The sequence below is a fragment of the Dysidea avara genome, chromosome 6 (assembly GCF_963678975.1).
Source record: "Dysidea avara chromosome 6, odDysAvar1.4, whole genome shotgun sequence".
NCBI classification, from domain to species: Eukaryota; Metazoa; Porifera; class Demospongiae; order Dictyoceratida; family Dysideidae; genus Dysidea; species Dysidea avara.
In genome coordinates this window covers 14,063,179-14,207,357 of record NC_089277.1, presented here as the reverse complement: position 1 = coordinate 14,207,357, position 144,179 = coordinate 14,063,179, and the positions used below count along the sequence as shown (strand labels likewise).

Genomic DNA, 144,179 nt, shown 5'->3' with positions numbered 1-144,179 from the left:
GCTCTAAATAGCATAGAAACTGATGTTGACCCATTCTAAGTGATTTAGAAAATTTTCTTGGTTATAAGAAAGAGTGAGAGTGCAGTACTGCAAGTAAACTGTAATACACAGCACACAATGCTACAAAACTATTTACGCTAAAGCAACAGAGTATGCTGTAGTATCATTTGAGTTACTACATCTGTTTACTGTTTAGAGATGCATCGATCAATTTTGTCAACAAGGTTTTGGGCATAATAGAGTGGGGTTAAAAGCAATGAGCGAAATGCTGGCCTAATAGGTGCATCTTTTGTGAAGCAGACATAAATATTGCACAAAAGATCAATAATAGTCTAATAGAACAGTCACATGTGATAAAATATCAACATAGCAAACTGTGCGTGCTAGCATTGGGGTTTATCCTTAAGTCGAGTTGATCATGTCAGTACCACTGCGCACACTGGCATGACATTCATAACCATTGCGCAAGTATCAAGTAGTTACTATGCCGGGCTAGAAAGACACACGTCTTGTTGAGAAAGTAAGTTATTAAGAAGCAAATTGTGAGTGCTAACATGGCGATTTATCCTTCAAGTTTGTTGTGTCAGTGCCACACCATGCCAGACATTGGTATTGAACACCTAGCTGAACGTTAATGATGCCTGTCTTGTCCAGAAAGTAAGCTAACAGAAAGGACATTTTGTTTTGGCTATGCTGATTTTCGTTTGATGGATGTAGTAAACAACTACCGGAGAGACCACAGGTAAAACTGTTTAGTAACCCTGCCACAGATTTCTATTGGATTTAGTAACCTCAGACACCAAAGGAAACAATTATGTAAAATTTTCTAATTCTAGCATTAAAACTAAGAACCACCATTATTAAACTGGCACAATCTGATATTATGTCTGCCTGACCTCATTTAAAATGATAGTGACTAAAAGATATATCATACAACCACCAATTTGTACCACAATAGTGAAGTCATGTGAATGTGACATTAATCTCTTTAGGTTAGCACAAACGTCTGCTTAGTGTACCATATAGCCTAAAAGTTTTGAGGAACGAAACTTTTGTGAATTTGGCGAGTAATGATAGCTTTGTGAAAATATAATCATGAAATGTTTACTTTCATGATTAAAAATGCGAAAATCATATTTTACACAGTTTCACAAAAATTTAATCTCTCGAAAATTTCCCACTACATAGTACCTTTTGTCTCCAATCCTACTACAGCATTGTCATGTTCTTTATGTGAGTAAATATATTGAGACATAAATGTTTTATGTAGCTAGATGCTTCCTTTACAACTGTGTATATAGAGATGCCACTGAATTATTAGTGATATGCATGTATATACAGGTGTGACCATTCTATTAGAGTAGCATACATAACTGTTGTGTAAGGTGACAGAACTCACTACTGATCTCAAGTGAGAAAGATATGTATCTCAGGTGATAGATCATTAAGGTGCATAGCCACCCTTTTGCAGCAATACTAGTATAAATACAGCTCATAGCTGTGTTACAACACAATAAGCAGAAAAGGATCAACGCAGTGAAAATACTGAAGCAAGAGATATGATAGCATTACAACATAGCTATTACCTATACACTTTGGCGTTGAACAAATTGTAATATAACATAACATGTGAATGTAGCCAGCTATGTTGCAATGCCATCGTGTCTCTTCTCCGTTAATTTTTGTCACTCGCTTCATTTATAATTTTTGATACACTCTTTTGTCTATCTAATACATAGCTAATTGTTACCAGAAGAGCAAGTGGTGATTAAGACACTCAAATAGAACTGTCACACATGTAAACTGTATATAGCTAGCATGATGTTAAGAGCATATGGAGATCAAGATGCTGTAATAGAATGGTCACTTTTTGATGAAGTTGTACCTTTGCAATTAGAAATGGTCAATTAACAACAATTAATTCTGAACAAACTAAATAGATATTCTCAAGCAAAATATGGAGCATGATAGGTGGAAAAAAGAATTGCTGCAAAGAAAAATAGGTAGAAAAATAGGTAGAAAAATGCAAATATAGACTTGTCCTTATTACTGTTATCGTGTGTGTAATATTTTGTTATTCTTCACATTATAGTGAACAATGTCAGCAGTGGAGGTGAAAAAAGCTCAAAATAATTTAACTTGTCCAGTTTGTTATAAATTGTTCAACGATCCCAAATATCTGCCTTGTTATCATTCCTACTGTGAAGGATGTCTGGAGAAGATGCAGGTACAATCCAAGATTATCTGCCCTGAGTGTAGGGAAGAAGCTAAGGTTCCTGCAGGAGGAGTGAAAGAGTTTGCTACTAATATAATTTCTTCATCAACCAACTACCAGTAGTTGATGATTTAATATTGAAAAAGAAAGTAGCTAGGGAAGAGAAAGTCAATTGTGATGAATGTGACAAAGATGATCCTGTGGTGTCATTTTGCCCTGAATGTAATTCTTTTTTGTGCCATGCTTGTAATGCCAGTCATAATCGCCAAAAGAAGTATTGTGGGTAGTTACACCATCAAATTTCACCAACCAAGCCACTAGAATGCTAAATTTCATCAAAAGAAACCTAGGAAAATGTACCAACAAGGTTAAATCCAAAGCTTATACATCACTTGTCCTCCCAATCCTGGAATATGCCACCCAAGTTTGGGACCCATACCAGAAATCTTTAATTTACAAAATTGAAATGATACAGAGACGAGCAGCAAGGTGCAACTATGATTTCCATAGTAGTGTTTCATCCATGTTGAAAGATCTTAATTGGTCTACACTTGAAGAAAGACGGAAAGCCAGCAGATTGACACTCTTATCTAGAATTGTTCACCATGCATCAAGAGCCAGCCATACAAATGCCACAATATTTTTTTGCCACAGACCTCCACCACACAATTTCACCAACTACATTTTATATTACCATCATCACACACCCAACATTAATTATCAAGAATGCTTTTTTTACAGAACTGCTAAAGAATAGAATGAGCTGCCACCACCTAGTTATGGCAAACTCCTGGACCAACATTTATAAGTCATTGGATACATAGCACATTGCTGTCTTTCCAATATAATATCATCATAATCATAATCACACTGTGAAGTAATGTATGTACATCATACCAAACTTGATCACTTGTTTCTCATCCACAAAAATTCGGATTTCCATGTCACTGATTTTATTAACTCAGAAAGCCTGAATATTCAATTTCAAAAAGCTTAAGTTTTAAATCATTTCTTGTACAACATCCACCCAGAGCTTTAATTTGCTAGTACCTTGTGGTATGATACAATTATGGCCAATGCAACATGCACAATGCACTACTAATTGTACATAAGGTACACATGGTTAAGTTGTCCTAAATATACATCAATGTCACTCATGTATCACCTTGATTAAAATAAAGCTCTACTGATCTGGCTTAACCCAATCACACTCATGACAAACCTTAAATGACTAAATAGTTTGGCAACTGTTTTACATACTTGTGAACTTGGACATGTACTTAACTAGCTTTTACCTGGTCACCCCCCAAATTCCTGATCCCCCCCCCCCCCCAAAGGTGAAATCCTAGAATAAACACTGAGATGAGGGACCCGGCATCCGCTATGGCAGAGGGGGAGCGACCATCCATGGCGCCGTAAGATTAAAATAAAGCTCTACTGATCTGGCTTAACCCAATCACACTCATGACAAACCTTAAATGACTAAATAGTTTGGCAACTGTTTTACATACTTGTGAACTTGGACATGTACTTAACTAGCTTTTACCTGGTCACCCCCCAAATTCCTGATTCCCCCCCCCCCCCCCAAAGGTGAAATCCTAGAATAAACACTGAGATGAGGGACCCGGCATCCGCTATGGCAGAGGGGGAGCGACCATCCATGGCGCCGTAAGATTAAAATAAAGCTCTACTGATCTGGCTTAACCCAATCACACTCATGACAAACCTTAAATGACTAAATAGTTTGGCAACTGTTTTACATACTTGTGAACTTGGACATGTACTTAACTAGCTTTTACCTGGTCACCCCCCAAATTCCTGATTCCCCCCCCCCAAAGGTGAAATCCTAGAATAAACACTGAGATGAGGGACCCGGCATCCGCTATGGCAGAGGGGGAGCGACCATCCATGGCGCCGTAAGATTAAAATAAAGCTCTACTGATCTGGCTTAACCCAATCACACTCATGACAAACCTTAAATGACTAAATAGTTTGGCAACTGTTTTACATACTTGTGAACTTGGACATGTACTTAACTAGCTTTTACCTGGTCACCCCCCAAATTCCTGATTCCCCCCCCCCCAAAGGTGAAATCCTAGAATAAACACTGAGGTGAGGGACCCGGCATCCGCTATGGCAGAGGGGGAGCGACCATCCATGGCGCCGTAAGCAGTCTGGGGGGACCTGTTGTGGCACTACAAGTGGTCCGGGGCCGGGACCATTTACGGCAGCCATAAGTGGTCCAGGGGGACCTATTTTGGGGGAACCGGTCATATAGAGGGATTACATGCGTGATGTGTTATGACATATTTTCGTAAAATTCTTAACAACCTTTGCTTGTCAGATACGCGAGTGAAGGCTACAGCCAGTCTCAATGGTTCAGTGTAGAATGGCCCGGAACACGTTCGCTAGGTTAGTCACTTGTATAAACTAGGATAGCCGTCGTCAAAATTGTACAAAGTGTTAGGGTTCACAACTAATCGACGAAAAATTGATATTATGCTTGTTCAACTTAGCCGGTGCTATTATTATTATTGTTATGCACCTATCAATGTATTGCCCCACTACCCCCCTCCTCGGGCATATATGGGGCTATAGTGGGGATTTGACACAGCCGAATGTCAAATGCCCCATAGTAGGGAAAACCTATCGTGTCAAATCCCCACCGTTGGCCCCAGTTGCAACGCGAGATTTACTCGGGATTTGACATAGCGAAGGAAGTCACAACAAAAAATATTTGGGTGCTTACTGAACAATCATCAAATGTCCCATAGTGGGACAACAGTTCATGTCAATTCCCCCTGTAAAGCCCCACTTACGCCCGAGGGGGGGCAATACATTGATAGGTGCATTAATTAGCAAAGCCCACTAGGGGCAACACGCTAATGAGCATTACAATCACATATTATATTACTTACAGCGTTCTAGTATTTACTAACCTTATCCTAGCTTTTTACAGAGATTCTCTTATTTGGTAAAGTGTGGTGACGAAATAAGTACATTCACCCCATTGCATGCCATTGAAAAGTAAACCTCACAAATGTCAGACTAGCAACGGTTGTTAAGCATTTTTATAATTCGCGCCACAATACTTTTCGCGTGCAAACCCTCTTAGCTATTTTTATTTATTATTTATTAGACAACTATCCCTCTAGGGACCTGGCAAGGAGGCTAACAGTAAGCCTGTGAAGCAGGGAGTCAGAAACCTGTAACTGAAAACTATATTTTAATGTTAAAGAAGGCTGGCTATCATTTATCACAGCAAATGTCACTTGCACCTCAGAATTCAGGAACGGTGGTAAGTTCTTAAAGGGCTTAGAGCTAATCTTATAGTAACAGACAACTTAATTTGGAGTGTTTTCTTTAAATCTGGAGGTATTGGTGACTGTGCATGCCACTTTGTAGCTTAAAAATTACACTTTCTGAATTCAGTTTTGAAAGCTAAGCCATTTAGACAACAACTCTGGGCTCTCAGATAATTATCAAATAGCCATCATATAAGAACTTTTGTCAGTCATACATGTAGCTACCCTAGGAGATTTTTAAAAATTAAACAATCTGATACTGAGTCTGAGAACATTTTAAGGTTCATGTGTCTGCAATTTTTAACCTGGGAAAATTTTACATCTTGAACATTCTGAGATTGAATCTGAAGGTACTTTTGATAGTTGTGTGCCCTATTTATAAAACAAAGTACAGTGTAGTAGTCACTCACAATTTTAGGGGGTGACTCTGAGATTTTAGGGGGGGGACGTTCCCCCCCTAACAGCCCTAGAATAAACACTGCCTCACCTTACACTACCGAATGCGCAACTGATGCAAATTAGTGGTGGCGTTCAATGTCGAAATAGTTTTCAGAAACCATTTATGATTCTACAGTTTAGCTGCATAGCATCACCATATAGCTACAAGCGAGCCTGAGCGAGAATGAGAGGCTGATGGTCCGGCCTGACCATTTGACGCGCCGTAATTGCGGGTTCGCGGTGCGGACCACCTACGGCGTGACAGTACACGTGGGCCTAGGGACCTTTAGATGTCCCGCTTTTCAGTTCTTGTCCAGCACGTTTGCCTCTTGTGCTGGGGGTGGTAGGAAAGGGCATTACATCTAGCCCGGGGAAAAAAAAACACTTGATTGATAACAGCAATAATGAAATTAGAGGCAGTGGGGTAACAAGGGATGCGGGTGGGGATGAGTCAGTTTTCCTGCCCTAAGTGAGTGTATATCAATGCATTAATTTACAGTGTACAGGTATCGGAAACATTCACGTGATATGCGGTATGGGCGTTCCTTCATAACCATAACACGGCGTGTCCTTATATAAAGGGCGTGATATAATATCTATGGATATATATACTGACCTTCAGTTGTGTACAAGTTGCTACAGACCTAGACTTGGTTGACAACATATCTCGGACCTACTAGACTGAATTATATGCAGTTGCAGGACACCGCCGGAATGAAGGTACGTAGCTACTTCACGTTTTAGTTATGCCGGTGTTGCTGACTCCTTGTATTAGTTCACAGGCTTTAAGCCTTCTCAGACCAGTCCCTAGTTAATATTGATAGCGCCACAACGCAAAAATCAGTCGTGCACTTTTTCATAAAAGTATGAAACCTTCCACATATTAAAGTAGTAGCTACTGCTCATGACGTAATTTTTTGATATAAAGCCATCGAAGATTGACCTTTATAATTTGGTGACCTTTATGGCTATTTTTGCCAAGAAATTTGCCGTTCATTTCTGTCTTTCTCCCTGAAGCATAACTTTACTTGTTAAAGCATGATACCAAAATAAAGATCTTGTTGAACGGAACACAACTTAATTTTTGTTTGAAGTTATAGGTGATTTCATATGATTATTATAATATTATAATTTTTATGTGACCGGATCTGCAAAAACCTGACACAATCGCGTAAGCCTAAATGTAGCTACAGTATAGCTAAAGCATTGAATACAATGGATGAAATACTTGAAAAAAAAATCCATAAATTTTTTGAATGCCTCTTTCTTAGTGAAGGAAGGGACTAACAATAAAAACCTGAATATCATCTAATTCACCTGCTCAAGAGGAGTTGAAAAATCTTTGTTTTGTTGCAGTAGACACGGATACCCAAGCATGAGCGTTTGTTTACATCACGTCAAAGCGATTGTACGCGGTCAATTTTTCTTCACAATTTTGCCTTTGTATGCAGTGAAGAAAGGCGAGTAGCTCAAGGACAAGCTTACCTGGCAATTGATTCCTCCATTCAGTCATGGCCAACATGATGGTGAAAATTTCAACTCCATACCTGTAATAACTGTGAGTTAGCTACTAGTAGTGCACACGCGTTCAAGACTCCACCAGTTAAACTCAATATCATAGTAAAGCCAGCACAGAATGAAATGGTACAACCATACAGGGTTATTTATACAAGTTACAGGGTAAAGTACAAAATACAAAACTAACAAAGAACCGATTAATTAACTACAACACTTTAACAATGCAGAACCAGGTGGTTAACCTATGGGAGACTAAGTATATAAACACACAAAGTGTTAATACATGAATAGGTGAATAGATACAACATCCAAAATAAACAAGTCAATGCAATTACATAATGGAATCTCAATCTGTATCAGCTCCGATTTTTCTGTTGTTGCTTATTTGTAGCTTGGGCTGTAACTCTGAAAGTTATTGGCATATGAGGTTGAAACTTTGCCAGAGCTAGGGTACACTTGGCTATATATTATAAGTATATTATAATTCAAAAAATGCACGATTGTGTCGGGTTTCGCAGATCCCATCACATGAATTTTGAGATATTGTGGGTATATAATAGTTTACACCCCAAGGGAATGTAAACGTTGCAGCTAATAAAAAATAGTCGTTTGGTTTCAAAATGGAATTGTCTATTAACTTCAAATAGCTAAAAACCAAGTTGTTTTGTTCAACAATATCTTTTCATTCAACAAGATCTTTTAACATAGTAAAATCATTCACCATGCATTTGGAAAACACTGATTCAAAGCACTATACATACTATATGAGTGAGCATCCTTTGCAACTGAGTTGTGACTGAACACAAAGATAGGTATACTGGTAGATTCCAACCTCAAGTTTCACAACCAAGCAACTGCAGTTGCAAACAAGGTTAATAGAATTTTAGGGACTTATTAAGAAATCCTTCAATTCATTGAATAGTTCAACGCTTCCTTTGCTTCACAAATCTTTAGTAAGACCACATTTAGAATACGCTAATGTTGTCTGGGGGCCGGGTTAGGTCCAATTTGGTGATGGTCAAATATTAGAATCTGTACAAAGAAGAGCTACAAAGTGTATTGCAGAACTATCTAACCTGCAGAATGAGTATCATTAAGGTGTCTCAACATCCCTTCACTTTCCTATCTCTGTTATGGAGCTGATATGTTAATGGTTTACAATATTTTACATTGAAATGTTAATATATAACCAGACCAACTTTTCCATTAATTGCCAAGTGTGACGAGAGGACACAGTTACAAGACATTTAAGCCACATGCACAGAAGACTCTGCAGAAACTTTTTTGCTGTAAGATCTATCAATGAGTGGAACCGATTACCTAATGAAGTAGTGTCCACAAACTCTGTAAATGATTTCAAAATTTGATTAGATACTTTTAATTATTCTTCATTGTAATGAGCAGGACTCACAGGCTTTATGCCTTTTTCCCTGTATAACAATAATAATACCCTTTTACTTTGGTACCATGTTTTAACACATATTAATGCCTCAGGGAGATAAACACAGAAGTGGTCAAATTTCTGCAAAAAAAGTGGCCACAAAGGTCAAATCTGTGATGGTACTATGTCAAAAAATACATGTCATGGGGAATACTATTTATGTGAAAAGCTTTTATGAAAAAGTGCACAATTTGGCTAATTAACTTTGTTGACTACGCCACTATACTAAGTAGCGGTAGTTCTAGGGGGTTTCTGAGGTTTCCAGAAACCAATTACATTCAAATCGAGATACTCTAATAGAGCAGTCAATCACTCTAATAAAGCAGTCACAATATTCAGAGCAGCAGTGTAGCAAGCTATGTAGCTATAAATAAGGATTTTTATGTACTTTATATTAATATATAGTTAGTGGAGGGCAGTTATTCTTAGCAGGCAGTTACCTTTTTTATTTAGAAAAAAGTCTAGCTATGCTCTTGATCAGAAACCAGTCACCAAAAATCCTGGAGCCACCTATGCTAAGTGGGATGGCAATGATTCACAGATATGTACATATATGTCTGTATATTGTTGAGCCGCTAAGCCAGTTACCGAAACTTTTCATAACTAGTCTAGATCTTGTACTAGACTCATAGCAGACGTAGCTATTAATTAAAGATTGGTATTCAGGCCAGTGGTATCAGCTACTGCTTTTAAATGAGGTGTGTATGGCTTGATGGAAAAGTCAGTGTTAGGGAGGGCGTAGTTGAGGCTAGCTATACAGACTAAAAGAGCACAGGTGTGTGTGTGTGTGTTAGCTATGTAGAAGCTGAGAAGCAAATTGCTATATATCCACACACACACACAAAAATTTATATGCAATGCAAGGCTACAATGCTATCCATCAGCATATAGGTGTCACTACCAGGAGAATGTATCCCAAATGGTTTAGGTCGATTTCCTATATCCCACTTTTCAAGGTTATTGAGCAGGCTACTTTAATCAACTAGGCACTAGGATTGATAATTTTAGCCAAGGGGTCTACAACTCCCCTGAAATCTCATATATACAGCCTCTTTGAAATCTTGTTGAAATTGAAATATTTTTAAAATGTTGCATAGTTTCATGTATTTCCTGTATCAGTACTTCCATATTAAGCATCATGTGTGCTTCGTCCAGCATCCTCACACTGATGTGCTGTAGTAGCACCTAAAATGCTATGTATGGTAGCTAGCACCTAAAAGTTCTAAAATTAATTTTGACTGCTCTATAGTCACTCTACTGAGGTGCTACAATAGTACTTTTGTTTTAACAGTGCACGAGCAGTCTGCAACTCTTGTAAACCTTATAACTACAAACATCTAATAACCTCAAGAAAAGTTTTCATACATTTCCAGATACTAAGCATCATGTGATTAACTATTCAGGATACTAAAAATTTGAAATCTTGCCATGAATTGTTTGAAATCTTGCCAAATCTCAGAGATTTGAAACCTTGTGCAGAATTTTTTTGTTGTTACAGACCCCTAGTTTTAGCAATTATAATTTATACCCAAGAAGCAACTGGCAGTGTCTTTAGGTGGATTTCTATCTCTTTGGTCACTAAGATTCCACTTGGAATTCCAAATTATTCATGCTCAGGATTCCAGTGGATGATTATGCCAGAGCATAATAGATAACCATAAGCATCAAGAACAATGTCAGCATAATCACAATGATAATAATATTATGCAATGCATGCACCAGAAAGAAACTAAATAATGACCACAATACGTTATCCATATTTGAAAACATGTAATATAACTAATTTAACTGTTTTTTGGCTGGTTATTTACACTTGCAGAAATATTGATACACTCTAATAGAGCAGTCACTTACTCCAATATAGCAGTCAGGAAACACTAATAAAACACAAGCATAGTCTTGATTTTGAAGGCATAATTTTGAGCATAACAGGCTTGATTTTTTATTATTATTATTATTATTATCAACACTTTACAATGACCAGCACTTTTTAGTTCTGCTAAATATAATTTGAGCATAATAGGCTGGGGCCTTACTGGCCTATACACTCAGAGTGCTTGCGGATTCATGCATGATATGATGATATACGTACATCATAAGTAATGAATCTTAAGCCTTGACCTAACTATAAGACTTGCAAGGTTCATGCTTTCTTTTATTCCAACTATATAAAGCCTGCTGCAGCTGAGGGTTCAGTCAGTTGGGAGCTATAGGCACATAGTAGCGTGAGTTTAACACTCTAGTGAGGCAGACTTGCAATTGGTATATCTTGCTAAGATGTACTGTAAATATAAATGTTGGGGTACCCTGCATAGAAAGTGAGGGTCATGAGTTCATTTACTGTAGATAAGCATAAAACTATAATTAGTTACAGTCAGGGGCGTAGGGAGGAGGGTTCCAGCCCCCCCCCCCCCGCTGTAAAATTTTGACTTCTGAGTTTACAGCAGGACCCTAACACACCATTTAGTGTGGCTGGACAAAATGAGTGAGTAATAGTGTATGGCACAGCACAACAATTGATAAAGCTTGCATTTATCTCCCAGGGAAGGATTTACAGAGGTACCCTCTAGAAAAGATCGATATACTCTAATAGAGCAGTCAGGCATATACTCTAATAGAGCAGTCACAAATACTCTAATAGAACATGCATGTAAATATCCATACATTAAGGAACTTCATTCATGGAGATTTTCAGACATTCTAACATTTAATAAATGCAAAACTGAGCATGATCTTATACTGCTATGACATTGGTGTTCAGTTTTTAAAGATATAGAACTAGAGTTATTGATCACTTGGGCATGCAGAATGAATCCATGCTAAGCATATTAATAATGTTTTGATTGTAAGTCATTCCATTTGTATCAGTGGATTCATGGTTCTTATACCAGTGGGATAACTATCACTTACAGATGTCTATATGTGTCTCTATGTGTTATGCTGTCTGTTTCCACTAGGTAGCTTATCTAGTACTAGCTTCATCCCAGGGGAACTTATATGCATTATAATCAATGTACTATTTTTGCATAAAATATAACAATTTGCTGAGTTTTGATTCATTAAAATATTGAAAGTCTCTCAGCAGCTGGGGGCTGTGCCCCCAGACCCCTGCTTCAATACTGCTATTGGAATCCCCCTTCAAAAAATCCTGGCTACGCCCCTGACAGTATTTCAAAATTAATGCTTGTTGCAACTCATTTTTAGAGTACTCTTTGTTATACTATACTGATCAACATTTCACTATTGGTAGCAGTAGTAAATGCAATGCCAAATGGAGCTCCATCATCAGCTTGTGCAGATATTCGACCGATGCATGGAAGTAATACAGGAACAATTGGACCACCTGAGTATGGTCCATTTCTCAATAACTTCCCTGGACTGATGTACATTCCTGAACAGACTTACACCAGTGAGAATGTAGCTAATGTGTAGATACTGGAATAGCACAGCATTATTTATTTTTCTTGTAGTAAGCATTGAACCTACCACTGGAAACAGGTTCAGAGGCTTCATGATACAAGGACAGACTCAACCAGGAGGTTCTCCTGTTGGAACATTTGCTGCTTCTGGTACTAACTATCAAGCTGTGTGCGACAACAATGTAAGGACATAAAATTATATGTATATAATGAACATAAATATACTGCTTACCTTAAGACTGCTGCCACACATACCAATCGTGCTGACAAGACCAGTGTTTCACTAACATGGACTGCACCACCTGCTGGAGCTGGTTTAATAGGTTTCAGGTACAATTGTTGTAAGTAATGAGTGTTTTCAAATTGTGATATATCTAATCTAAATAAGTCACTAAGTCTAAGTCCTTGAAATTAGGTTAGGTAATCCTAAGGCTGCAGCACATGTTGCTGCAGACCTTCAGTGCTGGTCACTGTAAAGCATTAATACAATAAATACTTTAGGATTAAGGAAGAAAATCCATCCCTCCTGGAGGAGACTGAGTGTGGCCCCGACTAGACATTGGGTGACCTGCAGTTCGATTCCTGGGGTTGGAGGGATTTTTTTCCTTACTTTGGCCCCTTTTCTGTTACACCTTTCCAGCTATAAGTCACTAAGTCTAAGTCCTTGAAATTAGGTTAGGTAATCCTAAGGCTGCAGCACATGTTGCTGCAGACCTTCAGTGCTGGTCACTGTAAAGCATTAATACAATAAATACTTTAGGATTAAGGAAGAAAATCCATCCCTCCTGGAGGAGACTGAGTGTGGCCCCGACTAGACATTGGGTGACCTGCAGTTCGATTCCTGGGGTTGGAGGGATTTTTTTTCCTTACTTTGGCCCCTTTTCTGTTACACCTTTCCAGCTATAAGTCACTAAGTCTAAGTCCTTGAAATTAGGTTAGGTAATCCTAAGGCTGCAGCACATGTTGCTGCAGACCTTCAGTGCTGGTCACTGTAAAGCATTAATACAATACAATACAATACAATAAAACACCTAAGCTATGAAAAAGGGTGTAGCCTTCCAAGTATAGGCTAGTATGAAAACGATGTGATATCAAAGGTGACCGCCAAGAAATGGCTGCAATGATATTATAATGCCACCTCATTTGTATTATTATCATTGCAGCCATTCTTGGCTGTACTAGCTTGGTTTTACACTTGAATATATAAGCTTCACGCAAGCCTGGTGAATTCAAAGAAGAATTAAATTAACATGTGCTCTCATATAACAAACAATGTTAAACATGGCAAAAACAATGTACATAATAATAATAATATAATCTTATCGTGTGCTGTTGGTACAAAGTTAGTGATTGTACAGTAGCCCATGCATAGGTTCTATTGCTAGCTACCATGCGACATTCATCACACCTCAGTACTATAAGTTCACCATCAACAGTGGGGCATACATTGCTAATGATCAGCGGCGGAGGAAGTAGTTGATATGAGGGGGGGCTGGGCTGACCCAGACTTATTTCTATAGTTTGGTAAGGTAAGACCAAAAAAAAAAAAAAAGTCACAACCAACTGACAAGAGCTTTCCACCTCACCAGCTACCATTTCTAGTTGATAAACTACATAAAAATCCTTTCATAGCTCGCTACACACTGACTACTTTATTAGAGTGACTGCACTATTAGTCTAGAGTATCTCGATCTTTATCACGGTTTTCAGCCCCACTCCAAGAAAGATAATTTCGGTGTGATATCATTCTGAGGGGGGGCTAAGCCCCCCCTCAGCAGACCGAGAGGGGGACTTTAGCCCCCTAGCCCCCCCCCCCCCCCCTTTCCGCCGCCTATGCTAATGATGTAATCAGACATAACACAACACCCATGTACATGCATGTAATGCAAAAAGAATACAGGAGTCTTTTGTGTACCTCTGCCACACGACAAGGTAGAATAGTTGCTGACATCATGACGAAGTGTACACATTAGTAGCCCTAAAATTACTATGAAGAGTGATAAGGTGAGTCACCCACACCATTACAATCCACCTGGGTATGACAACACAAGTTATTGTGTGGCATTATATAAGTTTGCTTGTCCAGTAGTGACTGTGTTCACCACGAAGCTCACTACAAAGTGCTGGGTGAGTCACCCGTAGGTAAATGGATTGGAAGAATATAATGCTTGTGTTCAGAGTTTCTAGTCGTATTTTCACTTCATTTTTCGCCGATAAAAATTTATTTTAATTCTTCTATGAAAAAGGTGGGTCAGATGGGCCTGTGAAACAACTAATCAAGTTGATATGGCCTTACTTCCTTACTTATACTGACTGACTGACTGACTGACTGACTGACTGACTGACTGACTGACCGACCGACCGACCGACCAACTGACTGATTGACTTACTTTACTTACCAAAGTTGCAGCACTTCTTTACTAGTATTGTTAGCTTGCAGTCAAATCAATTGCAATGTCTTTGTTTAATTTATTTTATGGATACACGCATACACGCACATATGCAACTAAAGTAGGTGTTGATAATATGTGTGTATATACAAAGTATTCATTACAGGTATGCTGTTGTGGAAAGATATGCAACTTTTTGGGACCGCCAAGTTAGTCAACTAATCCGAGGTAAACAATGCATATATCCCATGTGAGCAATTAAGTTTGTAGGCAATTCTACATTGGAAATCAATATAGATTTTTTCTGCATTCTTCAACGTTTCAGTTACATGTTTCTGACTCCCTGTATTCACAGGCTTTAGCCTTCTCACAGGTCCCTAGTGGGATAGCATTCACAGATAGAGAATGCGTATACCAGTCTTTGAATAAGTGCACATCATTGATGAAGAGCACACACTAGCTGATCACTGTATGATCACATCCCATGGGTGGGTCAATGTGTTTGCCATCATATAACCACAAAACAACACTATACATTATACGGTAAGCGGGTATGTCTTAAATGGTAGATTAAATTACTTATTAACTAAAGATACCTCAGGATCAGTTTCAGTTCAACAGTGGTTTTCTCACTACATTATGCACTATTATGCTGCATACTCTGCTAGGGGGGTCTGTAATAGAAAACTAAATGTAAATATCCTGAGAGTCAGAATCTGTTCATATGTAACCACAAATCCAACCAACCAGGTGATGCTTTGAACCTCCAGACAACATGATGTCTACCAAGGGAGTTATATATGTGCAACAGCTGGGATCCATGCCAGAACCTCTCTGTATTTAACCTACGTACATGAACTCAGACCTCAAACATTACAAATCTCATTGATTTGCTATGCCCTTCCAAAAATATAGGCTAATAGTCTGCAGCAGTCGCCTAAGCCAATATGAGTTTAACCACTGTATTCATTCCTTTTATAAGCATCAGTTCCTAAATTCAATTGTGAGAGGTAGAGTCTAACATTGCAACTACGTTTGTAACAATGAATGAACAAATCCACCAGAGATATCATGAAGTGTATGCATATGCATTTTAGTAAATGCTTTTTAGTACAACTGTTTTCTCTTCTATTAAACTATTGGCAAAGTTTACAAATATGTAGATGGGTAAGCTTCCTATAGAACAGTTATTTTGTGTTATCTGTAATGTGGGTGTGGTCTGTAATCGAAACTGTGCCTAGTCTTTACTGCTGTGGCACCATAAGTCTTGTGACATTATCCACTCAAGCCTTGCCTTCAAACTGTAACAGTTTCTATACACCTAGGCCTGTTCTTCACTATGCTGTGACACTATGGGCATTCAAAAACTTGTAACTTTTCTTGTTGACACTTGCATTGTAGCTATGTAGACTACTCTCAGTTCCACTTCAATAAGGAAGCAGAAACAAGGTGTGAGCTTCAATTTCTCCAGCTCCTTGACAAAACATGTTCAGTCTTGTGCACCTATTGTATTTTAAAATTGTATGATAATTTTAGACATACCACAATGTCTAAAATCATCATACATACCCATACAAAACGGTCTCATTATCTAAGTTGTTGCATACATACCCATACAAAACGGTCCCATTATCTAAGTCAGTTAGAAACCACACCCTCAGTTCTTCGTGGTTTAGAAACCTCACTTCGCTTGGTTTCTAAATCCATGAAGAAGTTGAACCTTAATCTAAGTTGAACCTTGGTCTGGGTTCTTAATCTATACAAAACATCCCTTACCAGTCAGTACATTAATCACTGCCAGTGATCAATTTTGATTGTAAAAAATTTTACGTTTTCCTTTTCTGTATGTGTTATTTGGTTTGAAATTTTATATACAATATTAATGCATAGACAGTTAAGATATATATCCATTACACAAGTCACAGATGTACTTTAGCATTGATAATAAAAAGTACAATTCTAATTTTCACAGGAAATTCTGATCTATACCAAGAAATAGTGTATACTATTTGCTGTACAACCAATACGTATATGGGTGCTCATTTTCCAAATGAAAATGATCCATAAATATTATATATATAATATATATATATATATACTAGCTAAATAATATAATTTAAATGCTGTATGCTAAATCTGACCAAAGAAAACCTTTTGTGATATGACTCTTGTTGCTTTGTAACTGTACCATTTCAAAGTAAATGACATCTTCACTCTAAATAAGGTTGACAACTTACTTGTTGCAAACACTCTAGTTGAAGCATGCATGAATTTTACCCTTATACCTGTATAGACTATAGTTGTCCATGCTCAATATTGTAATATGATTCAAAGTTTGAATTTATGCTCATTCACAGAGGGAAATGCTACCCTAATGTCTACTTCCATGATTACCACTACATCTGCCATGAGTGCTACAACTGCCTCTAGTATGAGTACTACTGCTGCTATGGATACTACTTCCTCTGCTATGGTTGCCTCATCTTCACCATCACCTACTAACAATATAGGTATGAATTTGATTGCTCGGAAAGAAATGTTTGTCCCTGAATGAGTATCATTTGTATTGATATATTGGCTGCTAATGTATAGCAGTGCATGTTTGGCCAGTAATTTACATATATGTAGCATAGTACTCGTTGACATCTGAAGTTATCCAAGGCAGCAACACCGGCCCAGTTTCAGTTATAGCCACAAGCAAAATATTAACTAGTACATTCAATCTGGTTTCTGAACATTAGTTGTGGGCTTGTGCATTGTGCTACTTCTATATGTGTACATGTCAGCACAGTAGGGTGTTATGTCAATTTGTAAAAAGGACAATTATGTTGAATGATAAATATTTAATATAATTATATACTCATTTTCTCAATATACAGGAGGGGGTGGTGGTGGTGGAACTACAGGTGTGTGAATTAATACAATATTACTATCGTAGTTGTTATTGAGTGTATTAAACAGGCCTGGTAGCTAGCTCAGTGATGATACTATTCCTGACTATGCTCTTGATTGCTGTCAGCTAATTGTTTATATGCTATAACTGTTAACTGCTTTGTATGAACTCAGTCACATATTTGCTGCACACATTGTGTTTTTATAGTTGTGTTGATGGTGTTATACGGTAGTACAAAAAAATCTGTTTAAAGTTTTTGGTCCATTTCAACACATGATAGTGACCATCTCTACTTAAAAATGGCAACTATTGTGGCAGAATTTAGACTTTGTGTTCACTGTGTATACCAGAATCCAAGTACCAATAGCAGACCATCACTACTTTTGAGTGAACATCACTATATATTCAGTGTACATGGAATAGTGGGTAAGATAGTAGTGAAATTCACTACTAATTTTTACCATGCAAGTGTAGCTACCATTAAAGCAATAAAGCAAAAAGATTTCAAACATTGGAGATATGAGCAGTCCATAAAGTAGTCCAACGCACAGTTCTAGTACATTCATGCTTGCCTCACCTCCTTTTAAGACACACAATTGATGGTAGTTCAACTGAAAACTGCTGACTGTGTCCCCTGTGTAGCTTAACCATACCTATACTATAGATGTGAATATATTAAATTGTTCCCATTTATGTGCTCTATAGCAGGGGCGTATCGAGGGGGGTTTCCAGGGGTTTCAGGAAACCCCTTTGGATTTTACACACCACTTGAAACATTAAGAAATTGAAACTTCAGGTTTCCAGAATTTGGAATCTATCATGGAACAGGACACATTTTAAACTGTTAAATAATAGTTTGAACATAATAGCAACACTTATAGTTTTGTTCTGAATTATAATTTCGGTGAAAAGATCGAGATACTCTAATAGAGCAGTCAGGTAATATAAACTGCTCTAATATAACAGTCACTTAGCTGTAGTGGAAACCCCTTTTCAAAATTCCTGCATACGCCCCTGCTATAGTGTAATACAACAATCAGAGATTAGGTTAGGTATAACTCTGTGACCATGAAGTACTAGTTGCACAACATATTATAGCGTCAGTATAATAGTATAATATTATGTCTATAGAACGCATCAGACATTTATAAACCAATGAATAACTGTCACTAAAGACAGTGAAATTTATAGACAAAAAATTGTTTTTGTATAACCCTTGTCTTATGTGGAATGTTGAAAGAATACAGCACAAAGCAACAAGAAGCCATCTATCAGCCATTGAGACATCTAAACCTACCACCTCTGCAACGCCATTGTCAAAAGGGGTAATTTGATCTACCTATATCAAATTCTTAAGGGAAGTTACAATATGGATATTTAATTACTCAGCTACCTCAACTGCAACATGAGGTCACACAATGAAATTATTCAAGCACCATACAAAAGATCTAATTTTTAACCAGGCGCACGTCCACAAGCATGCGCCTGGTTTACTGGAGTTGTTTTCGTACAAACATGTGTGTGTATACCTACCTATGTTTGTTTCCGTATGCACCCACGTGAGCAAAAATGGTAAAAAGCAGCCAGGATGTAAGAATTGTAAGTCTGTATTAAACTTCCACACAAATAAACTTTGTGGTTTCTTCTCAGCAGTCTGAAATACGGGTATGGTGACTTCATATACTTCGTGAATGGTCTTCCCTTTCAGTTTTATAGATGTTAACAACTTTAAAACAACATTGAAGACCTGTTAGGCTACCAGAGATAACGCATCCTTTGAGCTGAAAGGGGGGCCTTACCCGTACTTACACGAATGAAAATGAAGGGCAGCCTCAAGGCTTTCTCTAAACAATTCGCGTGAGAAAACAAGATAGACACACTATAAAACAGTTGAGAAGATACTTTTGTGCATAATTTGTGGTTTAAAATGGTTTGTTATAGTTACACTTCCTTAGCAGTGCATAGCAATGTAATCACTGAATTATGAAATAATTTATGAATTACAAATTACGCCAAATCACAATATTCGGCACAAATCTAATTATCTAGCTGAATTAATAATAGCATATAAACACATGGTTGATTAATTTAGTTTGAATTTACTGCATGGGCACCTGGTTTTTAGAAGTAGCATAACATCAACTTGTTATAGTAACAAAGTAATTAATGACTACCCTATCGATTGTTGATTCTCCCTCAGTAAATGTATTCAAAATGGACAGACATTACAGTAATCGTTTATTCAGTTTTCAGTGTATATAATATTATGTTCAGCTAAATTTTTATAGGTGTTTACGGATGTACAGGTGCAAGCCTTTATCCTTACAATTATAGAGTTTGCTGATGAGAAAGTCTCACTGCTGAAACTGCTTTTAAAGATTGCCACTTCAGTGCATGTGGTTTTATGTACAGCTGCATATTTTAACCACATTGGTCAGAGCTGTATCAACAGATACAGCTGTGTCATCTGCAACAGCCTTTCAGCAGCTGTGATAGCACACTGACTATAGCTCTGTTTACTGAGAAAGCTTGACTGTGTATAAATAAAGTACATTGAATTTCCTTCTTAACCTCTATAAAGCATATAGCTAGTGACTTTCCCAACTCATGGAAAATTCAGATACTGTGAGTTACAGCTTAGACGTATTAGATAGTGGTAGATCAGATTAAACCATATATAACAAATTTTATGTAGATGGTATACAATCACTGGACTGGACTAGTGGACTCAAGTTTTTTTTTCTTTCTTCTGTATATTTGGGTAATTGGTTGTAGTTATTGCAACATGAATGTAGAATATACAGGTAGACCTGTCTACTTTGCACTACCTGTGCATTTTAGCACAAATAACACAATGAGCACGCAGGTATCAATTACCATTCAATCTTGAAAGAGACAGCTGTTAACTACATCAATGTGTTTAAAACTTAAATGAAAGTATATACTCATCTGTTTTTCAGTCAAACATTTCCTTCATGCCATGATCACCAGAGAATCATGTACCCATTCTTCTTATCATTCGTACAGAACATGCTTAGCTATATATATAATAACCATGCATCCTATTACCAGAAATGGTCTTCTGGGTCACTCCATCCATTGGTAGACGATACATACACCCTGTATAGCTGCAGCTGGGAAAGGCTGACATTTTCTGGCATGGCTACACTGCTTTATTTTTGTGTGTGTGGAGGTGGGAGTGGTCTAGCTACATAAGGTTAGGATATTCTATATAATAGCCAGTTAACCAATATTTGGTGAAAAAGGGAGTCCAGTAGTACTACAGTAGTCAGTCCAGTGATTGTATACAACCTTTTCATGTAGCTGCAATTTTTGGTAAAATAGGGATACCATTAACTAAACAATAATTTATAATTATTCGCATTAGGAGGCACATAGCTAACACACACACACACAATGGCAACATAGTCAATACCTTTCTTGTTGTTAATGCTCCAAAATTAGTTGTCTGATTTGTATTTGTAACTTACGTACTTTTAATAATAATAAATAATTATTGCATTATAGAGATTGCAACTAATTAATCTTTTTGATATTGTGACGTGCCATGATCACGTGTACCGTAAGGTACGTATACAAACTGTGCACACACCCGCTACAGACGATTTCGGAATCTATGCAACACAGGAATTCAATGGAAACGTGAGCTTACTACGTAATTAGGCAACTTTTCAAAACAAATGGATCACGTTTTCGGTTTTCGCTTGACGGTTTTTGTTGCAAAGATCGCGCAATCGTCTGTATAATCTAAATCGCCCACATCGTCCTGGGGTCCGATCTAAGTGGTGTAGAAACCTTGTGGCACATTGTAACAATACCCTTGAAGGTATTTTATGATCGAGAGGCATAGTAAGAACAACAAAATAAACACGACAACGCCTTTGTCTCACGTGGCACTAAATTGCAGACGAAGCAATCCTCAAAAGGGTCAACTTCGTGTGATAAAACTGTTGTATCATCGTCGCTCACTACTTCGCTTGTTACGGTCTCTACCAAATGAATTCGAAGGTGAGATGTGAAGTGTATGAAGTTGTATGGGTACTTTAATACGTAAAGGTTTATCCCCTTGTCGGTCTGACGGCCACGGGTGTGTGTTGCATCATTCACTGTCAGTTTAAAGGTTTCATCTGAAATGATTTATTGCCGTGGTATCCTGCAGTATAATTGAAGGCCTTGTTTTAGTTGTGTTCACCAGACAGCAAGGGGGTGTCACTCCAATAGGCACTGTACTACGATCTGCGACCGCGGTCAAAACTAAAGGTCAATGAACAAGGCCGATTTTTCACGAAGAACAACGGTCAAACTGTTTTCCCAGCACGGTCAAAGCTTCGCGAGTAAGTAGTACACGAAAATATAGCGAAAATAAACGGAACCATGTCAGTGGTCAAGACAAATTTTCGATGAAAGTCAACGGTCAAAATCGATTTTGGCCGATCATAGTACAGTGTCTATTGGAGTGATACCCTCTTGGACAGTACCTAGTTACCAGTAAACAAATCAATTAACTACTGAAGGGTGTGGCTGTGGTTCAGTTGTTTAGCCATATTGTGTCTGTAACTACTATATTATTTTTAGAACTTTACTTTAGTTGTACATATGCATACAACCAATCGGGTTGATTCGCATGGGTTGGAACATCTGGTATTAACGCCATGTCTCACAGATAAGATCCAGGCACGATTTAGCTACATCATATCACCCTTGATGATATGGATGAAAATATCAGTGCTCGTAGTCATGAAGTTTCAGATAAAAGAAAATTCATAATGAGCTACAGTCTATTCCTCTAGCCCAGAGTAGTGTTAACAATATTATATCAGGAATGAAACAAGTTGCTCAGGTCACTACTGCTGACCAAAATGATCCACTGTCCTTGATAGTAGTCTGGATGTGAACTAAAACTGAGGCGTGCATGAAGGGCTACATATTGCTAGCTAGGTATACGGGCTTGTATTATACAGTACGATAGTATTGTGTAATTATTAAGGTTTGGGCTTTTCTGATCGAAACTCACCCTAAAATCAGCCTCACAATACCTTCATGGTACCTTGGCAGTATTGGTTAGGTATAGTCAAGCCCAAAAGTACCATAAGTGTGACCCAAACCATTTCTAATAGGCTACTATGAATTTTTTTATTCAGTGAAATCTACTTATTGATTGATTGACTGACTGATGCCTTCAGACAAGCATAACACAATAATGGTTGAGGCTAGAGCCATTATATTTTCACTGTTAAAAGTTGCCACAGGTACCTTATGGCGTACCTCAGTACATACAATGCACACATCATGGTGGGCTTTACCCTTGTTCTCCTTTCTGTTTACTGACAGTCCATAGCTAGTGGTTGAATTGTCCATATTTTCTGTAGTGATTGAATTGATTGCAGAGGTGCTTCTCATACTGTTCTTTGTTTGTAATGCTGTGTAACAGGCGGAACAAAACTGAAAATGAAGCATAATCAGTGCTGGTCACTGTAAAGTGTTAATTATACAACCAAGTGCTAAGAATAATACGAAACGCGGTTAAAATTACGTCATAAATAAATAATTAAATAATTAATAATTAATGTTTGAGAAAACTACGAGGCCTAGAGACATGAACTAAGCGGGGATAGATTCGCCTGTGAATGAAGGCACAAACGTATAATCATCGCTCCTGTTTGTGCTGATGACTTGACCATATGTGTAATTCTATATAACGCCCAGTACCACACCCTTGCTTAATTACTTACATATTGCGCGAAGAAGATTAGCAAAAAGATTAGTGATGCCCGTGCAGGAGAGCCAGAAGCCACCTGTGTAAACAAGAAGATTACAAGTAAGTTTTTATGTTTGTAACATCTCAAGTCTCCATGCCAGCTGCCAGTGGATTCATTCACGTAAATAAACAATACAAGAAAACATTAAACTGACATATGCCACGCTCTTTACAATAAGCTTACAGTTACATATAAAATACAAGTAAACAATTTTGTCTTGTGCAGCTGGCATGGCGAACTTTCTTTGTGTTGGTGTCAGGCAATTCAATACGTGCTTAATCTTTTTTACCTTCACCTGGCGTAGCTACTAGGCTCTAGTCAGGGGCGGATCCAGAGTCTGGAAAGAGAGGGGGCACCTTGCTGAAAAAAGTTGAAGAGCAAAAAAAAAAAAGGTCACAACAATAATAGCTAGTTATCCTTTACCAAATATATTATATCACGTATGTTATGTAAAATAAAATCCTATTTATAGCTTCATAAGTAAGCTGCACTGCCTCATGAACATTGTGACTGCTTTATTAGAGTAATTGACTGTTCTACTAGAGTATCTCGATCTTGTATGCAATTTCTTGAAGAGGGGGGGATTTGCCCCAAATGCCCCATCCTGGATCCGCCATTGCTAGTGGCTTGGCTGTCTTCCTTTATCTGGTTCATCTGGCTTGCATACGCCTACAGCATTGTGTAGCTATCTCCTGAAAGTTGTGTATGCATAACTATAGTGTGTCACCCATCACTGTGCCATTGCTACATCACTGATGAACCTTACTTAGCTCTAGTTGATGTTGATATGCATTGCTGTATATTGGCTAATAATTTTTATCTGCATGGTGATGTTGCCTATAATGTATTGCTGCATACAATACTGCAATAATGTATAGTTCTCTCCTGTATGTTTTGTATACATATACTTTGTACACATCACTGTGCCATTACCACACCAATGATGTACTGGCACTTAGCTACTGGTGGCCTTTAGTTACGATGCCACTATTGTGTTATATCTGTCACTACTGTGACATATTGAGTTGATTTGGAGATAATGCATTCACCACCTAATAGCCTCACCGGGGGGCTGTCACGTTGGTGTATGTACTTGGTTGTATGTGACGCGGTCCTAGTAATAATAATAATAATAATAATGGCCACACCTTTTCAGTAATTTATTGTTGGGGCACATGTTCTGATACAATATCTGCAGGTATAGGCAGCCTTTCTTGTTTCACTACCTTTTAACCATTAATTCCTTTGTTTCACGACTTTTACTTCCTTGATCCCTAATCCAACTTAAAAATCCTTCTACTTGTCTATATTGTTATATGATAGCAAAACTCTAATCCGTTCGCTTAGCTTATAACAGTGAAATGGATTTTGCTACCTATAGAGTAAAGTCTGTTTATCAATCTGTAATGCATAGTGAAGTTGAAAGTTTAAAAGATTTACCATTGTTATTATTTGTTTATTATACAGACAGTTACCTGTTTACCTTTTTTGTTCTTACAAACAATCTTTAATATAACATATATTTTAGGGCTAACTGATGCCAAAATTGTTCCCAAAATGTAGCCAGCTCTTGATGCATGCCTCTCTAATGCTGCATACATTATCTTCACAAGTTCATAACGCTTTGTATGACAAGTGAATTCAGGACATAATGTATGCCCTGCCAAACTTGCTATTTCCTGGATACTCCAATGTATATATGGTACAAACATGATGTTTGTACATACGTATGCCCCAGTTAAGAAAAGGTCAGAGCACAAACTATATTCATGGTCACTCCCTTGAATTGCAAGCATTGTTAGCCTCTCTCATAGCAACCAAGTGACAATTATTATTAGCAGAATAAACAGTCAACCAAACGTGCTATACTTCTGTTTACTTTAGTATTTTTACATACTTGTGTTTTGCTAATTGTTTTAGCCAAGAGTGAATAGTGAATAAAACTTTTATACAGTACCGCTCAAACACAACATCATCTCGCGGGAGTGCAAGCAATTTAAAAACTAGCTAACTAAAGGGTGTGGCTCCCATTTCGCTTGCAAGTATTCATCCCGTTTGGGATGAGTACTTACAAGTAAAATGGGTGCCATGCCCTTTAATTAGTGAGTTATTTTATCGTTTGCACTCTCATGCGATGATGTTGCATTTGAGCGGTATTGTACTTTATTGTATAGTTAGTAGTATTATTAAAAATTGTTAATTTAAAAATGAAGTAGGGATCTATGCAATAAAAGTAGCGAAACAAGAGATGAATGATGGTATTACAGCATAGCTCAGTAGAAAAGTCCCTACTTTGGCATTGAGCAAAATAATTGTTATAGCTAATGTGCCAAAGTAGGGACTTTTCCACTGAGCTATGCTGTAATACCATCATTCATCTCTTGTTTCGCTACTTTTATTACATAGATCCCTACTTCATTTTTAAATTAACAATTTTTTTAAAAAAATACTAGTTTGTTTAGTTTTTTTGTTGCAGCACAGCTAGCTACAATGTAACTTGTAACTGTTCTATTAGAATATCATACATGACCTATTGTAATAGAGTGGCTGTTGTATTAGAGTATACCTCGAATCAGCCAAGAGGTGAGCAGCTAGCTAGACCAATAAGGGGTGAGGTCATCTTAATTGTTTACTATTAAGAGGTGTGGTCTCTGTACTATATCGCTATTAGTCCATCTAGATCTTTAATTGATGGACATGGTAGCAAACCTATCGCGAATGGGATCCCAATCGCGAACTTGCAGATATTTGCTGTTGATTTCAGTTCCGTTTGAGCAGTTCCATCCATGCTAAAAGTTCCGCATTATGTGTGAGGTGAAGCTAAAACACTTCTTCAGCTAAGCTGTATTATTGTAGTGTCACAGTGACTTCTTGTGAGTGGTTGTAGCCAATCCGTAAAACTTCTTGTGGCTACTTCAATTTAAAAACCGCAACAGAGTAGCTCGCAGCGAGGACGGAAATGTTCAAACAGAACTGAAATCAACATATCTCTTATAGTAGTGCCGGGACTGAAGCACTTCTGAAATCCAGCTCTGAAATAATTTTGTGGCATCTATATAATATTATGTTGCTGAAAGAAAGTGTTGATACGGAAAATTAATGCCTCAATATGGTTTCGTTGGATGAAGAAGAAGGCAAACAGCCTGATTGAAGATAAAAGAAAAGACAATGCTTAGAGGGCCTACACTCGTCAGAATCCCAAAAGGCACATTCCACTGGTGAGTTTGTTGTTGTGGCATAAAATAGTGGCCATGCACTGCTTCGTTTGGCCTGTGAGGCAGGCAGTGAGGCAGTGATACTAAAATTCGAGTTTTGGCTTTTTTTTAAATTCTATATCCAGCCACCTGTAAGTGTTTTGTTATATTTAATGCTGTTTTGTATATTACATGGAGTAGTACTATTCTGTAAAAGTGGTTTGCATCATGTAAAATGTCTCTAGGGTGATTTTTAAAGGCGGATTTTTTTCTGTGCGATCCCTACTTAAATGGTACCACCGTACCATTTGATACCTACACCTTATGGTTCAGTGAATATGAGCATGGAGTCAGGTAGACCATAACCAAGACAATACAAATACATATGTGACCAGATCTGCAAGAGCCCCAAGTTAGTGCATTTTTCAAATTCCATTGTATTACATTTTCTTTATCTAGATAGCCAAGGAATGGTCAACCGAAATTTTGGCTTTACAAAGGAGCCAAGAACTTACAGTGCTACAAAGTGGCAACAACAGAAAAATCAATTTGTATAGTGACAATAGGGAAAACAAACTACAAGTGCTTAATCAAAGAGTCATAACTGATCAATGCAGTTCTCTACCAAGGGTTCTCCATGAACAGGTGAATCCATTGCTGAGTAAGTTTTGTCTTCCAGGTCCTTGCTGCGACCAGGGTGAAGACGAAATCGTGAGAAAAAATATAATAATGAAATGATCGTCCAATGCGAAGCAGACTAATTATCATATCTTCCATCCTCTTGTAAGTACTGACATGAAGCAAAGATTTTCGAACTCCTCTTGCTTTGGGGTTCACAATGCTATCAAGGTTTTTGCCATTATCACCTTCCTTCGTTATGAAACAAGCACTCAAAAAGCTTGCGGAATTTTTTCAATTGTGTAAATATTTCACCCATTGCGTTTATTGCATTCTATTGTAAAATTAGGCTTGCGCTAACGTGTGGGATTCTTGCAGATCCCGACCAGTCACATATACGTAATAGCTGAATACATTAATATTTATTATGTAATGAAAAGTAATTAAATAATCATTCTTTCACTCTTGAGTTATACGTAATTGCTATGCTGAGTACAGGCCTACATTTCGATTGCAATTACAAAGATAGAGTTGCCGTTACATCCCACAATTTATTTATTTGTAAGTATAAATATTTAATGAACAGTAATTTACTTGAGTATACTGTTTAGTTTTGTACTTGATAATAAAAAATAATTATGTGTACCCAGCAGATCACATATCAATAGCTATAATATTGTTTCTGTGCAACGTATGTGTGTGTGTGTGACAAATTGTCTTTTAATTCTGGCATTTTAGAGTGTCCTGAGTTACACTATACTGCTCAACAGTGTGTTATGGTTTGTGGATGCAATGCGAGATGGAGCACCACTTGAAGCTTGTGCAGAAATTGAGCCAATGCATCCTCCTAATAGTCGATCTAATGAAACAATACGGTATGGTCCAGACCTCAGTGATTTTCCTAACCGTATCTATATACCTGGACGAGGCTACACCAGTAAGTGTACAGCATACACAGATACTCAAGGTTACATGTGTATGATGCAAAACAATGCTTTCATTCAGTACAACTATAGTTGGGATTCCTAAAGTTTTTAGAGTCTAGCCCTCAAAGAAACTGCAGTTGCACAGCATGATTTTTTGTAGCTACATAACAATTTGACTTTACTGACTGATGAAGCAGTGCCTTCAGGCACTATTGCTTCTTCACAATTTGATGATGCCAGAATTTGGTGTATGACAAGTGACAGGATACCTGTACTAGAATCTTTTGTCTAGACTTTTTTGAGTTTTGTCTCCAATAGCTAGCATACAGCTTGTCTACTAATGCTATTGTGCTATTGTCATTTCAAACATAGAAAATACAATATTTACTGAAAGTGCAACCTATTTACTCTTTTTGTGCCTTGGCCATTATATTAAAGTTACCTAAAATTCTTAATGAGAACAATTCTAACAATGTCATTTGAGGAAAGTTGTAATATCTAATGTTATTGTCATTAATCTTTTGAACACATTGTTATCAACTACAAGGTTCACTATTTTTAAGCTTTATGGTGTGAAAAACTGATGCATGCTTCTTAACAAACAGGACATGATCCTATGCTGAATCTGCCATACATTGTATTAGTGGTCCATAGCACAATGTCATGTAACAGTACTATTGTATTGTCGTTAATAAAACAGTACTCTAATCACTTATTTGTAGTAATCATGGGCCCTACCACTGGAACGACATTCAAAGGATTCATGATCCAAGCAAGAAGAATGGCTGATAATTCTCCTGTTGGAATGTTCGCTTTTGATGGGCTTAACTTTAAAGCACAGTGTACTGGAAATGTAAGGCTGAGTTACACCCAATATATATCTCATGTGCTGTGCATGTATTCATTGTGCAATGTAGTAGTGACATGGGTGTTGTTTATTCGAAAATGACTAAGGCAATAAGGGATTGTAGAAAAGTTTTGGTGGAGCTGGGTTGAAGCCTGCTGACCCACTGACCCAGATAGCATTCCAAGTCAAACCTGGATATGACCTGCTATAGCTAAAATTGAGGCTTGTGCAAAGAGCTACATTTTGGGTGCTTCATTAGCATATTAAAGGTGCCAAAACAGGTAAGTTTTGGGAGATTAATGGTCAGTTAGTGAGCATGGTTCCATGTAAGTCTAACACATATCCTATAAGTAGAGTGGCTTTGTACATATAGCACCTACAAACTTCAGCACACTTTATTGATAAATGTGACCGTCTCAACAAAAACCTGACTTCTTTGTGCAAGCATGTGTATTGAGAAAATCAAAATTTAAAAATTATTCGTAAAATTACGCATGCTACAAAGAAAAAATACACAAGTTTTTATTGGGCCAGTACTCAAAGAAGGAAGATTGAAAGCAATTAAAACTATATACCATCTTATTTGACTGCTCATGGAGAGTTCTTTTTTTCGTTTCTGTAGCTTCAACGGTTTGTGTGTCACGTACGTTTGTTTACGATGCGATAAATGTAAACAAAATCGTCATCGTTTCTTCTACCAAACCACCTTCACATCCATATGCACAAGTGTCTACAGGGCTAATACTATACCTTAGCTAATGTGCTGATCCATGGTGAACATTTTAAACCAAATTGCTACATTGTAGACTAATCCAAACGTAAGTTATGATTGTGAATGTAAGCATCTGTAGTTTATTTTCAGTCGCTGTACAAATCGATTATCTTGCTCTTCCTACTGTCTAGCGCTATAATTCCAAAACTTCACACCACAGAAGGCTGAAACTTTGGCGATTCATTCCTTGGACACTGCAGATAATGCTGAGTGAATAAACAAAAAAATTAATCGTGCGAACAAGTCAGGTTTTTGCTGAGACGGGCACAAATTATCACAGCCCCATGTTTGCCAATAGACATTAACACACTACCGAAAGGCTGCTGAAGAATACATGTACATGTCCATGTCTTCACGCAAATAAATTCATTTTACATGTGACCCAGATTAAAGAAAAATCTTTTTTTTTGCTGTAAAATAATAATCCACACAAAAACAGCCAAGCTGTATAAAGGGTGCGGCCTTCAAAAAGCCTGGGTGAAAAACGTTGTGAAATCAAAGGTGGCAGCTAGAAATGACTGCAATGATGTGGATGATAGTAAATTTTATTAATCTATAAAGCCATTATTAAAATTTATTATCATCCACATCATTGCAACCATTTCATTGTTACCACCTTTGATTTCACAACTTTTTTCACCCAGGCTTTTTGAAGGCAGCACCCTTTTTATACAGCTTGGCTGTTTTTGCATGGATTTCACTTCTTTTTATAGTTTAAATATATACCCAAAGCACCATAAACTGGCTTTGAGTTTTGTTTTTACACAAATAATTGTTGTTTTATCCAGGGGCGGATCCAAAGTTTGGAAAAGGGGGATGCACTTTGCTGAAAAGTTGAAGAGCAAAAAAAAGGTCACAGCAATAATGGCTGTCCATTACCAAATGTATATACTATAAAGTATATAAAGATCCTTCTCAGATCCTTATTTGTAGCTTCATAGTTAAGCTACACTGCCTCATGAACACTGTGACTGCTTTATTAGAGTGATTGACTGCTCTATTAGAGTATCTCTATCTTGTATGCCATATTTTTTGAAAGGGATGAAGGGGGGCACATGCCCCCAGTCCCCCCCTTGGATCCACCACTGCTTATCTACAGATGCAATGAAGATGATATGACAAACTAGTGCTCTACCAATGCAGCAAAATAGCTACCTACTGATCCGATGCTAAAGCCGATATGCTGATATAATTTTGTGCTTGCTTGTTCATGGCTATATAAAGTTGTAATATATATGTAGTGCCTGTATTTATTTGCAATAGTGTTTTATTCCTTCCAAGTTAAGTATACCATTTGTCTATTAAGATTTTGCAGTGACTGTTCTATTAGAGTATCTCAATTTTTCACTGTTATTACACACTTTACAATGGGAAAGGTAGATAAACAAGTGAAAGTCTAATGTGCAGGTGGCAATGCCAAGTTCTCCTTTTCAACTTCATAGTGTTCCAAGATCACTTTAACATTCTGCGAAAAAGTAATAGTGGAGTTGTTCTGTAGTTGCCTGTAGCACAGCCTGTAGTGCTTCACACTATCAAAGCTCATGCTTCACTGAAGTAAAATTATTTTGGTTTGTGTACAAAAACATCCAAGAAATAAATTTAGATGCACTTCGACCACTGTACTGTTAATTTGTAGTCCCTTTAACAGGCGTTTTCGAACATTCTTCACCACAAGACTGGTGTACATTCACTAACTACGTATCTTCCGTAGGCTTGTAACTGGCTGCTGTACAAGTTCTTACCATTCTGTTATGGTAGATATTATGACACGAAACTAAATTGAATCTAGCTGTACATATGTTGCTTTAGTGGCACTTCACTTATTGTGCTAAAGTTTTCTTTGTCTGATGTGTTATGACATAATATAATTGACAAACCACAATATACTAAAATGTATTATATCTGCTAAACAGAACAAAATCTGACTAGTAGTAAGGATTAATAATAGCCAAAGTGTATTTTACCATTTCAGTGTACCTCTAAACTACCAGATTACTATCCAGTCATCCACGTCAACACGTAGTAACACTGACCCAGTTCCAATCCTGCATGGTTTTTCTCTGTCTGTCTGTGTATGCTGTTTGTCTCTGTGTATGATATTACTCAACTGTATTATACCTTCAGACTTCTGCCACACATACCAATCCAGATTTAAAGGATATGGTAATGCTTCCCTGGACAGCACCACCTGCTGGAACTGGTGGTATATACTTCAGGTATGTATGAACCTATGATTTGTTACTATAATTGGTAGCCTTCTGATATTGTGGTGTAGTGAATTGTTCTTTAACACACATAGCTAGACAACATGTGTACATGCAGGTATTATTGCCTTGTGAATATTTATTGATGTTCAGGTAGCACAGGTTGTAGTGAAGACTACTATGTAGCAGGCTAATTGTTATACTAGAGTATACCAATTTATGTGTTCAATTATGTGCTGTAATTGTATTAGACTTTGCGGTAAGATGTTGCCTCAGGTGTTATAATTACTTTATGTCATAGCTTGTGTACACTAGTGTTTCATGCTTTCATGGTTATGGATGATTTGGCTATTGGTCAAACGCAGAATTCTGGAGTGGAATTCTGCATCTGTCAATTTCATCACATGATTCATATAATCAAGTCTTAGCATGACGCATTGGCAGAATAAATACAGCCTGGCTAAATCCTGGCTAAATTGCTAAGTGCCACAGAGAAATCCAGTGAATCCATGATAGCAAGAATGGCACACTAGCACTGTTCTACTATGCTACTCACTGAATTGTTATTGTACGCATGATAAAACTGTGTGGCAGGACTTTTGACGGGGCTAATGTATTGCTTACCAACTGAGCCTCAATCATGCTGAGCAGCATGCCAGGCAAGAGTGTATGTAGCACATTTGCTGATAGTTAGTTAAGTGTAATGTGTGAAGTGTATGGCAGGCAGCAAATCCTTGAGCAAATCGCTTCACCAGTCAAATTGCCACCAGTCAGTTTCTTCTCAGTGCTACAATGTCTCCAATCGTTGTCACCCATTTTTAATACGTTAACTATATTTCTCAACTAGTTTCTTTACTAATGAAGAATTGACCTCTGTTCATTATAGCTTTTGATTCCAGTTTGATGCACCATGTCAAAGACTCATATGACTCACATGACTCACGTGATAAAATTAATGAGCACTGAATTCCGGAATTCTGCGTTTTACCAATAGCTGGCTGACCTCTAGTAAGATACAAGAAGAAATGTAGAGTTTTAGGCTTGATTAGAGATTGTAGACATAAAATTACAAAAAGAGGAAGGTCGCCTACACCTAAAGATATACTAGTAATCCCTACTCCATCCCATAGGGATAAATATCCACTAGTACATATATCTGCCAGGATAAGTAGCCTTGTTTCATTACTTTATATGTCTATGATCTCTAGTTAAACTTAAAATTCTTTGTGTGATAAGAAACTTGTGTGTAGACTTGCAAAAGCACTTTTGCATTGAAAGGTGTGTGTTCAGCTTAGAATGGCTATAAATTTGTAATCCATGCAGAGAGTGGCATCCCTGCAGTATACATAATGTAATGGTTGGTCTAGTACATTGTAATAATTTTTTGTAGATATGCATTTGTGGAATCCTATGCAATATTTTGGTCACGTTTTACAAGCCAGATACTGCAAGGTAACATTTGTATGTTTACATTAGTAGAAGGACTCATAAGTGTGTGTGTGTGTGTGTGTGTGTGTGTGTGTGTGTGTGTGTGTGTGTGTGTGTGTGTGTGTGTGTGTGTGTGTGTGTGTGTGTGTGTGTGTGTGTGTGTGTGTCACTGTGTGTGTGTGTCACTGTGTGTGTGTGTCACTGTGTGTGTGTGTCACTGTGTGTGTGTGTGTGTCACTGTGTGTGTGTGTCACTGTGTGTGTGTGTAAACAATAAAAAAATCTACTGTTTACTTCTTATACAAATCACCAGCATGTAACAAAGTTTGATAAAAGTTTCCACATCAAAAAGAATAGTTAGCATCAGTACTTTGCCAGTAGTATGTACTTAACGACAGGATTAATGAGTTGTTACATCACAGTCCAGTGGACTGATGTACGTACATATAAATATGTGACCTAGTTTTAGAAAACCATCAATATACGTGTACACACATTTATCAAATTCATTCATTGTTGTCTACAAGGTCAGAGGAATGGACTGGCTAAGTTTCAGCTTTATAAGTTAAGCAGTGTGGGAAATACGGCAGTAGACAGCCGGATGAGCAAATGAATCAATGTGTACAGAAGACGTCTGGAAATTAATCTACAGGCACTTACATAAACGATCATAGCTTACTGATACATTGGTATATGGAAATGAATTTGCTCATTGTATTCGCTATGACTTTGTGAATCCACCAAGGTACAGTTTTTGCCAAAGCTAGGTATTCTTCTGTGATCCAGAAGGAAGGCGGATTAATTGAAGAAGATCATTGTAAATTCTTTCATCGCCACAACATAAACAAACGTCTGTAATTCAGATACCCACCTGTGTATGGAGGATTTTTGAACTCCCTATGAACATTGTATTTAAATGCATTTTATTACAAAAGTACTGTTGTGCGTAGATCAACAGTTTTCTAAAATTAGGTCACATGTGGTGTCTCATTTAAAGGTATTTGACGTGATTGTGAGACAACAGCACAAGGTCAAGAATAGATCTTATTTTAGCTCATAAAAGTTGTAATTTTTACTATCAGCTCTACAATATGATTTTAACCATGTCTCATTGATTCTTAATGGCATAATGTATTTTCAAACTATGCTCAACAACTGCTGGCACACATATTTTTGTAATTGTCCTAATAAATTAGTGCACACATGACATTGTAAAGAAGAGCAGTATTTGCAGTTGTAGCTTGGTAATGGTATCTCCAGCTCTTCTAGATAATGCTCAGATTATTGTTAAGAGCCTGTTTTAGATGAGTTTGAGGTAAATATGTAATAGGGGCGGATCCAGACCTTTTTAAAGGGGGTTCCACTCTAGAATTGCAACTTCAGCCTAGCTGTAAGTCGAAGACAAAACAGAAAGGTAACTACCTGCTGACAATAGCTGCCCTCCACCAACTGCACTGTTATCTCCCTACATACGTAGATTGCTAGTTGCTACATTGCTCCTCTGAAGAATACTGTGACTGCTCTATTCGATCTTGACTGCTCTATTAGAGTATCTCGAATTATGAATGCTGTTGAGGCTCTTCCAAAAATTAGGGTTCCATGGAACCATTTGAACCTCCTTGGATCCACCCCTCTGTAAACTTCCTGGCCAGTCACTGAAGCCTATCCTCCAACTATGGTAACAACAGTCTCTACCACTACTAACTAATACATGTGTTTCATAAATATTCTAATAAATTAGTGTATTTGTAACTTTGTCATGACCTTATAACATCAACATTTTGTAGCTCGCAAAAGCTAGATAGTACCTGGATTATTGTTAAGAGTCTATTCCAAGGTCAATCTCACCAGTCCAGCCAGTTCACTAAATATAAAAAGAGAGCTTACTCCTGTTGTCCATGCTTACAATACAATTGCAACTGTAGCTTCTCCTACATGTGCATGGTTAACACATTCAGGAGTGCACATTTCTGTTATCATAAATTTTCTAATTTACAGAAGCTGATTCTCCTGTCTCATCTGCTCCTTCTCCATCAATGGTGACCACTGCAGCATCAACTACCACTATGACAACAGCTACTGTGACAACAGCTACTGTGACAACAGCTACTATGAGTACATCTATGACTACTACACCCACAGCTGCAATATCACCAATACCCTCCACTGCCAATACAGGTATGATATAACCATATATGTGTTGCATACACCCAAAACTATATTTCAAACCCTGAAGGCCACACTTGAGTCTTTGAGTTACCACTTTTATATCATACTGCGTTAAAGAATCCTGCTTAAAGTTCAGGTTCATAATTTATTCATCAATAATTTGATTTTTAATTGTTCAGTCCATTTTATTTTTGTTTGTCAATTTGCTTATGAACATGCTTATTGATTGAAAACTTGAGAAAGACAAGACATAATTACTGTATTGTAGTTGTGGCTCAAGCCCCATCATACCCTGTCATAAATACTGTTATCAAAAGGCTATAGTACTTTGCTAAATATTCAAATGTTCGTGGGACACACGAGTAAAGTAGATGGAGTACACATGTAAAGTGGATGGAGTTTTGTTTACCTATTATTTCATATTGAAGTAGTTGGAGGAGGCAAACCACACTTTCATAATGTTTTCCTTGTTGGAAGGCATGGAAACATAGCTGTGACTATAAAATACAATACTTAAAATATTAATATTCTCTAATAGAGTATTCATGCATATTCTTCTTTTGTACGTAGTGTATTCACGTGATACTGGTAATTATATTAAGTATTCTTTCACAGGTGGAAATGGCGGGACAGCAGGTATGTAAGAAACATGTTGTAATATCTTAATACGTGACCTGATTTTAGAAAACTGATTATTTTTGGCACTAAAATCTTAATATTACCACCACAAGATAGCTGCACTATCTGGCTACCAATTTTCATACTAAAATTTAACCAACTTATAGGCATGTGAAAACCCACGCAGCGATTAAGTGGCTATGGGATAGCACTCGTACTGGCTGTACTGATATTATATTGGTATCAGCACTGATATTACAAGTAGCAATATAGGTCTATAGTACAGATATTTCACTTGAGTTATATGCACTATTAAAAGTAGTATAAGTACCATAATAAACGAGTAATTTGATGTAGCTATAGTGATCATGCTTCATACTCTTTATGTTGTAATGCATATCGGTTTGACAATAGACAATAAAATAATATTGGATATCGGTATCAGATGTAAAATGTGGTATCGATACAGCTCTACAGATTCCATATGAAAATTATACTTGAGGTTTGTAACAATTTAAAATGTGTGTACCCAAATAGTCAGTTTTCCCATTAATGTGCCCAAAAGGTCAGTTTTACAAAATAGAGGGATTGCATGTGAAACAGAGTACGTATGACGTAAAAACTGCAAAATCTCATAAAATGGTTAGTAACTGTTGTTTGTCAGACATTTGTGAGGCTGGGTGTGAAGACTACAGCCATTCTCAATGGTTCAGTGTAGAATTTACAGAAGAGGCTCACTAGGTTGTAGTCACTTGGATAACTGTGGTCAGAATCTTAATGTATGAAAATTTGATATACGTGCACTTGTCTGACTTCAAGCTAGTATTTGATATTTGTTTCTAACCTTATCCTTTTTACATAACTACTGAGATACTTGCGCCATGGTGACCAAGAGTGTTCGCTTCATTACTTATCATTGAAAGCAATTGGCAGATTAGCAATGGTTGTTAATAAGAATGTATATTTAGAACTAATTCCACAATACTTTTGTATGCAAACTCTCTATTGCATATATATCTCCCACACATTATTACATACTTTGTGCATGTACTTTGCAGGTCTGCTAGCTAGCTCAATGTTGATACTATTCCTGACTGTATTCCTGAGTGTTATCAACTGACTGCATACATTTGTATTGTTGTTTATGGCTGTGTGCTACAACTAGCACTTGTGTCACTAACCTTCATGTGTTTATTATATATTTTTAAATTATATTAATTAAATAACTAACTACAGTGTATGTGGTATTGTGCCACCCCCCCCCCTCCCAATCCTGTCATTTATAGTGAAAGCAACTAGCTATAGCTAGCTACTAGTTTATCACTTATCCTGCTGCAGTAGTGAATGTGACAAAACAAACATGGTTTAACGGTGAGACTTTTAATGCCGATTTTTATGGAGCAAGTGCACCCCGTTTAACCCTCCAATACACATTAGAGCCTTTCACAGTAAAGATTTAAGGGTGTGTCTAATGATGTGCGCCTGCCTATGTGATCAAAAATCCGGAGTTATTATCCAGAGTACACTTACATCATGTTAGCTATACACTGTAAATTCAAATGGGTACAAACGACTGGGTTGTTTTACCTGCAATTCAAGCAACTGATTTTTTGGTAGTAATGACCCAAGGATATACTTTTTCATTTTAACTTTGTAAGATATAGTCATATCACCCAGATACCCTAAAGTCTCTTCAACCTCTGGCCAAGTGTTTCAAGGTCACCACGTTGTCTTCGACAATATAAAGAATAATTCCAAGTTATTTCAGTATTGACTCATATGGCTGATTAGCTAGAACAGCTACAAGTTTAGTTGCCCACCTCTGTACTCTCTCCAGGGTATCAATGTCCTTAGCTAAGTATGGGCACCAAAGTTGGACACAGTACTCTAGGTGAGGTCTAGTACAAGAAAGTAAATAGTTCTTTAGAAATCCTTACAAATTGACCGAAGTTGACTTTGAAAAAGACCTAGGGATTTGCACTTCATCATCCTTGAAGTTTTCCCTGCATTGTGAAAAAGCTGCTGCTTGTGCAACGAAGATTCTGGGAATGTTCAAAAGGACATTTGTAAGGATTTCTAAAGAACTATTTACTTTCTTGTATAAGACATATGTAAGACCTCACCTATAGTACTGTGACCAACTTTGGTGCCCATACTTAGCTAAGCACATTGATACCCTGGAGAGAGTACAGAGATGGGCAACTAAACTTGTAGCTGTTCTAGCTAATCAGCCATATGAGTTTATAATGGCCAGTGTAATGTAAATTTACCCATGTAGCTGGTCATTTAATCTTTACCGTAGTAGGCTTGATCATTCACACTGAAATTACCAAAATATGTTATTTTAACATACTAAGCGAACAGTTATATTGACCTACTTTAGTTATTTTGACTGATTTAGTTGAAATGCCTATACCCTAGTTATAACAACTTTTAGATGGTCATTTTAACAAAAAATTTGTAGTTTAAATTTACCCATTATGGTTGAATTGATCCATTTGAATTTACTGTGTACAGAAATTGGTACCAATTAAGTCTGTTGCGTTCAGTCGAAGTGTGCTTAGGATGAAGGTATAAACAAATAATGCTATATTAGTGCTCAGACTTTTGGAAGGTGTATAGCTAAAAGGATATGTAATGACGTACATCTAGCATGTATATCAGTGTTTATTCTAGGATTTCTCCTTTGGGGGGAATCAGGAATTTGGGGGGTGACCAGGTGGAAGTCTGCATATAGTTGTCCAAATTCACAACTATATAAAGCAGTTGAAATACGTAGTTACCATAGAAAGGTTTGTCAGTTTGTGATATACACACTACCTATTCATACCCAAGGGCGGATTTGGGGGGGTGCTAAAGCACCCCCCTCCAAAATTTTATCGTGTGCAAGCTAGGAAGGTTCTAGAAGTTGCAGTATAGATGCAATTGCATCTTATACGTATGCTTGGGCAATGAAAAGATGGAAAGAGAAGGGAGAACGGCTAATCTTTACTTAGAATTACTAAGAGGGGTTCAAATCATACTTTTGGTGTGAGACTTAACCTAAAAGCTGCTAAAAATCGAAATAATAGAACATTCAACTCGCTAAACACCAGATCACTTCCTATACTTTATAAATCTCTAGTAAGACCAGTGATGGAGCATGCTAATGTTGTCTGGGGACCTAATTATATTGGTGACTGTCAGATGTTGGAAAAGGTACAAAGAAGAGCTACAAAATGTATTCCAGAACTTTTTAATTTAGAATATGATGACCGTCTAAGTGCTCTAAATCTTCCTTCACTATCTTACCGAAGACATCATGCAAATATGTTGATGGTGTACAATATTTTACATGGCAATGTCAGCTTACAGTCTGAAATGTTTTTTCACCAACAATTGTCTAGTGTAACAAGAGGACACAGTCTCAAATTGTTCAAGCCACATGTATAAAGGTCTGCTCGAAGTAATTTCTTCTCTAAAAGATCAATAAATGCTTGGAATAGTCTACCTAACGAAGTAGAGTCAACTAACTCTGTAAATAGCTTTAAGATTTTATTTGATGATTATTATATCTAATGATTATTTTCTTTTTGTACATGAGCAGGACTCACAGGCTTATGCCTTTTTTTCCCCTGTAATCTAAATATTAATTTACTAGAAAGTATCCAAAGAACTGCTGCAAGATTTTATTACAATGATTATTTTAAACTTTCTAGAATGTTGAACCAGCTCAGTTTACCTAATCTACAGCAAAGGAGAAAGAGAAATAAATATGTATTATGATGTTCAAGATAATTAATGACCTTATAGACATTCCTGCCAGCCACTTTGTACCTAAACAATGTTTACATCGAGGAGGATACTATATCCATCTCTCTGCAAAAATTGACTCTTACAAATTTTCATTTTTTCCTTCTGTAATTAAATTATGGAATAGTTTACCTCCATGCACCTGTAGTTAATTCTCTCACACTTAATGATTTTTGTATTAACTTAGATATACTTATATGCATAACACCTGTGCGTTATAATCTGTCATTGATTCCTGCACAGTACAATACTAATAATATAATAATAATAATCATATCAACTTAGCTACACAGGTTTCTAAAATTTAGTTGATCACTATATGCCGGGCTCATGCACTGCCATGCAGTTAATATAAGGCCTAATAACCCGCATGCAATTTCGTAAATACCCCGGCCATGCATGCAGTGTTTGTAATGCATGGTGGTGGGGCGTTGCTTCCTTACCATGCTTTGCAACTGAACTGTTTAGCTAATATAGAGACTGCGGCATGTCTATAGCTATACAGACTGGAGAAGTATAGATCTGTAGCTAGATGACTGATACAGCTGGCTCTCATGCAGTGCATGTACAGTGATGTGCAGATCATCCGCCCATCGGTAGCGTTGCGCCGTCCGGCGGACGACCCATGCAGCGTTACCGCCGGGGGATTTCAGTTCCGTTTGAAACCAGGCGCCGCGGCGTTTTGCGTGATATATATATGTAGCTAATTACGTTGTTTCAAACTTTTTGGCAAAGAGTATAATTTCAAACGGCACTAAAATTCCCGGTACAGTAGCGCGCTCACTGACCGCGTAGTTACGCTATGTGGTGGTCTGGGCGGTTCCCATTTGCTGTATATAAGGTAACTGATGGTTATAACCATGCCCCGAAATGACCGCATACTGAAACAAAGCCTCTTATTGGAACTATCAATTTAAAGTGGCGTGATAGCGTTCAATATAACTACACCTACTGTTCCTGCAATAGCTATACCACTTGTGTCAAAGGCTGCTGCAGAAAATTCTTCGTTGGCCAAAGCTACTAGCTAGTTACTACTTCTGAGGAAGAAATGAAGGTGACAGTTTAATTGATATAATAGCGTGCGTGCGTGCATAGCATAATGCAGTAAGGCGTGTCTACACACTTGGTTTGTTGAAAGAGCGGAAACCTATATACCGTATTTCTATAAATATAAGCTGCGAGAAATTTTCACGAGATAAATTTTCGTGTTAAAAAATTTTCACCGGTGTCCTCAAGCGACGAAAATTTTTTAACAATGAATTACGTAACTTTATTAATTCTATACGACTATTTTTTGAGAACCAGAACGACAAGCAGCGAAACTGAAGTGTGGCATCTCCGTTCCATGGAGGCTGCGCCCCAGATTTAGAAGTTGTCCGTCACAAATCAAGCAATGGACTGGAGTGGTATAAGCTCATTCCATGCAACTTGCACATTTGTACATATATACTTTATTTAATGTGTCCTGTAGTAGCTGTCTATCACGGAATGGCATCATTACCAATGTGCAGCGAAATAGACGAAGCGAGACGAACCCCTCTCTCCTAGGATCAGGGAGAACTTTGTTTTTAAAAGACTGCAGCAAAGACATATGCTTGACACGCCAATGGCCAAGCCTCGATCCAGGTGGCCAGAAAGTAGTTTACCGAATTCATTCAACTTGTGGGCACCAGTTGCCCACAGACCATTAATGCAGGCCTTGCCTGCATTAAAAAGCAGTTAAAATAAAATAAAATAAAAATTCTCGAATATTACGTTGGTAAAAATTTTTCGCGTAATTAATTTTCGTCGGATGCTACCTTCGACGAAATATTTTTAACGGTTTATAATTATAGAAATACGGTACTACAAATGCTTGGACACAATGTAGCTATGAAAATAATATTCGAATATTTAATAAGTTTGGTGTTTTGGTATAGTTATAACGATTTTGCCAATTCGCCAAATTTGCTACTTGCTGCCTATACTGAGAACTCGCGTCGTACTCGATTAGTGGGCGTGGCTCCATGTAAGCTTGCAGACAGCAACAGACATGTAGACTTAATTATTCATGCACAGCCATTGATAAATGGGTGAGGGTCTACGTATGCCTATCATGATAGACAAAAACACATGATCCTGATATAAGTGGCGTGACCCAAAGAAACGTATAAGAGCAGTTTCAAAACCATGGTAACCAAAAATTACGCAATGGACCACACCCATATCGCCATGTTTTTGTACCAGACTGCTTGATGTTGCAAGTTGAATTCCTCGCTAAATTCATGCCAAGACTTATTAATACGTGAGTAAAATAGATGCCAGTGATAGGATAAAGTATGCAGGTGAGTTATTAGGCATTAAAAGATACGTACTGCCTCCCAACAGGGCAGTTTCGTAGGAAAGAGAAATTCGTAAAAATGGATTTGACCAAATTGCGACCTATTCACCTCCCAAAGGTGATTAAAACTAGGGGAAACTTGAAGTATAGGTCTTTATCCAGCACCACAGCAGCGTACAGCCACATCCTGCTATCCCAGGATTAGCCAGAGCTCCTGAAAGGCACGAGACCGGTGATGGCGTACTACCAAACTGTGATAAAACGCCAGCAAAAGAAGACTCTTAGTGGTGAATTTACTTAGAGTTAAGTTTTACTGTCGAAATCAACCATCAGTTAAAGTTTAGCGGTCTTATTTTGCTGTCTGCTTTTTCACACGAAGTGGGAATCCCAGCACATGAGCGATTCTGGCTAACTAGGGGATGGCAGGATGTGGCTGTACGATGCTGTGGTGCTGGATAAAGACCTATACTGCAAGTTTCCCCTGGTTTTAACCACCTTTGGACGGTGAATAGGTCGCAATTTGGCCAAATCCATCTTTACGCATTTGTCTTTCCTACGGAACTGCCCTGTTGGGAGGCAGTACGGATCTTTTAATGCCTAATAACTCACCTACATACTTTATTCTATCACTGGCAACTATTTTACTTACGTATTAATAAGTTTTGGCATGAATTTAGCGAGGAATTTAACTTGCAACATGAAACAGCCTGGTACAAAAACATGGCGATTTGGGTGTGGTCCATTGTGTAATTTTTGGTTACCATGGTTTTGAAACTGCTCTATAAATTGGGTCTGACCCAACATCATGAAAGCGACCTAGCTGGCCAGATGCTTGCGGTGACTGAATCCATAAGATAAACATTTACTATTCATCACACACAGGTTATTACTATTTCAGCACAAAAATCCAGCTTCGTCCTTCTGTTAGCTTACACCACATAGCTACAACTTCATCAGTGTGCGATGGTGAACTGCCACTTTATCAGTGAGAGCATTCCACCAAATTAAAGTGCACCCGCCCTTGAATCGAGATACTGTAGCTATACGTTCAAATAACAAATGCATGAGCAATTGGGACCTATAGTTATATATAGATATTAGACCTATAATTAGAATACGTAATTATATAGCTAGCTGCAGCGCCACGGTATATATATGTGTGTTAATGGCTGAGGTATAGTTGACTGAGGTTTCAAATAGTCTATTATTTATAATATTATTCAATTAAGGCCTTGCAGCAGGGTATAGCTCTGAGGATACTTTTGTGGGCTGGTGGATCAGCATAATAGGCTTGAGCAAAAAAAATTTTGAGAGCATCATACAGTACGTAGGTGGCATATCATGTTTCTGCATGATTAATGATTGAAACAATGCAGTATATGTTGCAGGTACACACCCACGTTAACAGAGGTTGTCAAATATTTGTGATTAGTGGTTATTGTGGTTACTTGGTAGGGATGGTTTATGGGATGTATTGTTTCAATAATAAAAAGTTACTACTAAACCAATAAACTGAAAGTCATCAATTTGTAGATCCAGATTGTATACAGTGTATTATCATGTTTTGATAGATATAGAATTATGACTTCCACTTGTCCAACAAACAGTTTGCAGTATTATTACTGATGTTGTGTATGCATCTGAATGATCACTCACTCACTTAGTTAATATCCCATCATCTAAAATAATGCCGGTTATCAGTAGTATTAATAGTATTAACAAATGTGACCAGATTTTACAAATCCGATCCAAATCACACATCTGGAAAAATCAAACTAACGCCACCAGTGGATAGCTACACTATCGTGCTACTATGACCCTCAGTACCACTCGAGGCGGGTTTAACAGATGTACTTTCTACAGTTTCTAGGAGGTGTGGAGAACTCAAACATCGGTTTCTGGCCTTGCGAAGGGCCTGGCTTGGCAAGAATCAGTGGTTTACTGAAGTCAGTATATATACATTCACCTGAGCCCTCACCAAATGTAATATCAAAGAAGTGAACATGTGCTCATTCCCAATGGTTTTGTACTGGAACAAGCATGTTTTCATGTTGTAATTACATATTTGCATGCCTGAATTGTCTATATTATATGTATTGGATATTTTTAAAGCTTCATAACTCACTTTTCTTGCCCATATCAAAGCGCTTTTATGATAAACAGTTCTGGTGTTTAAAGGGCTTCAAAGCACTACTAAATGTTTGGGTAGTTGTCCCATGTAACAAGAGTTATTAACAAGAAAATGAGGGCTCAGGTGAATAGAACTTACCATGGTGAATGGCCTGATAATGTTGGCCAGACATTTTTCTGTTAATTTTGCTATCTATCAGCCACTAAGAAGTCAGCACAGCCTTTTAATTTCATGTCTGGATTCCAATCGTGGTCTGCCTCCATTTTGAAGTCTATCTCTTGCCCATCCCACCCTCCTCCCCTTTGTGAGCACTTGTTATACTACTCCGCTCATCCAACTGCTCAGATTTTCTGTCTTATTTGGCAGGAAACTCTGCAAGCAACTACAAGTACTGGAACTGGTCTGAAAGGTAATAGATTGATGTATATATCTCTTGTATAAGTTTCACTGTATGTATGCTTGCTATCCTTGGCAAGTTATGCTGACTTTAATTCTTTAAAACCGTTTATAAACTTCTAATGTGTGATTTGGATCATCCAGTCACAAATAATTAATGCTACAAAGAAATCACAAACACATAAAACTTAAAGCCAATTGGCAGTGTGTGGAAACTAAACCTAATTTCTAACTTGTATGGAGGTAAAATGTCTAGAAGAGCAACATAAATAGTTATAGCTTAGGCTACCTATACCTGATATTTAATATAGCGCATATTATATGACATGCATGTACACGTATACTATGCACACAGCTACACACACATGTGCATACATTACACACACTGTTTCTTTTAACTTAGGAATCCCTTTTATAATTCATCTATTTAAGTACTGTTTTGTTTCACACAGGTTTATATCACACTGATTGCCTGTCTATTGCTTGCAGTGGTGGAGGGAAGGAGACTTGGAGCTCCAATCTTTGCTTGTGGAGATGTAACAGACGTTGTACCAAATCATTCGGGTACAAGTATATCTACTGATCCATTTCCATATTGTGTGGACCTCAGTCAGTTTACTAACTCTTCATACATTCCTGGAGAAAATTATTCTAGTAAGCGGAACCATATCTATTTAAATAATGTTGTTACTATTATGCACAGTTACCCTGCGAGGAGGCAGTACCAATGTTGATTTCAAAGGCTTCATGATTCAGGGAAGGGTAATGGCTGATGACAGCCGTACTGGAACATATTTTGTTCCTGCTAATAACAGTTACTATCAAACACAATGTGATAATGAGGTAAGTGTGTGACAAACGTATATAATAGGCATATTATTTTGCTTGTGTGTCCTACCCTATGTACAGACTGCTGCCACACATACCAACAATACCGAAAAGACTTACGTCAGACTTTATTGGACTGCACCACCTGCTGGAACTGGTACCATCAGATTTAGGTGAGGTCATGAATGAGATATAATACACTATGATTAAGTAGAAGGTTTTATCTAGCTACCTGCATACAAGGTTCCTTCATTTAATGTGTGTGCTCCTCGTGTAGATGTATATACACATACATATTGCTATCAGTAGCTTTGAGTTGGCTGGTTCAAAAGTGGGTTCAGGAACTTTCTGAAGATGTTACTGGCATGCTTCAGCTAGTAATGGATTCACTGTAATAAATTTGCCATCACAATTATTTTTATGAGTGCCTGCAGTAGTCAGTTTGAAGTAAAGCTGAATACAAGTAAATATATTCTACAACTACTATAGCTTGTGACTTAATTGAAGGGAAATAATTAGGTGATTTTGTTGTTTAATGCAAATAGCATGTCTATAATTAGCCACAGAGTATTAACTATTTGTGGGAAGTGATGGTAATTTTAATTTGGCAGATGTATTTAAAATATCTCACTAAACTTTTAGTTTATTTCTCATTACAGGTATGCTATGGTTGATCAATTTAGCATATACTGGGCAGACTTATGGACTTACCCTATTTGTGAAGGTACTAAGTTATTGTTTGTCTGTAGCAAGATGGCGTCCATCAAATTGGAACTATACACAGCCAAATAGCTACAAGCATCATTACTATCTATTTTGTTTATGTTACACCAGGACACATGATAGTATGTTGTGTGGCCAAGGAAAGCCAATGCATCCAGGTGTGCAACAACCAAGTGTGTATTTTACAGGAACCAAGAAAACACAATTTTCACACATTTGTACCTCAGTAATGGCTGAACAGAAATAGCCCATTTTTTAAACCATGTGTCTGCGTGTCTGTATGTAGGTATGTCTGTCCAACACCCATGTGAGCAAATAGGCTTTGAACTACAGAAAATAAACTTTCATTCAATGAATAAAGGTTGCTTATGTACTATATTAAAGCTTAACTTTCTGTTTTTCCCGAAGGGTGTGTGGCCAGTAAGTGAAACCAGGTCAAATAGTTGAATATTAGCATAAAGCAAAAACCAAACATGTGAAACAAGTACGATCAAGATACTCTAACAGAACAGTCGCAGAAAAGTAAAAAAAAAATGTGCATGAAAGGCATAAGAGAAAATTGTTCAGGGTTTGATGAACTCTGAATGTATTTTCATACTGTTTTGTCAGTAGTTTACACTACCAACAAAAAATATCGCACTTTCAATTTTGGAAAATCACTCTTAACTTTGCTCCACTTCTACTAATCTGTATAAATCAATGTGCTATAATATTATACCCTCCAAATTTGAAAAGAATCTAATAAGGCTTGCACAAGCTATGGCAATTTTTGTAATTGAAAATTAACAGCTGAAGAAAATAGGAAATAAGTTGAAATTTGAAGGTGCATATCTCAATAACCACTGGACCAATTTAGCTCAATTTTGGAATGGAAAATGTCCCATCCCGAGGGATTTAGCAGAAAAAAATGGGCTTTATTTGTTTACTCATTACTGAGATATGAAGGTGTGTAAATAGCATTTTCGTGGTTCTTGTAAAATACACACTTGTCTGTCATGTATTGGCTTTCGTTGGTAGTAGGATGCAATACATTAAGAAATGTTCCACAATTTTTGTGCATTGCCTTAGCTGGATTCGTTCTGTACTAGCTTCACGTATTGTGCTTATAGTACTACTGTATAGCATGATATACTAACAAATACCCAACTGCCCTCATCCTGCATAGTGCATGTGTTTGTAATTTTATTGTCCAGGTTCTCTTATTCATGTGATATATAGCACAACCTCCTGTAGGGGTATGTACTTATCATTTTGTAAACACCATAAGTATATATATAGTGTAGTGATGTTCACTAGGTGACAACATTGTGTCACAACTGTGTATTATTTTGCTGAGCCAGTATGAGTGTGTTAATAACACATTAGTGACACTTGTGACAAAAAAGAAATTTATTTGTAGGCAGATAAAACATGGAGGTTGCACACTCAAAAGTGTCATGAAAGATGAATAATGTTAATGCTTCTACTGGAGTTTCAATGTAAATGTAAATGAGAACATTAGTAATTATGTGTATTTTAATAAAACACCTTGCATTAGTTTCATAAGCATACAGTCATGACCTTTTATATGGGAATACACAAACTATTAGGAATTTCAACTAGAATAGGGACCATATCACATCGATAAAAAGTATAGTACTGAAACAAGCTGGAATAGTGCATGATATTAAATCACAGTAAAACAATAAGAATTAGGTGTTATATCCCTACTGTGCATTTCCATAATGGTATCTTGAGCACAGTAGGGATACATATCTTGAGCACAGTAGGGATATAACACTTCTTATTGTTTTACTGTAATTTAATATTGCGCACTACTCCAGCTTGTTTCAGTACTTTTTATCGATGTGCTATGGTCCCTACCCTAGTTGAAAGTTTGTGTACTTCTTTGTTAACTTTTATTATGACTGGTGAACAGCCATGCATACCACATCAAAAGAAAGAAATGGTGCCGTGCGCCCCAGTTACATCAATTATCGTCTAAAAAGTGAAGTATCTATTACGCTTTGTTGTCAGCTATGTTCAACCCATTACACAGCAGTACGAGAACTGTTCAAAAAGCACCTCTGCAATCAAAGTAGCCACTATGAAAAATACAGACGATTTCCATTACGAAAGGAAGCCATCACTGCTACAGCCAAATCGACACTTTTCACTGTCAGCAAAGATGATTGGACACAACACTAGTAATTCCATGAAGAATGCATTGTACGTACTGCGGTATGATGCCAAAGGCACCTCTCGGGCCGAAGTGACACCGAACAGTGAAAAAAAAATCAAGCTCGTAGCCTTAGCCATTATCGAGTTACGCTTGCCTGATGGCATCGGTCAGGCAGTCAGTAGAAATTCCGTTAAATAAATCATTTTTAAAATTTCGTAGCAAAGCATTTCGGGTCAATCTAAAGGCTTGTTTGAGCTTAGTTTTTCCTAACCAATACTACCTCATTGTCGTCTGGGAAAAGTGAGGCTGGTTTTTGGTTAATGTTTTTTGTGGGCCACACCTACTCCTTTGTAGTCCCTACTATACAGTACTATCGTACTGTTTGAAACAGTACAATATATGCATACCCAAAACCTATATAGACATCTTCATGTTTGCTCATATTTGAACATATGTATGGATGGTTCACTTATAGGACAATGTAATGACAATTCTACAACACCAATGGAATGCCCAGTAATAATGATGACAACTACTACTACAGTTACACCCACTGCTACTATGACTGCTGCTGCAACACCCACACCCACAGGTAATGTACTTAGTACATAAAACTGCTGTAATCTTTTTCATACTGAATTAGAAAAGTTACAAAGTACAAAGTTATTCACTGTTCTATGTAGCTATTTTAAATGTGCAAAAGTTCAATTAATATTAAAGGTGAACTTGATAAATTAGTGACATGTCATATTAGTCATGTCTTTAAAACTTCAATGTAGATTTCAAATTCAAAACAGCGCTGTATCTTATCTGTTGTAATATGCCTTAATAATTCTCATTTTCACCATACAACATCATATCAAATTTTGATATGTTTATAATTTTCTTATTATAGGTCGAACTGGTGGTGGAGCTGCCGGTGAGTAAAATTTTACCAACCATATGTCCACTGTTATAGTCAATTGTTTGTTTCCTGCAGGTATGCTAGCCAGTACAATGTTGATACTCTTCATGACTATGTTAGCTATCAACTGAACACTGACGCTAGGCACATGTTGAACTTTTGCTTAAACTTTAGAGCACACACACTGTGTAGGAATATTTATAGGCCGTGTTACAGCTTTAGGACAATAGTACTGTATAAGGTAATCGGAGTTTGTAAAACATGTGCTAAAATGCTTGTAGATTCACAAAGAGAGTGCTAATTTTTTTTCTGTTGCAGCAGACAAAGTAGAAAATATGTGACCGGGCTGGGGCCTACCAAAAACAGGGCATGTGGGCACAAACTACACCCAGTCATGTTACACAGGTCATATCTCAGTACTGGAACAAAATATTTTCTTGCATCGTAAAGCTAATTAATGCTTGCTAAGAGCTAGAAATTGCATTGCTATATAGCACAGTGGCACAAAAAGTTATGAGTGATGAAAGTTTGAAAAAGTAGGCAAATATCATGTGCCTACATGATGAGCAATTTTTTTTTTAATTACATAAATGTTTCCTACAGTCAAAGAAGAAACTTTATAGACATAAATGTGAGAAAACTTTCAGGAGTTGGGTGGGATCTGCAGTAATGTTAACTTTGAAGATGCCACAAAATTTTGCTACGATTACTATTGTAGTTATATGCATCATATAAACCTGAACAGTACTTACTATTTAGCTACAAGTACTGTTGTTTTGGAATTAGTTTAAAAGTACATAACATATTCAGTACATTAAAATGTATTGAATTTCAGCTGCCCCTATACAAAATAATAGCTACCGTAATTAGCTTTTTTTCGTTGTAAAATAATTTGCAAAAACTTGAGCGAAAATTTCTTGCACGAAAATTTATAAAAGATCGAACTACTCTAATAGAACAGTCATTCACGTAAATCATACGAAAATAATTTTACAACGAAAATTTTTATCACGAATTTTTTTTGCACGAAAATAAAGCAAATTACGGTATATACTATATAGCACTTTCATGAAGCAACATTGTATGATTTTATTGGGCGGTCACAAGTACACCTTGAGACCAAAAACAACATTGTGCGAATTTCCTTATTTTATACTTTTGTTGTTACTTAAGTAACATTATATTTGTAACATTTTATTACCCATGCATAATACAGATGATATTCACACCCAGATTTACATGCACCCATGCACAAGGAAGCAGAACACTGGCAGCCTAAAGATTGTATGGAAACAGTTTCCTGAAGTCAAACAAACAAAAACAACTTTCATTCATACAAATATAGCTAGGGAAAGGTAAATGCAGGGTGCAAAGCTACATAAGTTACAAAAACAATATTTGACTTTACAAAGCTAGAAAATTGTAAATAGTGAAATAGCACTCCAAAATTGAAATACTGACACTGCTTAAGTTAAATATTCACTTTAATTTGGCATTTAGGCACTAGCCACACATTGTATTTTCGCACACTGTACAGTTTCTATTTAGCTGGATGTTATGTAGGGTTGTAGTTTTGCAACAAAAGTTTATATAGTAATAGTTAATGGGTGACTGCATTATCAGTTCACTTTCTTTGCAGCTGGGTTTCCACTCAAAATAGGAAGATGCTACTTTATTCTAGTTATTTTTGTTGTCTCTGGCGATTTCCACAAAGACTGTCCCTTCAAACTAGTGCTAAATACATTTCAGGAATTAGTAAGCAGTCCTCTTGCAGTTACTAGTTATAATGCCTCAGCAAACGAAATTAAATTATGTGGGATAAAGCTGACTCACTTACCAAAGGAAACAATGACAAACTACATGTAGCAGTGAATTTTCTAGTAATTTCTCCATATCTACTCCAGTACTCCAATTGATACCCTGTGGGAATAATTCAAATGTCTATGTCTCAGATGCATGTTTTTCATACCAACTTGCAATTGTAATTTTAATTAGTACAGTTACAAGTATATAGCTAACTCTCACACCAAACCATGGATAGTGATCCTCTTATCTGTAAAGTTCTTAGTTACCTGACTATTGATGACAATACCGTTGTCAGAGTCTACCAGAATTCTAAATATCTCAGTTCACAGATCTAGAGTTCCTCAATGCAACAACACACTATAACATAATATACACAAGTTGATTTGCATATAAACTAACTTTTGATAATTTGCTTCCATAAGTTGAACTACGAGGACATGGATCCCTCCAGTCTCCTGGTCTGAGGATGAGTTTACCAACGTGATCACAGTGACACCATCCAAGCTGAAATTTCAACAGTCATTTTCTGAGGATGTTACATACACCTTGGGTCAGTAACCATTTAATCAGGTAGAGCAGATGCTGTCGCCGACCATATTATTCAAATAAAGAAGCAGCGCCTTTACACTGTTGATAAACGAACAAACTGTCCACTGAAATTTACAAACACACCTTATGTAACTAATGTCTTTGTATCTAATGTCTTTGAGCAGGCTGTAGGACCAGGTGTCCTACAGACCTTCAGCACTTGTGCTGTAAAGCTTTAATAAAAAACATCAAAAAAGAAGTCCAACAGAAATGCTGTAAATAATATCACATCACTTTGTGATGAATCTGGCTCTCTAACCAAATCACTATGAGCTATATCAAACACCAGCGCAAGGACAATTGTGTCTCCTTGAAACATATAATGATACTCGCTACAATGATGATACTACCAAAGCACAATTACTAAATGATCATTTTATTTCTGTCTTTACACCTACCTCCAACTTCATTGAATGATATATATCCCGATATATATGCACATGCCTGACATATCTGTCAGTATAATGGTGTCCTCAAAGGCAGTTGGTCCAGATGGAGTACCAGCTCATTTCTTTAACCCTTTTAACTTGCACCGGTACCAATCTTTACCGGCTTCAATCCATCAAACTTCCACTGGAAACAAGACAATGTGATACCAATCTTCAAGAAAAGTGCAGTGTAGTAACTACAGACTTGTTTCTCTAACCTGTAATAATCACCTGTTTTATCAGACTATACTGTCATATTAATAAGGTTAACTCTAGTAAATATCTATTCTTGGAGTCACAATTACGAATAATCTCACCTGGAGTATACACACCTACATTTTCACCACCAAAGCACATTCAGTTCAAGGTATTTTACAAAGAAAAGTTCAACAACTGTGAAATCAAGTTTGTCTAGCATTTGTCAGACCTATATAGTTGAGTATGCATCTGTTTAATATTTGGCTCCCACATAGTTACCAACTATCAGATCAATATGCCTTAGAAATTGTACAGCATAGAGCTGCTAGATTTGCTTTTAGCTAATGACTTTTCATCTTATTGAATTGTAGGTAATAGCATGCTGCAACCATGCTTCAAAAACTGAAGTGGAACTCACTATATTATACAAGACAGAAGAATTCAGTCCAGATTGATTGTATATGTTCCATTAAAAAGTGGATGCTGGCTCATTTGTTCCCTTCTGGTCAGTTCTGAAACGCTAACAGAGAGGCCATCAACTAAAATTCAGGCAACTGCAAACAAGAATTAATTCTATAATTGTAGTTGCCAGCCTCCATCTGTGATTGGAATTCCCTTCCATGCAGCTGATATAACTGCAAAGCCCCATGAATATGAGTATGGTATACAAATGTTCACTGGGTAACATACTACTTTGTTGAGCCAGCATGTGTACATGTACGGCACATTATATTGATTACATGATTGCATACTAGCTACTACATCCTACTAAAGAGTTATGATTCTTGATAAAGGAATATATATGTGATTATTCCCAAAACCTATGTATATATATATCGGCCACCAAACAAAAAATTATATTAAAATAAACACAATTTTGTGTTCAATCTTACATCTTATGGATGATTCATGTGGTGACAATGTTACAACACCATGCATGATGATTGCACCACAATTCCCAGTAGCTAATGAGTACTGTGCTATCCTAACTACTACCATGCTTGTGCACTAACTCGATCAACAACCACAAAAAATATATATATTCATACACAACAATCACAATCACTCACACATGAATGCATAAAATTTCACATCCAACAGTGTTGAGATCATCAATTAAGATAAAATTTCCTTTTGTTAATTTGTGACATGTCATCATGGACATTTCTTAGAATTCAACACAGATTTTCAAATTCAAAACTGCTGATGAAAGTACTGTAAATCTGCTGTACTCTGTGTTAATAATGTTTGATAGACTGCAACAATATTATATTTTCATATTACATGTTATAGTGGTGGTGGTAATGGAGCTACCAGTGAATATACTTCAATACCATAATTATGTAGCTATATGTCTGTAGCAAGTTAAACATTTTAACTATGCATATGTCCATATTAAGTAATTATGAGATCTGTAGCCTTGCTATTCAACCCATGCACGTTTTGCTAGAATCATGATGATGCTATACAAAAGATTTTCAATCTGAATATACTCAGTATTTAGCTGTTAACGTAATTAGCTTTTTTTTTTTGGTGTAAAATAATTTTTGTATGCAAAACTTGTATGAAAATTTTTACATAAGATGAAAATGAAACCCTCCTAAGGTTAAAATTAACAAAAGTTCGAACTACTCTAATACAGCAATCATTCACGTAAATACTTTTACTTGAAAATTTTTATTAAGCGAATTACAGTAGTATATAGTTACTTTAAAAGCACTAGAGTGTAATCATCAGTATATTAAAATGTAATATTATTACATGTTTGGTATGGCAGGTGTTTAGCACAATGGTGAGATAACAATACACGAGTGTAAATCCTGTTTCCACTTAGCCTTTCAAATGTTTCTATAGTATACATAGTTGACTGTTCTATCAGTTTACGAAGTGTTTAAACTTCCCTAGCATCACTGCATATAAATCTGTGTATACGGACACTATTAATGCTGTGGTCATAGTTGCTGCACCATGTTACTTTCAGTCCTTAATGATAACATGCAGAGCTTACTTGTGACTCAAAATTATATGATGCAATTTTGTACAAGTGTAAGTGTAACTTATATATTACACAGGGGAACATTAAAGAGTATACAGTGTGGACAGATAATTTGTTGACACAATTCAAACACAGCTTAACTAGCTCAGTGTTATATACATGTTTGACTTAACAGTTTCGGTGTATGTAACATATAGTACCAACAATTCCTTTTATCATCTCACGCATTTTTACTGGAACAAAATAATTTTCATACGTGCAAAAATGTTGGAAGTTATCATACAAACTACTATAAATGATAATACAGGGAAAGGTGCAATTCACTGAAGGTGCAAACTGATTAGGCATTTAAAGTTGGTGCAACAAAAGATACAAAAATAAAAGCAGTACAATGCTAGGATAGATACCGTAGAGTCTCAACTAGTGCTCCAAATTGAAATAGCGGAAACTGAAATATTCGTTCTAAGTGACCTGAGATCTAGTGCATTATTCAGAAGAGCTTTTGGTACTGTGGATGGAGTCATTGGATAGTAAAGAGTCAGGCTGAATGTCAAATTCCTTGGAATTGTTGTTGCTACTATTGTTGGAAGTGTTGGCGGACCATACCTTCACAATCTCAACTTCTCCATGGCCACAATTGCCAATCATTTTTGTGACCTTTTCTCCATCTGATCTGACGTAGCTTCCACCACCCCCACCCCCTCGTCCACCACCTCCTCCAGAAAAGCCACCTCCCCCTCCACCACCATATAGTCCAACACTACCACCACCTCCAAAGCCACCACATTCACCACTGGCACCACCTTCAACAAAACTCTTTGCCGTAGACGAACTGTGCTGGTAACCAGCTCCACCATAACCCCATGATGGACCTTCAAAAATGGCATCTTTACCTGGAGCACCATTCAATCCACCTTCTGCACAGTTGGTTGTGTTTACCCAAGTCCCATTTTCATCAAGGCTAGCATCACAGCCATCAGGATCTTGGTCATCGTATCCTCGAGTTCCTCCTCCGCCACCTGCAGCTATCAGCAGTCCATGAAGTTTTCGTGTGTTGACAGTGACAAATGTACCGCCTGCCCCACCAGAATGACAGCCGTGGCGCTGTGATGTCCCCCCACAGAGTATCTCCAAGATATCACCTTTATGCAACATGAAAGTGGCACTTATAATGGCCCCTTGACCTCCCTTTCTAGTTTCACCATCAGCTGCCTTTGCCCCTTTAGCAGTAATTCTGTACTGGCCTGAGGATGGGATCTGTACGCCAACAATTTTTGAAATAAAAGAAAAGTGGCATGGAAAATCTGCAAATGTGCCTACAATAGGTTTACTCCACATGCTCCAACCAGATATAATTTTGGATCGAATTCTGAAACGATATGTGTAGCCTGGACACAAGCCATTTAAGTAAAGGGTATAACTTTTCCCATCACACAAAATAGACAAAATTTGTTGCCCTAGTGAAACTGTCGATTTTACATACTCAACTTCGTACTGGAGCACATCAGCTTGCTTTTCCAGCATGTCCCACTTTAGCAGTAGGTAGCCTTTGTGCATCACAGCAGTGAACCCTACAACAAATGGACCACCACCAACTGATCCTAAAGTACGAAGACTTTTGCCAAATTCTTCTGGAATGAGTAATTGTACATCATCAGATACTGCTACGGGTCGCTGTAAAAAGATATCTTCAGCATCCATAAGTTCCTGAATTTTTGATTTTGTATCCCAAAACTTTACTAAAAACTCCTGGTGATTTTTTTGCATAAGCAACTGTAATTCATCCTTGCGGGTCACCACCTGGCGTACAGTATCCTGTAAAGAGCTCAGTTGTTCTTCAAGACCTAGCTTGCGATCTACAACCTGCAATAAACAAAACTTTTCAAACTAGTATAGGTTATCTTACTTAATAACACATCAAGGTATATATAATTGGAAACCACACACAAAACCACAAATAAAAACTGTATAAGTATGTAACAGCGAAGGAAATTTATACATGCATACACACACACATGCACCCACACCCACGCACACATGCACACCCACCCACCCACGCACAAATACACACCCACGCATGTACACACACACACACACACACACACACACACACACACACACACACACACACACACACACACACACACACACAACACACTTCGCAACCATCAACACATCATACTTGTATAGGGACACACAAGAATTCTATGACTAGTAGGTTGAAGTGTCTAAGGGAGTACATATCATTTATACATATGGTTTAATTCAGAAGCCACCATATGATATTAGCAAACCATTGCAAGTACTTTAAATGGAATGCAAAATTAAATAAAAATATGTAACACTTTGTGTGGGCAGATCAGGGAATTATCTGTATAATGCCCTGTGGTTATAATGCCTTCTAGCTTATGAGGTAGCAGTACTGCTCGGTTTGTTTTATAAAAGCTCAAACTGAAATCGCTTTGGGAATACATTAATGTTCACGTGACTATAATCATAAGTTGGAGTTTGGCCACAAGAAGCACTCAGATGGAGGCAATTCATTCAACAAGTTGAGAAACAAAACTAGAAGGTGAGAACTAGTCTTATTGCGCATACACAAGCGTTTTGGCACGTTTTTGAATATGGACCATACCCACATTAACGAGCTAACCATGCTACAATGAAGCTTATGTTGTAATTATCTTTAACAACTCTATAGCATTAAATGCTTGTAAACTCCCTGCAATTCACAAAACAATATTTTTCTGTCATATCTTTAGGACTTGTCCATTTATTATAACAAATGTAGCTACAACATTACCTGCTGCCTAGCTACAATCAAATCTTTCAGGCATTTAAATAAAATGAACCCAGTGGTTTTCACTCATATTGGCATGGGCAATTAATCACCTGAGAAGTGTTGCATAATAGTTGTAACATGGGCACTCGTGGCCTGCCTGATATGTCCACCCTCAGCACTCAGGCCTGCGGCCCTCATGCTTCGGGTGGACATATCAGGCAGATCACTTGTGCCAATGTTACAACTATAAAATGTGAGTACACCAGGAAGCAGTGACATAGCTACCTTAATATCAGACCAAGGAAGCTGTTATGGTAAAAAATTGGGGCTCTGAGTTTGACAGAGTAAATTATACTGTAAACAATCAAGATACTTCAATAGAGCAGTCCAATACTGCGAAGTACAATTCATTTCTCAAACAGTTTGCCTAAAATATATATCACAGATGCCAGGTCCTATCACATAGCAACCACATCTAAACATGCGGCAGGCATACACTCTTCAGTTAACTAGGTGGAGTATTACCTACAAACCAAATGCCTGGTACAAGGTAGTTTGCAATTAATATTATGTATATGTGCATGCATGAATACAACATACCACTGTTTCTAGCATATTCAGCATAAGTCTTTGTCTATCCTGAAGTAAAAGCTGAAAAGTGGAAAACTGTTGTTGAATTTCTTTTGCAATATCAGCTCCTGCCACTGCTACTTGACTGTGAATAGTAGCAACTTTAAGTTGAGAATCCTGTAACCTTTTCAAGTAACCCTCAACATTCTGCATCATCGGTTCAAGCTTTGCTTTCAAATCTTGAATGGCTACTTCGAGAGGCCTGTAAGCAGCTGCTATGCTTTCTGATCCCAGAGCCTCTATGCATTGAGCACATGCAAACAGTCCGGTTTGCTGAGCATAATGAGTCAATGGTTGTCCAGGATGATGAAGACAGACATTTTTGGGCATTTTCTTCAAATCTTCAATAGGAACTGGCTTGTGTGCTCTAACTGGTGCAAACCCTCGGTCATGTTCAAGCTTAAAACACTCGCTACAAAGCTTACATCCAACTGGATCGCAGCTAAAACAAGCCAGTGTGGCTGTACGTTGGTTGCAGTAACAACATTTAATTTCAACTTCTGGGTTGTCATCATCTGTACTATCTCCCAACTTAATCTGATGTATTAGATTGACTAATTCCAAGTTAACCGGGAGAGAAAATATTCCCATTGCTCCAAGTGGAGTGGGCCTATAGCAATATGGACACTTGATGTTGTCTGTTTTGCCAATCCTTAATAAGCAGTTGACACAAAGTGTATGACCACATTTTAATATTTTTGGTTGCTGTGGTCCATCAATCTTGTAACCCTCATTGCACACTGGACATTCCAGGCTTGAATCTGGTAGAGATGGCTTTAAATCCTATAACAACATAAATTAGTTGATAGTACTTTAATGCTTACAATAAATGGGGCATACAAAAACAGTACTTTCTAGTAAACTATATTTACAAAAGTGGATCTAGCATGGGATGTTAGGGGAAAATATCCCCTCCCACACTCACACACTCACACACAAGCAAAGCCTACAACAGCTGTGCAAAACACAGCTATTGCTGCCCTGAGAACCAACACTGGGATGCCTGTGCACCACTCAGGTGCTTGAGCCTTGTCCAGGAAAAACCCTCCAGGGGCATGGCTAGTTACCGCAGGAGGATTGTCCAGGCTTCACGGAGAGAGGTCACGGAACGTGAAGTTCCACAATGACTCCAACACCACTAAGCAAGACATGGACAGTTGGGCATTTGCTTTCCCAGATGACATCAGACCACCAGATCTCCAAAAATACAGCTGAGAGTAGACTGGAGCAATGCAAATAAAGTTTCTTGCTCAAGGAAACAACAACACCAAATTGACATAACTGGACATCCAACCTGGAACCTTTCAATTACCAGACTGATGCTCTAGCCACTTGGCTCTATGCTGCCTCACACACATACAACATACATCTACTCTTAACACAATGAAAATTAATACTCTGATACATGTCACTTTACACATTCAGATAATCAAAGTGTTTGGATAACTGAGATTCAGGGAAGCAAGGAACCACTTTGCTTCTAAACCTGTCACTGGTTGTACGAGAATTAGAAAATCGTGTGATCATAAGTTTGCCGAACACTAACCTGCCATATCCGTTAAATGTAAGACTATATAACTGTCATGGCTTCAAAGGGCATATCATTCATGGTCACCATTTTTCTAGCAAATCAAGCAGCTCTCTATTCCCTCTTACAGTAATGTAACTTAGTGGCAGAGGAAGTAGTCGAGGTGAGGGAGCTGATTAGAGTATAGAATCTGTGGCAGCAGAGGGTCTGTGGGTGCAGTCCCTAGAAGCTGTAGCTATTTTAGTTTCATGATGTCTCAAAGTTCACCAGTGAAGAAAATACTGACTCATTTAGTTGTAAGCATTTGAAACAGAAGTGAATAAAAAGCTGTTTTGGAACAGTTATTAGTGTTACTGTATCTGTAAAAACTGATATAGCATTTATAGTACAAATCACCTTTGTATGTTTGGTTACAGTTGATACAATTGGGAACAGTTGTAGAAAACAAATAGGGAGTGTGGTTTCAATTCCCGGTACTTTTAAACTACCATGTAGTAGAAAACTTTGGCAGAAAAACTTTGGCAAAAACCGACTAATTGTAAAATTGGCGGAAAAAGCAAATGGGGACTCCATCTTAATTAATGAACATAATATTATCTGATCCAACAAATGATAGACTATAAACAAGTGCGTAAGTACGCTATCTCTACATGAAAGTACTACGTGCAAGTGTGCCATTTGCCAGTGTTATGAATGTTGAGAGCGATGTTTAATTTTACAGTGAACCTCACACTCCGGCTCATTGAACCCATGCTCAGTGCCAGGCAGGTTATCACGTAGCTATATACCCTAACCCTAAAGCCCTATCCTATCCACAACACCTTGAAGGGACAAACAAGTGCAAAAGTGGACTATTGCTATTATGCTGCCTGTGTCAACCTGGCAATGGTCATAGTGCAGAAAGTAGGGACTTAATTGAGCTATGATTCTTGCATTGTGGCAAAGTCCACCAAGCTGTGAAAGTTACACCTGGAAGGCTTACAATATCTCTGCGGAGGTATCAAGTTGGTTTGTGTCAAGTCAAATAGCATCCTGGAGAAATCCAATGGTTATCAGCATATAGCCTACTCTGACTAAGTGTGTGCACTGTATTGCTGTCTTAGTATACACACTTACACAACATCTGCAGCTGGTAGCCATGCATATATGTGACCGGGCCTGCGATAATAGGGCATGTGGGCACATGATTTTTGCCAACTTTTTCCCACTTTCATTACTCATAACATTTTGTACCATTATGCTATGGGATAGCAATTTTCAGCTCTTAGTAAGTATTTAATTAGTATCATGATGCAAGCTACAGAATGGAAAAATACATTTCCAATACTGAGATATGACCTGTAGAATGATGGGGTGTAGTTTGTGCCCACATGCCCTGTTTTCGCAGGCCCGGTCACATATAGCTATCACTGTCCAGTGAACTAGCACTGGGATACCTGTATACCACTCAGGCACTTGGTCTAGTGCAAGCAATCTTCCTGGTAGGACTAGTAGCCCGCAGGAAGACATGCACATCGCACGCACGCATGCACACACACACACAAAAAATACATTCAGCACACACACAATATACGGTACTGCTCAAATACAATGTCGCACTTGCTCGAGCGAGGCGATTGCGAGCGATCAAAAATTTGCTAATTAAAGGGGCGTGACACTCATTTTGCTCGTGAGTATTTATCCCCTATCTCGCACGGTGAATACTCGTAAGCGAAACAAGTGCCACTCCCCTTTAATTAGTGAATTTTCGATCGCTCGCTATTGACTTGCTCGACCAAGTGCCGGCGACGTTGCATTTGAGCAATACCGTACACTATTTACAAATGCCCACAGATACAGGTGAAATTATATTATAACTATAACAGATGTTGCGCTAGAAGTGAATACCTACAGGAAGTCACCACAAGTTATGAATTTAAAGGCTTTTAATAGTTCACCCGTCATAACCAGGAAGTCCATCATAAAAACAACATTGAAGGAAAGTATCATATACTTCATCCCCAACTCAGTATCCAATTATGTACTATGAGCCACAGTATTGTTCCTGCATTATGCACACGGGCAATCAAAGATGTTACATGTATCCAAAGAATGGACCCAGGGGCTAGGACACACAAATGTCAGAACCAACAGTCTACAAGTAGACAAAAACATTAAAAGTGCAAAAGAACACACATTTATTAGGACAGAACACCGGGCTGAAAACCATTCCCATGAATAGATAATAATATTATGGCAGTCATAATATAACCATTATTCTTGGTACACATACATATAAAATGCATGATGCAATCCACTACATGGCTGATGCAATCAAGTTGTACTATAAGGTTTCTATGAACTAGTTGTTGATGCTGCTCTCATAGCTTACCAAAGCAGTGCTCATAGCACACACATGCACGCACGCACGCACGCACGTACACACACACACACGCACGCACACACATACTCTCAATACACACTTGATGAGTGACTTTTGTGACTATTTTTTTTTGTTGTACAAGTCACTACTAACTACTAACTTTCAGAACAAACACACCTTGTATAAATGACTATGGGTGCAGTGGTATCTATTTTGTCAAGGATCATATACTTAGCTTCATTGCAATTTACGCTCTGGTTTTTGTGTGGGTAAGCTTAATTTAATTGGTACCCATATTCCTTATAAGTTGCTGTAATTCTATGAAGGAGAAATAGTTTGTCTTTGCTATATTGTGTACAAGAAGGAGCACTTAATGATGTCTATCTCTTCAATTCTGGCCCAACTATACACGGCATATAGTTGTGTGATGAACTGAACTGTTTACATGCATACACATTGCTGATGATTCGTAACTTGATTTGTATTTATTTATTTCTTGCAATTGTGCCTTTGTATCTGTTCACTGTTGTGTCATGCGATTAAGAATTATTAGCACCTTGCTAAATAACAGTTGCTTGACAAGCAAACTTAGTAATATAGTGGTCACATAATATATTATATATATATGGCCAAAGGATTTGTTTGGAGCTATAGCTGTGACCACCACCATGAGCAAATTTAGTGACACACCAATATGACAACAGTTCTGAGATACTTAGCTAGTTCATTTCTGTAAAATTTTGCTCTCAAATGTCAGATTAGTAAATCATATAATACTCTGTCGAGTCATGTACATTAACTTTAAAGTTCAGGGTATGTCACATAGGCTCACACTGTAGGCCAAGGTCACTATTAATCTAATCTGTCAAATTGACCGACAGCTCAGTAGGGTGAAAAAGCATAGTCTATAGCTGCTTTGGTATCTACTGATTGTAGTCTATTATTGATTTCACGGGTACACATCCTCCGGTTTTACGAGGCAATCAGTGCTTCTGTGATATAAGATTTGCCAGACGGTTATAGAAAATAGTAGCCTCCAGTTGCCCAGTCAAGGGGGTGTCACTCAGGCTCTTGCTGTAGGTCAATCTGCGACCGCGGTCAAACTCTAAGTCAATGGTCAAGGCCACAAAATAGCTCTTACAGTGGGTCAAGGGTCAAGATGATACGAAAGGTTTGAAACCCACTATCGAAAACTATATGTAGCTACTATCAAGTTTACGGAATTATACGTAACTCACAAGAAGTAAGGATCTCCAAGAAGATGTTTTAAAGCTCCAACAGACATTTCACCGTAATTATAATGATTTTTCTCTCCCAGCTGCTGGTAGCACGCACTAAGAAAGTATCATACTAGGTTACAAGCACAGGTGCGTATAGGAAAATAGAGAAATAAGTGGAGGTCAAAAGTTCGACAAGAAACACTCAAGTCACAGGTCAAAGATGATAAATGCTGCAAGTCAAAGGTCAAGGTGAAAATTTCGCCGGTCAAACTTTGACCGCGGTCGCAGATCTACCCACAGCATGAACTGACGTGACACCCCCTTGCCAGTCAGATTAGTCTCATACCCAGACCGCATTTTTTTTGTGTGGTCCGCCCTCACATTAAAAGAAAAAATAGCGGTCTGGGCACGAGACTAAGTCAACGATCGGCATGAGTACAATTCACTTTATCCCCCATTACCCATTAACAATATTCTTAGTTCAGTCATCATATGAATTAAGAGTCGTCTCACTGTGTATCGCACGACAAACAGACCGCGCCCTGTAGAACAGTACACTGACTCGGGAGCTAGCTACGCCGGCGATCGCGCGTGACTAGCTAGTTATTAACACCCCACTGAATTTTCTAATTTAACATACCCGGCTAGAACGAATCGATGCCATTAGAGGTAGAGTCCAGCGGTCAAGTGTTACAGGATCTTCGTTTACATTGTAGAAATTCTTGAAGGAGCTGAAAGTGACATGGCGCTGGCACAACGAATCCGGAAATGTGATGATCGTACGTAGCAACTGTTGTTATCCACCATTTATTTTTGTTTACTGAGCAGTCAACCCTGCTGGTGTGCTCAGGAATCATATAACACACAAATACATAGTAGCTAATGTAGTTATGTGTACACCAAAAGCGGGTATGGATGGGGTGTACCTGATCGTGAGGGGGCTGGTACTGTACTGAAGGTGATCTATGATATCATGTACTCGTATGAGCGTGTGGTCTGGGCCTCTGGGGCACTGAGAATCCCAAAGCTTCTTCAAGATGAGAGGACACGTGACGACCTTTAAGACCTTACCCGTTTTGACCAAAGACTGATTGAGAGTTGAACAACTGGAAGTATATGTAGTCAATGCCATTTGCCTGGGTCATTGACAACTCCAGATTGCACCTGCTTAAGGTATCTTCCAGGCTAAGAGACAGCTCAGTGCTTCCTAAAGCTAAATACTTTTGGCATCCTTTGCCAAATTCCAAGCCAAAAGTGATCAACTATGTAGGGTTTTATCACCCCATCCCCAAAAAAGACAGGCTACTTTGCCAAAAACCTAGCTAAAAGCTGAATTACACGTACAGATACAGCAGAATGCTGGTGAATAAAACATAGAATGCTCATTGAAATAGTATCATCAGCCATTATGGATATCAGTCATTCATAGTAGCTACCATTGCTGCCACCACAGTGTCAATTGACTAGGGTTCGTAGTATCTTTACACGTGCTACTCCTATAAACCATATGAATTTTAACTACCCCCCAAAACTCAGTAAGAAGTTTCCAATCTTGCTGTAGCTGACAGTGAATGAAGCTGTCTACCCTCAAATCTATACCCAACTTGCAGTGCCATATAATCTTGAAGCAATAAAGCAGACTCTCATGTATGCAACAATCAGAGCTGTTTACAGGTAGCAGTGAGCTATAGTGGCTGCAATAGTCAAAATGGGTGTGGTGATAGGTGTACATGCAAAAAGACAGGGTGGAGATGTACTGACCTTTACTGTTGCAACTGTGAGAGAGCAGTGACATTTTAAGTAATAGTAATACCGGTACCCGGGTGTAGTATTACAGTAATTGTAATAGAGAAAACAAAAAATTAATAATGTAGATAATTTTGTAGACATGACAGAAACACATTTGTTATATTCACGAAACCAGCACCAGTTTCACGAAGCTGACGAATGTAGTACAAATTGCATTCCATGTATTATATGACTGCTATTCCCTTTGTATACTACATGCAGAATATTAGCATAAAGAAAAATGCAAAATAATTAGAGGTGCAAAATTAAGCATTCAAAATATCAGATATACAAAAATAATAAAACATTCAAATGTGGTAGGTTAGATATGGTAGAGTCACAAATAGTGCTCCAAATTGAAATAGTGACGACTGAAATATTCACTTAAAATCTAATTTCTACTTTATTCAGAAGAACTTTTGGTACTGTGAATGGAGTCATTGGATGGTAAGGAGTCAGGCTGCTTGTCAAATTCCTTGGAATTATTGTTGCTACTATTTTTGGAAGTGTTGTCAGACCAAACCTTCACAATCTCAACTTCTCCATGGCCACAGTTCCCAATCATTTTAGTGATCTTTTCTCCATCTGATCTGACATAGCTTCCACCACCCCCACCCCCTCGTCCACCACCTCCTCCAGAAAAGCCACCTCCCCCTCCACCACCATATAGTCCAACACTCCCACCACCTCCAAAGCCACCGCATTCGCCACCAGCACCACCTTCAACAAAACTCTTTGCTGTAGACGAGCTGTGCTGGTATCCAGCTCCGCCGTAACCCCATGATGGACCTTCAAAAATGGCATCTTTACCTGGAGCACCATTCAATCCACCTTCTGCACAGTTGGTTGTGTTTACCCAAGTCCCATTTTCATCAAGGCTAGCATCACAGCCATCAGGATCTTGGTCATCATATCCTCGAGTTCCGCCTCCGCCACCTGCAGCTATCAGCAGCCCTTGAAGCTGTTGTGTGTTGACAGTTACAAATGTACCGCCTGCCCCACCAGAGTGACACCCGTGACGTTGTGACATCCCCCCACAGAGTATCTCCAAGATATCACCTTTATGCAACATGAAAGTGGCACTTATAATGGCCCCTTGACCTCCCTTTCCGATTTCGCCATCAGCTGCCTTTGCTCCTTTAGCAGTAATTCTGTACTGGCCTGAGGATGGGATCTGTATGCCAACAATTTTTGAAGCAAAAGAAAAGTGGCATGGAAAATCTGCAAATGTGCCAACAATAGGCTTACTCCACATGCTCCAACCAGATATAATTTTGGATCGAATTCTGAAACGATATGTGTAGCCCGGACACAAGCCATTTATGTAAAGGGTATAGCTTTTCCCATCGCATAAAACAGATGAAATTTGCTGTCCTAGTGAAACTGTCGATACTACGTATTCAACTTCATACTGGAGTACATCAGCTTGCTTTTCAATCATGTCCCACTTTAGCAGTAGGTAGCCTTTGTGCATCACAGCAATGAACCCTACAACAAATGGACCACCACCAACTGATCCTAAAGTACGAAGACTTTTGCCAAATTTTTCTGGAATGAGTAATTGTACATCATCAGATACTGCTACAGGTTGCTGTAAAAAGGTATCTTCAGCATCCAGAAGTTCCTGAATTTTTGATTTTGTATCCCAAAACTTTACTAAAAACTCCTGGTGATTTTTTTGCATAAGCAACTGTAATTCATCCTTGTGGGTCACCACCTGGCGTACAGTACCCTGCAAAGAGTTCAGTTGTTCTTCAAGACCTCGCTTGCGATCTATGACCTGCAACAATAAGTACAATGTAAAATATTCTCCAAACTGCTATAGGTTATCTTGTGGTAGGAATCACACAGTAAACAAACTGAATCAACAAATAAACTACTGTTAAATCTCTATAAGTGTAACAGTGATGGGCAGGTGCACATGCATTCACACATGCTTTGTAATTATCAACACATCTAAGTAATGATAGCTTGTATAGGGTTCGTTGTCAAGCTGTGACTATATAGTATGTTTTAGGGTCTGATGGAGCACATACTGCTCTAATAGAGCAGTCAGAGAAACTTATAAAGCAACTACTACTACTACTGCAAAGTACAATTCATTTCTCAAACAGTTTACCTAAGAAATATACAACAGATGCCAGATCCTGTCACATAGCAACCACATCTAAACATTAGATTAGGCATATTCTCTACAGTTAACCAGGAGGAACAGAGAATCAGCTACAGACCACATGCCAGTTTCAAGGTTTGGGTACTCATTTTATAACATTTAGTATACGTGTATGCATGAATACAACATACCACTGTTTCTAGCATATTCAACATAAGCCTTTGTCGATCCTGAAGTAGAAGTTGAAAAGTGGAAAACTGTTGTTGAATTTCCTTTGCAATATTAGCTCCTGCTACTGCTACTTTACTGTGAATAGTAGCAACTTCAAGTTGAGAATTCTGTAACCTTTTCAAGTAACCCTCAACGTTTTGCATCATTGGTTCAAGATTTGCTTTCAAATCTTGAATGGCCACTTCAAGAGGCTTATAAGCAACTGCCATGCTTTCTGACCCCAGAGCCTCTATGCATTGAGCACATGAAAACAGTCCGGTTTGTTGAGAATAGTGAGTTAATGGTTGTCCAGGATGATGAAGACAGACATTTTTGGGCATTTTCTTCAAATCTTCAATTGGAACTGGCTTGTGTGCTCTAACTGGTGCAAACCCTCGGTCATGTTCAAGTTTGAAACACTCACTACAAAGCTTACATCCAGCAGGATCACAGCTAAAACAAGCCAGTGTGGCTGTATGTTGGTTGCAGTAACAACATTTAATTTCAACTTCTGGGTTGTCATCATCTGTGCAATCTCTTAAGTTAATCTGACTTACAAGATTGACTAATTCCAAATTAACTGGAAGAGAAAAGATTCCCATTGCTCCAAGTGGAGAGGGCCTATAGCAATACGGACACTTGATGTTGTCCGTTTTGCCTATCCTCAACAAGCAGTTGGCACAAAGTGTATGACCACATTTCAGTATTTTTGGCTGCTGTGGTCCATCAATCTTGTAATACTCATTGCACACTGGACATTCCAGGCTTGAATCTGGTAGACGTGACTTTAAATCCTAAGAATTTAATCAACAATTAATAAGACATACAAAAATTGTGTTCTGTGCATATAGTAGTCTATGTATAGTATCTAATCTGTAGAACTATACAGCAACTTATATGGGATCCTAGGAACAAATTGGTATGGGTACCAATTAAAGCCACATAGCACATCATAAATTAATTGTGATATAGCAAACCATTCAATCCTTGACAAAAGGCGCTTAATAGGTAGACACCATATTGCAAGATATATTACAAGCTGCTGCTGTATACACGTATAGTAGGGGTGCAACAAAATATCAATAATTATGTTGCATATTGATCATATACATTGAGGCCACAATATGCAATGATATGAAATTATGTTATATTCACATAATATTATCATCTATCGATGTATCGACATAAGAAATGTACTACATTTTAATGGCTGACATTTTTATGAATCAAATTATTGTAAGTTGTAGATGCCGGTTTTTACACTTAGCATTTTGGAAAAGAAAAAGGGTTTTGTTTTTCCAAAAAAAGTAACAAACACCTTATACCTAAGTTTATACTATCATGTGATAAATCACTGTGTTGTGATACAATAAAGATACCCAAATGCTGTTTTGTTGCAATTCTAATATACAGGTGGCCATATAATGTGAGCAAAATATCTGTGTAGATTCATTATGATGAATTTGTTTGGAGATATGTGATGATACAATGACTATGATAATGAGGTGATTACCAATTCAGTGATGTATCAATATGAAAATGACAGTTCTAAGTTGCCTAGCATGATCTTTAATGCAAGGTTTTGCTCTCAAATGGACAAATTAAAAAATCATAAATATGTTCCTGTATATCACAATACTCTGCTAACTCCTGTGGCTACATTAACTATGTAAAGGTAGATGATATAAAGCTGGCAAATTGTTATTTTAAAAATTTGGACAACAAACATTAAACAAAGAGGGTGATGAGTGAATCTGGATGGAGCTGAAAAGAGCTGAAAAGGGCCTATCTCTAGTTTATAAGGTGTTTATCTGTACTTGTTTATAGAGTACACTTCTACTGACTTATCATACAGTATGATAGTACTGATCATGCAAGTACTGTCTGTATATTAGCTTCCTGGCCAAAAATAGCATCCCAAAACCAGTCTCACAATACCTTTATCTCATTTTGACAGTATTTCTGTGGTACAAGCAAGCCCAAAAGTGTCTACAGAGTGGCCAAAAATGCTTCTGATAAGTTGCTAGGGAATTTTTTTATTTAGTAGAACTTTTTACTGTGACTGACTAACTAACTGCTTGATTGCTTAAGACAAGCGTAACTTGACAACTGCTAAGGCTACAGCCTGCTTTTTCACTATTAGACATCACTTCAGCCCAACAGGTGCCTTTTAGCATACCGCAATATATTCAATGCACGTATCATGGACATACCTTTGTCCTTCTGTGCATCCCATTTCCCATTGATTTGCAGTAGTGCATAAAGAGGTTTTTCTTGTACTGTTCTCTATCTGTAACGCTGTATAATGGGCTGGACATGGCTGAAAATGAATCGTAATGTTACTTTGCTTTTCAGTAATAATTGATAGTTGGGGCACTCATTTACATGCAAAATTAATTTAATGGCATGCCTTCCTTTCAATATGGTATGAGCAGGTAATTGACAATTATCCCAGGATTATAGCTAGACTGAAGTATAGTGTCCACTAGTATATCTGCAGGTATAGCCAATTATGCAACCTCTCTTGTTTCACTACTTTTTAATTATTCCTTTGTTTCACTTTGATCCCTAATCCAACTTTAAAATTGTATAATCAGCTACCTGGCATATATTTACAAAACTTCGTTAGTCCGTGGCCTAAGAAACGCTACCAAGCTAAGATCACAACCACAACTTTGCATATCAGTTCAGCTGAATAATAGCTGGAATTCACTCATGACCAACAGTATCAAGTAACTTCTGCCCAATCTAATTACATGCCACTGAAGCATGACAAGGTTTCATAATAACATTTTAATGAACAGAGGTGTACGTATTGAGTATATAGCTACATGTATAACGCTGCAAAGCATTGTGAGTGGTATGATTATTTCCGTATGTGTCTTTGCAGTGGCACCCCTCTTATAAGTACAAATTAAACTTCAAGTGATAACTTTAGAGAGTCAGAGTAAGCATTGCCTCCACCCACCATGTGAAATGCCGTCCAGTGAACCAGCACTGGTATGCCTGTGCATCATCACTATTTAGGAACTCAAGTCTGTGCAACCAAATCCTCCAGGGGCAGCTCGCAGGTGTATGGCTGTGGAGCCTAAAGTTTGATAATGACCCCCATTATATACGTAGCTGGGTAGACTGGAGTAATAAAAGAAAAGTTTTTATTGCTCTTCTTAAGTGATTATAGCACTGATAGCGTGAAGCATAGAGTTGTTCTGGGCAAGATTATAATGCTGTGCTTTGACATGGATTCCATCTGGTTTGGTATGATGAGTTACGCACAGTAATGCTTTAACAAATAACTCTCCTTAAGTTTTTATCAATTAAACATTGCAAGTGCGGCAGTTTAATTGGACTAATCACCTACTGTGTCCCCCAAATTTCCATTTTTGAGCCAAACGTCCTCATACACACACACACACACACACACACACACACACACACACACACACACACACACACACACACACACACACACACACACACACACACACACACACACACACACACACACACACACACACACACACACACACACACACACACACACACACACACACACACACACACACACACACACACACACACACACACACACACACACACACACACACACACACACACACACACACACACACTAGAATCATATACTGAGTACAGCAGGAGCTCATTGAGTCCAGAGGACGTCCTTGCCCATCAGACTTGATGAGCTCCTGGTACAGTTAGAAGAGATGAATCTGATCTGGAAGGCCCTAGACCCGTGCTACTGTGATTGCCTACCATATCAAAGTAGAAACCCCCTTCAGCAGTGGCAGCAGAAACTGTCCACTTGCACAATCAACAACCAGGTATTCCAAGACAGAACACCCATCAAAGTCAAGCAAGTGCTTTCCAATGCCCATTGGTAGCAAAACTTATAAACAGTTTGATTCTGCACACACTGTGGAGCCAATCATATCTTCATATGGGCTCGTCTGAAGAGATGGGCTCTTCAGATGAGCCCATATAATTTAAATTTATCAGATTTTCAAAAAATTTCCATCTTCATATGGACTCCTACTAGAGAAATTTACAAAATGTATTATGCACACCTAGCTAGCTATTGTGTACTGTTGTGTGTGAGTTATCATGCCAATTATTGACTATGGCTACACACTGAATGCATCAATGTTTAGCTTCATCCACTACTCATGACTCTATTATAGCTAGTTGTGAAATCTTTTATAGCATGTAATAGATTAGTAGCAAAGATCACTAGATCACATGATTTACAATGACATCAGTCAGTGATCATCTATGTTATAGCCTTTCTTCAATGTACTGTACATTATTAGTATATAGTGACCTATTCACCCAAGTACAACCAGCTAGTTACTGCTCTCCAAATAGAATACCGTATAGCCGGAAAGCTTGGTGGGAGGAAGCTTTGGCGAATTTGCCACAATGGGATTTTAGTGACAAAAAAGTTTGATGAATTTCGTAGAGCTAATACAGATTTGTATTGGACAAACAATTTGGCAGATTTTAGTTTGACGAAACACTGCTCACTCGCCTCCTGCTAAATTTTCCGGCTATACGGTACCCCAATGTACAGATGCTGTTCTCATCCAGTTTATTTATGAAACACATTGCTCTATATATACCAATACAACAATCAATTATATTTGGAAACCAAACCCCAGCTAACTGTAGCTGGTCACATCTTTTTACAGAGCACAAATGCCAATTCCTCATGCCGGTGGTGACCTTCAACTGTGCATGCAAAAAGTTTAGGAATTGATTCTGGGCTACCATTATATGCATCACGAGATTAACTATAAGCTGCAAGTTGTGTATCTGTGTAAGTCAGTCAGCTATTTGTAAGTTAGTACCCTATGTATTGATGCTGCTTACAATGCTCATATCAGAAAAGGCTATTGGAAATCGTAACATTTTGAAAATTTTACATAGTACTGAATTTTAGCCTCAATTTCTTATGAAGCATGTATTAAAATACCCAAAAAACTACTTCATGTCCTCTTTGTAAGTTTAGCTTGGTCCCACTGATCGATCAATTTAAAAATTTTGTCAATAGTCATTGTTTCTCAGTCCAATGTAAAATACATGTATTTGTGTTCAATGAAATAAGGCAAAAGTGCACCCACATTAGAATCCATAATTTGCCAGACAAACCATACATAAAAACAAAGCCCTTGACTTTCTCTAAACAATGGCATCCGAACTTTTGTTGTAACACTTTCATAGTGGCAGTTATTTACAGCTGACTCCGCTATAAGGTGAGCTCCATACAATTTTTTTATAGCAGAAATTCATTACATCAGTACACAAGCCCCAAAAGTGTGCTGGGTTTCCCTTACCAAATTCTCTAAACTTGGTCTCATTCGATGAGTTAAATCATACTGATCAAGAATCCAGCCGAACTAATGGTTTAATTGGCCATTATACAAAGATACATCACAAAGCTTTAAAAAAAACAAGTTTTTTTCACAGTACTATTTTGTACCCGGCTGGATGCACAAATTCGCTGTACAAGGCTCTTTTCCACTGGTTGCTGTACAAAATTTTGCATATCCCCAGGTGCACATTTTATCAAGGATTCTAATAAATGTAACCCCATCTCCGTAAACTGAAGTATTATTTATTATTATTAGCTAACACTTTACAGTGGAGCCGGTATGCGAAGTTATGGTGTGTTGTTCGAAAGATGGTGTTCCTTACCTATTGATTCCCCCCCCAAACCCCTATTCCGCCGCCTTTGCCCTTGAGAAATCCTGGCTCTACGCCCCTGCTTAATTATATTAAGACACAGTGTACTAGTTATAGTGTGAATGACGGGGCACGTGACTGCTGAATTCCTGAAGCGCATATGAAACGCCATGAGCACAACTCACTTGGCTATCCCATTAACATCACTCTTAGTTCAGTTATTAGCTACATAAGAATCATCAATACCGTATAGCTACGTATATCCCAAGAAACATATACCGCGCCGTGTGCCGGGTACACCGAGTCTCGCACTGAGATATAAACTACCACGATCGACTAGCTAGCTACTGAGTTATCAACAACCGTATGTGTACGTACCTGGCTAGGACGAAAAGATGCCATCGTATCATAGGATTCCAAATGTCAGGCGATCAGGATGACAACTGTTACCGCATCTTCACATAGCTGAACATGGTGCGGCTTTAACTGCGCTACTAGGGTTGAAACCGGATCAGGTCACCCTAGGTCATCCGGTCAACCGGATCATATATCCGGATTGGATCACGTGTGTTATATATTATGATTTACTAGGAGGCATAATATGCTACACAGGGGCGGATCCAGGAGAGCCAGATTCACTTGTTAGTTGCTGCATTTTTGAAACAGCAAATAATTACCTCTTAGCAGTGTCTAAGTCTGTTGATTTTTTGTCATTTTGGCCTTTGCAGATGGTTGTGAAGTCTTAACAGCTGTTTAAAAGGCTCTGAATGTGTTAACACGATAATTAATTTTAGACTATTAGAGGCGCTTAGTATACGCACGAAGGTACTGGATGACGATTTCACAGCTAGTTTGACTTGGTTTACTTTGGTTTCAGGTGAATTTGTAATAAACGCTAGTAAAATGTACTATTTTCAAGAGTTTTTTATGACTGATCTTGGCCTGACATAAAGTTTAGTACACAGTTCAGTTTAATCAGACTCAGAAGTATGGCTGGCTCCTCCACAAGGTGAGGGGAAGGGGGGCATTTGCCCCAAATGCCCCATCCTGGATCCGCCATTGCTACAGGGTGTCAGCCCAAAAAGAACAAACAATAATATATTAATAAGGCACTACAAAATTACACCGATACTAATAAAAAATAAAAAAGAAAGAAAGCCATAGCTAAAATAGAAAGAAGGAAAACAACAACAACAAAAAAAAGGTGATACAAATTAACTGCCACAAAGCTAGCTATAATGGTGCAATCATTGTAATGCCAGAAAACTGGAAAGATTTTGAGTTGGGCGGATCACTCAAGACAGGAGCCCATAGTGTTCAAGATGTAGCAGTACAGAATTCCACAGAAACTAGACAGTAGCTACTAACAAAAAACAAAATTGATTACTTGGAATGAGTTATCGTCGAGAGCCAAATGATGGTGGACTATGACTAGCTATATATATTGTTTCATTATTAGCTACATTTTTCATTTGTCTGTGCCGAATGTCATATTTAGCTACCACTATACCTTAAGAAGTGGTTGGGACTTCCCTAGATGTGCCACCTAGGCTATACTTTACTATCCTGGTGTCTGCTGTCCCAGTATTTCAATGGGCTAAGCAATAAGTCTCCCATCTTGTATCAGCACATTTGGAGACCCCAACTCCAGCTGTTAGGGCTGCAGCTTCATCTAGGGTGGGGGGGGGGTGCTTATTTACAGAAAGCCCGTTTGCAGTTATCATTTCCAATGGCTTGCCCTCTTTATATTCTATCAAAGAAGCTGCTAGCAGCTGATGAGCACTCAGATCATTTGGACACTCTGCCTGTTCTGTGTAAACGTATAAAACTCTATGTGTTTGGAATCCTGCACTAAGACTTTTTGGGTGTCATCCTGGTCACCTTTTCTTTATCCTGCGATGTCCTTCCCACACCAGTAAATCTGCAGTGGTGGCATATTTAGTGTGATGTGAGGACAATTGGGCCTTGAAGGGGCAATTGGAAACAGTGGAAATGGAAACCAGAAACTGAAAGTGGAAATGGAAAGCAGAAATTGCCATATAAATACACCCTAGAGTAAACCCTTGTATAGTGGCCACCTCTTAAGACCACCTTCTAACAACGACCACCTCCATACAAAGACCACATTGTAATTAGCAAAGATGACTAAGGCATACTTAATGACCCTATAAATAAGATTGGTACCACTTCATGGGCACCTTTTATAAGACCACACTCTTTACAAAGACCACCTCTTCACAATAGCTAAGTTTGAAACATCTATTTCATGACTTTATCAAAAACAGCTAGGTCAGCTAAAAAGGGCTAGGCTCTGTTAAGGTCATCATCTCAAATTTTATTACTTTATTTATTAAGGCTTACAGCACAATTGCAAGCGCTGAAGGTCTGTAGGACACCTACAGCCTGTTTAATCTCCTTATCCTCTGACATTGACCCCTTTATATGAGTCATGCCTGAAATGCATGTTTCAGTGGAACTTATCAAATATTGCCATGTAAAGAGGTGGTCTTTATAAAACTAAGGCGACCATGAAGTGGTCTAATTAGTTAGATCATGCATTAAGTATTAATTACTTTGTACAGAGGTGGTCTTTGATCTTTAAAAGGTGACCACTAAGTGAGGTTGTTACTCTAGGGTACAGGTATACCCATAATGATTTGACCATTTCCGTTTTCCATTTCCATTGTTTCCAATTGCCCCAATGTGAAGTGCTGATCACTCTGTGGTTATACAAATGTCACATTTTTGGGATTGTCCTCAGTTTTGCTTACTATCTTCAGACATGATCAAGTTTTGTGTTGCATTGTTTTCCATCTCTCTAGTCTTTTGGCTGAATCGCATGTTTATGCTGTATGCAAGCGATAATGCCTTACCATCCTGAAACTCTGATTCACAATGAATCAAATAATACAGTAGCTCTGTTTAACTGATGTGTCCTTAAGAATCCAACCAACATTTGGAATCTGCAAGAGATTGAAGGAAGATTACTATGATTACTTACAGATTTTATCTGAACTGCATGGACATGCAGATTAGTTACTATGATACCATCTATTTTTTTGAAGGGGTTCGGATTTAAAGTGGAATGTCTTAAGGGAAGGCCTGGGTGCTTCCACTAGACCATGCATGTTTGAACGAAAATGATGCATACACAAAATGTGCCCTTAGGCAGTAATATAAAAAGGTGCTAGCTGTTTGTGCATCTAACTAGCTAAAACCTACACACAGCTGTTTATGCAGTTTATAGAAACTATTGTAAAACTAACTAATCTTCACTTTCAGACAACATACTGACAGCGGCCAACTTCAATTTCCTAGTACACGGAAGCCCTCCACACTTGAGTCTCTTAGTTTCTTTCCGAACCATCCGAACCCCCCTACCTGCGCCCTTGACAATCATCCCTGTCCTCACTGTGTAATGTTCTAGATTATATTCAACAAGTTACAGTGATCTCAAGGTCTCAGTGTAGAAAGCCACTTGAGAAAGCTGCTGGAGTATCTATTACAACCTCTAGAAGAAGTTAAGGATATTTCTGGCAATTAAGAGACTGTGCTGAATGGTCGTCGGTAGAAACATAGAACTTTTCTTTAGATGTTTTTTTTTTTTTTTTTTTACTGTAATTTCTCTTTTTCCCATTCCCACCTTATGATTTTCCATGTTGTGGTCATGTGTGCTCGAGGATACACCACAATTTAGTTTTTGTATGTCATACATTATTTTCATCATCAATGATGGTTCTCTCTCCTGTATAGCTATATATAGCTAGATGAAATTTACAGTGACAATTGAATTTGATGGAAGTACAACGATGGTAAAGATCATAGAGAAAGAAATACAGAGATACTGACAATCTGAGGGTAAAAATATTAAGTTGACTCTGAGAGCAGCATAATGGTCCACATATATATATAAATATTTGTGTGTTTTAGGATCACTGCCTCAAATTCCCTATTTTGCAGAGACTTCAGTGAGTAAATTAATATCTCCTGCAGTATATATGTGGGCACCACACAACAGCAGCATGCATTGGGCAAACAATTTCTTTGTACACTACATAATTGAACTACATCCAAACATTGAACAGAGTAAGCACTTTAAGAACTTGATGGCTTTATTAAGCTGCAGTGTTTGGATCAACTCAACTTGCCATCAACATGCATGCAGGCCAAAAGGTATTGTATATATTTACTGTACTTGTACAGGTAAACTGTTTAAGAAATACAAAATGTGATTTTATTGGGGTGTAGTCGATTTCTCTATTATAGAGTATTTTGCAAATACATTATGTATATACTTGATCAGTTTCTGAAATCCTCAGAAAAACTCTGTGCTTGCTATTTACCTTTCAAGCCATCCCAATGACTGGAATGTTTGGAAGAAGTGCGTATGCTACTGTATATCTGTATTGATGGTTGTGTTGTATCAATTATGTTCTATACCCTGGATCTGCCATTAGACTTACATGTTTACTGATTGTAAAGAAGTGGTCTTTGTAAAATGTGGTATCATGCACAAGGTTATTGACAATCATTGTTCATTTATGAAAATAGTAAGAAGAAAATATCCTGACCGCCTGGCAGACTCCTGTAAGCGTTTGAGCGCAAATCGGATGGCTGCAGGTTCGAGGCTACCCAGGTCCAGTCATGGATTTTTTTCTTCTTTCTCCTACTTTTCAAACATACTTAGTGCAGTTAATATAAACATCTTAGGCCTTTATAAGGCATACAGGCTCTGCCTTTACCAAGTACTTTAATCATAATAAAACAATGTCCATTTGATTCCACTTGGGGTATTAGAGATAATAAGTCACTCTCCAGTGGCGAATTTAGGGGGGTTTCAAGGTTTCCACGGAAATCCCCTTTGAAAAATGATTGCGTAACAATTAAATGTTTTAATTATTGCGGCGTGCGCCTCGATCGAGATACTCTAACAGAGCAGTCACAGTAGTTATTAAAGTAGTGTGTAGCAAGTTAAGGTATTTTATGTATTATCAATAGGCTGTGACCTTTTTTTTTTTTTTTTTTTTTTTTGGTCTCACTTTACTAAACCAGACGATGTAGTGCAAAGTTTTGTGTATCTCATGTCAGTGTATATCTCCACCTTCTAAACTGGAAACCTCCTTTATAAATTCCTAGATCCGCCACTGCTCTCTTGGGTTCCTATGGATACAAATACATGAAAATAGTAAGAAGAAAATATCCTGACCGCCTGGCAGACTCCTGTAAGCGTTCAAGCGTTAATCAGATGGCTGCAGGTTCGAGGCTGCCCAGGTCTAGTCATGGATTTTCTCTTCTTTCTCCTACTTTTCAAACATACTTAGTGCAGTTAGTATAAACATCTTAGGCCCTTATAAGGCCTTCTGGTATACAGGCTCTGCCTTCACCAAGCACTTCAATCATAATCATAATTTCTATAATTGTTCACTGAATTACTACTTATAGGTATGCCACATGCATACACAAGTTCACATAACAAGTCTATCATGACCATTACTATTTGCATGCATGGAGTTTTGTATAATATATACTGTCTGTACAACTGAGTGCACTGCCTGCCACAAGGTTGCTGGCATATACCATACAACAAGAGGAAGGACAAATTCGTGCTTCAACAGCTTTGATCTTGACAAGTTCAATGCTGACGATAATCACAAAATAAAAAACACCCATGCATGCACTTTTGGAGGCACTTATCAAGGTTTGATGAATAATTAACAGCTGCAAAATCATAGCTACTAATTTGTAAACCATTCAAAACTTTCTGTCATGTATATATAGCTATGTTCTAAAGAGTGAAGTTTTGATACTCTCTACATATATTGGCTGTAAAAAGATAGAGTGGTCAGTATATGACTATCTCCCACAGGATGACACTTTTCACTAGCTTATATTACTTATAATTCGGTTTCCAAGTTCCAACTATATACACTTGATGTGATTGTTCTGAGATGACAATTATTAACTGAGGAAAAATTTACTAATGTAACGGCATTTATTTCTGACTAGTTACAGCAGTAAATATCTGGTCATCAATTTTAAACTATATCTTTGATTAAATATATAGTTAAAAACTGGTCATCACTTCATCGAGGTCACACAATGCTAAAGTCAGTCAATGTCTAAGCTCTGCTTGAATAAAAGGTTCTTCCTTAGGAGAAGTGGCAATACCATATACCTTCTCAAAGTCTTGTTTACCTGCTGCCTGCAACTTGCAGTGGTGCAAAATAACAGTCACAAAAACTGACACCATCGCATAAGTAAACTGATTGGCAGGGCATCGCCGGAGGTTTGAGATACCAAAGGGTCGATATTCAATCCCTCTTTTTGCATGTTTTGATCCAGGAGCAAATCGATCAGGATTAAACTTCTCTGGGCACTCCCATACAGCACTGTTATACATGGTAACACCTAGCGCAGAAATAATTGGGGTGCTGGCAGGAATACAGTAGCCATCTACTATAAGGTCTTGATTATTATTGTAGTACGCAGTAAAATTAGCAGTCGTACTACAACGCATTGCTTCATCAAGAAACTGCCGTAAGTAAGAGTTGGATGTAAAAACATATGCCTTTAACTTCTCATTCCTGTCGTCTCCTACCATTTCGACTATTTCATTATAAAGTTTCCCCTGGACATCAGGGTACTGAATGAGGTATATGACAGTCCACATGGCATACAATGCAGAGGTGTGAAAGCCTCCCAAAAAAGTCGCCATGTCTGATAAAATTATTTCCTCAAAGTTACTAGAGTTTAACATGGCATCCATCAAAGGTAAATCTTTTCCAGTGCCTTTCTTCTCTTTTTGTGCTTGCAACATTCGTCTTAGGTACTTGTATAAGTGCTCGCGATTTTTTTGAAACTCTATTTCCCGGGAGCTGTCAGGAGATGGAACATTTAAGATGCGAGTGTCCATTTCACATTTGCACATGTGGTAAGCGTTTGCAAGATCCTCAATCTCACTATCATCTTGAAATATGTTGCCAAGAGATGTATTGAGTATGGACTTGAGAGTTGCAAGGAACAGTTCTTTCTTTAGATTCACTGGTTCACTACTAGCCATCCATCTTGCCACCAGTTCATTAGCAACTTGTACAAAGTCATCAATAAATGATATGACTAAGTGGCCCCTAACCGTAGGATGTAGTAGTTTTCGTCTTTCCTTCCATTCTTCACCATTCAGGTTTTGAATACTTTTGGAACCGTGTAGTGGCTCGAAGGTTGGCCCAAATATATGTGTAGGCCTCTCGTGTAGATTTTGTACATCCTTGAATGCCTGGGGACTATTATATGCTAACAACACGCTTATCTCGCCACCAGAAGGAGGTAACAGGGATGGAACCTTCCCCATGCTGCTGCCAAAGATAACCGAAAAGGCTGCCAGCGTTCGCCAGTGCCACTCCTAGGTCACCCATTTTCGGATCAGTGGGTTCTCTATTCCATCCAGGTATTGGTTTTCCTTTACGATTTGTACGTCGGAATCGTAAGAACATCACAGCGGCTAATAGTGCCAGAACTCCGAAAAACAGTGCTATTAATTCCATCTTTATCGTCCAGTCCGACAGCCGGACACAACTTTCCCTGCTTAGGCTGTCACGGTCAGCTCTAAATATTCCATTATTCCGTATTCTTCCATTATTTTCCGGTTATTCTTGCATACTATACAGGCTCAGTAAAAGCCATCTTGTAAAGCAGTGTTATCAAGTCGAAGGTACAAGCTTAAGCATGCTCTTTTATGCAGCTTTTTATGGTTGTGCCAGACAAATAAATGGATTGTTGGGACCGCCCACCTGCATGCAAATATGCCTGAGTACAGAGAATATTTGTACTAATTAATTACATTTAGCGAATCAGGCTTCTTATTTGAAAGTTTCTAAGTAAACTGAAATTTCAATTTCTTTTTTTTGACAGGGCCGCCCAGAGAAATTAAGGGGCCCAGCGGGGCAAAGAGTTAAAGTGGGGCCCCAGGGGCAAGGAGGTTTCCATTCTGAATCACAACTTCACCCAAGTTGCAAGTTGAAAACCAACACAATGACAATATAGCTACCCTTCACCAACCATATCTATAAGCTCGCTACACTGCTCCTCTGAACTGAGAATAATGTGACTGCTCTATTAGAGTATCTAGATCTGACTGTCGTAGTAAAATGCCCCAGTTCCCCCCCCCCCCCCCCCCCCCCCCCGGCCCGGCCCGGCCCGTGGGCGGCTCTGCCTTTTGAAAGAGCATCTCTTACTCGAGATACTCTAATAGAGCAGTCAAGATCGAGATACTCTAATAGAGCAGTCACAGTATTCTTAAAAGGAGCAGTGTAGCAAGCTACACGTGGAGTTATTAATGTAGTTGGTGAGGGTATCTATGGTGAGGTGATGACTTTTTTTTTTTTTTTTTTTGTCTTTCGACTTACAGCTAGGCTGAAGTTGCAATTTCAGACCCTTTTAAAAAGTCTGGATCCGCCCCTGCAATAATTATTTATGGCTGTCCAGCACTTTGGGGGGTGGTGGCAAGGGCAGTCCATCTAGCCGGGGATTAGGGCTTGTAGTATAATTTGAGGCATCATGGTCCATTTGTAGCTACTGCAGAATTGCTTGAAGCAGAAGTTCGTGTATTTGTTGTGGGAAATTCTGAGAGTTTATAGTATCTTGGCATGAACTTTGCTATGTAAAAGCAAACTTTGATTTCTGATCTTAATGTGTTGCCCTTTTCAATAAGTGATCTAATTTCCTTTAGCATGTAAAGACTCCACTGCTCTCTCTTCAGCAGGCTTGACAAATGTTTGGGACGACAGCTTGCTTTTGTTTCTAAGAATGTTTGAGGCATCTGAATATCTGAGGAGCTTTACTAGGACTGGTCTGGACTTTCAAGCTTGAGCATTACAGTTTCCCTAATGGTAACAATCTTTGAGATTGAGTTGGAATCTAGCTATTCAGTGGGTTTTCTAACTTTGACAGAGCTGAAAGTGCACTGTCTACGTCTTGTGTAACCTGTCCAGTCTACTAGTGTTTGGAGGATTTTTGCTAGACCATAAATAACTAGATTCTGGTGCCCTCCACACCTTCACTGGCCTCAGCTAAGACTTGATCACATATACGAGACACAAAATCTCCCCATGCACTGTCAGGTTATGTTGTTGCCATGCAATAGAGAACTGTATATGTGACCGGATTTGCGAAAAGGTACCTTTTCCACACATTAGACATACCAGCTAACAAAATGATGTAACACTTTACTGCTTATACTGATTAGCTTGCTCTAGCTATCAAAATGTAGCCAGATACTGTAGCTACATTCACTGAAACGTGTAAGCAATTATACGCCGTGATCAAAAAGTTATGAAACTTTAAAGTTAAAAAAATGGGTCAAATTTTGTGTGTGAAAAAGGTACCTTTTCGCAAATCCGGTCACATATTATGGTGAATATGTGATTTTTGGTTCATAGTTTTCACTACTTAGCTTGGGGACAACTCATGTTTCCATAACAACATTTGAATTCCATGTCGATTAATGAAGAATGCATAAATATTTGATAGCAATGCATTAAGAATAATCAAACCCCTAATCATGAAAAATGATTAATAGTGTACATGTGGGGTTTACAGTATCCCGTAACCTTGCACTATAGGAGGCACTTATCAAAGTTTGATGAATTTTAAGTTGCAAAAACATAGTTACTGTAAACCTTTCTGTCATGTATGTAGCTATATGTTCTAAAGAGTGAGGTTTTGATACTGTGACTCTCTACACATGATGTATTAATTTAGTAGTTGTAACAAGGTAGAGTGTGATCAGTATGACTATATATCTCCCACAGGATGCTACTTTTCACATATAAATTAAGTTACCAAGTTCCAGCCATGTGTTACACTTGATGTAGCTACTTGTTCTAGATGACAGGGAACTGCAGGTCACATTGGCAATGGATATTATTATTATTATAACTTTACAGTGACCAGCACTGATAGTGCAGTACATAAGCCCTTAAAAGTGACATAATCGTTCACTTTTTGATAAAAGCACCAATTTTTTTACAAGGTATATGGAGCGTGCACTAAGTGTTTTAAGAAGGGGAGGCACGTAAAAAGTCCTCAGGAACACCCCATTTACAAGAAAATCATTTGTTACTATTAAAAATCCATCATGTTTCTATCAAGTTGACTGCTGGGCCTAGTATCATAGTATTACAAAGCATACAGCTGGAACATAATAGCCTATTAGTAATCTATAAAAAAAAAATAGTTTTCTCACCTTGGCAGTAAACAAAATCACTAAAATTCCCATTTGCAGGGATTCTGTTAAAGTTTTGGACCTTCAACGCTGATGATTGTGTAGTACTATGTACAAGGATCATCCTGATGTGTATTGTTTCTTTATTAAAGGGGTATAACAAAAGTTATTTAATGCTAAAGTCACAGGTGGATATCTCAACAGAAAACCATGAACTACAGCAGTTCAATTATCAAGCACAGAGCTTGACCAAAAGGTCCCTTGTCCTTATACTGTATGAAAGGTAATTAAATTTCAGGCAGTTGCAAGTTGTTTCAACATCTTGTTCTCAAGTTATAGCGCTTTCAATTCAGTGTAATATAGTATAAGCAAGAAAAGCACAAGGATGTGTCATAAGGTACTTCTTAGTGCTCAAAATCTCACTTCATTGGAACCCAGCTCCTTTAGTAAATGACAATTTTAATTGATTATAGTTAAAAACTGTTCAGGCATGCACTCAGAACAGACATGCCACACAATACTACAGTCAATCAAAGTCTAAGCTCCGCTTGAATAAAAGGTTCTTCCTTAGGAGAAGTGGCAATACCATATACCTTCTCAAAGTCTTGTTTACCTGCTGCCTGCAACTTGCAGTGGTGCAAAATAACAGTCACAAAAACTGACACCATCGCATAAGTAAACTGATTGGCAGGGCATCGCCGGAGGTTTGAGACACTAAAGGGTCGATATTCAATCCCTCTTTTTGCATGTTTTGATCCAGGAGCAAATCGATCAGGATTAAACTTCTCTGGGCACTCCCATACAGCACTGTTATACATGGCAACCCCTAGTGCATAGATAATTGGGGTCCTGGCAGGAATACAGTAGCCATCTACCATAAGGTCTTGATTAGTGTCATAGTGTGCAGTAACATTAGCAGTTGTACTACAACGCATCGCTTCATCAAGAAACTGCCGCAAGTAAGAGTTGGATGTAAAAACATATGCCTTTAACTTCTCATTCCTGTCGTCTCCTACCATTTCGACTATTTCATTATAAAGTTTCTCTTGGACATCAGGGTACTGAATGAGGTATATGACAGTCCACATGACATAGAAGGAAGAGGTGTGAAAGCCTCCCAAAAAAGTCGCCATGTCCGATAAAATTATTTCCTCAGAGTTACCGGAGTTTAACATGGCATCCATCAAAGGTAGCTCTTTTCCAGTGCCTTTCTTCTCTTTTTGTGCTTGCAACATTCGTCTTAGGTACTTGTATAAGTGCTCGCGATTTTTTTGAAATTCTATTTCCCGGGAGCTGTCAGGAGATGGAACATTTAAGATGCGAGTGTCTGTTTCACATTTGCACGCGTGGTAAGCGTTTGCAAGATCCTCAATCTCACTATCATCTTGAAATATGTTGCCAAGAGATGTATTAAGTATGGATTTGAGAGTTGCAAGGAACAGTTCTTTCTTTAGATTCACTGGTTCACTACTAGCTGTCCATCTTGTCACCAGTTCATTAGCAACTTTTACAAAGTCATCAATAAATGATACGATCAGGTCACCCCTAACCGTAGGATGTAGTAGTTTTCTTCTCTCCTTCCATTCTTCACCATTCACACTTTGAATACTTTTGGGGCCGTGAAGCGGCTCAGAGATTGGCCCAAATATGTGTGCTGGCCTCTCATATAGGTTTTGAACATCCTTGAATGCCTGGGGACTACATATGCTAACAACACGCTTATCTCGCCACCAGAAGGAGGTAACAGGGATGAAACCTTCCCCATGCTGCTGCCAAAGATAACCGAAAAGACTGCAAGCGTTCTCCAGTGTCACTCCTAGGTCACCCATTTTCGGATCAGTGGGTTCTCTATCCCATCCAGGTATTGGTTTTCCTTTACGATTTGTACTTCGGAATCGTAAGAACATCACAGCGGCTAATAGTGCCAGAATTCCGAAAAACAGTGCCACTAATTCCATCTTCTGATCTTTTTAATACATCCTCGTGACCAAAATCATACTGGCGGCGCCCGCCAAGGGAGGGCGCCGCCTAACTAAACTATGACCCATGCACCGAGCATTATTATACATAGCATAGATATCATTATGTGTCTCGTTATGTGCAGACTTTAAAATGGGCGCGCCCCTATTCACGTGAGTCGAGCATGCTCAACTATGTTTCTCTATGGGGTGCCATTTAATTGTACCAAAATTGTGCAAAAATGCCTTATTTAGCTATAAAATATTACCATACTTATTTGTAAAGTATAAACACTGATTTATAAATTATAATATTAATTTATATATCAATGTACTACTTTATAAATCATGTGTATAGTTTATAAATCATACACATGATTTATAAATCAATAACATACTTTATGAACCATACATGCATAATTTATAAATCATCATTATGATTTACACGTCAGATTAATAAATCATAAGTATATTTTACAAACCATCATCACAAGTGACTTAGTTTGGTTATTGTTGTATTTTATAAAATCATTGTCGTACTTCATAAATTTAACACATAGCTACTTTACAAATCACACGTACAATTTACTTTTGTAAACTAATACTAAGATATATAAATCAATAGTGTAATTTAGTAGCCTTACATTGTTGTTTAGTATTGATAGTTAGAATTCATATCAATATTACTTAGATGTGCATCAAATGGAAAGCATTTGTGGCATGTGATCCAGCACAGGATTCAGCAAACTTAGTACAAGCTTTGGCAGCTATTGTGAGTACTTACACTAATCAGAGCAACCCGGCAAAGTGGAGTATCACCACTACCAATGCCCCTGCCAGTGGTTCCACCAACTATGCCACTGTAGTCACCAATTATGCCACTGTTGTTACTGACTGGCTTGAACCCAAATCCTACACCGTGCAAGAGGCAAGAGTGGCATAATTAGTGGAATTACTGGCAGGGGAATTACCCACAGCGATGACAGGAGTATAAAGTCTGTTAACAGTGAAACAAGAGTAAAACCTGTTTGTATGTGTGTGTGTGTGTGTGTGTATGTGTGTGTGTGCGTGCATGCATGCGTGCGTGTGTGTGTCGGTAGGTAAAATTTGGAAGATGGTCTCTATGACCTATTGACACTTTATGCAACAAAGTCACCAGCCAACTTGAATGTGACCATCCAAATACCACTTGTTTAATAAGGTCAATGTGTTCATACATAATCAGGAAACCATAAAGGTGCTAATATTCTGCATATCTTTAGCAAAGAAACAAGTCAATATTTGATAGGCAACAGCATGCTATAGCATTAGACAGACAACAACTCATATTATAGCAAATACCAAAGCCAACATTCGTAGTATGGCCACATTAGGCAGGTCACTTTGTACACAAATGACACATTATAATTGGTAGCCATTGCATGGTGTGAGCATTCCTACACATTGCAATACACAAAATGGGCATGACTCCATGTATAATCTTGATCAGTGGATGTGGCTCACAAATAAAGCTGGGACGAGGCTATGGTGTGTGCTAATACACTACTACATCATCCAACAAAATAATTAATTTTACATGTAATCTGGTTTAAGTTAAACTCAAATATTGTATAAGTGCAGATGATCCGACCTGGTTTCAACCCTAGCATGGACCTACATGAACATAGTAGACACCCCGAACTTGAATACACACACACACACACACACACACACACACACACACACACACACACACACACACACACACACAAACAACACACTATTAACTAGACAGATACTAAACAGCACCATGGAGGTGTGAGGCTTTCCATGTTGGATATGTAAACTTTGTGGAACGGTCAGACGTTCATACTGACAGTTGAAGTGACGAAGCCTGTACACATACGATCATGTGAATCAAGGAAATTTTTAAAAGGCGATACCAGGATATGTAGTTCTTTGATCGCCATGGTTGAATATGTATAGTGTGTATAATACAATACAAAGAAACGATCAAGTGTACTCAATTAGGTTATAATAGTGTAAGGTGTACGCTTAATTGTACGTGTGTAGAGAGTGGTCACACATTGTCACACCCCACATGCTTCTGATTGGGCTGTGGATACTCAACTCATTTCTACCTAAGTTGTCCTCGACATAGAGGCACATGCATGTAAGCAGAATTGTCTAATAACAATACAATAATGTCAAGTAATAATATAAATCAATAATAAATGCTCAAACCTCGGCTCAAACAGTGGGCAGAGAGGCAAACTCTGTCCAATCCTGAGATGAAAAGCAGCGTTGCCACATTGCACATCAATAGCAACCTTCTGAATAAAAAATTGGGTGGCCTTATTATCACCAGACTGTTCCATTACCCGGGGAACCTATCCGCCTCACTAATGAGCATGCACATGATCCCCAAGCACCCAGGGTCTCAACACATAGAGGGGAGAAGTGAATGATGGAGTCAGAGAAGAATACTTTCTGAACTTATCTGACTCTGCAGAGTTTGCCAGCCGGCTGGCACCACTAGCAGATGTAGATAAATTAGATGGGGCCAGGGTGTCTGAACAGGTAAAGTCCCAGAGCAAGGGTAAGACCCGTGACCAAGGAATCAATAACATACCATCTGGCCTCTTACCATCATCACAACACACACCGACTGGCTCTAATAACTATTGCAATTCCCCACCACTGCCTGACTTGGGCAGGTTGAGTGTGACACTGCATTACTTAGGACATTACTTTAACTTACTCCTCCTTAGGGGACAGAATTGCTGCTAAACTACATTGGAGTTGAACAACTCAGAAAATGATTGCCTCAGCCCTACACATACACGAGGTTATGCTTGGTGTACACATATACTGTGCCAGTGACATAAACCAGTTATGTACCTTCCATACTGAAGCTATCAAGCCAGCTCAGCGCTATCTGGTAAACAGATATATACCATCTTGTGATCTAGATACCTGTCCTGTCCATGGCTAAAACATAATCATTATTATTATTATTATTATCAATTTCGTCAATGACAGGGTACACAAAAGGCTAAGTGCCTGTACAAGGTGGTCCCCAACAAAACAAAAAGAAACCGTACAATAAACACAAATACACCAGAAACCGTACAATAAACATAAATAAAAAACCAAGACAAATCAGTACAATGATAAGAATCGATGAAGTTTTAATTTAAAAACATGGCCGAGGAAGTAGATATGATGTCATAAGGGATTCTGTTCCAGAGAAAAGGTGTGTTGTCAAAGAATGAATACCTGTAAGTGTTTATTGTTCTGAGGCTTTGGATATCATTGTCAAAGGATGGGATCTGGTAGGAAGAGTATTAAGTTCAAAGTGTCTGGTAAATGTAATAGGTGTCAAATTATGAAGAATAGAATATACGGAGTGGCTATTCACACGGTCACGTACTAATAGCTTCGTGCTATTCGCATGGAAGTCACGTGATGTTATTATTTTATGGATAGTACACGGTTCATTCATCTCTGAAAACTACACGTGGCTTTGAGCGGGATTTTTCTTTCTGGAGCTTTCTCTGCATACAGGACCTTTCTCTTTCTGGACCTTTCTCTGCATACAGCCTTGTCTATGTTTGTATGCTATAAATTTCTTTGTTACTGTAGCATAGCATCACTCTTGCATTTGCATCACTTTGGAAGAGGCCAAGAAAATGAATGATGTTGGAGAAATGTGGTTTTGTAACTATAAGGGATGCGAGGATGTATTTGCATGGCAACTCGGACTGCATGATTCCTATTTTTATCTAATTAATCTGCTACTTTACAGTGTGTGGTATTTTGTAAATCTCTACTTATTACCATATCGGTTTATATACTCTGACTAACTGATTATGAACTTCATCATTGACAGCATGCATTTTACCGTCCATGCAGTTGGGTAGCTATAGGTGTGTCTAACATAGAGACATGCTTGCATGTTTTACAACGATGGCTATAATATGTAAGTACACAACCCACAGTGCGGCTAGCAGTCCATAGCAGAGAAAATGCATGGTGTATCCTTGGACTCACACGACCAAATTTGGTGACATATTCATTATACTTCACTCATGCACGTACACACAACGAAGATGTATGCCATAGTAAAGATCTATGTGTACACACACGCCAACTGCATCGCTTAGTAACCGTGCGAATAGCTCTGAGAGAGGCTCTGTGCTATTTGCACGTGACCGTGCGAGTAGCAACTGCCTAGAATATAACATTAGTATAGCATAATACTGCTAATGTAGGCCATCTGAGCTCTTTTAAACAAACATCACTGCTCTTGGTCCACTTATGAACATTAGGATCATACTCACTCTGAATTAGATTAGATTAGATTATCGATTTTTGTCAAAAGACAAGGGTCACACAAAAGGCAAAGCCTGCAAACGTGCTCCCCTTACAAAGACATACATACATACATATATACAGTTACAAGTACAAAATAAAACATACAGCAAAAACATGACACACGACAACTACATCCAACGTGCTGCCCTACGCTGAACCTCGCGCTGAACACTTTCAAGTACATTCAATCACCGAGGTCATTCGTGTTTGGTTGTACCCAAGCAGCTTAGTGCTTACAAAGCACTGGTTAGACCCTACCTTGAATATGCTTGCGTAGTGTGGGCGCCGTACACAGCACAGGATATTAGTTTGTTGGAATCGGTGCAAAATAGAGCTGCACACTGGATTAAAAGCTTTTGGGATGCAGCTGCTCAAAAATGGTCTAAGTCGTCGTCGGTTTGCATCAGTGAACTGGGATGGCCTTCACTTAAAACACGTCGAAGCTATATATCTATCTGGACCCTCTACTCCATTTATCATAAAAGAACTGCCATCAATTTCTCAAGGTATTTTCATTTTAACACATTGGCTACGAGGTCACATACTTTGACATTAAATTTTGCGTCGTCAACTATCAACGCATTTCGGCACTCAGTTTTTGTGACTACACCTTTTCTTTGGAACTCAATTCCTTTTGAAATTTTATCTCAAAGGACTGCTGGCAGTTTTAAGACTAGGTTAAAACATTATCTTTTTTTGTAATTAGGTTTATTGATTTTGTAATTATTAAGTAGTTCATGTTCCTTTTGTATTTGTTTGTGTGTAATTGTACATGTGAATGTATGTTCTGTGTTGGGGATCACCTTGTACAGGCAGTATTGCCTTTTGTGTTACCCATCTTTGAAAAAATTGATAATAATAATAATTAAATAATAGTAATGTTTTGTTACGCGGAGAAACACGGTTGAGCATGAAGATACTCAACTCACGTGAGTAGGGGCGCGTCCATGTTAAAGTCTGCACATAACGATACTCTATGATATGAGGGTAGCCACCCGACGCAGGAGCGGCTCCCGGGGGGGTTTCTGATGTTTCCGGAAACCGGTCACGTTAGAATCGAGATACTCTAATAGAGCAGTCAATCACCCAAATAAAGCAGTCACAGTATTTAGAGCAGCAGTGTAGCAAGCTATGTAGCTATAAATAGGAACTTTTATGTATTTTATCAGTGATATTAATACATAGTTAATGGAGGGTTGGTATTCTCAATAGGCAGTTACCTTTTTTTTGTTTGGTCTTCAGCTATACTGCAGGTCAGAACAGCCAAGCTGTTGATCAGAAACCAGTCACTAAAAATCCTGGAACCACCTATGAAAAGTCTCATTCAAATCATAGATTATGATAGCCTTCTACGATGGTCTACTAGCACACATACAGGCTGTACTGAGGAACAGGTGTCTTACAGACCTTCAGAATTTGTGCTGTAACCACTGCAGTTAAGACTGAGTGCAGTGGTGGATCGATGCATCATGTGTGATTTAGAAAAAATCCCTAGCTAGGGATACTGTGTTATGAAATCATCTGGTGTGAACAAAACAGTATGTTAATAGCAGAGGACATAATTTACAAACAGAATTACAAAGCTACATAGTTTTTAAATTGTCTAATGTATCAGCATGAACAATAATGGTAATCTGTTCCATAACTTCCATTCAGGGATAGTTCTTGGGAAAAAGAATGCCTAATGGTTGATATTTTGAGTAAACTTAAATGAGAGCTCTTCCTATGAAGCTGGCCACTTAAGTGATGACAAAAATGAACAAAACATTCAGTTAATTTTCTTCTCCATGGTCAGTTTCATTGTCCTCCACTTACATAGCGAGATTTTAACTGATGCACTTGCCTAAAGAAGTAACCTACAGGTAGTTCTACTAGATTATGCTTCATTTATCAAAATAAGTTAACAAACTTGATATAAAGCAGCTAGCTTGAAATGATCCCTCTGGTATGAATGCATGACAAGACAATTGAGCAGTTCATGTAACTGAGGACAAGTGGCTAGTGCTATTGTCTTTTCTAGCACTACGCTCTGAAGTGTAACACGTTGCTATATACATACATACATACTAAAATCCCGTCTCTATGGTTGCTACTGTTGATTTACTGTAGTCTAGCTATAAAGATTAATTTTACAATTATCACCTTATTGTGAATAATGTGATCACATCAATTGTAATTATCACTTAGCCATAAAACCTTGTGAGATCAAGTCCATCTATTCCAGCCACTTTTGGGCCACCATTTACTAAGCAGGAGGCAGGTCCAATTAATTTTGTTTATCAGGCCAACCATGCAAGTTCCCACCTGCACGCTTCAGTTATTTCTACATACCTCATGGATTTCTGAATATTAAATTTTCATTCTTAGGTTAGTGCTGAAGACATTCAGCCACACAATTAACACATGTTTACAAGTTCCTACACTTTCAGCATCGGTCAATGTATATGCAGTATTGCTGTTTCATACAATTTATCTTTCCTGTGCTACATGATACCCATACACTGAATATTTCAAGTCAACTGTACTTAATAATTTTCAATGAACAAAATGTACAATGATGAATGACAAGTGTAATGCCAAAATCCTAAGTCTATTATTTTTCAAGTGCTAATTCATAAATGTGAAATATCGAAGTGGATCAGATAAAAATGTCAACATTCAAACTAACGAGGTCGTGACACTACTGAGGGGGTTCAGACGTTGAAGTAACAGTTAGCTGACTTTGTTCTCGTTCAAGGGACGGGGTGATCGCTTGTTGACCTTCCTCACTACAACTGTTACCAGTTAACACCAAATTGTTTGAGGATTGTTGCCTAGCATTAAACGAGGCCTGAGCATCCATTGCTTGATCGGAAACTTGATCTGTAGAACTATGCTGGCTGCCGAACGAAGCACAAGGTGATGTGGTGGACCCTGGTTTGGCCATCATTTCTCTGGAGTTGTTACTGCTATTAGACTTGCTGTGTAGTACACTATTGGTTGTGCTGCTGATCTTGACAATCTCAACTCCTCCATGACCACTATTGCCAACTGTTCTTGCAACATTTTCTCCATCTGATCTGACAAAGCTTCCACCACCCCCACCCCCTCGTCCACCGCCTCCTCCAGAAAAGCCACCTCCCCCTCCACCACCATAAAGTCCAACACTACCACCACCTCCAAAGCCACCGCATTCACCACTGGCACCACCTTCGACAAAACTCTTCGCTGTAGATGAGCTCTGTTGAAAACCAGCTCCGCCACAACCCCATGATGGGCCAAGAAAGTTTGCATCTTTTCCAGGAGCACCGTTGATTCCGCCTTCTGCACAGTGTATTGTTCCTGATGATGTGCCATGTGGTTCAAGGCTAGCGTCACATCCATCACAATCTTGATCATCATATCCTCGAGTTCCTCCACCTCCACCAGCTACAATGAGCAGACCCTCAAGTTGTCGTGCGTTGACAGTAACAAATGTACCGCCAGCACCACCAGAGTGACAGCCGTGACGTTGTGACATCCCACCACACAGTACTTCCAAAATATCACCTTTCTGCAGAATAAAGGTAGCACTTATGATGGCCCCTCGACCTCCTTTAAACCGTTCACCGTCAGCTGCTTTAGCACCTCTAGCAGTGATTCTGTACTGGCCTGAGGATGGAATTTGTATACTGACAATCTTTCCAGAAAATTCAATGTTACATGGAAAGTCATCAAAAGCACCGATTGCTGGTTGAGACCACATTCCCCACCCTGACGCACTTTCAGATCTCATCTTGAAACGGTAGCTATACCCTGGGCATAAGCTATTAACAAAATAGCTCAGTCCTTTTCCACCACAAGTGGTGGAACAAACACTGGTGGAAGGATCTAGCTTGACCAATAGTGGTAACACAACCTCATATTCAATTTGATAATGTGTGATTTCCTCTTCTCGATCATCAGGCAAATCCCATGTTAACTGTGGCAGACCTTTGTTCATTTTAGCTTCAAAATTGATGGGCATCGCACCACCTCCTACTGAACCCAGGTTGTGAAGCTCCTTCTCAAAAACATCAGAAAGATACACTGAAATATCTGCAGATGCATTCGGCCTTTGTTGACTCAAATCTTCACCATTTAACAGCTCTGTGATCTCTCTTACCAGTTCACAGTACTTCTGTAAGAAATCTTGCTTGTCTCTTTGTAAGAGAGCTTGAAGCTGTTCTTTATGGCTGATCAGCTTGGCTGTAGTTTCCCGGAGCTCATTTAGTTGTTTATCAAGGTTTTCTCTTCGGTTTGTTACCTAAACAATTACAGGAACAATGACTTTAAAACCATAAAACAATATGACTACTGTACATTACCCATCCTTACATGGTGGAATTACTTGAGAAATCAAACCCAGCTTAGATGAAAAAAATTAATTTACTACAACATGTGGTAGAGACTTGTGAGGAACAATATTTGTGAGGTAAGAAATGATCAGTGAAGGACACAGTACATCAAACAAGTTAGTAACTCACAAGTACACTAGAACAAATTGGACATTTGTGATTTGAGTAGGGGTCATACACATGAGATTCTATATATGTTGCGCCTGCATACTTACCACAAGTCCCAAATTAGTCAACAAGGCCTTCTGTCGTTCCTGGAATACTTTCTGAAACTTAGAAAACTTCTGCTGAATATCCTTGATGGTCTTTGTCTCTGTCATCCCCAGGTCAGCTTGCACCATCGTCATGTTACGCTGAGCATCCTGCAGCCTCTTCAAATATCTTTCAAGACTCTCTGTTAGCATTGGCAATCGCTGCCTTAATACCTGGATGGCAGCATCAATGGGAAGAAACTCTACATTGTATTCATCTGATTGTCCTTCCAGACATTTTTTGCATGCAAATGTAGCAGCTCTCTCAGAATAATGTGTAAATGGAAGGCCATGAACATTACAGATTTGCCTTGGTATGTTTGCTACATCTGATAAGTCGAGTGGTTTGTGTGCCCTGACTGGAGCAAATGGACGACTATGTTCTGTAGCACAACACTCCTCGCATAGCTTGCAACCGGTTGGATCACAGCCAAAACATATTTTTGTTGCTTCATTCTGGCTACAGTAGCAGCATATATCCTTGGGTGTTGCCCCTTCTTCTATACTATCTAGCAGATTCAAATTACTAAGAATATCGACTAATGTTCTGTTCACTGGAAAGCCATAGATTCCCATTACTCCAACAGTTGTGATAACAAAGCAATAAGGGCACCTGACTTGGTTCAAGTTAGTTTCTAGTATTTGCCTGATGCAATCAGTACAGAAAGTATGGCCACATTTTAAAATCTTTGGTTGTCGTATCCCATCAGTGGCATATCGGTTGGTACAAATTGGACACTCAAGACTTGACTCTGACGGCAATGGCTGAAATGGAAGGAACAGTTTCAGTCATCACAACACAAGTACCGGTACACACTAGTAACTCTTAAATATCACAAATAATAGACACATTTAACACTAAGCTATATTTCAGCGTAAATAGGTAACATGAGCAAGCATGATCACAATATCTATTCCTGGCAGCAAAGAAATCGCAACAACCACCTGCACAAATTTCCAATTACGTATGTCATAAAAGTAGTAAATCTTGTAAAAAAAATGTAGCGGCTCGTGCACATTATATGCACACACCCAAAATACAGAAAATCAAATCATTAACATTCCTAGCATAACTTGATAAAATAAACAGTTTACAAAGGTTTATACCATTGTTATTTTAGGCTGGCACCCCACCCATTTAATAAACAAAAGCATCCTGTTACGTTTTTTTTTTGTTCCCTACCTGTTGCAAAATAAATTGCTGCAACTAGAAGCTCCAAACAATAAAAACAACTCAACAATAATCAGACATTACCATCAGCGACCATAGAATTCATGTACCACTGGTGCCTCCCATGCAACACACTTCACTACACAATATATACTCGGCAATGTCAACAGAACAGTTTCAAGAAACACACTGTTCGTCTTTGATGTGTTGACATTGTTAGGCAAATAGCTGCATAGCTTGAATGAGCTTTACTAAAGGAGATCAATATAGTTACAAGTATACAGAAAAATTTGGAATTTCAACTAGAGTAGGGACCATAGTGCATCGACAAAAAGTACTGAAACAAGCTGGAATAGTTCATGATATTAATCACAGTAAAACAATAAGAAGTGTTATATCCCTACTATGCTCAAGATACCATAATGAAAATGCACAATAGGGATACAACACTTCTTATTGTTTTACTGTGATTTAATACCATGCACTACTTCAGCTTGTTTCAGTACTTTTATCGATGTGCTATGGTCCCTACTCTAGTTGAAACTTCCAAATTTTTCTGTGTACTTGTTTGTTAACTTTTTTGGTGTAAATAATTATTATGACTGGTGAACTACATACTGCATCTGAAATGGTGCTGCGCGCCCCAGCTATATCAATTATCGTCTGAAAAGTGACGTATCCACTACGATTTGTTCTCAGCTATGTTCAACCTGTTACACAGCATTTCGGATCAAGAACTGTTTGAAAAGCACCTCTGCAATCCATGCACACCAAAAGAAAGAAATGGTGCCGCGCCCCCCAGTTATATCAATTATCATCTGAAAAGTGAAGTATCCATTACGCTTCGTTGTCGGCTGTGTTCAACCTGTTACACAGCATTATGAACCAAGAACTGTTTGAAAAGCACCTCTGCAATCAAAAAAGCCACAATGAAAAATACGGACGATTTCCGTTATGAAGGGAAGCCATCACGCGCTACCACCAAATCGATACTTTTCGCTGTCAGCAAAGATGAATGGGACACAAAGGAGGACACTGGTAAGTCCATGAAGAATGCATTGTACGTACTGCAGTATGCCAAAAGGCACCTCTCGGGCCAAAGCGATGTCGAACAGTGAAAAAATCAAGCCCGTAGCCTAAGCCGTTATTGAGTTATGCTCTGAAGGCATCAGTCAGTTACTTACTCAGTCAGCAGAAATTTCTGTTGAATATATATATATTTTAAATTCTGTATCAACTTGTTGAAAACATTTCGGGTTGATTTGAAGGCTAGTTTGGACTTAGTTTTCTAACTAATAATGCCTCATCACCGTCAAGGAAAATTGAGGCTGGTTTTTGGGTGATGTTATTTTGTGGGCCACGCCTACTACTTTGTGGTCTCTATTATACAGTACTGTATGATTATATCGATGCTCACACAGACAAAATTTGTTCCAAACTATAGCATTCTACATTTGAGTCACTAATAAAACTGACTGTACTAATAGAGATACCATATGAGATGAATATCTCCCAGTGTATGATGTAGTATTGGTTTTATTGTTCCTATAGGCAACTTAGTGGGTTTACCATGAACAAATTTTACACCTGTGGAATCACTCAAGCTACTAATCTTGTCTGCTACACTTCACTCAAAATTAGTAACATACAAACAATTGAAGCATACTTCAACCTAATCTGTAAATGTACCATGGATTGAAATGGCCTACTTTATTCCACGGACTGGACTCACGCACTGGATTTGTGGACTGAGCTGGAAACAGCTTTTAAACAATGTTCCAGGCATTATCCATCTTTTGCAACACTGGAGACACCGCTATCGAGCTACAACTGCTGGTACTGCTCTTCCTTACAAGTCATATGACACTAGCGCATGCACTAATTAATTAGAATACACTTACGACACACGTGTGCTCGCAGTGATAAAGCGTGATAGAGGCTATTGTTGTAGTGTAGATGTTTTCTTTTGGCGCCTCAGTTCTTAACACTAGCTAGCGTTAGGGCTGTAGTGATGAGCTAGTTTATTTGCATAGGCTGGTGGTGCCACCTAGCTACCTGCTAAGAATAATTACTGGCTCATCTCTACAGCTGTAACACTAGCTAGTGCTAAAGCAACAAAGGAAAATATCATCTACGCTATATCAATAGCCTCTATCACGCTATATCATTGCTAATACACATATATCGTAAGTGTATTCTAATTAATTAGTGCACATGCTAGTTTCATGACTTGTAAGGAAGAGCAGTTGTAGCTCAATAGTGGTGTCTCCAATGTTGCAAAAGATGGATAATGCCTGGATTATTGTTTAAAAGCTGTTTCCAGCTCAGTTCGTGATTCCAGTCCGCAAGTCCAGTCCGTGGAATAAAGTAGGGCGAGTGAAACAGTGCCTTCATATGAATTTCGGAGAGAAGGTTAACATTACACGTACTTTTTCATTAGTACATACTTTCAAGACTAAAACTTTGACCTTTACTACATGGGATAAGACTAACAGGCTGAGTATATTAAAACCATCCATGTGTTACTAAAACAGAACACCAAATATAGTTAAGGAATATAATTGTGATGTCAAACAGTTGAGTTTAGATCTAGTATGAATCTTATTAGGCTTTAATAAGGGAACAAGAACTAATAGAGGGAAAGAAAAGGTACAGACAATGTTTGGTGTAGTTGGCCTAATATAAACCATGTATAGTGAAACCTCTATTTGACAGACACTTTGGGACCAATGAAATTTTACAGCTATGAGAAGGTTGCCCTTTCTCAAGAGGTAAAATTGTATTGGTAGGGATCACAGAAACTAAGCAGGTTAAACGTACTGTGTTCTTTACAGGGAGGGTCCTTTAAGAGAGGTTCCACTTTCCACTGTATTCCTCAACGAAAATGTATACAACTTCATATCACTTGCAACACTGCTCCTAGTCCCACTATTATCATAAGAATACTGTTGATTATATAAGATGACTAAGGTTCCACATGTGATACCAAAAACATAAGACTTGGCTCCTTTGGCTTAACACTGGCTATAACAGTTTCATGAGTTGCAGAAAGGAATATAGGTAACAAAATATGTAACAGTGAAAGGGCTGTAGCCATACAGTACAGTAACCTTTAGTTATAAAGCTTCTGATCAAATGTTTAAAAACTGATTTGGCAACACATCCATACCAAATCAATTTGCCATTCAATGATTTAATGACAAATGAGTATCCAACCCATGGTGGATGTTTTAATTACTATGTAAATTCATGTGCCAGAGAACCATTAGGAGGATAGCTAGTTCATATATACCGTACATAGCATGCAACTTTTTTGGCTTAAGCATAGGCAGTAAACAAAAATAAACTAGTAATCATAAATAAGGTCATAATTTAATGTAGTACTGACTCCAGCAATCAACATTTTTTGATGTTAGGACTATCTCTTGCTTGAACACTTTGGTACAAACCAGAATGCCAGTATTGTTCATGGATTTTCAGTCAAACTAGCATTTCAAAATCTCAAAAACATACACTAGAGACGCTAGGTGTCACACCATACACTGTAACAATAAGCAATGACATATATGTATGTTTAAAATACATTATCACACCAAACTTTGGCTCCATTAATACATTAGTGCATCACAACAATAAACAGGATTTGTTGTGCTGTAGCATTCAAACTCTGACCCACATACATGAATGAAACACCAAACTTTGTGGCATAGTCACAAATGGGGGTAATTCCAAGTTTAACCATATCACCAACATATATATTAACAACAGCACAACATTTATACTGTACTCTCACCTGTCCATGCCCTTTTCTGGTGTTACCAAATCCACTCATGTTGAGTCGCTTAAGCCAATCCACTATTCAGTGAACCTACAGTGATGTGGGAATTCCAGCAGATGATTTTTAGTACAAAAAACGCTGTTGCTGCTTTGCACAAGAAATTATATAGCTTGTAAAGGTTTCCGAGCCCATGCCATGGAGTTCCCAGAGAGCTTTAAAAGTCCCGGGCGCCATAGATACACTCACCTTTGAATACGCAGCGAAGATAAGTTATGTTGTGTACAGCGTCAGTCAACTCTTCTAATTTGTTGTACTCGTTGTATTAAAACACCAGCAAGTTGCAGTGGTCGACTTCCTACCAAGTCGCCATTTTCAGTGACGCTCACGTGCAATTCAAAAATCAAACGCATGCGTACACCTAAGCGTGATTTAATTTTTGAGGTCACTCAAATGAAACACCCAGGAATTTAATACACGCTTGTGGCCTACGTGGCTTCTTCAATAATTCTATGGCTAGCTGGCATTAGCAGTGCAGAAACAGTAGTGTAGTTAGAATCGCTGTAATGATGTCGTACTCCAGTCCTAAAGTTAAGCGGTTTACGGGAAAGATAGGCAGTAAGCCAACAGAAAAGACGGACTCGCCCAAGAAAACAACCCGAGACAAACGCAAGAGCATAAAACTGAATTCTTCTGCGGTACCGGGCAGGGTACGCGAAATGCGAGCCAGATCACCAGCCAGGACCACACTTAGTTTCACAATACAAAACAGGGACAGTGATGTGGACGGGTTCTCTATCACTGCATATCTTCCCCAGTCTGGATGGAAAAAATTGAAGGTACTTAACTACCAATATACACAATGTCACTGTATTTTTAACATACATTCGTACTACCGTTCGGTAAATCGCTCTACCAGATTCTTTACAAACAGTGGCTCAAGTCCTTGTGTTGATTCATAGTGTATTTTGTTATGCATTGTAAGTTGGGTACCCCTGTTTTCGACCTAGGCCTATATTGTATGTATCGCTGCCAAAAGACGGACCAAAGTAATGTAAAATTCATTAATAGTTTCTTGCCTAGCTCAAATACTAGCGTTTAGATTAATTAATGATACAAGAAAGAAACCATGAAAGCTTGTTCTTCCAGAGGATCGAGTTTAAAATAATATATATTGTGGTGTGTCTTGCTATGTGCAGTGTGTGCTGGCTACGTAAGGCGTGTTGATAGGATGAAATTAAATCTGAATGAGTGTTGATTATGATAAAAGACTGAAGTGTTTGCTACAATTGTTGATGTGATTATAATGGGTGAATTAAATCAATGCCATTGGCATGGATAAAAAAAAACAACTAAACTGCTAGTTATGCTTAATTTTCTGTGTATATAGCTACAAGCCACTCCAGGAATGACAGTTCAACAAGTTGTAGAAACAGAATTACCTGAAGTTGGACAATTTGCTTATCAAGTGTACCAGTTTCCATCGCGAGCATTGCTCAACCCTGAGCGGGACGCAACTGTACTACGAGATCAGGAAATTTCAATAGAGCCAATGATGCCATCGGCATTAAATGGTATGTCAGTATAGACTTGTCATGGGTTTTGATACAGTATCTAAACTTGTTCCTGAGTTACGCATACAATATTAGTGTAAGTTGTCTACTTTTCCAGCCCAAATTGTCTACTTTTCCAGCCCAAATCCACAAGACATGCATGAGTAAAATTATTATTTTTGGCCTTTTGATTACATTACCTACGCTGTAAAAACTGGCCAACTTATCACACAAGTGTCATATCTTACTACACAAAAATATGGTATTTAATGATGTCAAATATGTTACTGAACAAAAGAGTGTTGGTCCTGTCATGGTGTGTGTTCAAACATTATGTATTATCTACGAATGAATGGGATGGAGGCATTTGTTAATGACCATTAACATCTAGTCATATCAAAACCACAATGAGAAAAGTATCATAACTGTCATATCAGTTCTCCAGAGTGTTGAATAATCAAGTTTCAAATAGTCAGTGATGCATCCCCCATTCATACCATGTATACCAGATATGTTATACAGTAATTCAAGATGTTTGCACTGTGATTAATGTCATTGGGGTGACAGTTGTCAATATCAGAAAGCCATACAGGTATAATGATAAGCTAAACTTGTGATTGACTTGTGCAGATATGCAAGAAGACCCACGACTGGCGATAGTGAAAGAGTTGCTGGCCTCTGAGGACAATTACCTGGAGAATTTGAAGAGCATCTTCGACACTTATGCAGAACCATTAAGGTAAACGTTGACTATATTAATGTAACTAGTATGTTTTCTGTTATTGGCTTTGTATGATGGAGGTGGTTTTGTTTATGACAAGTGGAATTTCAATGTATTGCAAAAAAATGACACAAGAATCAGTAAAAAAAAAGGAGCATATGCTAGCAGCACCTGTATTCGACCCTGCTATATGCAATTACACTCTTCAAATATGTATAGCATGTGTCTGTACATGTTCTGACAATTATACTGTTCAGACATCAGACATTAGATATTTGCTGAATCATGTTGGAAGAAGCCAAGGGGTGTGAGTTTATGAAGTTTATTAAAAATGTGTGGCTTATATTATAATATAGAAAATGGGCAGCCTGGTCACTGGGGTGAAATGACAAAATTGGTGCTAATTTTTGTTACCCAATCTGTTAACAAATTATCCTAGTTACTCCATGGTTACCCAAAATATCTGTCTGTTGTTAAGTCATTTGTAGTCACATGTGAAATATGTAAAGTCCTTATGCATGTTTGTCATTTTTGATTTGGTTTTAAATCAAATTGTGTCCCAGACTAGAATGTACAAACAGATATACCTCATAAGACCACAGTAAACATCAGTGTTGTGGATGTCACACCTACATGATCCATTGTTTAGTGTGTATAAATGGTCTAAGTGTGTATAAATGGTCCAAGTGTATTTGTGTCTGTCTTACAGGAGCTGGGGTGTTGGTCCTGGAGATATGAAAATCCTGTTCGAATCGGTTGGACAACTTTGTGATATTCTAATGAATTTTTTCTCTGAGGTACTGTATATGATTTCTTGTGTCAAGTGTAACACAGGAGTGTGAGTGTTTATGTCACCTGTTTGTACTTGAATTGTCATGCTAAGATTTTTTAACTCTCTGTTGCTTGCTAATCAGTGTATATATAGTCATCTGTCCAATTGTTATTTGACAATGAATGAAATTATTGTGGCTTTGTTGTTTGGCCACTAATGGCTAAAGTGGTCATTGGTTTAGCTGGTTAAGCAGGACAAACTGTGTGTTTTTAATATGTTAGGAAGTAAAACAGTTATCAGAATTTTGTATAACTCTTAAAATGTTTTATATACAATGTAATGACTACAGTGTACCAGTGAATAGCTAGGTTCCTTCTGTATGTTAAATGATGCTGCTTTTTGGTTTCTGTTTTGTAGTTGGAGATATCTGTACTGCACTGGTGCCCCTGGACAACTAGAATAGGTGAGCTTTAACCCTGTGAATGTGTGTTTGTTGTTGTCCTGATAGCATCACTTCACTTAATTGTGTATTTCTTCTAGGTGGATTGTTTAAAAAGTATTCGTCATTTTGGAGTCTTTATGAAGATTATAGTACCAAATATCCCAATGCCATTAAGTGAGTTTGAGTGTACACATATTACATCATTTTTTCTGTGTTTAGTTTACTATCTGGGATGCTATACAAACATATCACATTACCCCATGTCATTACATGTCATCACGTCTACGTATGTACTACACAGGTTGCTACGGTGGAAACAGGATAATGACCCGGCATTTGTTAATTTCTTACAGAAGAAACGAGGAGCAGCTCGACACACACTTGAATCACTTATGCTGCTGCCGGTAATCTAAAATATTTCACATCTTGTACAGCTTTGTGACCTTGAGTAGTCTATGTATGCTTCAGTGATTTGTCTCAAGCCTTTTTCATTGGTACAACCTGGGAACCAGTTAATCTCTGTAGCCTTTACACCTGAATTAGTGTGTGTGACTGGAGTCTATCACATTAGTATGCTTGTACTAGTGTCTTAGTGACAAGGGACCAGATTTATTAGCTTTGTACCTGGGATAATTTCTGATGGCTCCAGCTACATTAGATCATTTATAATGTTACTTTTGCACTCTACATTTATGTACATGTGTATGCTTTAGATATAGTATATGCCATATTTTGGGTACCTTGAAGTAGTGTCCAAACTGTACAGGTAAAGAGAATCTGTACACCATATACTGTATACAGTTTTTTTTATTTTGGTACAATCACCAATTCTGGTGCTATTTACAGATGTAGTAAGATGTCGTCATCTTGTTCTCTGTATTGTAGGTACACAGAGTTTGGGAGTATGATCGATTGTTGTCGCAACTAGTCTTGTTCACGCCTGATTCACATCCCGACTATCCTGACCTTCACAACACCGTAGAGAAAGTTCATCTGGTATGTAAACCCAGAGCACAAACTAACACACATGTCCTCAATGCTCACTGCTAGGATTATATGTATGAAATACCTTTCAGGGCGTTAGCTGGCAGCTTAATTTATTATATTACAGTAGTTGCTTCCAGTGAAATCTAATACAGTGAAGCCTAGGACAGGCCCCTCAGCAATGCACATGGCCAAAATTGTCATCAGCTTTACTTGCAAACTTGTGGTTTCATCAGACAAGCAGCTATACAGTACCACATACATATGTTGGTACAATAATATCAAATTTTGTGGGCATGCAAGCTCCCACAAGCAGATTTTCACAAAAGAATATTACTGCTTTTTTTATGTTTGTCATACAGATGGTGCAATCCAGAGAAGACTACTTGAACTACAGTGAGAATGTGGTGGGTGCCTTTAAATTTTTGTATCCTACCAACCCTGACATCACGCAGTCTAGTAATACATATAGTACACCTTTGGGAATTGTGTATTGTAACCCAATCTTTTCTGACATCTTTGGAATAGTGTTGAAATTCCCTTATCCTATAAACTTGTATGTCCTAATTATCCAGTTGCTCAGCATGTTCATCTAGGTGTAACTGTTGTCAGCTATACTGTGTCAAGTTGTGTGTAAATAATATCTTGGCTGTCCATTAAAAACCACTAAAGTAATGTATGGGGTATATCCTGTTTACTGATCATGAAGTGTGAAGCTCAGTCAGGGCTGTGTATTAATAGGCCATTGAAGCTGGCATAGTTCATTTGTTACAATGTGTTTTTGTGTTAACAATGCAGTCAAGGATTGCTCAAGTACAGTCAAGATTTCCCAGTGAAAATCTCTACCTGTCTGAACCAATTGATGTCTTACATGTAAGAACTACTATATTAGTGCATAAATGGTTATGTAGGCCTGTGTTGTATTGTCTCTTTCTTTTAGGCTTATGCTGTTAAGGCTCCTCGCAAGTCTCAAGTGGTGGGGAGTGTTAGTCCAAGTCCATCACGAGTGCAAGCGAAAATTCTTAGGTAAGTGTGTGTGGGTATGCACACATGTGTATTGTTGAGCTTTATGAACACCACTTCAAACCAGACATCTTTATTCCGATTACTTGGTCTATAGTACTGTAAAATGGTTGTTTGATGACCAGACTGTATTTTAGTTGGCGTGTACTTCATCCTAAAGTCTTTAACTAGTATGGATTCATAGAACTGATTGGAATTATGATCATGTTATTTAATGTGAAGGAGTTTTACTTGTCTGAATTCATATCGTAACAATGTCTTGTAGTATAAGTGTATGTCAATTTGATTGAAGACTCGAATAGTCTTTGAATTTCTTTATATAAATTATGTGGAGACACTGTAATTTACTTCTCGTATCTCATATTCACACTAGCATACTTGTAGGGTAATCCAACATCTTTGAGCATACCACTGTTTAAAGTTTTTACAGATGTGTAATGCGTGTTATACGTGCAGTATTTGCCTCCTTAAGGCAATGGTCTTGTTAAGTTATGTTATTTTTATTACATGACAACCAAATTTTTCTGGGAACCATGTCAAAATGGCATATGTCTGCGTATTGTTTAACCAATATGTTTTTAATTGTTATCATGTTTTATTGTTTTTGCTTCCAAGTTGTGATAGCAACTGTACTATAATTGAAGTCGCATTTAATCAGCGTTCATGTTTTGATGATTTAGAAATGCTTGGCTTGAATGTGTCCGGGTGAAAACAGCACCCACACCAAAGAAAGAACTTGTGCTTGTTAGCTATTTGACACTCAAGGCTTTGAACTACTTGTAGTGTAGAAAACACTATGTGTAGCCTCAATACCTTTTCATCATCACTAAGTCTTCAAATAGATACTAAAGTGCATCTCACTACATCCTTGTACAGCGTTATCATTATTCAAGCTTGTTTACCTATCTGCAGGGCTAAAGTGCTTGCATTTTATATTGAGCCTGATGAGTGTGTAGGAAGTGTATGTTAGTATGTGTAGCAATTAAACTGGTGCATTCCTGTTGATTGCCCTGGCACCAAATAGGGCAGAGAGTTATTGTAGTAGTGACTATTGTTGGCAGATGTTGTTTGCATCATGCATACAACCCAGTGTGTGATGTCAGATGGAGGAGGATAAGGTCGTGCAAAGTGCCTACATACAGTGCTTTAGTTCATAGGCCATTACCCATGAAATTTTCTGTGTTGTTGCTCCAGAATTTTACATGTACACTTGCCATACATTGTTGAACACATAAGTGCTCAACACTTACATTATCCGTGTAACTATTTGTGACATACACCATGATCTAGTTTTAGTGTGTGCTGCCATGTTACATGCTGTATGAGTGATTAAAGTTTGTTTGGTAACTATTATTTTTGTTTAGTTGTGTTCCGATACATGGGATGGACGTAACTGATAGTCCCAGTATGATCAACAGGAGGAAGAGCGCCCGAATGTATATTCAAGAAGGACCTGTATCAATGATAGCTGTGGGGGTAAGTGTGTTTGTGTCTGTGCGCATGTGTGTATGCACGTGTGCATGCTCAAGTGCATTCATGTGCATGTGTATTATGTGAAGCTCATGCAGTCTCGAGCATGTTTGTATGTTCATACATACATGGATGTATATGTAAATATTTATATACTGTTTAACCTATCAAAGCCATGGATCAAAGGCACCCAAGGTAACTTAGTTATCCACTATTTGTTGAGCACATGTTTGTGTAAAATATACTGGTACCATTACATACACTTCACCCCCACATGTTATGCACTTATTGCTCGACCACTTCCACTTCAGAAAATAAGTTTCCTCACAGTCAGGATTGATGTATGATTGTGTGAAAATGATAATCTTGGGAAGCTTATGCCAATTGTAGGACAAAGGTTTGTAGTTCTCGACCAAATCACTACACGGAGAACAAATCGCTGTGCGTATAATCCAAAATTCATGGCTCCAAAACGTGCTAGTACGTGTATTCACAGCTAGTACCTCTTACTACTCCACATATATGCCATGCTTGGCCCTGAGATTTTCAGTAGGAGTGTTGTGTATATTGTCATACTAAGTGACTATATAATCATTCCACAAATTCATGTACTTAATGCTGTCATAAACTTCACTAATCACTGCATCGTGCTGTGTTGGTGATCATAAGTATCTGAGCGTAAACCCAATTTATCTCCCATACTGGAGCTGAGAATGCTTTGTAGTAAAACAAATGGTATTAATTACTTTGTTAATTGGGTCATCAAGCAAGTGATATGTTATTGATAAAAGTACAACCTCCATGTTAGTTTTTCCTCCAGAGTGGTTTTGCATGTGAATATTCCAGCATTGTTTACAATGGTACAAATTCAATTTTCCAAATTTGTGATATTGAATTTGTTTAATGAAGTGAACAACCTAATAGTTTTTTGTGGTAATGAAGTTACACCAGCTCATTTATGGTCAAAAAGTGAAACCATATTTCTTTGTGATATAAACCTGCTTTGTGAACAGCATAAATCCTGTTTAGATGGTTTGGTAAATAGATGTGCTTAAAATTTTGTAACTTCTTCTGCAAATCAAGGGCCTTTATTGGTCTACATATAGCTTTGTACATTTGTACCTGTGAAAAAGGACCACTACCTCAAAATACAGTATGTCACATATCCAATATTCATTAATTGTATATTTCAAAATATTCAATATACAGACGTATGGCTTAAATGTCTGGACCAGTCTTAGTGAAGAATGCTCACATTTGGGTTGTTTCTAATTGATGTAGTTGGTTTCATTTTTGATTCATTATCAAACTATGCACATCAGGATACAATGGTAGGCCTCACAATTAATAAACTAGTTGTGAAGTGGGGAATAGTGTTTCATAAGAAGCTGTACACCATTGCAGGGTGTTACCTGATAGTTGACTTAGTGAAATGATATCAAGAATAGCTGTGGTGTTGTGTAACAGGAATCCTGTAGAGCTAGTGTTACTGGTTGCTATTGATTTGTGTATTTCAACACTTCAACATGCCTAGCAACTGAGTGTCTTGACTCTTGACGTTTACTAGCATTAGCAGACAAAACTATCAGATCAGATTGAATTGTTTTTTTAACAGTGGTGGTGGTGGTGGTTGCTGTTTGTATTGATGATCTCTTAGTTGTATTAATGTGTGTGTGTTATTGGAGGGTAAGAATACATATGGAGCTCTTACATGAACGCAGTGGGGTGTGTAGTTGTAGTGGGTCTTCTATGCTCACTTCAGGCTCGTCTAGTGTATCTGTGTATCCATACAATGTCTGCAATGTGTTGGTACACCTGTGTACAGTAACTTTATCAATTGTCTCCTATGTATTGTACAGGACTGGAATTCTATTATTGTCGATAAAGCATATGCTGTTTCCTTTCTTCTCACTTTGTCACTTTATCTAGCCTGACTTTACTGATGGTTATTAACATTGACTTCATTTTGTGGAGTACTGGTGGTACGTGTCCTTTAAGGATTCTTCAATAAAAAAGGTCAAAGGATTTTCCGTTCCATGCACTCTTCGCCTCTGCAGACAAACCTTCAACTAAATATTCTTGTACATTTGAAAAAGTCTCCCTGAGTTAGGTCAACAATGGGAAAGCCCTTAGCCTAAAGTGTTAATTGTGGTTTAAAGAATTACTGTATGTTTATCTCTGGAATAGACACTATTTTACTTTATAATATTCACATGTTGTCAAGCTGGCTCAGTATGTAATTGAGTAGTTGAAATCATATTTGATTATGAATGCATTCCAGTCCAATGGACGTTGCCCAAGTGTACACATATCTGTGTGCTGAAGTCAGTAGTGAAATATGTGTGTAACTAGGGCCCTCGCTATGGACACCAGTCAATTGTATCTCCCTGCATAGACTCACTGGGGACACCTCTGTGGTAAGGACAAAATATTTTGGCATATGTAGCTCTTTTACAAGTGGACGGTATACCTTTTTTTTAATCCCAAAGATTTGTGGTGTGTATACAGCTCCAAGGTGTTTACCTTTGAATGTATTCACTCCATTCAGTTGGAACATCACTGTTAAAATTCTTTTAGTCAACAATCATTGCACAATTAGCTGTGGTATTCCTTTCATACATCTCCTCCACAGTCCCCTAGCACCACTCTGACTGGTCAGGCTTGTAATGAATATCGTCGACAAGTGAAAACACACTGTACTCCTACTGGTATCACCTTGTGGAACTAATTCCAACCATCAACACATCTGGCTTCAGTTGTTCGTACCTCTCAAAACACTTGCTATTGGAATTATATACCTCTAATGAAGTGATAATTGTAGCATCTGTACACACTTGGATATACAGATAGTAGTTTAAGTTATACCATTTCTTAAATGGTTTTCCAAGTTAGCGGCCACTGCAGAAGGTTTTGGTCCTGAGGTGGACATAGTTCCATGCATTTTTATCTCTGAAATAGGACAATCTATCTTCTTATTCTCAAAGTGTCCACACACGCACACATACAATAGCAATATAGACTAGCGTCTAGTTACATATTGAGATGAGATCCGAGTGAAATAAAGATTGATCAGTATTAATCATGTTGTCAACAGGCTATAAGTTTTACACTGGGATAAGTGTACAGTATCTGTAATACGAAAATGCTTATCTTTCTGATAATCTCTTTCTACAATGCTATTTTACTTTTGCTGTTATTTTGGTTTCAGTGAATGAAACTGCTGTAGCTAAGAGCTATTGTAAACACATACACATCACTGTGACGTGCACACACATGTACACTACACACACAGCACATGTACATAAACTAACACATATGTACATTTATAGTGATGGTACTGGCAAGGGAGTAGCGTGTTATCTTATTCATTGTTATAACATGTGTCGTAAGCACTTTAGCTATGCTTTTAATAGGACACAGGTCGTTGGTGTTGTGTATTCATTGTACAGTGTTCAATGGGATATTGTGGATGTGTATTATGTCTTCACACATTCTATCTGTTGTGTTTCCATTTCATCTTCAATTTTCTTTCCATCAATGATTAATATTGTGTGCATATGTTTTATGCAGCTGAAATGTGTGTGTCTGTGCGTAGTGTGAGTGGGTGTGTAGTGTAGTGGATGCATAAAGTACTAGTGCTGTATACATTTACAAGTATGTGATAATTTGTGTACTTCTATTGTAGGCATTACAACAGCAAGACAGGTACATGTTCTTGTTTGATGATCTGTTGTTGATAGCCAAGTCTGCTGGCAAACACAAGTAAGCAAATGTTAATATACAAACAGCACACACTCACTCACATGTGCATAACACGAACAAACTCAGAACACGTGTACAATTACAGCATGCATACACACATGCATTACACCAAAATGCACAAATGTGAAGTGGACGATACGTAACTCTAGTCCTCACATGATGCACTAGTAATACTATCCCCAAGTGTTGTCTGCTGACAATGTGATTGTTACACTTCAGACTATACTATTGAGGATATCAGATACATGGCATAATTCCTTACTGGTTGGGCAATGATATTTATACCCCTTGCTGTTAACCACAATATTAGCTCATACAACCCAACCCAAAACTATAACCTGTGTTTGTAAACAAGCACCAAAATGTGTTTTTGTAGCACTGTAACACCGTGTGCGTGCTGCTTATGTGTATAGTGTGTGAACGTCTATATATTTGCATGTATTATGCAGTTATTCAGCAGACCAAACTTTTTGATGCACTGTAGGTACGTAGTAGACTTCAAAAATTATACTGAGGTGTCCTTAACTTACTCTATGTAATTCTTTAAGTACAATGTATGTACACATCACATTATATACAGAATATACAGACATGTACTTGTTACCTTTAGGTCACAAGTATGTACAATTTATGTGTGTCAAGTGTACATGTTTGGTCCCTGTATGTGCAGGTGTACAATACAGTGTGTTTGACTTAGTGTGTAGGAGGTTTTGTTTGTGCATAGCGTTGTGGATATCTGTCAAATGGACCAGTTAATGTGTTATACCATTGTACCTTGGGATAGTTGGGTGGTGTGAGTGCTACACTTAGCAATCCTGTTATACTGGTTATACCAGTTATGCCGTACCTGCTGTGCCATCATCCATAACTATTGCAACACAAGCCATCCATGTTCTGGCCCGTGCTGCTTGACAGCTCGCAATTTTAACAATACTTTTTGAGCAGTCTTAATTTTTTTTAACTCTTTTTTTTGTACATGTGTGTGTGTTACTGTACTTGTTATTGTTTGCTACTTCTTATAGGCAGGGGAAGACATTCAAGTTGAAGCATCGTGTTAGAGTGTCAGAGATGTGGGTATCCGAGTCTGTTGAAGAGGTGACTGATGTGTCGATTCCCGTGGAAATGTCTTTTGTGTTTGGCTGGCCAACTTGCAACAACATAGCTGTGTTTAGGTAAGTGTGTGCTTATTTCTGTATGTTTCTATCGTCCATTTATTTGCCTGTTTGTACGCGTGTATGTGTACAGTATATCTCTCAATATGTCTGTATAAGTGCATACATGTATGTGTGTGTAAATCATGTGTGTATGTAAATCATGTGTGTATGTAATGAGGATGTATATTTGCTTGCAGTACCACTGGTGAGAGAGAACTATGGAAAGGGCTCTTCTTGAAGTAAGTGTGTTTGTATGTAACAATGAAACATACACATTTGTACAGCATGCAGTACATTGCACAGAGCTCAGTCATGCTTTTATTTCATATGTTGCTTGAATTACTGCCTGCTAGTGCAGTGTATGTTACCCAGCACACAAGACAACCACATTATATCCACTAGCCTACAAACACAATACTCTTGACTAGTTTATTAGAGCATTTTGTTAGTGCATGGTATATCGTACAGTCTGTAAAGTAATATTGTCATCCTGCAGGCACATTGAAGCTCAACAACATTTGATAGAGCCAAAGTCATTGTACATTAATATCATCAATGAGTTGGATGGTGCTGGGGTAAGTGTCACTAACGTTGTATACGTGTTCCTGTGAATGTGTACCGATACGTATAGTATATGTGAATAAGTACAAGTGTGTTTGTCTACGGAGTAAACACATTCTTGTGTTAATCTGATATCTGATTGTTTGATGTGTTCTTCGATGTCTGAATCTGTATAGGAACATGTGTACAATGTGACATACTCTGTGTGTGTGATATGGATAGTGTGTTACACATGTGTGTACTGTACACCTGTGAAAAGAAAAGAAGTAGTAAGAATTGTTGTTATAGATTGGTCCACCTGACATGTTGGAAGTGGACTACAATGAGACTGTACGAGATGTGATCACCAAAGCATTGGAAATATTTCGAATCTCTGTAAGTCTGTTTGCATAACTTACGTATGTATTAATTGTGGACACTCCTGCACACACATAACACAGAGTACTTACGTTTTATGATACAACATGTTACATTATAATTGTTGTATGCATACCTACAAATGTATGTACATAATTGTGTATACTAAATCACATTACACTTTAAACTATGCTACTCAGGAGGCAGTTGGGTATTTCCAGCTCTGGGTGAAGCAGTCACGACATGACGAACCATACCCGCTTATAGGTACTGTCAAACTGTACTGTTGTATATAATTTATGGATACCATTTGTACCACAATAATAATAATGTACATCTTCTTAAATATAACACTTTATATCTTCTAAAGAGACTAAATAGAATTATTATAACAAATATTCATATGAAAAGCAGGTGGGTAAAGAGATCCCTATCAAGTTTTATGTACTAGTTGAAGCAGTGTAGCTGCACAGGACGTACTCCATATGTGGTGTAGAGTTTTATCTGGTGAAGCAACATACAGTAATCCTATATCCTTATCCTGCCATGGGGCTGACCATGGTAGTGAATGATGGGGAGACACTCCAAGGGTATCTGTGTACTAACCATTACCTTGGGTGCCTGAAATGTACAAGGAATGCTGTCTTGTACCCAATGGCTTCCACGTGGTTAATAGTGCTTATATAAGCCTGATAGTTTAGTGGTGTGTGCATTTGTGTTGAGATTCAGTGTGTGAGTGTGATGTGTTTTTTCTGTTAGGACATGAGTTCCCTTATGCTATCCAACTGAGTAACGCTCGCAATAGTGATCAGGGAATGGACCACAGTCACTTGCAGTTTGTGATGAGAAGAAGACAGAGATCCATGGAGTCTTCCTCCACTGGTATGTGTATGTATGTACAGTAAATTGAGACACATTTCTATATCAACCCTTTTTGTTTTACCTCCTAGGCATTGTTTGGTTGATAAGAAATTTGTCTTCTTGAATAAAGAGCCATATAGACTCTGGGTATATACTGTCCTGTGTTTCATAAAATTATTTATGGGTAAAACTTAATTACTGTGTCCCCCTTAATGGCTGTATATGTCATGCCAGAGCACTCCTAGCAATAACATTGGAATGGTGAGGTGGTTATTGAATTATGGGTAATGATTAATTTGAGGTAGTTACAGTAGGTGATTAAATTTGTTGACAATTAACCACCTTTTTCATTAACTGTATGAACTTTTATATCTTGTACTGTTATATGTATTCTATAATAATTAGAGTCAACCCCTCACCATCAAGCTCATTCTAGAAGTAGGACCAACTTTCGTAAGACCTTTAAGAGCCTTCATTGGAACAAGTGGACCAAGAAACGAGAAACGATGGGCAAGACGAAAATCAAGTACGTAAGAAGAAACCTCACAAATATTTTTGTTACGTATTTTGTACGATAATTGTGTATGATAATTCTGTTCCATATTAAGTTTAGAATGTTAAATTATTTGTACTATTGTATTGTGTTGTCCACACCTTAGTAAAAAATGTATGTACTTTTAAAGCTTACCATTGCGTGTGTACATTGTTTACTACTGTTTGTATGTTGTTGTATCGCGTCTTGATAGTATGAGCTAACTTGTTTGACTTGTTTATGGACTTAGGATACACAAAACCAATGGCTTGGCTTACTACAACATTGTAGATAACACTGCTTCCTGAACACTTGAACATGCAAGACAATGTAGTTGTATATTGTAACTGTCATGTAGTGTGTTGTAGTTAGCAAGTCTAGTGCTAGTTTAGACAGTCAGTGATTGTAGTAGTTCACCTGTTGTGCCTGTTTTCCAGGTTTTTCGGCACTCCCCTACAACAGACTATGCCAGATGGCCGGATGCCAAGAGTCCTACAGGTATGTGTAAATACTCTTAGCGCTATTAGTAGTTTAGTAACTTTAGTTACAATACAGTCACAAGATTTTCTGTCTCATGTATGTAATGGTACACACCTAATATCAGAGCCATTCAACTTCTTTTCAATGTGTCATGCAAAGTGGTACATTACTATATATGTATATACATTGTGCCAGTCTTTCTGTGCTTCACTTTGTGATGTAGCTGACCCAAATTTCATGTGTACATACACAAACTATTGAAGAGATTTTTGTTGATATACAAACTCATTATGTATTAGAATTGTTTTAATGCATGACTGATTGGTCTATTTCATATGTTGTGTCTCACTTAACGTCAACTTTGAAGAATCCCTTCTGCTCTCTGTCACATACTTTGCTTGGTGAATCACTGTCAATTAGTAACATAATATGATTGGCATGTGTCACACACACATGTAAAGCTGCTTGGTACCAACTTTCTTGATTTGCAGCCAGGTAGAACAACATTTGGCTTTATAAAGTAGCAAAATAGCACCTTGAGTGTGTCCAGCCGAAATAGCTCAGTTGGGAGAGCGTTAGACTGAAGATCTAAAGGTCCCTGGTTCAATCCCGGGTTTCGGCATATTTTTATCCTTTTTCTTTTTTTTTTTGCTTGCAATTGGCTTTTCTGTGTCAGGTTTTTTCAACCATTTTAGTTTACACCATTTCTGCTACTAAATTGCATTGTTATATTTCAAGTCCACCTTTTGTCATATACAATGAAACCTTTTATATGAGAAATGCAATTACCATATATGGCTTACTACCATGTAGTATTGTAGAAGTAACACCTATCTTAATACTGTTATTGCATACTGCTTCCTAAGGTTTCCAGTATATTGTATTACTAAACACAAATTATTGTACCACCTTTAAATTATTTCATTGTTGTTATGGTGTGTGTGTGTGTGCTGGTTGTAGAACTTTTTGCTATGTATCAGAGGCCATTTATTGATGATGCGTACAATTTTTTTCCCTCATTTTCTAGGAAATCCTAATCAGGATGTACATTGATGGACCAGTCACTCACGGAATACTAAGAAAATCTGCCAACGCTCAAAAAGTGAGAGAGCTGAAACTCGCCATCGACAATGGTATGTGTATACTATATATAGTACATGTATGCAATAAAACTGTATATATGAAAAATGTCAATATTTACACGTATGATGTAGTATGGATTATTGCATATATGTACATGTGTGCATACAATATAGTAATGTTTTCCTTTGTAGGCCAACAAATTGATCTTGACACTGTGGCTACTCATGTGGTTGGGGCACTATTTAAGGAGTTCCTGAGAAGTATTCCTGGGGGACTTTTACCATCCAGTCGCTACACCGTACTGGTGGCCAGTAATGATTGTAAAGACATCGATGACAGAGCCTTACTGATAACAAAGTGTGTATTGTGTGTATTGTCTGTGTGTGTGTGTGCATGCTGCATCTGTTTGATCAGTCACTAATGTCTGTTTTATTATTGTTACAGGGTGATAGAAAAGTTTCCTGAGGAGAACAGGATATTGGTTCAACATGTGATACCACTGCTACACCACATCTCGCGATTTCACTCTGTCAATGCCATGCCCACCACAAACATTGCCATCTGCCTAGCACCCTCCCTGTTGTGGCCAGATACAGGCCTAGATGTGATCATGAACGAGGTCCCTCCTCTCGTACAATTCCTCATTGAGCACTCACCAAAGATCTTTGGTCAAGAGTTGCCAGAGCTGTTTGATAATCTTCCTCCCCCAGCTTCTGACTGTGACCCAAACACTACAGACAATACACCACCCGTAACACTGGTCCCTACTAAGAGAGAAGATGGCAGCAAGAAATCCAACAGAATGCCGATTAGTATTTCCAGCGAAGAGTCACTACAAAGTCAAGGTGACACTTCTCTTTCTGATGACAGCCTGGGTGATGCCCAAGTTCACAGCGATTCAATGCTGTACGAAGATGATGTTTCTATGAAGAAGAAATTGAAACATATTGCTCAAGGTGGAAGAGGAAGTGTCTTACTCAGTGGACAATCAATAGCTTCACTTCATCAGGAAACAGATGATGATGAAGATGATCTCCTTCCATTACCTGTTGCTGTTCCGGATGATGATCAGCCTTCTGATGACGAAACATTAGGAGTTGCCTCATCAAGATCACTAGCCACTCACTGGCGTTACAGGGAGCGGATGTCACGAAACAGACACCGGAAGGCTCCTGAGGAGACCAGACGTCGTAGTCACATTGGAGTCCAACATGAACCATTGACTTTAACTCCTTCCATTTCACCATCAGGATCTCAAAGCTCTTCGAGCCCTAGTTTATCACCAAAATCAAGCTACCCAATGGAAGATGGCAGCAGTGGTAAATCTCTTAGAGACAAGAGAGTCCAATCAGACACGGTGCTTACTGATGACGTACCACTCAGAAGACGCAACAAAAGAACTGCCAATGCACCCAGTAACAGGCCTGTGGGTATTATTGAAGTACAGCAACATTCGGGACCATACAGCTCCAGTTCCTATATCACAACTGGTCCTGTTGCTGTTACTACTGAGAGATACCGCAGTGTACAGGCTCAATTCCCAAGTACTTATTCTGTAGACAGTCTTAAATCTTCAAGCAGTGAAGAGCGGTCTCGTGCTGGTTACACCACCAAAGATAAGTACACAGCAGGAGGGTCTCCAAGCACAGAGAGAAGCAATTTCCGTAAGCGTCTTGAAATAAATGATAGAACTGTTGCTATTAGTGATCAATTTGCTTTTCCAACAAGAAGGTCTTTCCGTGAAGGAAAGGTTAAAAGAACTCGTAGGGCAGCAAGATCTCAGAGCATGAAGGAATCCTACCGACCAGAATCAGTGATAGTGAATGTACACTACCACACTACATCTTCAAGTTACGACGACCTTACGATGTTCAAAAGGGCTAATAATGACCATGCTGCTCCTGTGCAAGCCGGAGAAGGCCCTACTGATGACTTCCGTGAGCAGAGTACATACAATAATGTGATAAACAAACCTGCAACTTATCAACCAAAGGGAATAAATCGTCCACATCCTCTTAACAAACTGACCTCACAACAAAACACTTCACCGCGCTCTTCTAGAATGTTACCCGACAATGATGAGACCAAAATGAAAATGGTCACCACACTGAAACAGAAAGCCATAGCCAAACTAGCTCGTACAGGCTCTACACAGCAATCACCAACAGAGAATACTTCATTCGCAGCATACCAAAGAAAGTCCGTGTCAGGTGGTAGCCCTGTTAAAGTTAGAGCCCCAGTAACACATCGTTACAATAGTGTTAAGTCCAGCTCAGGAAACATTGAACCATGCAGAATCACACGACGATATGGTGGACAGCCTTCAACAAGAACAGACCCTAAGAGAAAATCCTTTGCTGATGCAAGCGTAGAAGAGAAAAGAGAGATTCACAAAGAGTGGAAAGCACAAGCTCCGACAATGGCCGACAAAAAGAAGGCCTGGGAAGAGATTATAAAAGTTACAGACCGTCGCACCAGATCTGACAGTGATGGAGGCAACTTGAAGGCAGAACTAGAAGCAGCTCGTCAAAAACTAGAACAATCAAAATTGGAAACAACACACGAAGAGCCAGTCAAGAAACAACAACAATTGATCCATCAAGTATCCAAGTTTGTCACTACAGCTAAGCCACGTATGCCAATCAGGCAAGTAGTTGTTAAGACCTACCATGTCTCAGAAAAATTGAAACCACGAAAAGTCATTTATTATGCTCCTAGCAAACGTATTGTACAAGTCCATAAGTAATTGAGTTAATTCTTACACAACTTCTATTTGTATTTGAATGTAATAATCATGTTGTAGTTTATAAAAACATTTCCTATAAAATTATTTCAGAGTGTATTATATAAAGCATATTGTATGTGATGTAAATTTTAGACTTTCAACTTTAAAAATTCTTTCACTTAATGATATTGTTGATATTCTTGTACAGTTCCACACTACATGAAACTTGCAATTGTTAAGGACACCTTGGGAAAAGCCTCTGAAACAAAGGTGTCCTAATTTTCCAGTGTTAATTATAAGGGACCATTGATTGTGAGGTGCCATTCCACTGTAACTGCAGCTCATGATACAAGCTTAAGTTGGGTCAACCAATCAATTTTAGAAGAGATTGAAATAATTCTCTGTACTGTCCAACAAACATGTCAGTGCTTAAGTACTTGGTTTATTCATTCATTCAAAATAATATTTATAACTTTGTTTCAGCTACGACATTTTATTTCATGGTTGATAATATAATACTCAGTATGCCCCTTGCTTGCTTGTTACAGTATGTACAAACCCATATATATCCCTACAGATACATATTTGGGACCAAGCTAACATAGTCTAGATAAAAAAGATTGGGATTTGGGACTACAAGCCTACAAGATTCCCTGGACCACAAACTACAGTGGAACCTGTCTAAGCTGGTCACCTTTGGGACAAGCTTAATAGGCAGATGGCTGCTTTAGACAGGTGGATTAGTGTATAAAATTCTCACTAGGGGAATTTAAGGCTGGTCTTTTTAAAGAGGTGGACTTTCTATACAGGTGGCTAAATAAGACAGGTTCCAACCAGGAGCTTATCAAGTCCTGATGTGTAAAACATCAAAATTTCTAAACAATCACAATTCCAATAATACTGTACAACACAACACATGTAGTCATCAACTACTTGTCCTCCTCCTAACACACAACCATTGTTCATTATTAGTTGGAATATGGTAGTGATCCTCCTCCATGTTCATGTGTACTGTTGTCAGGTAGGGGGGTGGATACTGTGAGATGATATACACAATGTTACGTATTGTGTAAATATGGTCAACACACAGAACAAAATATGGACATTGGGACCAAGCAAACATGCCCAGGATATACCAATGAAATGTCCTGCCATGCAAATTATGGAACTAGAACTTTGTTGACATCTACTATATAACCTTCACCACAATCGTTTGTAAAATGTATGAATCCAGAGAATTAGTCAAATAATCAGGATATAGCTAGATACAGTCAACAAACATGCAGTTATCCCAGACAGCAGAAACTGAAATCTTTTTACACACAGGTAAAGTAGTACTTAACATTGTGTTGATAACCTCTTCAGGCTCACTAAAAAAAAACCCATCAATATATCCTTACCACCAAATTGAAAGTTCTTCCATCATATGACATTTTCACCTGAGTGGTTAGTAGCCATCTCTTCATTAACAAACTGGCTTTCTGGTTTGTGATACTAATGTTATGAATATGATCCCTGAATTGATCATTGGATACCAGCAAGGTGTCCCTGCCTGATTGCAGTGTGGCATAGATAAGAGCCAAGTCACTAAGTGAGCTAAAATATATTTCAAATGTAAAACATGGTTACCACAGAGCTGAAAAGTGGATATTATCAAGAGTTAATAATAATTGTATGGGTACACACAGCTACATAGTCAAAACTCAATCAAGGACAAAATACTCTAATTGAGCAGTCACTATTTCATAAGACTATGGTCAGTATTGTAGCTAGCGGTACTGAATATACAGAAAAGGATACACTATAATGTACTGCCAAGGAAGAATTAGTTCCTTTGGCATGTGAACTAAGTGTCTAGATCATAAAGGTGTCTTCATATTTGAGTGTCAATATTAACAGGCTCACTGTGAGTACACTACATACCTGCCAAGCTCAACAAAGAAGTACAGTCCTTGGTCAGAGTAATACTTTACAGCTTGATAGTAATCCACTTTATTTCCATCGATTGTTAAGTTTTTTAATACATGCCAGCTGCCAATCACCAGTATCTTTGCCGCGTCCTCACTGTTCAGTCTATCACACAACTTCAATATCTGTAACAAATACTCTAATAAAACAGTCACTAGATTTATAAGCATGCACGCACACGCACACGCACACACAAAGTTATGTTGTAGATTTACAGTTAATCAGGACATGTGTCCTAATTTTCCAGGTCAGTGTGCATGCTAAAGGATACTTTGAGACCATCGCCAAGTGTTCAGATTAGTAGAAAGGTGTCCTTAATGCAAATCCACGCAAAAACAGCCAAGCTGTGTAAAAGGGTGTGGCCTTCAAAATGCCTGAGTGAAAAAAGTTGTGAAACCAAAGGTGGCGGCCATGACATGGCTACAATGGTGTGGATGATAATGAACTTACATTGCAGCCAACCTTTAGCTTCACAACTTTTTTTCACTCAGGCTTTTTGAAGGCTGCACCCTTTTTATGCAGCTTGGCTGTTTTTGTGTGGATTTCACTTCTTTTTGTAGTTCAAGCATATACCCAAAGCCAACCAAACTGGCTTTGAGGTTTGTATTAACACAAATCATCATTCTTCCTATCTACAGATGCAATTAAGATGATATGACAAACTAGTGCCCTATCAATACAGAAAAATAGCTACCTACTCATCCGATAACTGATAGAATTTTGTGCTTGCTTGTTCATGGCTATACACAGTTGTAATGTATATGCAGTGCTTGTATTTATTTGCAACAGTGTTTTATATTCCTTCCAAGTTAGCTATAGGTATAAAGATTTTGCAGTGACTGTTCTTTAGAGTATAACAAATATTAAATAATACACACAGACACACACATGCATGCGCGCGCGCACACACACACGCACACGCACACGCGCACACACACACACACGGTGTTGTAGATCTACAGTGGAATCTCTTAACCAGGACACTTGAAAATGAGGACACTTTTATAATCTGAGCACTCGGCAATGGTCTCAAAGTATCATAAATCAGGACGCTTTTGGTCAGTCCCAATGCAAGGTGTCCTTAATACAAATACGGTTTCACTGTACATCATAAACAAATAGTTGTACCTTGTTAAATGATAAACTTTCGTTCCCATAATAGGCTACATTTAGTCCATCAATAACATAATGAAAAGGTCCGTTATTGATAATCAGTTCATCTAAGAACTTTATGTGTACTTTGCGATCAGGTTCTGCTTGCATTGTTGCTCTTCTTAGTTCAATGTTAAAAAGTGATCGTAACTTGTGTAGTTGTTGGTCACTGAGAGTACAAGACAATTGTGTACAACAATTGAGACAGACTCCACTAGAACAAGAAGGCACAAAATAATCAGACACGTGGAGGATAGATATGTTGTTGAGTCAACAACATAAATTATTTATTGTTGACCACAAAGTATCGTATATTGCCTAATTTCTTATTCTTCAGCCTTAGAGCAAGAATCAACCTTTATTAAAGACCTTATTTTAATTCAGCCAATCAGATTAGAGTATTCAACTCGTACAGTCATTACACTGTACTATACAGCTGATAAACACCTGTGCAAGAGAAATCAAGGTCTCACATGTACTGGATATAAGCCTCCACCCAATGATCTTTTACCACAATGAGCAATGTATTGTAGAGATTTACAACATGTACCATAGCTACAACATACAGTGCATGACATAAGTAACTAGTACTAGTAATGATTGGAAAGTAAAGGCATACATGTACATAATTATACTCTTTCACTACATTACAACTCTTCCTCACTTTTCACTCACAGTTGTTAGTACACTTTGCCAGCGCTTATCACTAGTACAGCTATAATAAGAGATACAATAACCAACTAACACTGATACAACATGTGTTGCACAGTCACTCAAATGCAATGTTGTCTCACAAGAGTGCGAGCAGTTCAATGAGGCCATGAAATACACCTTAGTTATGTTTGGGACCAACTCGACATGGTCACTATAATCATAGATACGTATATGACTCTTAATAGGGATTGGAAACAGTGTTATGCACCCACTGTACCTGTACATTTACATTTGATAGATACGAGGTGTGTTTTGTTTGCTACTGCTTTGAATAGTATGACTTACTGTAGATCATTATTGTAGGTTTAGTATAATATAAAACTTCTGTAACGATTAGTGATACAAGCTGATTTGGTGGATGCCACTGAGTGGCATTTCCCACACAGGAAACTTGTCATATCGTGACATTTCAGTATTGCTTCTGCACCAAGGTATGTTTCTGTTTCTGTAGCCTCTGCACACATTTCCTGATATCAACATGACCATTTAGATCGAGCCCCTTTGGTAATTAGAATTTAACAGAATAGTTTATTAGTCACATCCTTAGTTTACACACTGCGTATCTCCTCAGTTACAACTCCTCGTGTTTCTGTTCTTGTAACTCTGCACGGTCATTGTCTAGCAACACTATTTATCTTTCAAGCTTTAATCTAAGGCTCAAGTGGTTAAACAAAGCTAGTATATAATATGGTGGCACACTTCACTAGCAGGTTCTAATCCCTCTCACAAAATCTGCTACACTCCATCAATGGCCAATATATCTAGTAAGTGGTGCAAATTATGGGAACTACATGCCCATTCAATACATGTCTATTTTGGGGCACGTGACACCATTTCCAATCCCTATTAAGAGTTACATATCTATGATTACGAGGTGGTCTTATTAAGCCTGAAATACAGATATTTTACTACAGGTAGCAGGCACACTTACCTGTCCCTGTAATTATCAAAATAAACCATCAGCTGATTAGCGAGGGTATCTTCAATTGGTATGTTATATGTAGAGTAAAATTTCAACAGCTTGATGACTTGATCATGTAGTCTGTTGTTCAGACAAATTGTTAAAAACTCCTCCATTGAGGTTGACGAAGGCAGAATACACCTTGCGAACAGTTGATTAAGCAGTACAATAGTATTTTCAATATCGCCTTGTTTCACACTGTTGCTAAACATATTACGAACTAGATGATTATGAGGGATAATCCCTTTACTAATCATTTCACTGTAAACTTTCATGGCATCTTCATATCCAGAGAAAGCCAGTAGGCCATTAATAACTGAGGCATACACCTGTCGATCATAAGGAATATGGTTATCAATGAGATCCAGTACTTTTGTAAAAACATCTTTGTTGTTAAACTTGACAGACATTATTAGTAATCTACATATGAAAATATTAGAGTATATTGGGTAATTGAGTCTCTCCATTGTATGCAAGACATCTAACACTTGTAGTTGACAACCAAGTTCAGATAATCTATACATTTCTGCAAATAGCGATTTCAATGTTGGAATGTTTTCAGTTGTCTTGTTATGGACATATCTGAGCTGGACTGGATGAAGTGTTACTCTACTGGAAAATCTCGTGTAGAACGTAACTGTTCCTGGGAGGAGTACATAAACAAAATATAACATTGTAAAAGATGTACATACATGTTTACAATGTGTAAACACTCATGTAAAAATATGTACAGTATATATACACCAGTGTTGAAACGCGTCGGGTCATCCGGGTCATCTGGGTCACATTTTCTCCAGGTCATCCGGGTCAGACCCAGTTTACAGATTATCCCGAATTGGATCACGTGAGAAATGAAATTGCTAGTTTGACGGCGTAGAAACTTATTAACACTAATCGCACAGCTCATTCGTGAGCCACACCCACTTATCGCGTTACAAACATATGCTCAGCCACACCCATTTATTAGTAAGTGCAGTCTGTAGCACAAAACCGTGTCCGTTGCTGTCTGCAAGTTTAAATGGAGCCACACCCACTAATCAATTATTGTACGAGTTTTACATAGTCTAGTCTTGCAGCAGGATAAGTACTTTTGTGAGCCACACCCACTTTAAACATATCTGGAAATTGTAATACTAGGTATGCAAGAAGCCACACCCAATTGCTGTCTAAAACTCATAGTAGCTACGTGGAACTAAACCCACTGACTGATTTTAAATTATAAACTTACCGGCTTAGTTATCACATATATCTACTCGTTTACTCAACACAAATCGAACACTCAAAACGTAGTCTTGCTCGCTCGCTTAAGACTACCCGAAACATAGCTCTTACCGCACCTCGGCTTTAATTAATTCGGGTCAATCCGGGTCACATCAGGGTCAAATCCAGGTCAGACCCGGGAAGCTATCCGGGTGAGTGGGTCATCCGGGTCAGCAGTAGTGACCCAGTTTCAATGCTGATATACACACACCTACACATAGAAGCAATCCTGATTTCGTAAAGGAATTTCCCTTCTAAGGCATGGCAACTATATATTGTCTAGTTGACACAGTTACGATACCCTTATAAAAATTATTGCCTATTAGCCTTCTGCAAGCCTATATTGTCACTAGCCTGTCACAACACTGTATTCTAGATTACACTGTTGGGGCAGGCCAGTCTGGCAGGATTGTTGCAGAATGTAATAGTATTGTGGCAGGTATGTAATTTCAATTTACAGGCCTGTCACAGTCAAGGACCAGGGTATCTTGAACAAAAAATATACAAGCATGTAATTTGTTGCTATGGTGACCACTGTTGCTACTGGTTACTGCATTGCTTAGCTCACTTAGTATATTTCCAAAGTTTCCTGCAGTATAGAGAGCAGTTATACCGTACATACTGGCTAACTTGCCTCTCCATCTTCCTATTATATTAAAGGTTTCATTTTGTATTTATAATCTTGCAAACAAGTAAACTTTTCATTGTGGGATTCGAAATGCAGCAGTGTTTACAGGCCTGTATCACTTACATGTAGTACAGACCTGGTACAGGACTTCACATCCACACCTTGTATATCTTTACAGGCCTACCACAGATTTTTGACTATTTCACAGGCTTGTTACCAGTTTACAACACAGGCCTATATAAAATGCAACACAGGCCTGTTGTATACAATATAGTAGGTTACAGGCCTGCTAACATACAAAAATGACTAATTTTCATGCCTGTACCAGGACTAAATTTTTGTAAGGGGATAGTTGGCCATGGATTATGTTTGTATATATGTAAATAATCACTCCTGTCATTACACACATTGAATGTTACCATTTATATAACGTTTGCAGTTGATGTTAGAAAGCAAACAAAAATAGAGCTTAATATTCAACAATGATACCTTTTTGTGGAATTTAGAATGTAAAAGGGTTCTGGGGTGATGTTGTAATAATACTTTAGTTATACAATAAGTTCTGATTTTTAATATTTTAGCTTTTCCAATATTTTAACTAAAAGTGCATGGTAAAGTTCTTCCTAAAGATGGCAGTGACAGATCTAGGATTTTGAAATAGAATTTTTGAAGATATTATACATTGAATAAAAAATGAGGGGCGACCATTTCACATTACAACTGCCAGTATATGCTCTTCCCTTATAGCTCATGAGGGTTGAGTATGTGCTGACTTATAGGATGCATGTACTGTCATGTGTACTAGTGGTGATAGAGGCTATTGTTGTAGTGTAGATTTGACTCTTTAGTTGCTCCAGTACTTAGCACCAATAATAGGCTTTAGTGGTGGGCCAGAAAAGTATCCACAGACTCGGCCATAGCCACGTAGTCTAGTGCATAGAACCAGATATACTAACTCCAGGTACCTGCATGGAGTTAGTGTATGTATCTATGATCATAGATCCCGGTGTAAATAATCTATGCTATGATAGAACATCCCGTAAGTGCAATATCCGGAATTATACAAGGATTTCAAACTCAATACGCAAATACAAACACACACTACTGTTTACGTAACAACACACCAAACACACACAACCCTCACGATTACACAGGGTACCGCATTGTCTACACGCAATCCAAAAGTAGCGCATCATCACTCATCGTGCTGCACCAATATATTAGAATACGGTTACACGTGTGCGCAACGAAGATGGACTACTCCAGTTCCATGAGTTCTTCTGGTGACAGCAGGAAGAGTAAGAGTCAATTGATGGAAGAGGTGCGCAGTCAAGTAGCCATCGCAACTGCTCAGGAGCTGATACAGGTCTGTTAAAACTTAAACAGTGATGATCAGTTTGCACGTTGTGTGCTTAATGCATTTACTGAACATCAAGACATATACAGCATGTGCTTGTGTAGCTGGCTGGATTGTTTTGTTGTCATTTAAGTGTAACAGGACTGGACCCTTTTTGCCACACAACTGGTTCTTCTTAACCCAAATACACTACATGCATGTGTACAAATACACACTATTATACAGTTAGTCCACAACTGTGTTATATAAATGCCCATGAATATAGTGTGGCTCTTATGACTGGTATCAAAACTGAAACTGATGATAACAAGTTTTGATGATCAAAAGTATGGAAATTTAAGACAACATTAACCAACTAGGTTCGATAAAATTATGGAACAAACTAGATGATTATATTATCCAAGCTTCATCTCTTGACTTATTTATTAATTATATAAATTTGTAACTAAGTAGCTAAATGTGTACGATTAGAGGTTGTTTTGGGTGGGTAATAAATCTCATATACTCCACGCCTTCAGGCACAATATAACATATGCTCAAAATCTAGGTTTATCCAATTGCTATGCATTGTTCACGTGCAGTGATTTAACGAGTGCAATTATTTTGTTACGTGAGGACACATAGTTGCCATGGCGCTAGTATTATCGCAAGAAAACCAGCTGCTTTTGCCGAGCCTACAGCAGAAACAGCCGTAGTAATCTGAGTGTAATGTGAAATAGAGTCTAAAGCAGTTATACGGGCGCAATGTGGAGTCAATGAAATTTATACTCATGATTGAGTTTGTACATTAACAATATATATAAAGCCCTGTAATGAATATGCGTCTTGCAATTAAAGCCATGCACATGTAAGCAAAGCAAGAATTGTTGATCAAGTGATCAAGATTTTTACTATTACAATTTTATCAATCATTCTTAATAAAAAAAATGGCCAACATTATGAGTGTGACTACCCTACTTGTGGAATTGGCAGAAAGACATTTTCACCTTACCTAGCTGTGCAGTTTATCATTTACCTCATAATACCTCATGATCACATGTAATTACAAAATCCCTTGACCCTTTGAAACCATCCACTAGCTGCTAAGTGTGGCTACTAACTAATGACTTATTACACTCTAGAGTCACAAAGAGTAGCCAAACATCTAGAAACATATGACAAATGGTTATAGACCTAGAACCACCATACGTGTCCTTCACATATTTGCATTCTTAGACCCCTAAATGTACAGACCATTTCACTTGAAGATGTAATCAAGAACCACGACTTCTGCAGCCACTAGTATTGCTCCTTCCCTCCTCCCCTGGCCCCTGCTGCAGGCTAAACTCTAATGTTGGACCCTACAATAGTTCACTTAGTCTGGAGCGAGTCAACTTTCCGCAGTCTTGTAGTTTGGGTGTCCTGCCCTGCAACAATATAGCGGAAGAGGAATACAGATAGCATATCCTTTGAGTAGAAAGGAGGGCGTTACCTGTACTTACATGAATGAAAATGAAGGGCAGCCTTGAGGCTTTTTCTAAAATATTCACACAAGAAAACACGATACACTATAAAGCAGTTGAGAAGATACTTCTGTGTTATTTGTGGTTTAAAGTGGTTTGTTATAATTACGCTTCCTTAGTAGCGCATAGCAATGTAATTACCAAATTACAAAATAATTCATGAATTACGGTATTTGCAAATTTAATTATCTAGCTGAATTAATAATAGCATGGTATAAATTAAATTATATACATGCCTATTATCCCTTTGACTCCTGTATACCTATATTTAGGCTTTGGTACATGCCTCTATACAACTTCTCAGGTATTAATGACACAGCCACCACATTGCTTACCATGAACGTCCCAATAAAATGGCACCAAACATCAAAGAATTTGAGTAAAACGCCATTCATCACACCACTTAGCTTCTTTATCAAATGTCCACCATGGGTGTACACTGGTTCACTAATCAAGGCATATCTTCACCATACTATGGCCTTAAACTCAGTGCCATTAGAATCCTCGTGTGCTACTGAATTGAGTGGTATACAATAGATCACATGATTTTTAAACGGATGCTTGTATCATTTAAAACACCGTCTGGTTTCGGTGAAGACAATGTCTGCTGTTCATCGCTTCGTATCAAAAATACTCTTTAATGTTGTATAAAACTGTTTACATGTTCTTGTAGTGCTTGAAATAAAGTTTTATTTTATGTATAAGAATATCCTGTTGTGCAGTAATAGAAGCCTGATGCTCTGCCTACAGTACATACTTATGCATTATTTCATATTCAATTTCTTGTAAGAAATTTATTTGGAAGTGTTTACTGAAGACTTGATTATACAGTGGAACCTGTGTATATTGGCCACCTTTGGGCAAAATTAATTCCGTCTTTGAAGGGCTAATTAGAAAGGGATAGTATTAACTGCATGGGCGCCTGGTTTTTAGAAGTAGCATAACATCAACTTGTTTTTGCATAATACTTGTCTGCATTGATCACATCAATACTTGGTCTATTCGGTTATTTGAATACCAGATGATCCCATTGATGGAGATTCCACTGTAATTTAGTATGTGGCAAATGTATCGGCTGTGCTTAGAACTGTACATAGAGTTTATACCTTATTTCAATAAAACAGTAAGCGAAGATGAATGAATAGATGGTTTGTATCATGCAATAAGTTCAAAAGGAGAGCTTGGTATTGCCACTTGCACAATAGACTTTCACTTTTTCTACCTTTCTCATTGTAAAGTCTGTAATAACAGTATTTCCAGTTCTGTTACCATGTGACATCACTAGACTTTGTGGCTTAATATCTCAGCATAATTGAACTATTGAAAAGGTTTTCTTGTGCAAGATCACTGAAATGTTTGCTGGAAAACAATAGCGGAGTTATTGCCTGTAGTGCTTCATGCTTTCGAAGCTCATGTTTCATTATGCTTCTCTGAAGTAAGATTGGTTTGGTTTTTTGACAAAGTAAACAAACAACAGTGGTATCTCACTGTTAGACATTTCTGAATTGCCTATCCGTGTGGTAGAAATAATACATGATCTCGTGCATATCTTGCCAGTGGTGCCATCGCAATTGCTTTTCCTTATGTTTCTCTACCTCCATCTGCTATATTGAACCCTAAAATTCGAAAACATCCAAGAAATAAACTTTGACTTGCTTCAACCACTGTACTGTTGATTTACAGTCCCTTTAACAGGTGTTCTCAAGTGTTCTTCACCACCACAAGACTAGCGTAATTTCACCATCTCCTGTAGGCTTGTAACTGGTTTTAACAAGTTGCTTGTAGCAAGTTATTACCGTGTTTCAAGTCGTTATGGTAAATACTAAATATGAAGTGAAATTATATCGAATCTAGCTGTACATGGACACTTAATTAAAGTTGCTTTATGTGCACTTCGTATGTACTAAAATTTTCTTTTTCCAATGCGCTATGATACAATGTAATTATTATAACATAATCACATGCAGTAATCTATCCCACTAGTAGCAAGGATCCAAAGTGTATTTAACTATTTCAGTGGACCTTTAAATTAAAAAAACATGTCAGCTCATATTTATAGTACCACTCAATGAATAGCATTCATGTCACATATGTATCATATGTTTTATAATTGTGTACCGATATTTGTGTACTGGTATACCAACATTGTTTTACTAACTATTCATTCCTGTAGAAAGTCACTCATAAATGTTTCATCAAATGTGTTCACTCACCTGGAAGTGACTTTGACTCAAGAGAGAAGGTAACAATCGTGTAATATACGTAATTGATTGTTGTTGCGTTTCCACTGTATAAATTATTACACTATGTCACGCATAGTATGCTTTGAAGTTTAGTTGTTAATGAGGTATTTAAACTCCAATAGATTCCTGCGGGTGGGTATCTAAACTGGTTAGATAACCTTTGTCACATTATTTAGCGTCACAAACAAAGAACAGTACGAGAAGTGTCTCTGTAATCAAACCAGCACTAAAACCATCACCTGTTACCATGAATCAACACATACACATAGTAGTGGAAAACGAAATGGGACACAAAGGAGTAGCGTATGCCGCCAATTATTGCCATGAACTTTTTAAAGCACTATAATATGTGAGCCACATAAATTTCCAAGATTCTGTTTTCACCCATCCCAACCTTCGTTATCAGTCCACCCTTCCCTAAAGATTTGAAAGAATCCTAGTAGCCACAATGAAGATATGACAATTAAAGCAGGCATCTTCAATTGCCACCCAGTATATTTGCTGTAGACTAATTATCTCCACTCACCCATACTTTGCCACATAACAGCTGATGTGTTAGTTTGGCTTCCACAATTACCATTTTAACTTTCACACCTATCACCCACTCAACCATAGAAGCCATAAAGTTGATTATAAAAATTCCCTTATTGATTGCACAACATTACTAAAAGATAATAAAATACTACAATCAGTGTTTCATGCACACTACATAATCAAAAATTACACAACACAGTTGGAGCAACATCTAACTGCACCATTCACATCAGTAACAGCATTCTCCACACACTCCTCATGAATCCATTGTCCACAGCCACATTTTACCCATTCTGCTCCATTCCCCATGTCAACGTCTTCCTGGTAAGTCCCTAAACACTCACAACACTCACAATCAAGCTCTAAAGCATCCTTAGTAGTATCATCCATATCAGTCAGTGGCAGGGAAATAGTTGTAGGGGTTACTGGGATTGTATCTGTATCCTGAGAGGTAGAAGGCTTCTCTTGATCTTTGGGAGGCTTACGTTATGGTCTCTTCTGCCCTTTACTACCAGCTTTACTAGCCTTTTCTTCTGCTTTCTTCTTGGCCAGCTTTCGCTTGTCCAACCTCACTTCTTTCTTTTGTCTTTTTCTTCTTTCTGTTTCTTTTCTTCTTTTCCCTTCAGAAGCACAAGGCCCTCTGCACTAGTTAATATTCCTGAACCAGTGACTCTAGTTGATGAGCTTTTATCCTTTCTAGTGGCCACTGGTACACACTGAACAAGATATTTTGAAATGACATTGACACACTGAGTACCTGCACTGGGTGTTGGAGTTGAGGTAGAAGGGGCACTTGAATTACTAGAGACTGTAGTCGGAGGCGTCAACGTTACGTTGACAAACTGCTGAGTACCTGGACTGGGTGTTGGAGGATGACGTACTTGAACTACTTGAACTACTTGAAAGGGTAGAAAAAGATGGCAGATGAACAGGCACATCAGCATCATCTGTAGACGAAATAACCATATCAGAACTAGGGTCTGAAAGACATAATGCATCAGGTGTAATAGCATCTGGAAAGTACTCTGCCAAAGGCAAAAATTACTGCTATCTTCCTCAGAATGGTTAGCCTCAAGTCAAGCTATATACTTCGGATCGTGCAAAGTGTAGCCTTTAGCAAATTGAGTAGCAAATTTTAGCTCTTCTTCAGCTGTGAATGTGCAAGCAATACTGGTGGAATCTGTGACATCATCAAGCTGTGAAACTTTACCTGTGTTATCTTCTTGTGGTCTTTCTGCAGTGCTATCAATGATGGGAACTTCAGCGCAAGGATCATGATCAAGAACTGCTCTTGGATTAAAAGGATACACTCCACAATGTTTGAAGCCACTGGTGATATTTGCTGGAACAATTGTGTTCAACCAGGCTTTTGAAAACAGCTTACTGAATTGATACTTGGTGATAATCCTGCCAGGGTGTGACTGAATGTAATTGTGACAAACACTTTGCCAGTTGGATTTGAGTGGCCCATACACTGCAGTGTTGAGTGGCTGTATCTCATGGGTTGTATGTGGAACACCATACTGCACAGAAGCACGCTTAACATTCATGTTTCCTTGCTTTACCTCCTCCATAGCAGCAAGCATCGATGCGTTGTCCCACTTCAGCCTTTTCTGAGGTGATTACAAGTAAGGAGGAGCTGATGTAGCACGACTTTTCCGTCCATTGGCCCTCTTTTGTGACTGTCCTCGTGGCATCACTCTAAAGGTGCAGTAGAGCGCACGTATCTTACTGATTTGCAAGTTAACATTAACAAAATTACTTACGTAGTTAGTAACTTTGCTTAAACAAAGTGAAAATAAGTTTATGATGTGATTCAAACAGATAATCTTCGAAATGATTTCTTTAGCTACTGCACAACCCGTTTGCTTTTGTAAAATCACGTAATTTTTGCATGACAATAATAGATAGCAAAAGTAGCTATAATAAGTAAATGGCGATAATTGGCAGCCTATGCTACAAAGGTAAGTCTATAATAAAGGCGTTATGGCTGCTACGATTGGCAAAAGGCATGTGTCAGGCCATTACAACGTAATAAATCAAGCCTGTACCATTATCCATTGTCGAGTTATGCTTGGCTGAAGGTATCAGTTAGTCATGCAGTCAGCCAAACTAGTCAATTAGTATAAAATTTAGTTAAATATCAAGATACACAATAGTGTGTTGTGTGGCCAAGAAAAGCCAATGCATTTGGACGTGACAGACAAGCGTGTATTTCACAGGAATCAAGAAAATGCTATTTTCATGCCTTCGTACCTCAGTAATGGTTAAAACGAAATAGCCCATTTTTTCTGAGAAAAATCCCCCGAGGTGGGACATTTCGAGAAATCAATCCAGTGGTTATTGAAATATGCTCCTTTACATTTTCTTCATATTTTCTTTTGCCGTTAATTTTTCTTTTAGCAACACTTACAAAAATTGCCTTTAACTTATGCAAGTCTTATTGGATTCTTTTCAAATTTGAATGGTATATTATTATAGTACATTTATCTTCCAATTTATGTACAGATTAGTAGAAGTGGAGCAAAAATCACAGACAGTTTTCCCAAATTACAAGCAAAACTTTTGTCACTCCTGCAGGATAAACTATTGACAGAAACAACTTAAGAATTGGTATGCAGATAGGCTAACCATTGTAGCACAGATCTTAGCAAGTTGAAAGTACTGAGGGTATTATTAGCTAAGGAGATAAAAGCAAAATCCAGACATGTGAAACAAGCATGACTGAGATACTCTAATAGAACAACCACCGAAAAAACGTACATGAAAAAAGTCAAATGTTCAAGGTTCAAACCAGGGACCTCCACACCTATACACCCAAGCTATCCATGTACAATCTAGATTGTTCATATGTACATTGTATTAAAAGTGCTCAGAAAAATTTGTGCGCGCTCTATTGCATGATCAAGATACTCTAATGCAGCAGTTGAATTTGCTGTGATTTTATTCTCATTCCTGCAGGCTAAACCACTTATGCAAACTAGCTGAAGTTGTCCTGCAAGTGATAGGTAATTAACAAGGTACAAATGTAATGGAAATATGATTAGTTTTCAATGAGTTATTTGGGCGAGCCTGAGCAAGCCCCACACTACACAGAAAACAGTACATACAAGCATGAAATGCATGTATGGACAATCTTTGGTAACAAATACAAAGTTAACTGGTGCTATCACACACTGCACGATAAATTACAGCCAAGCCCCACACTAGGTAGAAAGCTGTACATACAAGCATCAAATGCATGTACAGATAATGTCCATTAACAAATACGAAGTTAACTGGTGCTATCTAATGTCACATGATAAAATCATTATGGAATCTTGATGCTACTGGTGCTATCAAGCATAAGTTCTCAGTAGACTTACCAGTTCTTCACCAATTTGATGGCTGCATGGTAGATAACACTACCATGCCCAAGACACTTAAATCACCGGCCAGCACCACTGCAGAACAACACTGGGTTGGTGCTATCAATCATCCAAATATGGGATGGTGCTATTAAATTATGGGTTTCTTCTATCAAACATCCAAATTTAATATGGGTTTTTCATTACATGACTGAAAATATGCATGCTTATAAGTATATAAACACCCCCTCCCCTCCCCCCCCCCCCCCCTGGAAAAACAAAACACCCCTCCCCTCCCCTCCCTCCCCCGGAAAAACGAGAGGAAGCTGAGACTCGAGGAAGATGGAAGTTGCTGCTGTTATGAAAGTCAAGACAAAAGATGTAGACGAAGGCATAGGAAAGTACAATAAGGCTGGTATGTACGTTTATGGCTCCATATAAAACTGGTATGTACGTATTCTTATTTTTCGTGCATCGTCCATATCATCCATATGGACGATACAGATGATAGAGCTGAATCACTCCGTATGTGTCGCAGAGAACTTAATAGATTGCGAATGGGAAGAAAAGCACCAAAAGAAGCAGAATCAAGAAGTGCATGCTAGAAGAGGGGAGCACAACAGATGTAGCAGACAAAAAATGCCAGAACACGCAGAATTAAGAAGAGCTACGAGACAACAGCACGACAGGAACAGGAGAGGCCACTTGCAGTATCTACACAGCAGCATTAATTCATCTTAAGAACAACAGTTTACAATGCTAAGTTAATCATGACACCAGTATCACTAACACTGCATGGTTTAATCAACCAAGTGTCATTGCTAAAATGACACAATTTCAATGGATTCATTGCAATTATTAAATGTGAGAAATTGCTTGCCCTTTACTATTGTCTTTTTCAATTTTGCACGATCTTGCTCTTTCTTTTCCACCTACAAAATACCAATGCACAACATAGCATATGTTCAGCAAGGGGTGGATTTAGGGAAGGGGGGTTTTTGAGATTTCTAGAAACTGGTCTGTATTATATGCAATTAAAATTAATTTTGCATTAATTTGCAAAGGTATCAAGGATTCAGATTGAAATACTCTAATAAAGCATCAATTACTCTAATAGAACAGTCACATTTTGTATTTTTAGTTAACCTTTAATATGTCAGCTTTTTTGGGTGAAAATTGTTACTAGATTAAATCTCATAATAAATAATTACTAAAAAATTTCTAGGAAGCATGCCGCAAGACTCCCCTAAAGTGGGTATGCAACAGAAAATTTAAAACCTGTCACCAAAGTTCCTGGAGCCGCCCTTGTCAACCATGCACAATTACAATTTTATGCAACTTGACTTGCTCAGGCTCATCCCATGATGTTTTTTGTCTAGTAACGTGAAAACCAACCATATGTGCATTTACCAAGCATGTTTCAAGTTCCCTTACATGCAACTGGCTAATATGGAATGAAATATGAAATATGGTACAAATATCTTTTAAAATCTAATTAGTATGTTACCTTTTGGAAAATAAAAAAGATAGGCAAGTCAGCATAGCTATACAAATATAAAAGATGTTTAATCCAAAGCAGCCCAGCTGTAAAAAGGGTGAGGCCTTCCAAAAATAGGCTAATGTCAAAAGTGATGATTTTACTGTAGTCATTTCTTGACTGCCACCTTTGGTATCACAACTTTTTCATACTAGCCTATATATTTTTGGAAGGCTACACATTTTTTCACCTCTGGGCTGTTTTGGGTTAGATCTATATATGCTTTTTATAATTTCATAAAAAATTGTTGGAAGAGTTTGGACCACTCTGCAGACATTTTTAGACCTATCCAATACCGCCATGCTGTCAGGAAACAAGCCTTTATGATCCCTACTATCCAGTACTACAGTACTCTAACAAAGAGCTCCTCTTGTATAACTATTGATGATTTTATGTATGTGTGTATTATGTATCTGATATTTACGTGCATTGTTTTATATCACCAGAAATGTCTCCAAAATTGTGTTGACCGCTACCTGGAGTCATGGAACCTAGTGTCCCGTACATATAGTTCAAGACTACAGAAGGACAGTTATGCTGGTGGAGCATATGGAGGACATTAGGAATAATAGAATTTACTAGTTGTGTGTATGAATGTTAATGTAACTTATTATACTGGTGTATAACAACACAATAATATATTGTGATCTGTTGACATTACTAGGTGGTATTCAGCAAGACAGCGTATGACAATTTTGTCATCAGTCAAATGAAAATGATGTCCTTTCCCCATGTGTTTGGCAATCATCGTAGCCACCATTAAATTATGAGAAGTATGTATCGTAGTATTGATGTTAAATTATAATGAAAGCAGCACCCAGTGTAATTAATATACCAAATTGTACAAACAAAAGGTACCTACGCAAGCATTATATACACAACTTTATTCAATTGTAATTAGTGTGTTATTTGTGCTTGTCCCAACTCCACTGTAGTAACACAGGATGACATGGCATTATCCACACTCCCTCTAGTATATCCTCCAATGACTATAATGGCATTATTGTTGACTGCTGCTATAGCTACTTGTGGTCTAGCTGATGATAACGATGAAATGTTCTTCCATGTCTTACTAGAGTCATCATACATCTCAATATCTGATGTTGGTGTACCACTTTGATCATTTCCACCAACTACCACTGGTGGGGATGAACTGGGGACTAAGGCTGTATACAAGTGAGTGGCACTAGTCATTGTAATCCATTTGGTGGGTAATCCACTGGTTTGTTGTTGGTCACCTGATCTTGTGATATCATTAACAGATATCTTGTAGGCTGCTTTATAAGGTATATTGTCAGTACTGGTGTACCCCACTATGAGTAAATGATTATCAGTAATAATAGGCGAGAGGTAAACCATTGGTACAGGAAGACAAGTGGAGACTTTCCTCCAGTTGGAGTTCTCAACCCAGTTGAGGACTTCAATATCATCTTGTAATACTGGTATACTAGCATTCCCTTTAGCTCCTCCGGCAACAATAACATGCTCCAAGTGAGTAATCACCCCTGGACTGTTCCTGACAGAGAGATGGTCAGGATAATAAGATGTCCACGTATTACTAGTGTCATCAAATGTAGAAACTTTATTGGTTCTTTTCCTAGTAGCAGACAGACGTCCACCAATAATAGCTAACTTTCCACCAATGATGTGAGGAACACCACAGTAGTGACCCAAGGTAGGCAACTGATCCCAATAGTCAGTAGTGACATCATAGACATACACTTGATGTTCAGCAACATCAACTGGACTCTCCCCACCAGCAACATAGACCTTCTTGTCATGTACTGTGACATATGCACCATACATTGGAGCAGGAAGATTGGCCAGTTGAGTCCATTTTATGTGGTACCTGCCACTTGTAAGTGCTGGGATTAACGGAGGTGCCTCCTGTGTGGACAATGAGCAAAAAAAATCAACGGATGCATGCAGTTACACAGCTAATCTAGTGTGGGACAATGTGTTGGGGCCATAATTATACAAAGCAGTCTCTGTTGCAATCAAACTATCTTGATCATAATAAATTATCCAAAAAGTTAATGATTTTAGGAAAGTAGACTTCTATAGTAGCAACTTACTGTTATTAATTTTGAAGTTTTTCCTCTTTTTCCTGTTCCTCCTAAAGTTGCTCTGTTGAGTTGACTGGCTACTTGTTGTGTTGGTACACTCCTTGTGGAGGACTAAGATAACAATAATTATTGTATTTACAGTGTTGGGAGTAACGCGTTACGTAATATTATTACTTTTGTGGTAACAAAGTAATATAACGAAATACGCTATGAAAACAGGTAATATAACGCAAGATACTTTACTTACAAATGTAACGCGTTACCTAAGTAATATAATTACTGTAACGAGTCTAATATTACGTAATATTATTACTAAAAGTAACGAAGTTACTAATCTCGTTAGTAATCCTCTGAGTAACGCCTAACCACAATGGAGTAACGAGGCCTATTGAATGAAGCTTATTCACTAGCTTCTTACTTATAACCAAGATTTGTACATTGTCCAACAACGCAATCGTGTCACGTGATAAGGTGGTAGTTTCACACGTGACAGCTTAAGGCTGTGGACACAAAGTAATATAATATGTAATATTATTACAGTTACTTTATTTTATGGGTAATATGTAACTGTAACTAAATAGTTCTGTTGTAAGTAATATGTAATATGTAACTAGTTACTTTTACAAAGTAACTTGCCCAACACTGTGTATTTATACACTGTAAAATATTAGTGAAATTTGCTAATTTCTGCCACAATACTTACTATTCATTAGTACTGACTTCACTACATAATTAACAGTAACCTTTAGTAGTGACCTTCACTAGTCTAATAATGCTAACAATAAACTATAACCACTCACCAGCTGTTGTTTCAACTGCTTAACTTCAGATTTCAGCTGAGAAATTTCAAATTTCTGCTGCCCACTTTCACTCCTCAGTTGCTCCACCTGCTTGTGTAGAGTGATAACATCTTGTGGGGACTCCTTCATGTAAACATCCTTGCTCACTTGGATCCTCTCACAGACAGCTGCCATGGTTGGCCTCATAGCAGGATCATCATCCAGGCACTCCTCCACCAATGGCCTCAATTCAGCCTCTTCTCTCATTTTGTCCAGATACTGCTGACGACGCTCTACCTCAGACAAGGCCACCCTCTTTCTGGTTATGCGGTCAAACTGAACTTGCTTGGATGGATGTGGCCATTGTTGATTGAATGTGTGGAGGACTATTCCAGCAAAAGAAAAGACATCCATCGGAGGACCATAAACTGGAGTCTCATCAAGTGATTCAGGTGGCATAAAGTCAACAGTTCCTGGTGCTTTAGTCATTGTCTTTCTGCTATCAGCCTTTATCACCTTGGCTACTCCAAGATCGCTAATTTTTGCCACATGATGTGTCGTCAGTAAGACATTATTGGGGGACAGATCTCGATGGATAATGGGAGGGTTATAATTGTGAAGGTAACACAGACCAAGGGAGACATCATGGATAATTGAAAATTTTATATGGGTAGGAATCTTCTGATGTTTGCCCACTAGTGAGGCCAAGCTGTCTGTCATCATCTCCATAACCATTACTGGTAGCCTCATCCTTCCCTGTACACCGCCCGCCCCAGATGGATAATAAACACCGAGGAACTGTATGACGTTTGGATGACGTAATGTACTGCACTGGCGACATTCCCTCATGAATGATTCCACTGTTTGTCGCATTTCCAAGTCTTCCACCTCTTCGACCAGGATGGAATGGATCTCTTTGGCGGCACATATCGTTCCACAATATTTGACCGCGTAAACTCTCCCATAAGCCCCTCGTCCCAGTTCCTTGCGATCTAGTTTGGTAACTCCCTTCAGAACTAGACTTTGAAAATTATCACCAGAAGCCATTCTCTGTGAAATATTAAAAGCAATGATGGGTGTGGCAAATATGTAAAAGCCACAAGTTCGTGACTAAACCGCAAGCAAGTGACCGCAAGATATGTATACCTGGATAGCTCACTTGTTTCTTCTGCTGCATGCTTGCTCCAAGGGCGGGTTTAGGGGGGGGGAGGATGCTTGGGGGGCTGAAGCATCCCAAAATTTTACTATGAACTAGCTAGGAAGCTTCTAGAAGCTGTAGTACAGGTGCAGTTCAAGTGCATTTCACACACATGTATGGGCAATGAAAATATGGAAAGAGCAAGGGGAATAGCTAATCTTATCCAAGAATTACTAAGAGTGGTTCAAAATTTTACTTTTGGAGTACGTAAGTCTTACTTTAGAAGCAGCTAAAATCGAAATAATCTAATAGAACAGTCAACTCCTCTAATAGAACATCCATGCATGCATCATTAAAACTATAATATTTTCAAGAAGTTAGCTACCAGAGTGTAAGCTGAAATTAAACCTATTCTTCTAGACCTGTGCACTGCTACCCTCACCATTGTACCAAACATCCTACCATATACCAATCACTTCAGATAAACAGGGGCAGATCTAGGATTTATAAAGGGGGGGGGCTAACTCAAGGTACTAATCTCTTGGCTAGAGGTGTGCGAAGCACACTTCTCAGCATGCGAAACATACTGGAACTAGTGGGGTCTGGGGGTATGCCCCCCAGGAAAATTTTGAAAAATAGATGCTAAAATACTGCAATTTGGAGACATTTCCACATAAAATTCATAATATTTTCTGCCTGTAGATATTTTATATACTGCCTTTAGACTACAGATATGGCTCTCTGAAGCATTTTGCTAATGGAAAAGTTTGGGTAGGTACAGACAACCAAGTACATGATGCACCCCTCTCACAATTGCACAACACTGAATAGGTGCATGTTAGAATAATAATGTTGAAAGTGGAAAATTTTGAAATTTGAACAATACAAGATTGAATCTGAGAGCATTTTCAATGGAAATTGTGTACCTGAATTAAGTATTGCCATACATATTAACTACACAAGTAGATGAATGAAGCCCTTTAAACAGACCAATGCACTTCATTGTATGTTTAGGTGCAGTGGAAAACTTCCATAACAGAACCAACTACATGTTTCCAGTGAATGTTCTATTAGAGTAGTTAGTTGACTGCTCTATTAGAGTATCTTGATCTTGTACACCTCCAATGCTGATCCGTGTCCTTGTTGCATAAACTTTAGCATAAATCCACTGAATCAGATAATACATTGGAAAGATGTTTATAAGGTGGTTTTATGAGTATTTGTATTATTAGTGATCATATAATTATGCTAAGATAAAATTTCATTATAATACTCAGCATATTGATCAAGTAAAGCCTAAATATGAGGGGGGGGGGGCTTCAGCCCCCAAAGCCCCCCCTGGATCCGCCCCTGTAAAAGATACACTATTTATGCACTTGTATAAACATTATTAACTGAAAATTTATTCTGAAAGCAACTTTTTCTGTCAAACATTTTAAGTATTTTTAGGCTCTGCTACAAACTTGATTCTTGGGTCAGTGAAACGCTTCTCTTGCAAGTAAAACAACAGTCTTATATAATAGTGAATTTCACGGCATTTATAAAGTTCACAAGGCTGCAACATCTGAGAGCTGTTTTTTTTTCCTTATTTGATCAAATCCCATGCATGCTACATTTATCTAATTAAAGCAGCTTCTGGAGTGTGCACTATATCAAATCCCTTGAAGCTCAACTTTAAGTGTAGATCCAATCCTGTGTTTTAGATATTCTTCTTGACCTTACATTCAATTAGTACTACACACTCTTTTATTCTCTTTGACAAGCCACTATTATACAGTTTCTTAAAATCCAATAACAAGAAACAGTGTATAGTTCTGTTTTTAAGTTAAAATTACTTCCAACTGAACTTATTCATCTTGTACACACATTTGGTTAAAAATAGCTTCTAGATTCAATTTTGTGATAGCCATTTTCCAAAAATCTCCAGGGGAGTATGCCACCAGGGCCCCCTAGCTGAAGAATTCTATACATGATACATGTTGAGTGCACGTGCACTCCACACACTCATGAGTCAACTTGCCCCCTCCACTCATCTCTACTGTTAATTTGGACAGCTAGTGTAGTTTGAGCCATGAGACTGTAAATTATGCTATACTTCAAAACACTCATGTGCAGCTGATACCCATATGCTTCCACTACTAGATCTTTAAGATGTTAGTCTAAGATTAAATTTAAAAGCTACTGGCTGTGGTATTACATAAACAAAGTGACATCATTTTTCACTCAAAATTACTACCAAATTCAATCTCAGTAGGCCAAATTTGTAAAAGTTTCCTGTGGGACGCATGCCCCCAGACCCCCCTAGATAGAGCGTGCTTCGCACACTAGTTGTATCATGATCAACTTTCTTACCACATACTGTATATAAATGTCCATGTTAGCATCCCCCCATTCTGAAATCCTAGATCTGCCTCTGTATACTCAGTGTTGCCGCTTGCTTGCTTGCTGCTGCTGCATGCTGATAATATAACCACATGGTAAGAAAGTGCAAGTTACTAACCATGGCCAGATATGTTATATTCTCTTGAAATCTAGAATGTGATAGCATACGTACATACATGGTTACTTCACCGCGAGAAAGTCATTGCTGAAAGATTTGTATCATCTTGCAGTTGGTTTGCAACTAAACCAGATTGGTTACTCCTAGCTTTCGGCCAGGTTAAAATTTACAGCTGAACGCAGGATTGCTAGACAGTGTTTGGGTTATCTTAAGAAACTTTTCTGGTGATGATGTGTGCAAGGCGATTCAAAATTTATGCATCATTGCATGTAAGGTCAAATTACCGTACATACATAATATAATTACAAAGTCCATGCACAATGAGCTGGGGACTTGAGGCACTTATACACACTTGCAACATTATACCTTCTACCTTAGCCCACTGTATATAGATGAATTCATGACTTTCTGCAATATCACAAATGAATTCATTATTAAGGATAATTGCATGGTTATGATGGCTGGTCAAGAACGTAACTGCAAGTCTAGTCTATTAGTTGCATGTGTCTTTTATTCAATTCCTTGTTGGAGATGTAAGCTATGTCTAAATAGCTAGTTGAAACTTGTTTTATATTGACAGTACTAGTAGTGTACTTGGTTGCAGAAAGTGTAATATTGTGAACTATATTAATATGAATTCTGCATGAATGACTATAAACTTCATTAATCATCCCAGGGACTTAGCCAGGATTTTTTGAAGGCAGCAGTATTGAATTACAAGAAGCAGGAATCTGTGTGCCCCCAGTTGCTGAGAGACTTTTCAATATTATAATGAATCAAAACTCAGCAAATTGCTATATTTTATGCAAAAAGTACCTTAATTGTAATGTATATAAATGCCCCTGGGATGAAGCTAGTACTAGATAAAGCTATATAACTATAGTGAAAACAGACAGCATAACACATAGAGACACATGGATATAGTAATTGGTAAGTGATAGTTATCTCACTGGTATAGGAACCATAAATCCCGGGCCACTGATACAAACATTATAACTATTAAAATACTGATGCATACCATGAATTTAATTATTTTACATGACACAAGTGATAAATTACTGGAGTTCTATATCTTTAACACTACATGCACATCAAAGCTACAGCAGTATAAGGTCATGCTCAGTTTTGCATTTAATGTTACACTTCATATGAATATGCATGGTAATATACATACATGTTCTATTTAGAGTATACCTGACTGCTCTATTAAGGTATATACCTGACTGTTCTATTTATTTATTTATTATTGATACTGTGCAAGCCTCCATTAGGGAGTATAAAGCACAGGTACACACAAGAAAACAAATAAGCACAAAGCGCACAACATTTTAATCTATAGCTGGGCTAGTACAAAAATAGTCTACAATCCTTTTCTTAAAATCATCTATATTACTTGCTTCAATTGCAGTAGCTGGGAGGCTGTTCCATATTTTAAAAGTGGCAGGAAAAATGAGTGAGAATAAACGTTTTAGTGAGCTGACACCTGTCTGAATCTTTGAGAGTACCCTCTTGTACATGTAGTTATTGACATAGGAAGGTGGTGACTGGAAATGGAAATTTTATTATGCTAAATTTTAAAAAAAACATGATAACCAGTGAGATTTCTTGCCTACGTTCCAAAGACATGAGTTCAACATCCCTGTGACACTAGATGTAATGCCATAGTGACCGGTCACAAATTTTGCAGCTTTACGCTGCACAGATTCAACTAAATTAATGTTTGTATTTGTAAATGATGACCACACAACACTAGAATATCCCACAACTGGTCTTACCATAGATTTATAACAGCAGGGGCGGATCCAGGGGGGGGCTTTGGGGGCTGAAGCCCCCCCCTTCATATTTAGGCTTTACTTGATCAATATGCTGAGTATTATAATGAAATTTTGTCTTAGCATAATTGTATGATAACTAATAATACAAATACTCATAAAACCACCTTATAAACATCTTTCCAAGGTATTATCAGTGGATTTATGCTAAAGTTTATGCAACAAGGACCCGGATCAGCATTGGAGGTGTACAAGATCGAGATACTCTAATAGAGCAGTCAACTAACTACTGTAATAGAACATTCACTGGAAACATGTAGTTGGTTCTGTTATGGAATTTTTCAAATCTGCCTGCACCTATACATACAATGAAGTGTATTGGTCTGTTTAAAGGGCTTCATTCATCTACTTGTGTAGTTAATATGTATGGCAATACTTAATTCAGGTACACAATTTCCATTAAAAATGCTCAGATTCAATCTTGTGTTGTTCAAATTTCAAAATTTTCCACTTTCAACATTCTTATTCTAACATGCACCTATTCAGTGTTGTGCAATTGTGAGAGGGGTGCATCATGTACTTGGTTGTCTGTACCTACCCAAACTTTTATATTAGCAAAATGCTTCAGAGAGCCATACTTATAATCTAAAGGCAGTATATAAAGTATCTACAGGTATGAATTTTATGTGGAAATGTCTCCAAATTGCAGTATTTTAGCATCTATTTTTCAAATTTTTCCTGGGGGGGGGGCATGCCCCCAGACCCCCTAGTTCCAGCATGCTTTGCATTCTGGGAAGTGTGACTTCACACACCTTTACCCAAGAGATTAGTACCTTGAGTTAGCCCCCCCCTTTTATAAATCCTAGATCCACCCCTGAACAGGCTTGTTTCACCCTAGCTGGGCAAGAACCAATGTTTCTTTATAAAAAACTCTTAACTTGGTTTGCTTTATTAACAATTTTCTTAAATGTTAAATGCTCATCCAGAATAACTCCCAAATACTTTGTGTTAGACACCTCACCATTCATATAATAGCAATATTTTGAGGGATTTTGTTTGTTTGTAATGCACAGTAGCTCACATTTGGATAAGTTATATGTCAGTTGCCATGTTTTTGCCCATTGTGTTAGTGCTATTAGAGTATATTGATCTTTTAAACAAGTTTTGAAGAGGGCTCATGTTACCTCTGTAAATACTTCCCTGAGAGATGAATGCAAGCTTTGTCAATTGTTGTGCTGTGCCATTACATCATATTACTCACTCATTTTGACCAGCCGGCCACACTAAATGGTGTGATAGGGTCCGTCTGCTTACAGAAGTCTAAATTTTACAGGGAGGGGTTCTGAGCCCCTTGGAACCCTCTCCCTACACCCCTGAA

At 38.1% G+C, this 144,179-nt stretch overlaps 12 protein-coding genes, 1 long non-coding RNA gene and 1 other non-coding gene across 15 annotated transcripts; 6 read left to right on the top strand and 8 right to left on the bottom strand.

Moving 5' to 3' along the window:
- Positions 1-6,559: 6,559 nt before the first annotated feature.
- LOC136257849 (putative defense protein 3) lies at positions 6,560-17,883 on the top strand. The gene is made up of 8 exons (XM_066051169.1): positions 6,560-6,678; positions 12,122-12,326; positions 12,388-12,518; positions 12,575-12,666; positions 14,893-14,954; positions 17,084-17,236; positions 17,606-17,632; positions 17,688-17,883. The coding sequence occupies exons 1-8, from the start codon at positions 6,649-6,651 to the stop codon at positions 17,747-17,749; spliced, it is 762 nt and encodes a 253-aa protein (XP_065907241.1). The 5' UTR covers positions 6,560-6,648; the 3' UTR covers positions 17,750-17,883.
- Positions 17,884-21,487: 3,604 nt separating this feature from the next.
- LOC136257850 (putative defense protein Hdd11-like) lies at positions 21,488-37,404 on the top strand. The gene is made up of 8 exons (XM_066051170.1): positions 21,488-21,648; positions 27,950-28,148; positions 28,860-28,990; positions 31,881-31,972; positions 33,351-33,412; positions 35,386-35,565; positions 36,172-36,192; positions 37,233-37,404. Exons 1-8 carry the CDS (start codon positions 21,637-21,639, stop codon positions 37,292-37,294), a joined length of 759 nt encoding a protein of 252 aa, XP_065907242.1. The 5' UTR covers positions 21,488-21,636; the 3' UTR covers positions 37,295-37,404.
- Positions 37,405-40,863: 3,459 nt separating this feature from the next.
- LOC136257824 (putative defense protein 1) lies at positions 40,864-49,709 on the top strand. Its single transcript, XM_066051123.1, has 8 exons — positions 40,864-41,020; positions 45,266-45,467; positions 45,517-45,656; positions 45,723-45,814; positions 46,301-46,365; positions 49,001-49,117; positions 49,421-49,444; positions 49,505-49,709. Exons 1-8 carry the CDS (start codon positions 41,015-41,017, stop codon positions 49,558-49,560), a joined length of 702 nt encoding a protein of 233 aa, XP_065907195.1. The 5' UTR covers positions 40,864-41,014; the 3' UTR covers positions 49,561-49,709.
- A 1,026-nt stretch (positions 49,710-50,735) lies between these two features.
- Positions 50,736-51,391, bottom strand: LOC136258125 (uncharacterized). Its single transcript, XR_010702589.1, has 2 exons — positions 51,267-51,391; positions 50,736-51,163 (listed from the first exon to the last, which is right to left on the bottom strand). It is a non-coding gene; the product is annotated as an uncharacterized lncRNA (long non-coding RNA).
- Positions 51,392-54,689: 3,298 nt separating this feature from the next.
- Positions 54,690-63,768, bottom strand: LOC136257490 (E3 ubiquitin-protein ligase TRIM23-like). The gene is made up of 3 exons (XM_066050709.1): positions 63,608-63,768; positions 57,828-58,640; positions 54,690-56,308 (listed from the first exon to the last, which is right to left on the bottom strand). The coding sequence occupies exons 1-3, from the start codon at positions 63,629-63,631 to the stop codon at positions 54,932-54,934; spliced, it is 2,214 nt and encodes a 737-aa protein (XP_065906781.1). The 5' UTR covers positions 63,632-63,768; the 3' UTR covers positions 54,690-54,931.
- Positions 63,769-64,987: 1,219 nt separating this feature from the next.
- LOC136257489 (E3 ubiquitin-protein ligase Midline-1-like) lies at positions 64,988-73,313 on the bottom strand. The gene is made up of 3 exons (XM_066050708.1): positions 73,157-73,313; positions 67,060-67,872; positions 64,988-66,535 (listed from the first exon to the last, which is right to left on the bottom strand). Exons 1-3 carry the CDS (start codon positions 73,178-73,180, stop codon positions 65,159-65,161), a joined length of 2,214 nt encoding a protein of 737 aa, XP_065906780.1. The 5' UTR covers positions 73,181-73,313; the 3' UTR covers positions 64,988-65,158.
- Positions 73,314-78,727: 5,414 nt separating this feature from the next.
- On the bottom strand, positions 78,728-80,392 carry LOC136258046 (cytochrome P450 20A1-like). The gene has a single exon (XM_066051347.1). It carries the CDS (start codon positions 80,124-80,126, stop codon positions 78,891-78,893), a length of 1,236 nt encoding a protein of 411 aa, XP_065907419.1. The 5' UTR covers positions 80,127-80,392; the 3' UTR covers positions 78,728-78,890.
- Positions 80,393-83,448: 3,056 nt separating this feature from the next.
- LOC136257539 (cytochrome P450 20A1-like) lies at positions 83,449-85,012 on the bottom strand. Its single transcript, XM_066050763.1, has one exon. It carries the CDS (start codon positions 84,953-84,955, stop codon positions 83,528-83,530), a length of 1,428 nt encoding a protein of 475 aa, XP_065906835.1. The 5' UTR covers positions 84,956-85,012; the 3' UTR covers positions 83,449-83,527.
- A 6,807-nt stretch (positions 85,013-91,819) lies between these two features.
- On the bottom strand, positions 91,820-99,271 carry LOC136259025 (uncharacterized). 2 transcript variants are annotated; one of them, XM_066052428.1, is made up of 4 exons: positions 99,113-99,271; positions 98,882-98,956; positions 93,882-94,682; positions 91,820-93,575 (listed from the first exon to the last, which is right to left on the bottom strand). In XM_066052428.1, the coding sequence occupies exons 2-4, from the start codon at positions 98,918-98,920 to the stop codon at positions 91,992-91,994; spliced, it is 2,424 nt and encodes an 807-aa protein (XP_065908500.1). In that variant the 5' UTR covers positions 98,921-98,956; positions 99,113-99,271; the 3' UTR covers positions 91,820-91,991. The 2 variants fall into 2 exon arrangements, with proteins under 2 accessions (XP_065908500.1, XP_065908501.1); XM_066052429.1 differs by lacking the exon at positions 98,882-98,956 and having other exon boundaries at positions 99,113-99,270.
- Positions 99,272-99,335: 64 nt separating this feature from the next.
- On the top strand, positions 99,336-117,529 carry LOC136259024 (uncharacterized). The gene is made up of 24 exons (XM_066052427.1): positions 99,336-99,702; positions 100,254-100,437; positions 101,047-101,155; positions 101,847-101,934; positions 102,327-102,372; positions 102,450-102,525; positions 102,653-102,755; positions 103,237-103,347; positions 103,698-103,742; positions 104,134-104,208; positions 104,276-104,361; positions 105,723-105,834; positions 109,514-109,590; positions 110,613-110,762; positions 110,942-110,983; positions 111,241-111,319; positions 111,594-111,680; positions 111,863-111,929; positions 112,422-112,544; positions 112,929-113,049; positions 113,493-113,553; positions 114,563-114,668; positions 114,810-114,975; positions 115,063-117,529. Exons 1-24 carry the CDS (start codon positions 99,430-99,432, stop codon positions 117,362-117,364), a joined length of 4,689 nt encoding a protein of 1,562 aa, XP_065908499.1. The 5' UTR covers positions 99,336-99,429; the 3' UTR covers positions 117,365-117,529.
- On the top strand, positions 114,085-114,157 carry Trnaf-gaa (transfer RNA phenylalanine (anticodon GAA)). Its single transcript has one exon. It is a non-coding gene; the product is annotated as a tRNA-Phe (tRNA).
- A 686-nt stretch (positions 117,530-118,215) lies between the features above and the next one.
- On the bottom strand, positions 118,216-125,270 carry LOC136259027 (mitochondrial ribonuclease P catalytic subunit-like). Its single transcript, XM_066052432.1, has 7 exons — positions 125,171-125,270; positions 122,109-122,781; positions 121,128-121,178; positions 120,440-120,677; positions 119,267-119,436; positions 118,744-118,939; positions 118,216-118,379 (listed from the first exon to the last, which is right to left on the bottom strand). Exons 1-7 carry the CDS (start codon positions 125,220-125,222, stop codon positions 118,269-118,271), a joined length of 1,491 nt encoding a protein of 496 aa, XP_065908504.1. The 5' UTR covers positions 125,223-125,270; the 3' UTR covers positions 118,216-118,268.
- Positions 125,224-135,201, top strand: LOC136259028 (mitochondrial import inner membrane translocase subunit Tim13-like). Its single transcript, XM_066052433.1, has 3 exons — positions 125,224-125,392; positions 129,059-129,127; positions 134,993-135,201. Exons 1-3 carry the CDS (start codon positions 125,279-125,281, stop codon positions 135,107-135,109), a joined length of 300 nt encoding a protein of 99 aa, XP_065908505.1. The 5' UTR covers positions 125,224-125,278; the 3' UTR covers positions 135,110-135,201.
- A 133-nt stretch (positions 135,202-135,334) lies between these two features.
- Positions 135,335-138,481, bottom strand: LOC136259026 (uncharacterized). The gene is made up of 3 exons (XM_066052431.1): positions 137,413-138,481; positions 136,622-136,723; positions 135,335-136,433 (listed from the first exon to the last, which is right to left on the bottom strand). The coding sequence occupies exons 1-3, from the start codon at positions 138,436-138,438 to the stop codon at positions 135,444-135,446; spliced, it is 2,118 nt and encodes a 705-aa protein (XP_065908503.1). The 5' UTR covers positions 138,439-138,481; the 3' UTR covers positions 135,335-135,443.
- Between the last annotated feature and the right edge of the window lie 5,698 nt (positions 138,482-144,179).

Coding starts and splice junctions, on each gene's coding strand:
- LOC136257850 (XM_066051170.1), top strand. Junction 31,973..33,350: donor ACTGGTGGTATATACTTCAG/GTATGTATGAAC, acceptor AATTTTTTGTAG/ATATGCATTTGTGGAATCCT. Junction 36,193..37,232: donor TGGAAATGGCGGGACAGCAG/GTATGTAAGAAA, acceptor TGTACTTTGCAG/GTCTGCTAGCTAGCTCAATG.
- LOC136257849 (XM_066051169.1), top strand. CDS start 6,649: ATGCAGTTGCAGGACACCGCCGGAATGAAG. Junction 6,679..12,121: donor AGGACACCGCCGGAATGAAG/GTACGTAGCTAC, acceptor ACTCATTTTTAG/AGTACTCTTTGTTATACTAT. Junction 17,237..17,605: donor ATCACCTACTAACAATATAG/GTATGAATTTGA, acceptor CTCAATATACAG/GAGGGGGTGGTGGTGGTGGA.
- LOC136257489 (XM_066050708.1), bottom strand. CDS start 73,180: ATGGCATCTTTTCGTCCTAGCCAG. Junction 67,873..73,156: donor CATCTTTTCGTCCTAGCCAG/GTACGTACACAT, acceptor TTAAATTCTTAG/GATTTAAAGTCACGTCTACC. Junction 66,536..67,059: donor TGAATATGCTAGAAACAGTG/GTATGTTGTATT, acceptor TTATTGTTGCAG/GTCATAGATCGCAAGCGAGG.
- LOC136259028 (XM_066052433.1), top strand. CDS start 125,279: ATGGACTACTCCAGTTCCATGAGTTCTTCTGGTGACAGCAGGAAGAGT. Junction 125,393..129,058: donor CTGCTCAGGAGCTGATACAG/GTCTGTTAAAAC, acceptor TCATTCCTGTAG/AAAGTCACTCATAAATGTTT. Junction 129,128..134,992: donor ACTTTGACTCAAGAGAGAAG/GTAACAATCGTG, acceptor TTATATCACCAG/AAATGTCTCCAAAATTGTGT.
- LOC136257539 (XM_066050763.1), bottom strand. CDS start 84,955: ATGGAATTAGTGGCACTGTTTTTCGGAATTCTGGCACTATTAGCCGCT.
- LOC136259024 (XM_066052427.1), top strand. CDS start 99,430: ATGATGTCGTACTCCAGTCCTAAAGTTAAGCGGTTTACGGGAAAGATA. Junction 104,209..104,275: donor AACCAATTGATGTCTTACAT/GTAAGAACTACT, acceptor TCTTTCTTTTAG/GCTTATGCTGTTAAGGCTCC. Junction 113,554..114,562: donor GGATGCCAAGAGTCCTACAG/GTATGTGTAAAT, acceptor CTCATTTTCTAG/GAAATCCTAATCAGGATGTA.
- LOC136259027 (XM_066052432.1), bottom strand. CDS start 125,222: ATGATGCGCTACTTTTGGATTGCGTGTAGACAATGCGGTACCCTGTGT. Junction 119,437..120,439: donor AAAGTTTATCATTTAACAAG/GTACAACTATTT, acceptor TATTTGTTACAG/ATATTGAAGTTGTGTGATAG. Junction 118,940..119,266: donor TTCTTTGTTGAGCTTGGCAG/GTATGTAGTGTA, acceptor AATATATTTTAG/CTCACTTAGTGACTTGGCTC.
- LOC136257824 (XM_066051123.1), top strand. Junction 45,468..45,516: donor TCCTGGAGAAAATTATTCTA/GTAAGCGGAACC, acceptor TATTATGCACAG/TTACCCTGCGAGGAGGCAGT. Junction 45,815..46,300: donor ACTGGTACCATCAGATTTAG/GTGAGGTCATGA, acceptor TTCTCATTACAG/GTATGCTATGGTTGATCAAT.
- LOC136257490 (XM_066050709.1), bottom strand. CDS start 63,631: ATGGCATCGATTCGTTCTAGCCGG. Junction 58,641..63,607: donor CATCGATTCGTTCTAGCCGG/GTATGTTAAATT, acceptor ATGTTGTTATAG/GATTTAAAGCCATCTCTACC. Junction 56,309..57,827: donor TGAATATGCTAGAAACAGTG/GTATGTTGTATT, acceptor TGTTTATTGCAG/GTTGTAGATCGCAAGCTAGG.
- LOC136259025 (XM_066052428.1), bottom strand. CDS start 98,920: ATGAGTGGATTTGGTAACACCAGAAAAGGGCATGGACAG. Junction 94,683..98,881: donor CCAGAAAAGGGCATGGACAG/GTGAGAGTACAG, acceptor CTTCCATTTCAG/CCATTGCCGTCAGAGTCAAG. Junction 93,576..93,881: donor TGACTAATTTGGGACTTGTG/GTAAGTATGCAG, acceptor GTAATTGTTTAG/GTAACAAACCGAAGAGAAAA.
- LOC136259026 (XM_066052431.1), bottom strand. CDS start 138,438: ATGGCTTCTGGTGATAATTTTCAAAGTCTAGTTCTGAAGGGAGTTACC. Junction 136,724..137,412: donor AGCAGTTGAAACAACAGCTG/GTGAGTGGTTAT, acceptor TTGTTATCTTAG/TCCTCCACAAGGAGTGTACC. Junction 136,434..136,621: donor AAACTTCAAAATTAATAACA/GTAAGTTGCTAC, acceptor TTGTCCACACAG/GAGGCACCTCCGTTAATCCC.
- LOC136258046 (XM_066051347.1), bottom strand. CDS start 80,126: ATGGGGAAGGTTCCATCCCTGTTACCTCCTTCTGGTGGCGAGATAAGC.